Genomic DNA, 144179 nt, shown 5'->3' with positions numbered 1-144179 from the left:
TACAAAATAGTTAATCAAGGGACAAAAATAAATAAATAAACAGTGAAAGGTCAAAAACTGATTCGTCAAGAAATTAAAGCTCGACTTTGAAATGGTGATTGATTTAATGAATTTTTACTTTATCTTGACTTGGGCGTCACGTCATTAAACCCCTTATTTCGGCTTGGACTAGGACCTTGGATTTATACCATTGCCTCATTGGTTTTATTAGTAATATAGCTAAACTTCCTTCTGTTTTTTTTTTTTTTTGAAAGTGTAATATAGCTAAACTTTCCATGTTTCATTTGGATATAATATATTTCCCACCTCAAAAAGCACTGAAAAGTCACAATACTCCGAATTAAGATATGATCTTGGAGCTCAAGAAAGTTCAAAAACCCTTGCCCAATTCAATGGAAAGCCCATGATTAAATTTAATTTGGAGAATTTTAGGAGTTTGATGGAAATTATTTCAAAGAGTGGAGACATGTCATTTTTTTTTATGCAGTTTCTATAAGATCTAAGCTTTACAAAAACAAAGCAACAGCATCTCCTCGCATCTTCATTTGGAAAGCACTTGGAGCATTGGAAATTTTCGTGACCGCTTTAAAATCAATTTTGAACACTGACCATGGAATTCAGAATTAAAAAAATGGTGTAAATTTTGTGGATCATTGAACACTTATTTTGAGGGTGCAATTCACGGTCTTGATACCATGTTATAATATACACTATTTTTAGGACTTGAAATTTAAATTATATTTTGCAATATAATAGTCAAGGTCGAGATGTTTGATTTGATGGTTTTTCGATATCTTTGGTGAATTTTGAGGTGAGACTTTACTTATTTTGACAGAGCTGCAATCTTATCAAAATATTTTATTTTATTGTCTTTCACTCATCTCAAAAATGATTTTTTTTTAGGTTAAGAAACATATATTCTTGAGCAAATCACATACGCACTCTATTTGGGATGGGGGGGGGGGGGGGGCGTTACTCATTTGCTCAAAATTACGAGCACCGACCTCTTCCTCCGCAGTCTTTCTTTTCTTTTCCTAAGTTGCCCCCCGTCCAACAATACAAACACCAGGCATCATGTTTCCTTTGAAGTAATCTTTCCATTTCAATTTCAATTTCCACCCCTCGTTCAGTTTCAATTACCATGCACATTAGGTGCGGTACACCATAATATGCTGAACAGATGCACATTAAGCATACGGCAGTGATGTAAATATGTAGTTGCACCTCCGTCGCTGGTTGATCTCCACCGTTGGTCACGTGGAGAAGAAGGTGGATAATCCCTGGACCCTTTACATTGTGGTTTGTGGTATTCATGGCTATACTTTATGGAAAGTCTTTTGCATTTTGGAAAGCATTTCATTTGCTTTACTTTGCTATCCCCTATTTTGGGCACCATGAAGGAAAAAATAGATAACGGTTTTTTGAGAGTTATAATAAGCTCAGGCCATCCATTTTATGGGCAGCTAAAGCCAGCTTCTTGAGAACTCAAAAGTTATTTAGAAAGACACTTTTCCATTTGACGATGAATAATGCAAAAAATTTCAGGTTAAACAAATTCCTTTTAGAGCCTCAATTTAACAGCATTTTTTCGTTGGTAAAATGGATGAAAAGTAGACTATTTTTTCTCTCTCCTCAAAATGAATTATTTTGAGTGATTTACGTATGGGCTTAAATTTTTTTCTAAAATACAAAATGTTTCATTTATAGGTGGAAATTACAAAGAAGGTCGATCAACTCACTTCTTATTTTTATTTTTACAAAAAATGTCTCTCAGTCTGATGATAGAATCCTCAGTCTGAATTTTATTTTTTCTTTTTTTAGTTTTTTATGTTAGTGGGCAATGCCCCAAGCTTTAGGGCAGTGCCCTACAGACCAAAAAACTAAAAAAAAAATAAATCAAAATTCGGTTTAAGGTGACGGAAAATTTTGAAAACAATAAAAAAAAAGTGAATTGACTAAGCTTCTTTATAATTTTTATTTATAAATGGAGCATTTTGAATTTTAGAAAAGATTTTAAGGTTTGTACGTAATCATTCAAACTATTTTTTGGGCTTTTTGTTTTCTTTTCTTTTTTCACAATTAGCTTTACTGAGATCAAGAGGATATGTGCACCAAATTTGAGCTGAAAAACCACACTCAAAACTGGAGATGGGATTGTGTTCTGGTCCGCCCTTGACCGGATAAAATGTTTCCCTTATTCTTTTAAGTCAAAAGATTATACAATGCACACTCTTAGGTGAATCACTATTTGACTTCGTCAATCTGAGAATTAAACTAAATAAAAGATAAAAAAAATACTGAAAATAGTATCTTAATATTCATAGATATTAGAGACTATTTAATTTTGAATTTTAGGTTTTTAGCAGCTCAAAAAGTTTATTTTTCTTTACGAATAATTAGTCTTTTGATTAAAAGTATATTCTTTTGTTGGAGGAAGCAATATAAAACGCATACGCAGGATCACGATACACGCGCCATTATTTTAATATACCGCCCGTTGCCCTTATTGTAAGACCTATTCCAATGAGCGAGAAATAAAATTTATAATCAAGGTTCCACTTTCCTTTACGCTGCTTGATGGATATAACATTATTAGTATTTTATTTTGACATCATGATCGGATGCCATATGGCGTTTCCACAATTGCGAGGAAGCAAACTACTGTATATGTTATGTCATACCCTACCAGGTGGAAATACAGGAAACAAATAGATGGAGACCATTCACTTTTGGAAAAAGTTATACAGAGCCGAACCCACCTCAAAAAAAATCACTAGGAAAGGTTGTTTTGATGTTCAAATATCCTCAAATTTGATCATCTCAACATCAAGAAGCATGAACATGAGAAAAAAAAAAAAAGATTTCAAATTTTGAAAATAGTGCATCTTATAATGTATTTTTGAACTGTCAATTTTTAAAATTCTTAAGTTTTTATAGATCTACTCTACACGATCTTTGAAACTTTAAATTTTATAATTAAAGATGACAATATATTTTAAAGCTATCACAAAGACTTTCAGTATTAAAATCACATTTCTCTACACTATTTGAAGGTGTACTTTATTTTGATTGTTTAGTACCTTGGCTCGATACAAACCGCACCCTTCACTTTTGTTTTACAATAGGAAAACGTTATAGATCTCCTTGATTTGAAACTTTTGACACAAATTATATCTATGATAAAATTTGATGGTGTGCCATCTGATTGTTTAAAATTGCATTCATTATTGTTTATCAAATTTTAAATTAGGTGATTGTAAATGCGTGATTGACTAGATTTAAAGTTCAAAACAAATTTCCCTTCATAACTGTAGAATTTGCAATAAGAAAAATATGATGAGAGAGAGAAAAAATCAACAAGGCATATACGTGGTTCGGCAATGGTGCCTATGTTCATGGAGGATAAAGCGATATCTCATTAATAGGGATCACTTTGATTTACCTGAGATTTATAGAGTTACAATTTTTGTATTTTAGAAAATAAATCCCATTACAACTGTAATCCCACATAATAGGAAACTCAATATATTGTAATCCATAAGATAGAAAACTTAATATCTTGTTGTTAAAACGGTCAACACCCCCCCTTAAGTTGGTGTGTAGATATCTATGGAGCCCAACTTAGATAGTATCAGAGGTACTTTGTCTTTACAATAGCTTTGGTAAATATTTTCGCAAGTTGATCTTCACTTTGAACGTGAGGAGTACTAATAATTTTTTATTAAAATTTTCTCTCACAAGGAAAACTAATAATATGAGTGTGGCTCTTTTGTTTCATTCAAATACCTCTCCCGGTAACAACTTAAGATATTTGAGAATCATATTAATAGCTTCCATATGACATTATGTAGGAGTATGTGTAAATTGGTTCACAAGGCTAACCGTATACATTGTGTCTGGTCATGCTATAGTTAAATAAATCAATTTGCCTACAAGTCTCTTAAAGCGACCCACATCTTCAAGAGATTTACCATTTGTTGAATTAAGCTTGCAATTAATATCAACAGGGGTGTCAATAGTTGGCCTCCTATTTTTCCAATTTCTTTCGAAAGGTCTAGGACATATTTCCTTTGAGAAATGAAGAGTCCCTTATTTGAATCAGCTACTTCAATGCTGAAAAAATATTTTAGTTGACCAAGGATTTGATGTTAAATTTCTTGTGACGGTAATTGTTAAGCTTCATGATTTTTTCTTTATCAGTACTTGTAATTATAATATCATCAACATAAATGAGTACAATTGTTGTACCTAAAGTTCCCTTTATTATGAACATTGAAGAATCAGTTGAACTTCTAAGAAACCCGATACTCATAAATACTGAGGAGGGTTTGGCATACCGTGCGTGGGTTGATTGCTTAAGTCGATACAAGGCCTTCTTTCATGTGAATAAAAAACATTTTTCCTTTTCTTTGGAATGGCATGTAGGAATATTCATATAGACTTGTTCTTCAAGGTCCCATGTAAGAAGTTATTTTTAACGTACTTTGATGCAGTGATCATTCACAATTAACTGCATTAGGCAAAAGAACACGAACATAATTTATCTCGGCAACTGGTGTAAAATCCCATTTATAGTCGACTCTATAAGTTTGGGTTAATCCTTTGGCCACCAACCTAGCCTTCTATCTATCAACAAACCCATCACTATAATATTTAATTTAAAAAACCCATCTATATCCAACTACTTTTGTCCCTTTAGGTAACTTGATAATGTCCCAAATATGTTTCTTGTCAAGTGCCTAAAGTTCATCTTTTATGGCCTTCCTCCACACAGGTTGGAACTTATTATTTTGAAAACTACTTAGCTTAAAATTAATAGAAATCAAACTAACAAAAACAAAATAGCTAGGAGATATAATATCATAGGAAATATGACTTTGAATTGGATAAAAACAACTGCATGACAAGTATAAAAATCTTGAAGCCTAGAGAAAAGTTGAGGGACACGAGAAGACCTGCACTGACGGGGATTAGGTGGGACCATGGCAGAGTTTTCTTCTTCCAAACCAACGTGGTGAGTTTTAGACAAATGTTAAGCTTCGACTTGATTATCATGACCATTTTCTTCCATATGACTTCTTCTGGGTGTGTTGGAAACATTATTTCTACTAATATTAGGAAATGACTAATGATTTCTGGAACACTACCCTTGAGTCATATTTCTCAAACCACTCTCCACAGTGTCACTGAAATAAGACTAAGTTTCAACAAATTAAACATCTTTAGAAACATAAATTTTCTTACTACTAGATCATATCATTTATAACCCTTTTTAGTAGATGAGCGTCCAAAAAATATGCTTCTCTCTTGGCATACTAATCAACTTTATCCCTATTGTTGTTAGCCACATGTACATAAGACGTATACCCAAATACATGTAAATGGGACAAATCAATGTTTCTGTTTTTCAAAACTTTAAGGGGAGTATTAGTTTTATTAGGAAGTCTATTAATCAGATAGCAAGTTGTTAAGATGGCTCACACCAATAAATTTTTAGAACATGCATCTTAAATGTCAAAGGCCTTATAGCTTTCAAAAGGTATCTATTTTTCCTTTTCAGCAACTCCGTTTTGCTGAGGGTAATGGCTTATAGCTTTTGAAAAATGACTCTTCATTTCTCAAAAGAAATATATTTTAGATTCATTGAAAGAATATGGGAAACTGGAATTCAAACCCATTGATACCCCTATTGATCATAATTGCAAGGTTTGTTTAACTAATGGTAAACCTCTTGAAGATGTGGGTGCTTTCAAAAAGACTTGTGGGCATATTGATTTATTTCACTATCACACGACCGTAATATATGCAATTAGCCATATGAACCAATTTATGCGCACTCTTAGTTCATGTCATATGGAGGTATTCATAGGGTTCTCATATATCTTAAATCATCACCTGACAGAGGTCTTTGGATGAAACATAATGGTCACACTAATATTATTGGTTATTTTGATACTGACTGGCCAGGTAATCCAATTGATAGAAGGTTTACTAGGGACTATTGTACATTAGTTAGAGGGAACTTAGTTACTTGGAAAAACAAAAAACAAAATGTAGTTGTTTGATCTAGTGCAGACACCGAATATAGAGCAGCTATACATATTGCCTTTAATCCAATCTTTCATTAAAGAACCAATCATATAGAATTTAATTATCACTTTGTAAGAGAAAAGGTTCAGCCATAATTATTATTACTCTTATTTTTGAAGTGAAAACCAACTTGCATACATGTTTACTAAAACTATCTAAAAGACAAAGTTCCATAAGAAACTGTCCAAGTGGGGCTCAATAGATATCTACGCACCAACTTGGGAGTGTGTCGATGATATAACAACAAGATATTGACTTTCATATCTTGTGGAATTACAAGACATTGAGTTTCTTATCTTGTGGAATTACATTTGTAATGAGATGTGTTTCTAAAAACAAAAAATGTATCTCTATAGATCTCTGATAAACTAAAATAATCCTTATAAAGAAGAAACTGATTTACCCTCCGTGAATGTAGGCACTGTTACTAAATCATGCATATACGTTATCAATCCATTCCTTATTCTCTCTCCTCTATTCTTTATATTACAATTTTACAATCACCTTTGCCAAGATCATGAATCCAAAAATTTTGGATCAAAATGCCATATTTAAGATGGATTTTAGAGGAGGGACACATATATACATATGAGTCGGATGACTCACAGAAATCCCATTCATATTTAATAAAAAAGAAATGCCAGAGAAAACAAGATGCACGAAATAATACAAACACACTTCTTTTTTTTCCTTTTTGGCAGAGTACAATCAAACATTACACTAAGTACTAACATCAGGCATAGGTGCCCATACATCAACACATAACCAGACTGGACAACACAAACAACACGCATGCGACGTCGAACACAACAATGGTTTCATTTCATGGCACACCGAAACCACTGAGTTTGGATGCCCCCACAATCCAAAGGGTGGGAATTGTGAAGGGCACTGCACTCTTATTTACTACCACTGCTCAGAAACCCATTTTAATTTAACAATTGAAGTAGCAAAAGCAAGCAAGGCCTATTCCTTGGCGATGGCATGCTCCGAACCTGGCCCCTTCTAAGTTCTTGCATTGACGGCTGCAATTGTTAGAGTTCGCACAAATTCCAGACCATGTTATGCTTCTCTTCTGGCAAAGTTTCGCCTCACTACCTGAAAACTCTGCATCCATATCCAGAAGCAATAGCTATTAAGAGAGAGCGAGATTGTTTCATGATATAATCTTCAGAGAACTTAGTACGATGGTATTGGATCCCTTGATATTGATGTTGGTAGGAGTTAAAGGAGTGAAGTTGCTTTCTGAACGTTTTTTTAAAATGGATTTTTGAAGGGCAATACCATAAAATTGAATGCTTGTTTTCTTTGGGGGGAAATATTATGTCTATAGCACTGTAAATATGATAATTATGGACTGGTCTAAATTTATGAAAAATTTATGCGGAAGTACATTGGTGCAATATTTGCAACATTGGACCTGAGTTTTTTTTAAAACATCCCACGCCCTTTTTCCCCTCCCAAAGTCTAATGTTGAATAACTTTTTTATTCATTTTTTTTATTTTAAATTTGACATATACAAAGTCGCCCAATGTTTTAACATCTGACTACCCATCCCTCATAAAAATTTTTAGAGTACATGGTCCGATTGTGGAGACATCGGACCACATTTTTTAAAAAAGTTAACAAAATAGGCCAGACTAATGTCTATAACATCGAACCAAACCTCCCACGTCCTAGGTGGTCCGCCCACCTACAAAGACCCCGGGCAAAAACCTTTAAAATTTGGTGTTTGTGAAGTCTGAGAGCTTAGACAGAATTGCTGTCAGAGATTTTGCAAAAATAAAAGTGCTCATGAGATCAAAGAAACAGAAAATAAAAAAAAATCTTTCAAAACGTTGTGGTCCAGCGGACCATATAGAACATAAATAGGGATAAAGTTGATAGTTTCTAAGAGGAGGGGTGTGGGGGTCCGATATAAAAGATATTCGATCACCTCGCCTGGCTCTCTATTTGCAAATTTTGGTCTGATATCTTGCACATACATCAAAAAAATATATAGAGTGGTCCAAAAATCCAAACCTCGGACTAGTAAATTATATTCCAAAATAAATCTAAAAATAAAATAGAAAAAGGTGTCTATCAGATCCAGAGGTAAAATTGGGAAAAAAACAAATAGACCTCCATATAAATTTTTCATAAATTTGAATAAGTTTGTGATTACAATATTTAAAATGAGTACAAACATAATTTTTGACTTCTTCTTGCAATGAAATAATAAGGATGCGATCAAATTAGATGTCTTTCAAAAAAAAGATAATACAAGATGTAAAATCGGATGATTTTGAGTGTATTATCGATTAGACTCAAAATTCAAAAAAGGAAAAAACAAACCTTATGGACACTCCAACAATGTGATATTTAATAACCAAAAGCAATTATAATATCGTTATAAACAGTCCTACGGTCCACAATCCCATAAAATAAAAAGTCTTGACTTCCAGGAATTTGGAATTTCTTTCCTTTTCTTCCTTCGCAAGTTGAATGCAACTTACGTCGAGACTCGAGAACGACGATCTGAGCTCAGGTCAACGGTTTGTTAAATGCAACTTATTGTGGAATTCCCTCTCTCTCACATACTCTATTAAATGCAACACTTGCAACTTATCGTGGAAATCTCTCTCTCGCTTTTGCCATATGACTTATCGACAATAATCTCTCTCTCTCCCAATTTAAGTTTACACCAGTAACGAGTAAGTCTCGGTTATTACCCACTGAATTACTCAAAAATAAATAAATAATAAATAATAAAAATAAAGCACAAGCAGCTGGCTCGGTTATTACCCACTGCATTACTCAAAAATAAATAAATAAGTAATAAAAAATAAAAAAAAAGCACAAGCAGCATGCATTGCTTCAAACCGCATGCTTTTTGCATCAAACCTGTACCCACATAAAATCAAGAGACTATACGTGTGCATGGTTTGGAAAATAGAAAGATAAGGTAGGGTCTATCATTTTTTATCTTTTGTGAGGAGAAAAGTATGGGTTTATTACCGGAAGCTGAAATGAGAAGGAACCCGAAGAGGAGGACAAAGAAGGCCTTCGGGCTCACAAGCTTGGCCATGATTTCTCACAAAAAGCTTGGACAATGAATGCGAGGGTAGTGTGTATAGGAGAAGGGTGCTTAAGAACACTTGAACAAGGGTGGTACGGGTTGGGGCCATTGCATGCTACTCTATTTATAGCCTATAGAAGTCTTTTTTTTGAATTTTCTGGAAAATATTTTGATAAGTACAAACTAAGGACAAAAATAAATAAATAAATAAATAATTAATGAGGGGACAAAAACAGCTTGGTCAATAAATTAAAGCTTGACTTTGAAATGGCGATTGATTTAAATATTTAATGAGTTATAGTTTATCTTGGCTTGGGCGTCACGTCCGTGAAGAGGCATTAGAGGTTGTCTTGACACCTTTGCATTTAATTCATTTGTTTTCTTTTGAAGTCGTACTACAGTGTGAATCAATGTCGTCTTTCGTTTCGGAGCTTTCTTCGTTTTTCAATGTTGTCTTTCGTTTCGGAGCTTTTTTCGTTTTTTTTAAAAGAAATTAAATAAATAGGTGTTTCAAGTTTTACCAGTAAGGTGGCTAAACTTTCTACGTGACTTTGGGTGTGCCATTTAGATATGATATGTATTTCCCACCTAAAAAGCTACTTTTGAAAGGGGTGAAAGGCCTAAAAAAAATCCTACATCACAAAGTCACAATACTCCAAATTAAGATCTGATCTTGGAGCTCAAGAAAGCTCAAAAGCCCTTGTCCCATTCAATGGAAGGCCCATATTTGAGTTTAATTTGGAGTGTTTTAGGAGCTCCAAGGAAATTATTTCAAAAGGGCAGTCTCGCATGTCATTTTCTTTTGGATGCAATTTCTATAAGGCTTAGGATTTATGAAACAAAGTAAAACTTCGTCTCAAATACTCATCCAGAAAGCACTTTAAGCAATAGAAATTTCCATGATTGCTCTAAAATCAATTTCAAACGAAACTTTAAAACCCAAAAAAGGTATAGATCTTATAGATCCATGAACGCCTATTTTGACGGCGAAATTCACAGTCTAGATAATGTATACAATGTACTTTATTTTGAGGACTTGAAATCCTAATTTTTTGAGGGTTGAGATATTTAATTTGAAGGTTTTCCGATATTAGAACTAAAATTTTCAATGAATTTTGAGGTGTGGCTTTACTTATTTTGATAGATCTGCAGCCCTGTCAAAACATTTTCTTTTTTGACATTTCACACATTTAGACCGTTCATTTTTCCTTTAAAATAAGTGTTCATAGATCCGCAAGATCTGTACTTGAGTTTTAAATTTTATTGTTTTGTTGAAAATTGAATTTAGAGCAGTCATAGAGATTTTTGAGGTTTAAAACAGTACATCTTGTAACACGTTCTCTAGGTCATCCATTTTTCAAGATTTTAATGTATTTATAGATCTGATTGATTTGAATCATTTTTGGAGTTTAAAATTTTATAATTAGAGATGAAAATAAATTCTTGGGGCATCCTAAGAATTTTTGACATCAAAATTGCATCTTATGACAGAGTTTGGAGGTGCTTCTTCCTTTGATTGTTTAAAGATGCAATCTTACGTAAACCATACCCATTTTAAATGTTGAGTTTTAAGTTTGGGTGCCGTTTGCATTAGGTTGCAACCTTGAACACTCATAGTACGTTGCACCTTCAAATTTTATCATAAGATGTAATTTTAGTGTAAAAAGTTCTTAGGATGGTTTGAGAATCTATTTTCATCACTAATATAAAATTTTAAGCTCCAAAAGTTCAAATTAAAGTATTTTTTCCCTTTCATATCCATACATCACGATGTCAAGATGATCAATTAGATGATTTTTTAATATTAAATCAACATTTTCCAATGAATTTTTGAGGTGCACTCTTATTCTACAATTCAATGTTGCAACCTTATATAAAATTTTTCGTTTTAAATTTTTGGGAGCTCAAAAAGTTTAATTTTCTTTAGAAGCACTCGGTCTTGTGATTCTTAAATTATATTCTCGTGTGAAAAGGATTTTTCAAAGGGTGAGGTGCACTTCAATGCGCCATTATTTTAATATACTGGATGTTTCTTGTATTGTTAACCTACCATGGAGCGAAAAATAAAATTTATGATCAAGGGTCAACTTTTGTTATGTTAAATATACCATTTTGAGTATTTTATTTCGACATCAAAATCAGATGTGATCCTTCGTCCTGGTACCACGGCCCATACGGCATTTCCACGATTGCCAGAGAGCAAATTATTGTTTATTGGTTGAGGATTACATAAAGTTACAACCGTAAACAATCAAATTAAGACGCACATCTAAACTGGGTCATAAGATGTAATTTTGGTATCGAAAACTTTTTAATATGATTAAAAAATCTATTTTCAGCTCTAATTATAACATTTTAGACTTCAAAAAATGGTTTAAATCCAGCAAATCTATAAATGCGTGAAAGTCTTGAAAGTGGATGATATAGATAATTTGTTGCAAGATGTATTATTTTTTAGATTGAAATCTTTTTTTTTCTTTTTCTCCCCATATTCATATCTCCATGATGAGATGATGAAGTAGATGTTTTTCTGTTATCAATATCGTTTTTTTGATGGATTTTAGAGGTGCACCTTAATTTTATTAGGGAGGTTGTGTCCATAGGTTGTTTATGCTTGAAAGGTGCCTAATGATTAAGATTGAAGCAACCGCATCCAAGAGCCAAAATTGATTTTCATTTTTTATTTTTTATTTTTATTTAAAGATGATACATTATGAACCTTAGTTTCATTTTTATAAGTAGAATTCAATAGATATTATAAAAAATATTTTCCACAAAAATTATTGGTCACAATAAATTTAGGGGCATTTTGGTTATCGTTTGTTTAAAATTCTTTGAATCATTTTTATTTAGTTATATTTATAGAAATACACCTACACCTGAAAAGTCAGATAAATATTTTATTTTCGTAAAAAATATAAAACTATAAAATTAATTCTTGTTCATTGGATTTAGGGTGCTTGTGCACCCATCCACCCGTCCACATGATGTGGACGGAATATTTTTCCTTCTATTAATTAAGGTGTCAAACTCTATAAACTTTTTCCTTGTTTACATGATGTTATAAGGCGGCATTTGTAAAAGGTGGGAATATAACATGAAAATGTGAGTTTAACTGGAGGTCACAGTGATCCTCAACCGCTAGGCAGTTGGGTTTGTGTTCCTTTGGGCTCAAATTTTGCAACAACGAAGTTTTCAATGGGTGCCCACATTATACAATATACGTAAAGCATGCCTCCATATTTTGCCAAAAGATTTAGTTTTGTTGTCGAAAACCATGCGATAATTCGTAACTCCATGTTCAATACTAATTATAAAATATTTTTTTAAAAAAATAATGCACATCAAGCAAATCTATAAACATTAAAAATATTAAAAATAGACGGTCAACATAATTTGTTACTAAGGGCTTGGATTTTTTGTTCTCCTTCATATATATATATATATATATATATATATATATATATATATATATATATATCTCACACTCTTTTTTTCAAGGGGATGTATACTATACTTCCTTGGGGCCATAGTTCCCGTTTACTCCTTCAATCAAAAGACCAAGGATTTTTTCAATTTGAACATTTGGGAACTACCTAAGAATCATTAGATGATTATTCTCAAAAAAGAAATTGAAATTTGAGTTTTCTAACGAGATCTCACTCTCTAAAAATTAGATCGTCTCTATTCAACATGAGACATTATTTTTTTCAACTGGGTAGAAGGTGCATGTATGAATATTTATTTATTTGAGTTTAATCATGGTTAAAAAGGTTATATCCCCAAATTTTGGGGCTCTAAATTTAATCCTAAGTGAGGTTTTACCCTTGGTAGTAGATGGATAATATGCTCCTGAGTATAATATATTTTAGCCTTTTTAAATTGAATGTTAACCGAAATTCAATTGATGAAGAGAGTTGCACAATGAGGAAATGTACAAAAGAAGAAATGAGAAGATAATAGAGAGAGAAGACAACATTTATGTGGTTCAGACCAAAGCTTTACGTCCACGGATCCAAAGCCCAACTGATTATATCTTCACTATATTGGATAAATGTTTATATCAATAAGTATATATATATATATATATATATATATATATATATATATATATATATATAGGACAATCATATAATTACAGAAGATAGATATATTATGATTCTTGAAGATAGGGTAAAATATATGGCGAATTTTACATGGGAAACAAAACCGGAATTTTTGGTCAGCAAAAAATATATGCCTTTTGCCATGGATGCTTCTCTCTGATTCATCATACAAATAGGGTTTGATGGGAATGTCCTCTATGAAGAATCTCCTTGGCTTTAGTTCTTGGGAGTTTGAGACAATGAGACACCAGCCTTGAGACTCGAGCCAAAACCATTTTGTATATCACTTCTTGATTTCCCAAAACAATTATGTATCTCACTTATTGATTTCCCAAAACATTGACGTAAATTGAATATTTGATATGTAAGATAGCTGTATATAAGGATACAATGGAAAGGAATAAGAAAAAATATGGATTTTCATCATAATTAAGAAATAATATTAAAGTTTAGAATGAATGTGTGGAGTTAATTAATATAAAATTAAATGTAAGGTAATAATACAAAACTTGTAACTAGAAAGAAATAATATTGAAGTTTAAAATGAATGTATGGAGTTAATTAATATAAAATTAAATGTAGCGTAATAATACAAAAACCGTAATTGGAAAGAAATAATATTGCAGTTTAGAATGAATGCGTGGAGTTAATTAATATAAAATTAAATGTAGAGTAATAATACAAAAATGTAACTGAATTTCCATGGATTCACTTATTCCAAGCAATCGAAACAATGGACATGCATATCCACGTTTCTTATAAGGTGCTATCCAAACATCAAACAACCTTATCCCATGGACAGATCAATTCTAGGAGATGCCAATTCCAGTATAAGACTATCCTCAGGACACGCTTCTCCTGGGACCCAAACAGACCTTGAATTCCACCTGCAACATCTAGTAGTTCTCTCTTTTTATTGAAGAAGAGTACACCCCATCTCTCTCTTCTTTAAGAAATTGCCAATATGCAAAACTAGTGATGCCCACTCTCTCTAATTTTAGAGATACTTCCTTGTGACTAATGCTCGTCTCTCTCTCTCTCTCTCTATATATAGACTTCCTTTGTTCTGTTGCGACTTCCGCTCACTTCCTCTTCTTTCCATGAAACCCGCTTAACAGAGAGGGTTAGGTTCCCTTAGGCTTCTTTCTATTTGACAGAGGGGTAGCTTCCATGAGGCTTCCTTCCTTTTGAAGGAGGGTGCTTGAGAAAGAAGCTATTGACAGAGGGTTAGGGTTACTGCAAGTAAAGAACGAAAGGATTAGAGAGACAATGAGAGGGAGAGAGTATGGAGTGCCAGATAGGCGTACTTCTTTGTTGGGTGAAGGAATGGCAACCGGTTGAGAGCCGGTTAGCAAGTTTATCTCTAATTTTGTGGCGTTGGGGTAGGTGCTATCCGAGCTGTCCCTTTAGATCCGATAGTTGAGAAATACTAAGCACAAATTTTCTTCTATGTCAGTAGGGTCACAAAGAACGCCACCCCATCGATAAAACCCACATACCTTCTTTAAAAAGCTCATAAATAAGACAAAAAACGGATCTAAAGAAAGATTTATCTTTTCTAAAGAAAATGGATTCTTATTATTTTTTTAAAAAAAATGGTTTTATCAAACTAACTTCAAAATCTTATTTTTAACCATCAACCCTAATAAAAAATAAAAGGTCCACCGAAATGACTATCCAACCCGAAAAAACGGTACATGAAAAAGCATGAGGTAGAGCTCTTTTCCTGAATGTCCAACGTTTAGGGCTCCTCTGCATGTGCTACATCCGTTGTCCAAATTCTACAATTAACATATCCAAAAAGAATGTGCATACTGTATATCCAAAAATGGCGACCATGGTAGATTCCACACGGTATTTGAAGTAAAAGTTTTACGCGAGTCAAAGGCGCAAGAGCCCGCCGCCCACCGACGTCCATCTTTAAGATGAATTTTAGGGGAGGGACGTGCATATACATATGAGTCTGCTGAAACCCTATCCATATTTGAATAAAGAAGAAAAGCCAAAAAGAATTCGATGCACAAGACACACACAATTCGTTTTTTCTTTCTCCTTCTTTATTTCTTTCTTTTTTTTCCTTTTTACCATTTTAAATATGATAATTATGGACTGGTCTGAAAAATTTATGTGGAAGTACAGCGGTGAGATATTTACCACACTGAACCCGAGTGTTCTTTTAAAAACACCCCACGCCCTCTTTTCCCACAAAGGCTAATGTTGAATAACAATCCTATTATTTTATTTTTATTTTTTAAGAAAAGATTGACATATAGGGACCTGTTCGATGTTGGATACATAGACCACCCATGTCTCATAAAAAATTTTTAAAGTACATGGTACAATTATGGAGGCATAGGGCCAAATATTTTTAAAAAGATTAGAAAGTTGGCCGCTCGGATCTCTATAATATCGGATCCAACTTCCCTTAACCATCTTCAACATTTAAGTGTTTATATCCTTGGTACTCCACCCAACTACAAAGACCCCGTTTACCTAAAAAACCCTTAAAATTAGTGCTTGTGAAGTCTAAGAGCTTAGATAAAATCGCCATTTCAAAAAATAAAAAAGTAAGAGAGTGTTCATGAGATCAAGAAACACAAAATAAATTTCAAAACGTTTGTGGTCTAGTGGACCACATAGAACATAAATAGGTATACGGTTGGTAGTTTTTAAAAGGAGGGGTGTGGGGGTCCGAATATCAGAAATAGTGGACCACCCTATGTTGCTCTCTATTTACAAATTTTGGTCTGCTATCTTGGCCATCGGACCATATATGTGTCAAAACAAGCACAGGGTGGTCAGAGAATCCAAATATCGGATTGGTAACTATATTTCAAAAAAAATTAAAAATAATATAGAAAAGCGGTCTATGAGATTTAAAGGTAAATTTGGAAAAAATAAAACAAATAGACCTCCAGCATAAATATTCCATAAATTTGAATCGTCCCTAGTTACCATATTGCTATTTAATAGCAATTTTTCACTTCTGCTTTTATTTATTTATTTATGAAAAAAGGATAGGACCAAGTTACATATCTTTCAAAAAAGATAGCAGAAAATAAAGAAAAGTATACAAAAAAATTATTTATTTCTAATATAAGGAGGTGGCAATCATTATTACCTACAAGATGTAATATTGTTGGGTGGTTTTTTAAGAGACTCAATGCTAAATAAAAATTAAAAAACAAATTTAAACTTTGTGGCATTTAACGACTAAACGCGACATGCACCTACTTATAATAAAAATAAATGTTCCAATAGTACACAATCCTAGAGTGTTTGGAATTACATTCATTTTTTTTTTCCTTGGCAAGTTGAATGCAACTTCTGTGGAGACTCGGGAGAGACGACGATGTAACATGAGGTCAATTGTTTGCTACGATCAACACTTGCCAAAGGGCTTATCGTAAAACTCTCTCTCTCTCTCTCTCTCTCTCTCTCTCTAAGATCTTCTATGTAATCCTCGATCTGAGAAAAATACACTTACTCCCACAGCAATGACCTACTCACGAGGAATTTATCAGTGCTTTTAGGGGAAATAAATAAATAAATAAATTAATCCGACAGATCAAAAATACAATCGACATGAAATCCCGACTCTGTTCTCGGATGCCTATTTAAATTAACTAAGTTTCTTCTTTTGAGTTGCTCCTAGGTTCTGTAGGTCGCTCCCCAAAATTTAGGGTCCTAAAAATACTCTCATAAGAAACAGAGTGCAAATAATTGTAATCCTTTCCATTTAACTAAATAGAAAATACTTGGAGCAATAAGAAAGCACAAACAGCATGCGTTGCTTCAAACCGCATGCTGAGCATTCTTTTTACCCTTGTAATTCATGGATTAAAAAGTCATGAAATGATAATTCACGAAACCAAAAGGTGCCGACCCCAGTTAATTGGAAAAAGCTAGAATGATGATGATGATAACGGATTCAAAAGGTGTCTACGTAAATCGCCCTATAATCAAAAGACTCTAGCGGTGCGTGGTTTGGAAAATAGAAAAAGAGGGTAGGGCCTATCACTTTTTTTCTTCTGTGAGGAGAAGACGTTAGGGTACATTACCCGAAGCTGAAATGAGAAGGAACACGAAGAGGAGGGCAAAGAAGGCCTTCGGGCTCACAAACTTGGCCATGATTTATCACAAAAAGCTTAGAAAATGAATGCGAGGGTAGTGTGGATAGGAGAAGCGCGCTTAAGAACACTTGAACAAGGGTGGTGTGGCTCGAGGCAAATGCATGCTGCCCTATTTATAGCCCAGAGAAATTTTTTTTGGAAAATATTCGGATAAGTATTAAAAAAAAAATAAAGAAATGGTAAAGGGACACAAACTGCTTGGTCAAGAAATTAAGCTTGACCTTGAAATTGTGATGAATTTTCCATTATCTTGACTTGAGCGTCACGTCATGCGTAAGAAGTTGTCTGGACACATTTGCAATGTATTCATTAATTTTCTTTCGAAAGCTTGGGTGAGTGGCGAAGTAAAAAGATTTATTTTTTTTTGGAATTTTATATCTATTTAATGATATTCATACAAGAGTAACAATATTATGAGACCTTCTTACACTCATGTGAGTAGGACCCAAATGATTACCATTAAATTTTGGTACAGATCTTTAAAAAAGTTATCAATAAACTCATCCACCCAAGTCCCACACCCATATGATAACTTTTTTAAAGATTTGTGTCAAAATTTAATGATGACCTTTTGGATCCCACTTACATGGGTGTGGGAGGGTCTCATAATGTCATTACTCATATTTTTAATGATATTCTTACAATCACCCAATTTGAAATTAAAAAACAATAGTGATTATGACCTCTTGTGCAAATGATAAAAAAAAATTGTTTCATACAAGCCGGACCACATTTCTAAAATATGCTATCTCAAAGTATAAAGTATCCATCTTAAAGACGGTTGGTCCATCTAAAAACAATTGAAACTAAAGGTCCAAATATTTTGTTAATATAATTATTATTTTAAAAATTTATTTATTTGTCCATATTGATGATCTCCATGTTAGAGATTACATGCTTTTAAAAACTACGCCAAAAAATCCATCTCAAAAATATATTTTTAAGATGCGACTTATTTCTACACAGAGTCATAGACATCGTGTCCATAGATAAATGGTCTTTTTGTAAAAAGTCCCTTGAACGTACGGCAGTGATTTAAGTATCTATTTGCACCTCCATCTCTGGTTGATCTCCACCATTTGTCACGTGGAGAAGAAGGTGGCTGCTCCATAAACCATTTACATTGTGGCCTGTCGTATTCATGGCTGCACTTTATGGAATGTCTTTTGCATTTTGGGAAGTATTTCATCTGCTTTTCTCTGCCATCCCCTATTTTGGGGGTTCAACAGGTGCTTGTTTCACTTTAAATTTTCTGGCAGATACATGCTCTTGACATCCATGGAGAATCTCAGGAAAAAGAAAAAGCATAATTGTTTTTCTTAGACTTATAAGCTCTGGCCTTCCATTTTATGAGCAGCTAAAGCTAGGTTTTTGAGAACTCCAAATTATTTAATAGGACACTTATTCATGTGAAGATGATGGGATAATGTAAAAAAATTTCGGGTTAAACGGATACCTTTAGAGCCTCAATCTCACACTCCTTTTTTTTTTGTAAAATGGGTGGTAGGTGCACTATATTTACGAATTGTCTATAAAGAAATTATTTATTTTTTGTATATAGATGTTACAATCATTCCATTTCATTAGATGTCAAATGAATGGCTTGAGGTGAGTCATGAAGTCGATAATTTTGTTTTGGGAATTTTATATCTATTCAATGATACTATTACAACCACTTATTTCGAAATTTAAAAGACATAAATGATTGTGACCTCTATGTACAAAATAAACTAATTTTTGTTTTTTATTTTTTACGTAATGTTTTTTTATCAAGATCAAGAGGATATGTACCCCAATTTGAGGAGAAATAAACGTGCAAGGCTCCCAAAATGAGAGACTCGGATTGTGTTCTGGTCCAACCTTGACCAGATCAAATGTTTGCCCTTATTTTTTTAAGCCAAAAGATTATTGAGGAGCATATGCCAATGCACTCCCTTGGGTTAAGCCCTATCCAAGGATATTTTTTGGATACTAAATTCTATATAACCACGTCAAAGATTCAAATACTCTCTTTATGCGCATGAAAAAATAGCATCCTAATATTAAATAGAGACTATCTAATTTTTAAAGGAAAAAATTTATATAAGGTTAGACATTTTAAATTGTAAAATTAAGGTGTATCTCAAAAATCCATCTAAGAAGGTTGTTTTGACGTACGAAAACCATCTAATAGATCATCTTAACATCGAGACATATGAATATATATAAAAAAAGAAGTAAAATCTCAAAAATAATATATATTGCAACATGTTATCTGGACTGTCCATTTTCAAGATTTTAATATATTTATTGATCTGGTTGATTTGAACCATTTTTGGAGTTTAAAATTGTATAATTAAAGATGAAATAGATTCTTGGCCCATCCTAAGAATTTTCAACACCAAAATTGCATCTTATAATACAGTTTGGAGGTGTGTCTTCTTTTGATTATTCAAAGATGCAATCTTATGCACGCCACATCCATTTTAAATCTTGATATTAAGTTTGGGTGACATTTGCATTAGGTTGCAACATTAAACAATCAAAGTAAGGTGCACCTCCCAATGTAATTTTGGTGTAAAATTTTTTTAGAATGGTTTGATAATCTATTTTCATCTCTAATCATAAAATTTTAAACTGTAAATATATTTCAAATCAAGTAGATCTATGAACGCATGAAAATCTTGAAAATTATCGGTTTAGATAATATTTTGCAAGATGCACTTTTTTTGGAACTCAAAATCTTTTATTTCTTCTATACCTATTCATCTCGATGTCGAGATGATCAATTAGAAGGATTTCTAACGTCAAAAGAACGTTTTCCAATAAATTTTGGAAGTGAACTTTAATTCTTCAATTTAAAGTTGCAAGGGTGAGGTGCACTTCAACGTGCCATTATTTTAATATGCTGGAGGTTTCATGTATTGTTGACCTATTCCATGGAGAGAAAAATAAAATTTATATTCAAGGTATTTTATTTCGACATCGAAATCAAATGTGATCGTTACATCAAAATCAAATGTGATCCTTTGTCATGGTACCACGGCCCATACGGCATTTCCATTATTGTGAGGGAGCAAACAATTGTTTATTGAGTGAGGATTACATAAAGTTGCAACATTAAACAATCAAGCGCACCTCCAAAATGTGTCATATCTTGAGAATCTATTTTCAGCTTTAAATATAAAATTTTAAACTTCATAAAATGGTTTAAATCAAGCAAATCTATAAATGCGTGAAAGTCTTGAAAGTAGATGGTCTAGATAATTTGTTGCAAGATGTACTATTTTTTAGATGAAATCTTTTTTTTTTTTCATACCTTCATGATGAGATAATAAGTAGATGTTTTTCTATTATCAAAATAGCATTTTCTGATGGATTTTAGAGGTGCACCTTAATTTTATTAGGGTTGATATTGCGTACTCACAAGTCATGGGCGCTTAGAAGGTGCTTAATGGTTCAGATTGAACAAGCCTCATCCAAGAACCAAAATTGAATTTCATTTTTTTTTTTAAAATTTAAAGATGATACTAACATAAAACTTGGTCATTAGCTTCATTTTTATAAGTAGAATTCAATAGAGATAATAAAAATTAATTTCAATAAAAAATATTTGTCACAATAAATCTAGGGGTACTTTAGTTATTTTTTGTTTAAAATAATTTTTAATCATTTTTATTTAATTATATATATAAAAATATACCTACACCTGAAAATTCAGATAAAAATATTATTTAAATATAAAAATAAAAATAATATACATGACTAATTCTTGGCCGTTGGATTTAGCCAAGTAAAATCTCAACCACTAGAAAGGTGCTTGTGCACCCATCCACCCGTCCATATGATGTGGACGGGCTTTTAGTTCTATAAATTAAGGTGTCAAACTTTATAAACGTTTTCCTTGTTTACATGATGTTATAAAACCGAATGTGAGTTTAATAGGTGGTCATAGAGATCCACGACCGTTAGCTGGCTGGAGTTGTCCCTTCTAGGTTCAAAGTTTGAAAAGGATTTATCTGAAGGGTTAGGTGGTGTTGCTTTGGGCTCAAGGTTTGAAAATGGATTTTTTCAATGTGTGAGGTTTGTAGAGGTGCCCACACGATACAAGTAAAGCATGCCTCTAAATTTTTTTCATAAGATTTAGTTTTGATGTCGAAAATCATGCGATAGTTTGCAAATCTATGTTCAACACTAGTTACAAAATTGAAAAGTTAAAAAATGGAACAGATAGAGCAGATCTATAAACACTAAAAATCTTCAAAATAAAATATTTTGTTACAATATTTTGTTGGGTTTATATAGCCTTTAAAGGCTTTATAAGTGTGTAATGAAAAACATTTACTATAGTGGAACATAAACTCAGTGGGAGTGTGGTCTTTCGAAGACCATACTAAGCAAATGATATTTACAGATAACGGATTGTGATTGACGATCTAGGCCAGTTAGTTGGAAAACCTAAGATACTTGGGCATAAAAAATAAACCGAGAAGGGTTTTTGGGTTAACTCTTGATGAGGTTGGAGCTTATGCCTAGATGAGTGAGCCGAGGGACTGTGTGACCCTTGTGTGTGATGGTAAGCCTACAGAGACGGGGGCCAAAACCTTATCCATGTTCCATCACACGGCATGCATATAGATAAATCATTCTTTGGGTGAAGCATATGGATAGATCGTTCTTTAGGAAAGCTAGATATCCACCTTTGGGTGAAGCATATGCATGTGTGAAAGATACCTCTATGCACCATAAAGCTGTGGTCGTATCAAGTCTTGATGACCTTGACTTGTCTCTAGGGGACGACCTGTAATCCACAGACTGGGATTGCGACTCATTGGCTCATTGACCAGACTTTGATGACCCAATAATGAGCCCCTGCTTGGATTGTGGGTCATGGAAAACACTGGGTCGATTTGATAAAGCAAGTGTGGTCTGTAGTCCACAGTTGAAGGTAGAGTACCCCGTGATCATTGATTGAATTCCTGAATCATATGGATCCACTTCCTATCATATTAATTTAATTGTGTTGATTTTATTATTAAATTAATTTAGATTTATTATTTGAATTTTTGAAAGTCATTTGATATTTTATTTCTTATTTTTGGACTTATAAAAATGAAGTTATTAATTTACAAAGTTCTAACGTTTTAAAATTCATTTTATTTAAATTTTAAAATATTTATTAAAAAAATAATGACCATATTTTATCTTGATTATTGAAGGAATATCTTGACTTGATATTATTGAAATATTCTTATGGAAAATATGAGATGGAATATGCAATTTATGGTATGCACTATATCTTTAATGGATTTAATTTATTTAAGTATATTGATGGGGAAATGGTTTAAAGAAAGGAGGATAATGGTTCATGCACCTTCCATAATGTTGATGACTCATCTATGCAATGGATGGCTCAGATTTCTCACCCCACAAGTTTCCTTAATCAACGGTCCATATTCAATATCAAGAAAGAGGCAAACTATAGGAAACCCTAGACCTAAATTTCACTATAAATAGAAGTGTTCTTCCCTCATCTCTACACACCTCTTTCTCCCATAAACTCTCTCTCTCTTCCCTAGGGGCCACGCCTCTCTTACCTTACTCTCTTACTTTCCCTCTCTACTCTCTCTCTCTCTTAGAAAGGACCCTAGGGGGCATGCCCCAACATAGAGAGTCTCTCTTTCTCTCTCATGATCTAATATAAGGGTTGGAAAAATTAGGGTTTGAGCCTAATTATTTTGGAGTTAGGGTTTTATAGAGATTTAAGGGTGGTTACCTAGTTTGACCGAAATTAGCTTTCTCGGTTTGAGATTGAAACTCGACCGCTGATCCCGCGCCATTGGATGTGGTAACTCTGTGTGGGATGTAAAAAGCTCGGTTGAGGTAATCTCCGACATCTTTTCTTTTAATTGTTTGTTCTTTTATTTTATATTCTCAAATGCAGTATTAGGTTGTATGAATGGTATCAAGTAGTTGAGATTTATTTTATTTATGTGTTATTTAATTTTTGGAATTTCTATTGTTTGTAAAAAGACCATCTGTGAGTGATCTTGTTGCCAAAATTATAAGGGGTGGTTATTATTTTAAAAAAAAAATTTATATTTATCCAACAAAAGATTATATAGGTCTTTCTTTCATTGGTATCAGAGCTAGTTTTACTTGATTGCCATTAAGAGTCTTTTCTTATTTTGCTTGAGAATATAAAATAATGGCTCTCGTACATTCATCTCTGAAATCCTGAAAACCGAAAGGTTTGATGGGACCAACTTTGCTTCATGGAAAAGAAAATCAAATTTGTGCTCTATGAAAAAAACTTGCATGAGGTACTCTTTGAGGTCCGACCTCATCGTCCAACTAACGAGTCATCTCAAATAATCAAAGATGAGTACACCAACTGAAAGAGGAGGAACTTGATATGCAAACACATTCTTCTATGTGTCATGACTGACTCGTATGCTTCTGAGTACGAGTCAATCTATACTATAAGTGAAATTTTTGATAAACTTGAAAGAGAATATGTTGAACCCTCTCTCATGAAGCAAACTATGGCTATGAGAAGGTACAATGATTTAAAAATGGCAAAAGGTACCAAGTTTGCAAATCATGTGCACGTCTTTCGTGCGTTAGTCAGAGATTTGGAAGATACAGGCATGAAGCCCAATGAATCTATGCAAGTGATTCATTTAATGAATTCTCTTCCTAATTCATGGGTGACTTTCATATCTTCTATATCCGCTAGAAAAAAGGCACCAAAATTGGAGGAACTCATTACAACCATCAAATCTGAAAAAGAAAGGAGGAATTCAAGGCAAACCTCAAGGGATGCTGTGCATATGGTAAAATCTCAACCATATTTTAAATTTAAGAAAGAAAAGGGAAGAAATACTTTTGAGAAGAAAAGATATTTCAAAAAAAGAGATTTTGGAGATAAAGCAACAAAGATAGAAACTCGAACTTGTTTTATTTGTAAGAAGGTGGGCCACATAGCTAATAATTGTCGGTCCAACAAATCTGGTGGAACTAACAAGGAATTGCCATGTGTGGTTTTCGAGTCCATGCTAGCTGACCCCAAGGAAGCTTCTTGGTGTCTTGACTCGGGGGTTACGGCTTATGTCACAAATACCAAGGACGGTTACCATTCTTTCACTCCCATGGGGCCAGGACAGCAGCATATTTATATGGGATGAAATCAGAAGACTGATATACATGGAGTTAGAGATTTTAAGCTGAAACTAAAGAGTAGGAGCACCTTGATCCTAAAACAAGCACTTTATGCTCTTGATATGAGGAAGTGCTGGGTTTTGGTTCCTAAGATGTCTATGACTGGATTTGTAATCACTTTCATTGGGGAGAAAGTGGTGGTCAAGAAGGGGAACGATGTGATCATGATTGGACGACTTGTAAACGGGCTATTTACCATTGAGATAAAAGAGAACATTGCATATGTCTCATCCCTTAATGAATTAGATGTTACCCTATGGCATATGAGGTTAGGACACATTAATATCAAACGGATGGAAAGATTAAAAAAGGACGAGATTCTTCATATTTATAAGGGAGATTTATCGAAAGTGTGCCAGTCTTGTGTGCAAGGAAAACTAATAAGAAAAAATACTACTAGGGTAAAAAGAGCTACTAGCGTATTGAAAATCATTCATAGTGGCATATGTGGACCTATGAATGTGACTATCAAAAGTGGAAAAAGATATGTTATCTCTTTTATAGATGATCACTCGCGATATGACCATATGTACCTCATTTATGCAAAATCAGAAACCCTAAAAAAATGCAAAGAATATAAAGCCCATGTAGATAATCAAACCAACTTGAAAATTAAAGTCTTTAGAACCGATGAGGGGGGAAATATTCATCTGACCTTTTCAAAGAATTGTGCATTGAAAATGAGATCATCCATCAGTACACCATACATTATACTCCTGAACAAAATGATGTAGCTGAGAAAAGGAATATGACCTTAGTGAAAATGGTAAGGAGTATGATGGGGCATGCAAATCTCTCATTGGAGTTTTCGGGAGAAGTTATATTAACGACATGCTACATCCTTAACCAGACTCCCACAAAAGCTGTCCCACTTACTCCTCACGAAATTTTCACAACACGTACTCCCTCCCTTGAACATTTGAAAGTTTGGGGTTGCTCAGCCCATGTCTTTATCCCATATCAAATTAGAATCAAATTGCAACCTAAAATTGTCAAATCCATTTCATTGGTTACCCAGATCATGGTAAAGGGTATTGATTCTATAATCTTGAAACTGGTATAGTTATTGAAAGCCGTGATGCTCACTTCTTTGAGGAAGACTTCCTTGAAGCAAGGGTGAGTAGAAAACAAACCAACTTTTATGAGGAGGCTAAAAACAAGGATGTAGTTTGAGACCCTGAACCTGAAACTTCGAAACCAATCCAACCTGTTTCTGAACTCCCTAAAGAAAGTGAATCTTTATTTGAACCAAGACGAAATAACCGAGTCAGTAGACCACCTTTTACCCAAAACATTTTGTTTACCTTGGAGAACATTTTGATAAGGTTGGGGAACATTTTGATAAGGTTGGGGAAGATCCAGATTCAGAACCTAGAACTCACCGTGAAGCCTTGACCTGTCCTGAAAGGGAATACTGGGTAGAAGCCATGAAAGATGAGTATGCTTCTATCAACTAAAATCATCTATGAAAATTAGTACCCCTACCTGAAAAACGTAAGGCCATTGGTTGTAAGTAGATTTTCAAAAAAAAGTTGAACTTTGAAAGGAAAATAGAAAAATACAAAGCTAGGTTGGTTGCAAAGGGTTTCACCCAGAAAGAAGGGATATATTATAAGGAAACTTTTTCCATTGTTGCCAAATTTCTATCCATTCCAATCCTTATAGGTATAGCAGCTCATTTTGACTTTGAGGTTCATCAAATGGATGTCAAAATAGCCTTTCTAAATGGGGATTTAAAAGAAGAAATTTACATGAACCAACCTGAGGGATTTGAGGAGAAAGGGAAAGAAAACCTTATATGCAAACTTAATAAATCCCTTTATAGCCTGAAACAAGCGTCGCGATAGTGGTACATAAAATTCCAAGAGACTCTTGCTCTTGCAGGATTCTCTACTAATAATGAAGATTATTGCATATATCAAAAGGTTAGTGGGAGTGATGCGGTTTTTATATCGTTATATGTGGATGATATGCTAATTATTAGTAGCTCAATTGCCCTAATAGTAGAGACGAAATTTTTTTTTGCACAACACTTCGATATGAAGGATCTTGGAGAAGTTTCATATATGTTGGGCATCAAAATAATAAGAAACATGAAAGAGAAGACTATCCAACTTTCTCAGGCAACCTACTGTAAGAGGATACTGGAAAAGTTTGATATGAGTATGTGTAAGCCCATGTCAACCCCAATTGACAAAAAGATGAAGCTTGGTAATAAAATGTGTCCTACCGAAAATATGGATATAAGAGCTATGGAGAGAGTGCCATACAAGAGCACAGTTGGGTCCCTTATATACGCCATGATAGGAACAAGGCCTGACTTGTCCTTCGTTATGAGTCTGGCGAGCCGTTTCTAAAGCAACCCAAGAGAGGAGCATTGAAAAGCAGTAAAAATAATTCTCAGATATTTAAAGGGGATCATGAACTATGCCCTCACATATAAAGGGGGAACTGAAATAGCAATAGAGGGATATTCAAATGCAAGCTATCTCGTGGATCCAGATAATGCAAAGTCTACATCTGGGTATGTGTTTATGATTGGAGGAGGTGCGGTTTCTTGGAAGTCAAAGAAACAAGATATTGTGGCTTTATCCACCATGGAATTCTAGTATGTAGCATGTTGTCTAGCAGCTAAGGAGGCTGTGTGGATTAAGAAGTTTCTTAATAAACTTAATTTCCATCCTATACGTTGTGAGACGATGTGAATTTTCTGCGACAACACGACAACTATCTGTGTCTCTAAGGAATATCGGTTTCACAAGAATTCTAAGCATATCAAGCTATACTTCTATCACCTGAGAAATGATGTGAGATTGAAAGAGATCGATATCAGCTACATATCTACAGATTTGATGATTGCAGACCCTCTGACTAAGAGAGTTGTCCCTAATATTTTTGTAAGACATGTCAAAGAGATGGGGATGAGAGAAAGTGAGGAAGAGAGAATGTAAGGCATTCAAAGGCCAAGTGGGAGATATTAGGTTTATGTGGTATTTAAAGGCCTTATGAGTGTGTAATGAAAAATATTTACTATAGTGGAACATAAACTCAGTGGGAGTGTGGTCCCTCGAAGACCATACTAAACAAATGATATTTGTGGATAACGGACTGTGCTTGACGATCTAGGTCAGTCAGTTGGAAAACCCAATGTATCTGGGCATAAAAAATAAATCGAGAAGGGTTTTTGGGTTAACCCTTGATGAGGTCGGAGCTTATGCCTAGATGCGTGAGCCGAGGGACTGTGTGACCCTTGTGTGTGATGGTAGGCTTATAGAGATGGGAGCCAAAACCTCATCTATGTTCCATCACACGGCATGCATATAGATAAATCGTTCGAGAAAGCTAGATATCTACCTTTGGGTGAAGCATATGCATGTGCGAGAGATACCCCTATGTGCTATAGAGCTGTGGCCGCATCAGGTCGTGGTGACCTTGACTTGTCTCTAGGGGAGGATTTGTAATCCACATACTGGGATTGTGATTCCTTGGCTCATCGAACAGACTTTAGTGACCTACTAATGAGCCCCTGCTTGGACTGTGGGCCATGGGAACACTGGGGCCGTTCGATAAAGCAAGTGTGGTATGTAGTCCACAATTGAAGGTGGAGTACCTTGTGATCGTTGATTGAGTTCTGAACCATATGGATCCACTTCCTATCATATTAATTTAATTGTGTTGATTTTATTATTAAATTATTTTAGATTTATTATTTGAATTTTTATAAGTCATTTGATATTTTATTTATTATTTTTGGACTTATAAAAATGAAATTATTAATTTACAAAGTCATAATGCTTTAAAATTCATTTTATTTAAATTTTAAAATATTTATTAAAAAAAATACATAGGGGCCGTAGTGCACATGGGCCCACCATGTGGGTATTAGGTGAGGCCCCACGTACCATACACGGGTGGCACGCCCCACCCTTGGATACCTTATCTTGTTGCTTAGTCTTCAAGTTTGTTAAATATGGTAACTACATCTTGTAGCATGTGGTCCAATATTGATTAGAAAATATTGACCATATCTTATCTTGATTATTGAAGGAATATCTTGACTTGATCTTATTGAAATATTCTTATGGAAAATATGAGATGGAATATGCAATTTATGGTATGCACTATATAAAGAGAAACAAGGGAAGAGAAGAGGAAGGAGGGGAGGAGGGAGGACGAGAAATAAATAGAGAAACAGCCCTTCCAAAGTGGAGGCTTTAGGAAAAAAATCTACTTCATTAATCTTTTCTCGAAAATACATGGTGAAAAGATAGATTTTAGTTATCCATTGAGGATAAATATTTTATTTATAATTATTAAACTGAAGTTTTAGGTTTAACATGCTCTTTCTTTTACGTAAAAAGCAAACAATTAAATATAAAATGTTCGAAAAAAATGACAAATTGCTTTAAGAGCATACAGCACCGGAGAATAGAATTAATTAATGACAAAAAGAATTGAATTAAACACTTTATCAAAACAAAATTTCAAATTTTATTGTGTTTCACCTTTTGAGTGAAAATTTAATTTTCATAACTACAATAGAATAATGACCCCTTATAATTTTAATGAGCAAAATGTAATATTTTCAAGTGTTTTTTTCAAGTATTTTTATTAGTACATGCAAAAGTAAATTAATACAGTAATCCCCAATTTTGAAGCTAAAACTAAATGTGAACTTTATTATATTCAAAATTTAACTATCTTATGAATCACAAACAATTACTTAAATATAAAACTTACATTTTTACAATGTTAATTGTAAGGTGCGACTATAATTACAAATTGCTGATTATAATTCAAATTTCAATGTTTTATTTTATGAATGTTTGATCACTTACTCTTTTAGTTGTTACTTTGGCTTATGGTAGTATCACTCACTCTTTTAATTATTGCTGGATTTTACTGATGAGTTTAGTTTGAATTCATGGAAGACTGGAGTATTCATGAAATTGGGGTTTGGCTCGACCTAGACCCACCCAGTTTTGGGTAAGGACTCTTTGTTTCGGGTTGGGGTCAGCCTTGCAACCTGCTTACAACCGTACCCCAATGAGTGTTTACCTAATTTCTAACGGAGGCATGTAGTGTAGCATCATATAATGCTACAAAAATTGAATAAATAGAAAATATAATATTAATTGATAATATGTGTGTGTTTGTGTATGTTGTTACCTACGAGCTTATAAAATATTGTTTTTTATAGTGATTGAATTGTACATTTATGTTTAGGAAAAAGTTTATATAAGGTTGCAACCTTAAAATGTAGAAATAAAAATGCACATGAAAAATCCATCGGAAAAGGTTGTTTTAATATTGAAAAACCCTCTAATTGATCATCTTGACATCTTGATGTATTAATATGAAAAAAAAAAAGATTTTGAGTCCTAGAAATAGTTTATCTTACAACACATTATCTAGACTGTCCATTTTCAAAATTTTCATACAGTCTAGATAATGCATCTTGCAACACATTATCTAGACCTTCTATTTTAACCATTTTTGGACTTTAAATTGTAATAATTAGATATGAAAATAAATTTTCAGATAATCCTAAGAATTTTTGCACCACAATTACATGTTATGATAAAATTTGGAGGTGCGCCTTAATTGGATTGTTTAAGGTTGCAACCATATAGAAACCACACCCGTTTGTTTAACATGCTCTTTCTTATAAGTAAAAGGAAAAAGTTTAAATAAGGTTCCAACCTTAAAATGTAGAATTAAAGATGCACCTAAAAAATCCATCATAAAAGGTTGATTGAAAAACCCTCTAATTGACCATCTTAACATCGAGATGTATGAATATGAAAAAGCAAAAGGATTTTGAGTCCGCGAAATAGTATATCTTGCAACTCATTATATGCACTATCTATTTTCAAGATTTTCATGTGTTTATAGATCTACTTGATTTGAACCATTTTTAAAGTTAAAATTTTTATAATTAGACACAAAAATAGGTTCTCAAGCGATCCTAAGACTTTTTTATATCAAAATTACATTTATGATAGAATTTTAGAGGTGCACCGTAATTGGTGGTTGTTTATTGTTGTAACCTTATACAAACCACACCCTAAGTAAAAAGCAAGCAATTAAATAGTAAAAAACAGTTAAATAGTAAAATATTTGAAGAAAAATGACAAGTTATGAGAGTGTACATGAGAAACTAAAAATATTAATATTAACGTAATTGAATTAGAAATTTTATCGAAACAAAAGTTAAAATTTTATTGTGTCTCACCTTTCGAGTAAAATTGTAATTTTCACGATTACAATAGGATAATGACGTGCGTTAATTTTAATGAGCACAATTGATATTTGGATGCAGTTAGCATGCAGCCAGCCCGCATGTTGTAGAAATGCGAGCTTGGTAATAAATATATTTTTAAATATAACTTAATCTTAATTTGTGAGAATGTATAATCTTTAACATGGAGATCATGAATATGAAAAAAAAAGAAAAAGAAATTGAAAATTAGAAATAATAATTATATTAAGAAAACATTTGGACCATTAGTTACAATTGTTTTTAGATAGACCACCTATTTGCATCCATCTTTAAGATTGATGCTTTATACATATTGTAGAAATGCGGTTCAGCCTGCATGAAACAATTATTCTTGATATTTTCAAGTGTTTTTTTACTATTTTTATTAATACAAGAAAAATTAAAGAAAAAGTTTATATAATGTGAGGCTCTAAACAAACAAATTTGGGCACACCTCAAAACTTTCACTAGAAGAGATTGTTTTGTTGCCTAAATCTCTTAAAATTGCTCATCTCGATGCATGGACATGAGAAAAAAATGGATTTCAAGTTTTGGAGTGCTTCTTGTAATGCATTTTTGGGCCGTCAATTTTCAAGATTTTATAGATCTGCTTGATTTGTTCTATTTTTTAAACTTTAAATTTATAATTAGAGATGAAAATATCTTTTAAGGCTATCGCCAAGAATTCCAGTATTGAAACTACGTTTTACTTTGATTGTTTAGAGATAAGGGGTAGACACATGTCGCGAAAATAAGAATGACCCTAATTCTAGAGAAGAAATTGTGAGAGAAAGATAGAAAGAAACTAAGGCGAAAAAATAGGTTTCCATATTTAGTGGAGATAGAGATGAGTACGTGAGAGAATGAGAAGGAGAGAAAATCAAGCGGGAAATTAAATAAGTGTTTTAAAAATGAGATTGTATACAATGAGATCAGTTACCTTTTGTACATAAAGGTCATAATTACTTACAACCTTCCAATGTGAAATCTGATAGCTTAGGTGTGTCACAAAGTGCGAGAAAATTTCTTTTGAACTTTAAGCTTGATCAATGAAATAAATGTAGCCACTCAATTTTACATCCAATGGTCAAGATTAATTGTGACCACCTTGTACAAAAAGTAAATGGTCACATTATATACTTTCCCTTTAAAAATAAATTAGGTTTGGGCTCCTAAACATTTACACAAGATTACTTCGTCCCCCATTTTGAAATTTAAGCGAGAAAAATGATATTGACCTCCACGTACGGAGTGAAATGGTCTCTGTTGACGATTGATGTCTTGTATTTTGAGGAAATAGATCTGCCAAGGTGAAGTCAAATGGGCAACTCCGGAGGGCCGTTAAAAGCACGAAGGCCCGTATATGGGATTCAATATATTTGAGATTCAATATATATCTGTACATGGGGTATTTCGATAATTTGTACCATTTATACTCGATATATTGTTTTTTTAGGGTTAAGAGAAAAACACAGATCTATTTGTAATCAGAGAAAGCGAGAACATAGATATTATATTGTTTTTTTAGGGTTAGGGGAAAAACATAAATCTATTTGTAATCAAAGAAAGAGAGAACATAGATGCTATATTGTATTTTTACGGTTAAGAGAAAAATGTAGATCTCTTTGTAATCAGAGAAAGAGAGAACAGAGAGGCGTGAGAAAGAGAGCTATTGCCGAACCACGTATATCTTTGTGTTGTGGTTGGTTGTTTCTTTCTTTTGTGTTTGTTTCTTCTTTCTTGTTTTTGTGGATTTGTTTGTTCTTTCTTGTTTTTGTGGATTTGTTTGTTCTTTCTTGTTTTTATAGATTTGTTTATTCTTTCTTGTTTTTATGGATTGTTTTTTGTTTTTATGGATTGTTTTTCGTTTCCACAGTCTTTTTGTAACAAGCCCTTCCCAAAATTTATGATCATTAAAATACTCATAGATAAGGCCGTACCCCAAAGTGTGAATATCGCATGCAACTCTTTGACATGATTCATACCCCAATTTAGAAAGAACCATATCACGAGGAACCACCAAACACTGTCTCTAAACACTTGAAATCCTTGGAGAGCATCAAATCATTAGAATTGGGGGGATTTTTATACAAGAACTTTTCTTTTTTGGTCCAAAGTAAAGTTGAAACTTAGGGAGTAGGAGTGGCAACAGGCTTGGCCCTTGCCCGCTACAATCAATAAAGTTGTCTTGAATCCGGCCCAACTTGGACTAGGCTAACCTTGTCATGGCCCTGGCCAAGCCCAGTCAGCCCTATTTTCGAGCTGTGGTGGCTTAGCCCTAGCTCTAGCCTCAAGTCACATTTGTGGCCTAGACCCTAGTTATATTCAAAATTTAATTAGATGAGAAGTTGTAATTTTTAATTATTAAAAGGAGATATGTTTTCACGTTGTTGTGCAATGTTATACATTTTTACGTGGTAGTATCGTAATATGTATTTTCACGTGGTAGCACAGTAATATGCGTTTTCACGTGGTAGCATAGTAATACCACATGTAACTACTATACATAACTTTATATTAGTTTTTATCTATTATTCATTATTTTAATTATTGAAGTAACACATGTTATTCATTGCACATTTATTTTTGGAAAATTGTTTCGTGCAGGTCGGACTACATTTTTACATATACGGTCCAGAAAGTGTAAAGCATCCATCTTAAAGATTGATGCATAGGTGATCCATCCAAAAACAATGGAAACTAACGATCCAAATGTTTTCTTAGTATAATTATTATTTCTAGCCTTTAAAATTTATTTATTTATTTATATTCACGATCTCCATGTTATAGATTATATGTCCTTAAAAATTAAATATTAAAATCCATCTCTAAAACAAATTTATTAAGAGGCCCGCATTTCTACCTATGCGGGCTTGGCCGCATAGAAACGGGGTCCTTATAAGGAACACAATTAATGCGTTGCAAAGGTTGAAGGTTGAGAATAGTAGAGTGTGGTCCTTCCAACCTTATTATGCACTGTGGTCTTGCATGTACTATTCATATGGTCTTACATATTATTATTCATTCATACAACACTATTCATTTGCACAATACTATTCATTTGTACAGTATTATTCACAATACTATTTATGTATACAGTATTATTTACAATTTTAATCCTCATGACCACAAACTTATTCAGTCCAAACACTATTATTTTGAAAAATAACAAGCCAAAAAGCTCACATAATGAAACAAAACTAATATCAAAATCCACACAGCGAATCAAAATAAGCATGCTTATTTTAATTACATTTATTCATTCGTAGAACAAGAAAAATACAAATTACAAAACCATACAAATTTCCGAGCTATAAGAGCCTCATTTTTATGAAGAAAAATACACAGAAAACAAAAAAAAATAAAAAAAAAAGGAGAGAAATATGGATAGATGAGAGAGAAAGGTGGAAGCCTGAACACTATTTCACCCCACCTTCAGGTTGCTCTAAACAAAATTCACCATATCCAGAGTCCCGTAATATTTTTTTTGAGAGAGAAATCTAACTCCCCTAGAGAAAAAACAGACAGCTTGATCTAATTCACAACAATGGACAAACTATACTTAAATCTTCGTTCTTCTAAGGCTCAGTCATCTTCTGCTTCTTCACAATAAAAGAATGGCCTTCATCGCCTCTAGACAATCAAACATCACCAGAAAACCTTGCCGGAAAAAAATGAATTCAGCTAATAAACTAACGAAAAAAACGAGAAATTCAGTAACAAGAATTGCCATCAAAGCCGTTGAAACCGGACAACAAGAATCAAGAAAAAAAGAACCGGCAACTGAGAAAGTTGCATCATTTCTCAAGCTCAACTACTCAATCAAGATCAGACGCTTCTCTTAACTATGGAGTTGTGTTTTGAAGGTTTAGCTAACAACTTAGCTGATGCAAATCAAATTAAGGTTTTATTTTACATTTATTTTAATTTTATTTCTTTTAATTTTAGGAATAGGAAATGCGTTGGGATAAGTTAGATGGAGCGTGAGTTTTAAGGCGTAAGCTTAGTAGAGGCGTGAGTTTTGGTTTAAGAAATAGCTTATTTTTTAAGATAAGTAAAAATTATCTTTTAGAAAGAGAAGAAAACATAAGATTTAGAGAGATAGATGGTGATATAGATAACATGTGAGAGAGATAAATATGAGATTTACGTGGAAATAGAAAAATATAGAATTTATATTTTGTGGGTTTTATTTATTTATTTATCTTCTAATATATTTAAGGGGAAAAATCACTCATTGTAAAGGGTAGAGATTGGAATTGAGTAAAATTGATATTGTGAAAAGATGTTTTTGGGATAGATTCCTTGTGGACCGTGAGAGATGGTAAGATTAAGCAAAACACTTCAAATGGTATTAAAAAGTAGCATGAAAATATATTTTAAAAAATCAACTTGTGATTGAGAGTATTTTTTAAAATAATATAAAAAGATAGAAAAATGTAAAATAAGTATTTATGGCCAAAACACTTCCTAATTTTGCCAAAATAATAGAAAACATAAAAAAAAAATCCTAAATAAAAGTCTTTTTTTTAGAAAGTTTTATTATTTTATTATTATTTTTAAATCCGTAAGTTAGACACCCAACTCGGGCTCGGCCCGAGCTCGAGTAACTCTGCTGAGTAGAAACTCTTGGGCAAAACACTTCAAATGATATTAAAAAAGTAGCACGAAAAATAGATTTTAAAAAATCAACTTGTGACTTGGAGTATTTTCGAAATAATCTAAAAATATGGGAAAACATGAAATAAGTATTTATGACCAAAACACTTCCTAATCTTATAATAGAAAATATACAAAAAAAAAATGATCCCAAATAAATTTCTTGTTTTTTAGAAATGTTTATTATTATTTATTTATTTTCATATCCCTAAGTTAGACACTCAACTCGGGCTCGGCCCGAGCTTGAGTAACTCGGCTAAGTAGAAACCCCTAGGCCCTTCAAGTTTATAGAACTCCATACCCAAATCACTGTAGTGGGTCCCAAGTTCGAGCTCGTCTGCCTTATTTGACCTTTTGTGTTTCAATGTTTTCCTCGTTTTTTTGTAGAGGAAGACCATTTTTTTTTTATCTTGTTTTCTTTGAATTATGTAGAAGGGCAGTTTTTGGTCCTAAATGGCATTCTAATATTTAGATGGGAGGTTAGATGAAGAAAGAAATAGTGCCAAAAGATATTCTACTCCTTAGGGACATGTGTGAGAATTGACCCGATCCAAATATGAAACTCGGATTTTAGATCTTTGTCGGATGAAGATATGGACAAAATTTGGATATGAAATCTAGGTTTGGACCCAAAGGAAGGTCCGAGTTGAAATTTGGATGAACAGGTGGATCCGATCTAGATCCGACTTGGATTCAACCTGATTTTTTTAATAGTACATATATATAGTAATCCGGATCCGATGATACTATTCGGATCCAGATCCGAATAGAACCCTGGTCCAACTCGAATATGATGCACTATTCGGATCTAGATCCGTATTTGGAAGGATCCGACCCGTTCTCGCCGTGACCTAGGGAGTACAACTCAGTATTTACTAAAACCCCACTTAAAATTAATTTTAAGATTTCAAATTTTTAGGTATTTACATCTTCACATTAATCTCTATAAAAAAAATTCTCCAATTGCAGTGGGTAACTTGCGTTAGAAAACTCTTTTTTTTTTTTTTTAGAATAATAATCTAGTGATGCTAAGCCGGTTACCAAAATTTCAAATTGAAAAACCTCCAAAGTCATGTAATCGAGGGAGTATAAATAAACTTTGATCTCGAGGGAGCACGGTATACATGCTCAAAAATAGTTCCTAAGGGTGTATGTGGAAAACCATTTAGTCGGTTGGGACTAAGTAACCTGTCTTTATATTTATTTGCGTTGGTTTGTACGAAGTGTCAACTTTAGACAATCCAACTAAAGCGCACTTTTAAATTATGTCAAAAGATGTCGCTTTGGTCCGGAATTATTGTGCTGGGCAAAATTTTTTCTCGCCCTTAATTATGAAATTTAAATTTTTAACTAGTGCATATACAATATATTTATAAACATTTGAAAATCTTAAAAATATACTGTCCAATATGACGTATAATATATACTATTACAACGACTTAAAATAAATTTGTTTCCGTATCCATGTGCCTGAGACTCTGAGCTGATGAATTGGAGGTTTTTGTCTAGTCGCAGTGGTCTTTATGGCGTGCCTTTGACAACTTATATAAACTGTTTCCTGTTTATGAACCCATTATGATTAGAATAAGAGTGCTGTTTATGTAAGCCGCCAAGCAATCAATGCGAGGCATGCATCTAAATTTTGTTGAAAGAAGCGGTCTCTATATTAAAAATCTTTCCAACGGCCTAAAAATCCATTTTTCATCCTTAATTATAAAAATTTTAAGCTGAAAAAATAGTACAGATCAAACAAATCTTTAAAGTTTAAAAAATAGATAGCCAAGTAATATGTTATAAGTTGCATCATGTTTAGTACTTGAATCATTTTTTTATTTTCATGCAACTCGAGGTCGAGATCATCAATTCAAGGGTTTTTAACATTGAAACAACCTTTTTAAGTAGAAATTTTAGATGCACCTTACTTCTATAATATAATTCGCAATTACTTGCAACCATTCGATGAGAAATCCAATAGCTTGGGTAGGTCACAAAGTTCGAGAAAAGTTCTTTTAAACTTTGAGCTTGGTCAATGAATTAAATGCAGCCACCCAAATTCACATCCAATGGTCCAGATTAATTGTTACCACCTTGTACCAAAGATAAATAATGCATTGCAACTCAAGTTACAACCGATGTGCATGAGTCTCCTAGAGATATAGGTAGGTTGCCAGTGAGAGGTCAACTATCTCGTAAAGGGAGTAATATGTTCATCGGCGCAAATACAATGGCAAAATTTTGTACCATTCATTTTATTTAGGTAAGTATGCTATTTTTTTTGGATGTGGTTTGTATAGAGCCGAGGCTTTAAACAATCAAAATAAAGCACACATTCAAATTGTGTTGAGAAATGTGGTTTCAATATTGAAAATATTTGTGATAGCTTTAAAATATATTTCTATCTTTAATTATAAAAATTAAAGGTTCAAAAATAGTGTAGATCAAGCAGATCTATGAAAACTTGAAAATCTTGAAAATTGACGGTCAAAAAATGTGTTACAAGATGCACTATTTCCAAAACTTGAAATCCATTTTTTTTTCCTCATGTTGATGCGCTTGTTATCAAGATGATCAATTTGAGGATATTTAGGCATCAAAACAAGCTCTTGTAGTGAAATTTTTGAGGTGGGCTCTAATTTGATTGTTTAGAGCCTCGGCTGTATATAAACTTTTTCCCTTTGTTTTTGTTTTTTTTAAGATAATATTGAATCAACACTAAAAAGTTTATATAAGGTTACAACTTTAAAATGTAGGACTATGGATGTACCTCGAAAATCCATAGGAAAAAGTTGTTTTAATGTTAGAAAACCCTTTAACTGATCATCTCGACATTGACATACATGACTATGAAAAAAAAAGGATTTTGAGTCCCACAAATAGTACATCTTGAGTCCCACAAATAGAACACATTATCTAGACCGTCCATTTTCAAGATTTTCATATACTTATAGATCTACTTGATTTTAACTATTTTTGAAGTTTAAAATTTTATAATTAGATATGAAAATAGATTTTAAAATAATCTTAAAATATTTTACTTCAAAATTATATATTATGATCAAATTTGAAGGTGCGCCTTAATTGGATTGTTTAAGGTTGCAACCTTATAAAACCACAACCCCCCAAATGAACTAAAAAATTAAATGGACCGCGTGGATCACCACAACTTTTTCCCTCTCTCGGGAGAAAACTTTTATCTTCAATATATTACTGGCAACCGCGAAAAGATAATTACTCGTGCCAATCGCGAAAAGATAATTACTAGTGCCAATCGCGAAAAGACGAGCGAGGAGGAGAGAGAGAATTTTTGAAATGTTATAAGCCCCATTTTCCTGAAGCAGAGGACACAGCCCAAGTCTCTTTGAAGATCAAAACCCCTAATTATACTGAGTATCCCGGAATCCAATACGAAAACCTTCGTCGACGTTCAAATTAGGGTTTCAATTCCAGGTTTTAGTTCCGCAGCTACCGAAGATCCGAAATAAGCACTTGTTTGATTCCCTTCTAAACCTAAGGTGGATCTTCCAAACTCTAGAATATCTTCCCTTTTCCTGTGACATCAATCACTGCCAATTTAATCATTGGTCTCTCTCTATTTTTGTTGATAACTGATTCTTTGATTGTTTGTTTGTTTTGCTGTTTTGTGAATTTTTCTTTTCTGGTCTTCTTATTCTTTTCATTAATTCTTTTTGGGGGTTTATTATAGAGGCCATGGATGATTATTGTGCTGTGTGCGCTGAGCCATTGGAGTGGGTGGCCTATGGGATGTGTGGCCACAAAGAGGTTTGTTCAAAGTGTGTTGTACGGCTCAGATTCATCCTTAGCGATCCTCGATGTTGTATTTGCAAGAGCGAATGCCCCACCGTCTTCATCACAAAGGTATTTTTGTTAATTTATTTGTTTGATTAGGAGAGGGTTTTCATGGATTTGACCGATTTGACCTCCTCTTTTAGTATTGTAATCGTTGTAATTGTCCTCTATTTATTTCTGATCATGATTGGTGTCATGTCTCACGTTTGCGTATTAATATTGATTGTGAACATTGGGTTGTTTTGATGAAATTTTAGGGCTTTTATTTGGCATAGATTTTAATCAACGGTTGGATCTTTGATGGATTGGTGTTCAAATAGTTTGAGGTTATGTTATTGTGTCGCGCTCCCTGCTTTAAGAGATTAATAAAATTTATGACACGCCTAATATTTGGCTAAAAGAACCTATGCATGTTCATTGATTTATGGTGAGTTAGCTGCTTTGAGGGAAAATTGAAGTGTGTCATGATGTTTACACATAACAAGCAGGTTGATTTTAATCATTGTGGTAATGGATTTTGTCATTGTGGTAATGAGAAGCAGTTGAAACACTTTATTATTCCTTGGTTTGTTTGAGATGGAGAGCCTGGATGTTATTATACTTTTGAATTTTGCAATGTGAAAAATGGAATAGATGCCTTAACTTGTCTATTACTTTGTCAATTAGAATCACTAATCATTAAAAATGTTGTAGACTAGGCTGCTACTTTATTTCATGTCTGGTTGTATTGTACATAACTGAATCATTCCCACCTGTAATAGCAGTCTATGTTGTAGACTAGGCTGCTACTTTATTTCATGGCAGGTTGTATTGTAAATAACTGAATCATTCCCACGGCTAATAGCAGTCTTTCTTTATAAATGGCGGCTTTTAAGATCTCTCCTCTTATCTCTTGTAGTTGTTAAAGGTGTCTAACTGAATCATTCCCACGGGTAATAGCAGTCTTTCTTTATAAATGGTGGGTTTTAAGATCTCTCCTCTTATCTCTTGTAGTTGTTAAAGGTGTCTTTATCAAAAATCCATTAGTTGTTTACTTGTCCTTTGAGGCAAGCTTTCTGTGGTGCCTGAACAAGTAGTTGTCTACTTGTACTATTCTTCAACGAGAACTTTCAAACTACCCCCAAAAATATTCAGTAGTTAGCATTGGCCATAACAAAATGCTAAAATATTTAATTAGTCGGCATCTCACCTCCAATCAGTTGGCTTTGATGTCTTTTCTCCTTTCAATGTGAACTCCTTAAATGACATAGTGCAACCAGCTTAAAATATTCATTGAGGATCTTCCCCTCCCATGTATCCATCTTTGTGCATAAAAATTGTCTGCTCTGCATTGGCTTGTGAAAGAGGCTAAATTCACAAAGTGATGTGACCGTCAGCCTAACCTTGGGCCTATTTCTTGTTAACCTATTGCGTCCATTGTAGTTTGGAATCTGAAAAGTTTTCAACGACCATTACTGAACGCCATGGATACTATGTAAAGAATTCTTTTGCATCCTTTTTTTTATGCTAATTCAATGTAACAGCTGTGCGGCATGGACTAGGGTAAATATGTCAATGTTAGACATGTATGCGGCATCATATTCCTCATGCCGTAAGAAAGAGGATTTGTCGACACAGCTGTATTACGAAGAGACAACCAAATCCAACAATGTTTCACTAATGTCCTATTTAATGATCAATAGCAAGAAAAAATGAGTTCCAGCTTAGTTGGCTGAATCCATAGATACTTTTAAAGTTCCATGGTTATTTTCATATTTCATATGTTCCACTCAAAAAAGAAAAAAGATCAAGCCTCTAAAATTATGTAACCAAGGGTTAGTAAACAAGGAAAAGAACCCAGAAGATTCTGTGTCGATATGTGTTTCAATATTTGCCTTTCTCTGTGGATCATTTATTCCATGAATTCGGTGACATAAGGCAAAATAAATCTATAGGAGTTCTATATTATTTCTACCCTTTATTTCTATATTATTTCTACCATTTATTCCATGAATTCGGTGTCATAAGGCAAAATAAATCTATAGGAGTTCTATGATATTTCTACCCTTTATTTGCTTTACCTTTTGATTCCTCCCTATATGCTCCTTAAGTTGCATGTATGCTTTATTGACAGCTTCTTATTAAGGGCTGCATTTCTGTTATTTCGACAAGATTCTTCTTATATTGATAATACTGCGATAACATTTTTTTTCCCACTAAATTTTAATCGTTCACCATTGTTACTTTGGGTGCTTTGGTTAAATCCATACCAGATCAATGACACCATTACTAGTTTTTTCACAAAATTTTATATCCCACTCTGTTGCCTAGGCCTTCAAAGAAATCATATTATTGACCTAGATTAGGTGCTTAAAAAGGGAATAGGCATGTAACATAAGAAATATATGTTACATAAGAAAACATATTTTCAATTTTTCGTTTTTTACAAATCCATTCATTGCAGGGTCAAAATGAGTTGTCGAAAACCACAAACATGGTGTTGGGCTTGAGATGTTTTTGGCAATAATGCAAAACATTTATTAAATGTTTTAATATAAAATATTTATCCATAAATATTATGTTCAAATATAAAGTATTTATTTACAGATAATAAGTTCTATTGATTGAAATAAAGGTTTTGTCTGTCGTCACGCGACCCAAAAAAAGACAAGGCACGAGACCAATGTCTTTGGGACCTCCATCCGGTGCCTGTGGTCTATTCATTTCCATAGGCACTAGGTTCTTGCGTAGGAACCTAAGTGGTTGTTGGACTCTATTCTATTATTGGGCAAGAAAGCATGAGGCACCTGCCCATCCTGCTTTTTGTAACTCATTTTCCAATTTTATTCATGCAGTTTTTTTGTTTACGGTTGTCTTGCATGGGTGGCCTGAGCCATATATTTTTTACCGCTGTTTGATACTGGGGGGTACCTATGGCTCAGTGATGCTCCTCTTGGATGAAGGAGCTTTGTTATTATTATTCCAAGCAATTAGATAATTAAATGCACATTCAATTATGATAAGGATGAATTCTGATCTTTGCATATCAGATGATGTCATGTGTATAACTTTTCTACGATCATCTTCAAGAGGGTTAAGTGAAGTTGGATGAGATAATAAGGAAATGCAAGTTATCATTAGCAATCAATGCAGTATTGAGCATGCATTTTAACTTTTCAAGAATTTGATTTTTCTTATTGATTGGATATAAGCTTGCATGCTTTACATGCATGCATTATTAAGTTCTCCTTATGATTTATCTTCTGATTTAAAGACGTAAACTGTTACCCATTTTGCATTACATGTAGCAAAAGTATCCTATAATCAAAGTTGACTGTTGAAAAACGATAGACCAAATGAGCTATCAAATGAAATAGTGGATAGTGATGGAGAGAGCGGGACTCACCATTGGGGTCATTTCATATTTTGGACTGTTACAACTTGATGGATTAAGAATTGTATGGTGTCAACTAGATTCTACAATATTTTCCCTTATATGTGACACATGGATGTTTTAGAGGTCAGCAATGTTCCTCTATGTGGATTTCTTGCAAAATAGCTACGTACTTACATTTTTTGTGGTTTTGACAGGCAATGGGGGATTACACCAGGACAATGAGTGACTTCAGTGTATTTCCTCCTGGTGCAGTGGAAGGTCAAGTAGGACCGTACTGGTACCATGAGGATACACAAGCTTACTTTGATGATCTAGATCACTACAAGATGATTAAAGCTATGTGTAGGCTCTCTTGTAACATTTGTGATACCCAAACGGCAGATATACAAGGGAATGATGCCCTAAAAAGAAGGGAAAGATTTAAAAATGTTGAGCAGTTGAAAAAACACTTGTTCTTCAGACATAGGAGCCATATGTGTGATCTATGCTTGGAAGGAAGGAAGGTGAGACCATCAGTTGTTGCATATTCTTAGTTGGATATTCTGGTATTTTAACGTGTCCTAGTTTCGCACGTCCCTTGTGCTTTTGAGTTTTATTCTTTAAGCATTGATGAAAATTCTTTTTACTGATAGTTCAGTTAAATTTCATGTACAAATTATAATCAGCGTTATGTATTAGGACCTTTTTCTAGTCTTAATAATAAATGTTTCATTGAAGAGCATGAATTCATGGGTTCTATGCCGTTATAATAACGAGCCTTTTATGAAGCTAGGTGGTTTAAGAGGAACCAAAAAGTTTCTACTGAGTTTGCTCAGACCATCATCCTTGTTTGCGTCGTGAAGTTTAAAACCTTTACTGATCATTTCCTTGTCTGACATGATAAAAAGAAAGATGGAAACTGATAAAGTGATATGTTTGTGCAGTAATTAATGAAGAAAATCAAGTAGGTAGATCATTGTTATATAGCAATTCAAGAAGTAAATATTATGTTGCAGTGTGCTGTTAGATATTGCATTATTTTTGTTAAGTTATTTCTAAGCCCCTCTAATTTGTTTAATATATGTGGAGAATGTTCAGTATACACTATCCAATATCCAGACTGGACAATCTCCCTGTCCTTTCTACACCATTGAACGAGTATTGAGTGGTGCTCTCCCTATGGAGTGTGGCCAGTATCCTCCCTTGAAGCATATATGCGATGCCTAGTTATACAATGAATGGTGGGGAAGGTCAAACTCATATCTCATTCAGTCACATGTGTTGGACCCACGCCTTTGCAAAAAAGGAAATATGATTTGTTATAGTTTTAGAATTTTATTGTCAAACAAGTGTTGCATTCATCTGGTCACTCCATTTTATATGGCCATTGCTGTCCCTTTTAAAAGGTTGTCTGGATTCATCTTTAACCTGACAATGTTAATGGTAATCCTGAACTCTCCTCTTAATCATATGGGCATACTCATATACAATTATATTCCATGATTTGGTCAAATTTGTCAGAAACCTGAATGACTTGGCCTGATATTCCTGACAGTTTGTGCATCTAATATTTGTAGTTTTCCATTTGTGAAATAAATAAAGGGTGTGGTTTGCATAAGGTTGCAACCTTAAACAATCAATTTAAGGCGCACTTCCAAATTTTATGATAACATGTAAATTTGGTGTAAAAAATTCTTAGGATGTCCTGAAAAACTATTTTCATCTCTAATTATAAAATTTTAAACTCCAAAAATGGTTCAAATCAAGTAGATCTATAAACATATGAGAATCTTGAAAATGAATGGTCTAGATAATATATTGCAAGATGCACTATTTTTGGGACTCAAATTTTTTTTTTTTTTTTTTCATATTTCTACATCTCTATGTCAGATGATCAATGAAATTTCAACATTAAAACAGCCTTTTCCGATGGATTTTTGAAGTGCACCTTAATTTTACATTTTAAGCTTGCAACCTTATATAGATGTTTGCCATAAGGGTGTGGTTTGCAAAAGGTTGCAACCTTAAACAATCAATTTTAGGCGCACCTCCAAATTTTATCATAACTTGACAGTAAATCAAACCCAGTGCTTTATCACATTTAGCTGTGATTCTGTCTCACATCGGACAAAGTTCAGTCAACTTTTTTTAATTTCGTTAGTAAATGGTTCCGAGTCAGAAAGAGGCTTATCTTTTATTTCATAACCTTAAGCTAACCATGCTACTTTATTTTCTATTGATTATGCGAAGTAACACAGTAGAGGTCCCATTTGGATGTCCTTTCTCCAGTTTGCATGAATCTGCCCTGGGGTTGCATCAGAATGAGTGGCATGCCAATTTGATGCTCTGTTACTTGTGGGTGCAACTCCAGGAATGGAACCCTGCTTGAAGGAAAAACTGCCTGTGGGGTTCTAACATTAGCAGTTAAAATAAAGGAAAAAATAATAATAATTTACTGCTAACTGCAAAAAAGGAATGGTAGAACTGGTTAATGTCATTCTCAGATGCCTATTTCATGCTTTTGCCCCTAAAGGCAGGTGAAAATAAGGCTGGGTATCGCTACCAGGGCATCCAAATGGGGCCATAATCTTTACAGATATGTATGCACATGTTATTACAATGCACATGATCTTATTTCTGATTCATTATGCTGTTGCTTTGCAGATATTTATTTGTGAACAAAAGCTTTATACAAGGGGACAGTTGAATCAACATATGAGCACAGGCAATTCAGAGGTGGATGGAGACGAGAGTGAGAGGGGTGGCTTTATGGGACATCCTATTTGTGATTTCTGCAAAAAACGATTCTATGGGGACAATGAATTGTATACGCATATGTCAACTGAACATTTTACCTGCCACATATGTCAAAGGTATGTGGTGAATGTTTCCTCTTTCTCTTTCTTAGGATTGTTTTTGTCTTTAGATTATGCTACAATTGCTTTCTGAATGTGCAGGATGCACCCCGGACAATATGATTATTTCAAAAATTATGACGATTTAGAGGTAAGTTTAGTGTAGGTATTTGTGTTCCTGATTTAGCCTTGCTTTGGATTCTTATGGTAATGTTGTATTTATGGTTGTTAATATCTTGGCCACAGACGCATTTTCGACAAGAGCACTTCCTCTGCGAAAGTGAAGCTTGCCTTGAAAAGAAGTTTGTAGTCTTCACATCTGAATCTGAAATGAAGGTGAATCAGCCATGACGTTTTACTGACTGGAGTTTGTGGATTGCTTCACTAATTTTTCTTTTTTTTGGGGTATATTGTATCCTCTGACTGTATTATAACTAAACTTTTCTGATGTTTGTATTCCTTTATATTGGTTTCAGAGGCATAATGCCTTAGAGCATGGGGGCCATATGTCTCGTTCTCAACGTAACGCTGCTCTTCAGGTGTGTGGCTACTTTTCTCGACTATTGTCCTCGCAAGCAGCTTAATAAAACTAAACTATATACTCTTCCTGGATACTTTGCTTTCCTTTGCATATGCTCCTCTCTCTCTCTCTCTCTCTCTCTCTCTCTCTCTACATGCACACACTCTGCATGACTTTGCATCATGTTCTATACATCGTGCTTCTGATTGACTTTGAATCATGTTCTATACATCCTGCTTGACGATGCATGATTTTCAGATACCAACTAGCTTCCGATATCGGCGCAGTAATGAACAAGATCAACGGAGAGGGAGAGGGAGAGGGAGAGGGAGAGGGAGAGGGCGGGATTCAGGCTCTTCTTTGCATCATCTCTCCATGGCTATCCAAGCTAGTATCGACTCTGCTCTTACGGAGAATGCAACCCATGAGTCTTCTTCCTCAAGTGCTCAATCAGCTTCCAACAATCATGGGAATAGAGTAGAAATCAGCCCCCTTGAGTTTGAACCATTAATGCCCTCTGATCAATTGGCCAACGCAGAACAACCCGAAAATGTTCCATCAAGGTACCTTGAGGCCCTTAGCCAGACTTCAAGGAACACCCCTCTAGAACAATCTTCCTTCCCTCCACTTCCCTCTAGCAACCAGAAGGACCTAAGTGATACCAGAACTGGCTCAACAATGGCTGCGCGTCTTCGTGGTATTAATAAGGGAACAGTTAATGTGCTCCACTCTGCCAGTCAACCAGTTTCAAAAAAAAAAAAAAAAGTGCTCCACTCTGCTCATTTTAGTCCTGGTAGAAACAAGGTGTATATCTCAAATGCATGGAATTTGAGTAATGGTGGTATGGGGGAAGCATCACAGGGTTTGAGCCAGCAAAACAGTGGATATATGCCATCTGGTAGCTCTGCAACTCCATGGAATTTAAGCAACGGCCTTAAGGGGGAAGCATCTAGTAGTTCGAGACAGCAAAAAAACCAAGGAGGAAATATGTCATCTGGGTCTGCAACCTCATGGAATCTAAATAATGGCATTAAGGGGGAAGCTGCAGGTTCTAGTGGTGGGATACCACTGGCTTCTAATCTTACGACTGACAAGGGATATGAGGATTCCTCCATTATTAGTCTGAAGAGCTCAGCCCCTGCAAATGCAGCTGAGAATGGAAAGTTACCCATTAGCACATCTTTGGCAAAAGTGCAAGATGTCCACACTGCAAATAAGACTTTGGTGGAAAGGATGCGTGCTAGTTTAGGCCCAGATGAGAGCAAATTCACTGCTTTCAAAGACATCTCGGCTAAATATCGTCAAGGCCTCATTGATTCTCCAACCTACCTCACCCATGTTCAAAACTTTGGCCTTTCTCACCTCCTTGTTGAGCTTGCTGGGCTCTTACCTGATTCTCAAAAGCAAAGGGAGCTTCTTGAGGTTTATAGTGCCAGTCAACAATTGGCTAATGAAAACCGGGAAAGTGGGGCCTCCCAAAAACTTGGACGTGGATACTTCAAGGTGAAAGGGAAATTGGTCATTAATAATTTGGAAACGAGTAGTGCCAATGATAAATTGGCTGATAGTATAATAGACACAGTGAGGAACCTGCAGCTTAAGAACAAGGTTTGGGAGCAAGAAGAGGACGTTGAGGTCCTTTCAAAAGATGGTTATCGATCAGCTGCTAAGGGAGAAACAAAGGAAGTGGAGGCGAAGGACCGTTTGGCTGACAGGTATCGATCATCTGCGAAAGGAAAGGCACCATTGGCAGATAGTGTCGTCTCAAGCTCCAATGGTGGCTCACAGGATCCCACCAACTGGTCTTGTAGGGTTTGCACCTTGGTCAATGAGAGAGGCTCAGATGCTTGTGCAGCTTGTGGGGTACCTAACCCTAACTCCAATTCTAAACCGAACCCTAACACTACGCAGAGTGTGGGTTTAAGTGGGAATAATAGTAAACAAACGCGAAAGACTTCCAAGTTTCACAGGGTGAGGTTAGGTGATCTGTCTGTTACTGCCCTTGATCTTAGAGGAGGGTCACAATCCGAGCATGAGAATTCAGCAGAAGAATCGAGCAAGGGCCCTATAGGTGAAGAGGTGCCCCTGGTTAAAGGGGTGTGGCGAAATGGTGGTGGTCAGAAGCTCGTGGCACGTTCTCAATGGGGCTGAGATGTTTCGCCTATTTTCGCTTAGCTCAGATTGAGGTGATTGTTATGTGAAGATCTGAGGGCTTGTCCGATAAAAATGAACTGGGGACAAAGGACTTATTGGTTTGCTTTTGCAGATGGAGTGAGCAATTGGGATTTTTTTGGTTTGCGGGTTAAATTTTGGAGGAACTTTTAATGATGTTGGCTTGAGGCCCAGGGTCTGGTTCTGGTTTTGTGTTTCAGTGGTCATTGTTCCATATTAAGAGTGTTTTTGTTGAAGATGTAGATATATATATTTCATGGCGTTGGCTCGTTGTGAATGAACAACGACATCGAGCCATTAATATGAATGGTGGATGTAACAAAACCCGTAAGGGCTACCAGCAAGTTTTAGGTGCCCGAATTGGTTAATGTATGGTAGCAATCGGTGTATAGGGTTCTTTTTGGGATGCATCTCTCTTTAAAGATATCAGTTGGGTCTATTTAGTGTTCTGTCTCTCCTCGATCATCATATCAGTTGGTTAGTCTATTGCTGGAGATCTTATAAGGCAACGGGCTTATAGCCAAGAGTTAAAAATCAAGCTCCAAAATATACGGCCAAAGGGAAATTTTTGGGCTGATCCTTTTGCAAACTATTTCTTATTAAAAGATGAGCAATTAAAAAAGGAAAAATTAATTTGCTTAAGGGAGTACAAATAATGAGATCATTTATTTTTGATACAAGGAAGTTATAATTACTTACAATTATCTGATGTGAAATTTGATAGATTGATGTGTCACACAGTTTGAGAAAATTTATTTTGAAGTTTGAATTTGGTCAATGGAATGAATGAAACTATCTAATTTTAAGTCAAGATTTTTGTATTAAAGATAAATGGTTTCATTGTATACTTTTATTTTATATTCATGGTCTTGGTAGATCGGAATGCTTTCATTTTATTTTAGCCAGTGAATTCAATTCTCTCAATTTTAAAACAGTGTATTCAATTCTCTCAAAATTTATTTTGTGAATATATATGGGAGGCGGTTTGTATAGAGCCTAAGCTCTAAACAATCAAATTAGATCATACCTTGAAATAGTGACGAGAAATGTGGTTTTAATACTGAAAATATTTGCGATGGCCTTAAAATATATTTTTATTTTTATTTATAAAATTTAAAGCTTAAAATATAGTATAGATCAACAGATCTATAAACTTGAAAATCTTGAAAATTGATGGTCCAAAAATGCGTTACAAAATATACTATTTTCAAAACTTGAAATCCATTTATTTTTTTCATCTTGATGCATCTTGATGTCAAGATGATCAATTTGGGGATATTTGGACATCAAAACAATCTTATCTAGTGAAATTTTGGCTCAAATTTTATTGTTTAGAGCCTCGACGTTATATAAACTTTTCTCATATATATTTGCCTTACACGGGTGATAAATTTGGTGTCCTATAGTCCCTTATTTTCTAAGAGCGCTCTAGCTATTGGTTAATAACTTCATATAATAGCTTTTGTTTTATATTTGGGTTCACTTTCTATAAAGTGACAAATTCCATATTGTCTATTTTAGTTTTAGTTGGACGTAGTAGATTTGACACATCTTTTAAGACTGTAAAAAAATGTTATATATATTTTTTTAAGATAGTATTAAATCTATACCGTTCAAATAAAATAGCTAGCATAGATTATTACAACTTCAACCAATAAGATTCCCAATTTCTCGATAGATTTGGTTGTCTTGTGAAGTGTGTTGAAATCAGAGCTCAATAGAACTTTATGCTATTTTTCAGTTTATTGAAATGCTAGAGTACAATTATCAAGTGTATTGCGATTTATTTAGAGGGAAAGCTTTCTATGTTCCCCCTACAACATAGATATTCTATCCTTCCCTTACCATCCAGCCATTCCTTCTTTATGAAGAGAGCCACTCACCGTTTGATCTTAGATCCAACGTCTCAAAGTATTTGATTTTTAATTTTTTTAATACAATTTTTATGAATATGAAATTTGGTACGTCCCATTTTCTCATTGGGGCACACCTATAAAAAATATTAACCATAATTTTTCGATAAAAAATAATGACCAAAATACCCCTTGAAACTTTCAGGGGTATTTTTATCGTTTTATTTTATTGAAATTTTTTTATATATATATTTTTCGTTAGTGCGAGTTTAATAGAGGAATGGACTTCCAAAATTTGGTGTCAAGACAGTTTATAGAAAAAAAATAAAAAATAAAACAATGTAGAGACGTGACATTCTGATTGGGACAATCTTAGCCCTCCATTCAAAATGGACGGTTGGATAAACGGGAAGATAGAACTTCTATATTGCAGGGGACCATAAAAATTTGTCCCTTATTTAGATGCCTTTTTGTTGACTTAAGCTGCAATAGAGTTACTCGAGTCACTTTCCATGGTTACGACGGATGGTAAACATTATATCATTATGTAAAATATCAGTGTTGGATGTGTTTGTGGTGTATTTTTTTTCTTAAGGTGGGGTTTGGGGAGATTGCCTAAATGCCGCTTTTTCAGCGGCTTTGTACATTTTTACGAAACTCCGCCCTTTCCGGATACAATATCACTGCAATGCTACTTGGCCTCCCTCTATGGAGGAGACGAGTTTTTTTTTAACCGAGCTAAATGTCATAGTACAACAGAATTTGTGACAACCATTGGGATGGCTGTCACTGTGTCATTGATTAGGTTAAATTTTTTTTTCTAGAATATCATGACATATCCCATACCATCCAATTTTACATCTAATAGTTAGTAGCAATTGTTACCTAAGTTAGTAGCAATTGTTACTTATTTGTGAAAACTATAAATGGTTTCATAGTGCATATAATCCCTAGACACACAAACGCATGCACATACACACCCCTTCTAATCTTGCATTTGTATAGGGTCTCGCCCAGTCTTAGGCCAAAATGTTAGATTCGGGCTAGGCCCAAGCCTTTTCAAATCTCTTTTAGGTGGGGGCTCGACTAGGGAGCCTGAAGCATTCGCAGCCCTAATGGTAAGGAATCAAAATAATTTTGGACCCATTCTGATTCATTACAAAAAAAAAAAAGAAAAGAAAAAAAAGAAAAAAAAGGATCAAAATGGTCTGTAGCTATATTTCTTGGCCTGACTCCTTATAAAAAAAAGTATAGATCAAAGTAGTCCAACCAATGGTCACGAATTGGAGGTATTTTAAAAATAAACACAATAAAGATATAAGGGTGTAATTTGAGAATGATCTGGGCCTTTGGCAGTAGTATTGCCGAGTCCCATGGGGTCTTTGATTCATTCTCATCAAAGGGTAGCTGCCGCCCCATGGGATCTTTGACTCATTCTCACCAAAGGGTTGCTGCCCAAATTCCCATTGACATACCACTTTTCGAGAGTGGCATGAGACCAAAGGGTAGCTGCCCAAATCCCCATTGACATCGCTTTTCGAGAATAGCATGAGACCTTGATGGTAGTATTGCCGAACCCCATGATGAGATCTCTGACTCTATTCACATCAAAAAATAGAGCCCAAATCCCTACTGACTTACTACTTTTACTTACCAAAAAGAAAAAAACCCTAGACAATCAAAGGCGTACCTTTAAATAGTATCGAAAGATGCTTCGATACTAAATTTTATTGTAATTGCCTGAAATTTGTTTTGATATCTAATTATAAAATTTAAAGCTTCAAAAATAATATAAATCAAACACATCAATGAACACTTAAAATCTGACAATCCAGAAATTACATTACAAAATGCACTATTTTTTAAACTTGAAATCTATTTTTTCTCATGTCCATACATCTTAAGACTGAAATGATCTATTGGGATTTTTGGGCAACATTATAACTTCTAGTGAATTTTTAAGGTGCAGCTTAATTTGATTGTCTAGGGCCTCACCCTTATATAAACTTTTTCCAAGATATAAACTGTGAAATACTTTTTAAATACCATTAATACTGATTATGAGGAACATTGGTGAGGGATATTAGCGCATAGTTCAGCTATTACGTTCCTTTCCAACTAATGTATTCCCTGCCAGCTATAGAAGTTTCCCGCTACGCTCGCTTCCAGCTATCGAGTTGTCTTTTCTTTCCAAGTTCCAACCGATCTTTCTTTTACTTACAAGCCCCTAAATGCATTTCAAGCCCACTCTCTCTACACATTTAATAACTATGAAGTGCTCATTTCGAAGGAAAAGGGAAAGAACTATGACATTGAATCAATAAAATGTCACTTCTTTAGGGAAAAAAAAAACACCGAACGTGGCACGAGAATCTACATATGCATACCTTTTAGACGAATCAGAACAGCATGCCTAATTTGAAAATTCGAACTAAGGTTGTGCTAAGCAGATCCCCCATACCAGCAATAACATTATTTTTCATGCCCCTAGAAAAGCCAGCAGTTATCTTTATATTCACCAACAGCAATCTCCTTATTTACATGTGCTTCAAATCCAACGTCAACAACGAATACAACTTTACAAAATAAGAACCAAATCAGCTCTTCTTCTCTCTTTTTGTTCCAAGAGTGGAAGAAGCTTCGATTGTTCAGGAATGCTCGTATACACAGTTAATGAGGAAACCAAGCCTTATCCAAAAGTTTTCTCGCTACTGTAACACATGTATAGAAACCCATCTTCATCCTTGGATGAGCTATAAATTGAACCCGTAAGTGAGGCTGCAAAGTCGTGTTACATTAGAAGACAGGTTTAGTTCTAAGAGCAGTTAAATCTTGGAAGATGTCATGAAGCTATGAGTTCAACCGTTCAACAGTGGGTAAGAACGTACCAGTTGGAGGAAGGGTATTTTTCACAAAAACAAAGAGTGCCTTCCCAGAGGGAAGATGAAGGCGGCAGCTCAAAATGTGCATAAACTGCCCAACAGACATATCACGCGGGACCAAGTATCTAGAATTCCAAAGAACACAAGATGAGGAAAAGAAATTGTGAGTATAAAGCTTCTCCTGCATGGAAATATAGATATTTATCTCTTCCATGAGTAATAATTGGTTAACGAATAGAGGGATCCCCAAAAAGAGGCTGTAGAGTAGGAAGAAATCCCAGAAACTGAAATACCCAAGGTTGACAGGGGGCGTGTATTGATTGGTTAGGGTATGAGTTTAGATAAGGACACGGTTTCTATGCGGCCAGCCAGCACAATGTAGAAATGCTGGCTTGGCAATAAACATATATTTTAAATATAATTTGATCCTAATTTTTAGAGAATATATAATCTTTAATATGGAGATCATGGATATGGAAGAATTTTTTTTTTTGAAAACTCGAAATAATAATTACATTATGAAAACATTTGGACCATTAGTTACACTTGTTTTAGATGGACCACCTATTTGCATACATCTTTAAGACGGATGCTTTATACCTCTGGACCGCGTATTTGTAGAAATGCGGTCCAGCCCACATGAAACAATTTTCCTTTTGATAAAGAAGTAGATTTAGAATGGAAGAAGCATCTCCAATTTTCTATTTTTTTGGTAAAAGGAAAAGGATAGGTCAGCTTGGTATGTTTTCGGAGGCAAACTAGGAGTCAAATCCTTGGCCACCCACTCATACATGGGGTTTTCTACAACAAGGCCAAAGCCTAGGGAACGAGTAGAGGAGTGTTTTATCTGGGAAATGACTCTGGCGCATACCTGACAGTTGTTGTACCATAATTATTTCTAGAAAATACAGCAGAAGCTATATCAAAGATTTTGTGCATAAAAGTTAATGACCATAAAAATACTGCTTGTGGGGGAGAAGGGGGGCTTGTGGGGCGGGGGGCCATGGAAGGTTGGGGGGCGGTTGGGTCAACACTGGCATATTCATATCATAAAATGATTTGGAAAAATTACATAAAAGGAAGTTAAAAAAATCACATAAAAGGATGAAAAGTTTGCAACTCAAGAAAACAAAGATAACACTGGCATATTAATGAATCTATACCGATCGCATAGTATTTAAACCAGATTCTATCTTAAAAGTGAAAAAGATGGAACCTCTCCCACAACTAATGAGAAGACCACTAATAGTATCTTGAAAACCTGAATCAATATTCGACACTTACTTTTTCTTGTCCATCTCAGGCAGATCAGTTCCAGAAAATTTTTCAACGATCACCTGCATTAGACTGAGAGAAATTACAACATATAGACGACCATTGGCTTCCAGGTCATATTGATAAAGAGCTTCAACTTTTCTACCAAATACTAAATTAATAAATCCCAACACTCTATAAAGAAGAGAAGCAAGAACAAATTCAGAGTTTTTTTTTTTTGAGTGAAACACAGCTTACAGAGAATTCATACAGCAACTTGCTATACTTTTATTCGAATATGCTAGCAAGTTAATGCGAATATGACAATATGTGAAGCTGTAAGAAAAAAACAATCTGGCCATTTCCAAGATTCATAAAAAGATGATACAGTATAATCTAATTGAATAATTTATTTCCCTGTGCATAGCCAAGATACACCATGAATAACAATAAGAATGGAGCATACATTATCAAAGCATTATATCGTTTTATATATTGAATATCAACATCATATTAATCAAATATTGGAAATGGAAATCCAAATGAACTGCACTCATAGTTCAAAAATTCAGCTGCCCAGCCGTCTGGATGGGCTGCCAATGTGGCTGGGAGGCTTTGCCACCTCGCACTGGAGCACCCAATGCGGGGCGGTGAACCAGGGTGGATGGCTAGTCGCCTAGGGATCGTAGCACCTGGACCTTTTTGCAAGGGCGGAAATCCCACTCACCAAAAAGACAAAAAAATGTTATTTGCAATATGGAAAGAACATCATAGAGATTCAAACTTCAGCCATGAAGCAAATGGCAAGACAAATTTCAAATTCAAATATTTGCCTATTGTTCTATAAATTACGTAATCAAAATGCAAAATTCAACTTACTAAGTAGAGGGAAATCTAAAAGGAGAAAATGGAGGACTAAATTATGACATGAGAAAAATGGAATTTCATCTTTTCGTTTGAACTAGGTTGGACCAATTGTCCCAATGAATAGGTATAGTGATAGACTCATACCCCTGCTAACCAACCAAAAGAAAAATGGAAAAAGAAAAAGAAACTTCATATCATGGTTTTAAAAATCAGCCAACTCAACTCCGACTCGCCACCTTGGAGCTGAGTTTCTAGGTACAAACTCAGGTTATATAAAGAAACTCATAAAAATATTTTTTTTTGCAAAATCAATGTATAAATATATTATGTATATATTTTTACATTTTAGACGATGGTTTGTCTATTTCTCCTATCATATGCTATATTTTTCTATTTTCCCATTTTTTTCGGCTTTTCTGAATCATTTCCAGCTATGAATCAATTTGTTTTCCAAATTCTATCTTTCATATATTTTCCCCATTTTTTGGGGCTTTTAATGTCATTTATAGTTAGTTTACTTTTTACTCTTTTTTTTTTTTTTTTTAACAACCTGATTTTTTTGTTTTTTAGCCCTTTTCCTGGCTGGTACACTACTCTTGCCCAAGTCTTGCCCAAGTTACTCGGCTTGGACCCTGTAATTGAAGGTCTGGACCTTGATTCATATTCAAGTAGACAAAACCTTGACTCATATTGAAGTAGACACTATTCCTTGAATTTCTAAAGCAGTAATTTTTCAATAATCAACTTGTTCTACTCATGATTAAAGCTATGACAACTTATGATACCATATCAAACAAAGGATATAGTGGGATACTACAGGAAGATATAACTGGATAAAGAAAAGTTCCTTAAATTACAGAAACATTTTAGCAAAAATGAAATATTCACGCAGAAGAAACCTCAAATGTTGGACAATCATATAAAAAGTATACAGGAACTGAACTATATAAATCAAAAGAAACAAATAATTCAGGGAACTAAACAACATAAAAACCTATATCAAGTTGAATTTAAAAGGAAAATGACTAAAATTCCAGTAACAATTGCAAGAAAACCCTAAAAGGCGACAATGTATTATAAAAAAAATGAACACGCCAAAATCAGCATAAAAATGAAAATCAAATGACCAGACCAACTCGGACACCGACAAATAATAACCCACATGATCGCCAGGGACAATGAAGTCATCTACTTAAATTTAAAGGAAATTTCTTCCATTGGTGACTATGCTCAAACCCTATTCCAATGATATCAAAATTTGAGGCAGCATAAATGGAGTGTAACAGAGTACACATAGGAGTTTTTCAAGTTGCCCATGAGACCTGATTTGATGGAGACTGAGCAGCAGTTCGTGGCTTGTTATATTAATGGGTTACACATACAGAATGATTATTCAAAGGGTGTGGCGCGTGGATGAGGCCTACCGATTGGCATTAAATGTGGAAGAAAAGTTGAAGAGAGAAATACCAAGGAGAGGATTTGGAGATGGGAGTACAACTACAGGTAGTGGGAAAGGGACATGCGGTCCCCAATCAAGCACATGGTGTGAGTCAACCAAGCCCTAATCAAGGGGGTAGCAGTCACACTTGGACTAAAGAGGAATCATCTTCGTGTGGTCTTTGAGATGATAACAGTGCCCAAGTCACTCGTTTCAAGTGTGGGGAGAATGCGCATCGTTCTTTTAGCACCCAAAGAGGAAACGGGATGCCCAAGTCCATTTCATCCTGCAAGGGGATAAGAAGCATGATGTGGCAGTTGATATTGAAGGAGATCCAATACATGAAGAAGAAGAATTTCAGCAATAGCATGTCGTTCCTGATGATGCTCAATCTCTTATCATTAGGTGTGTTATGGTGACCCCCCAATGTAAGGAGAGAGGATATCTTTCACACCAAGTGTACGTCAGTGATCATAGACTTCGGCAGTTGTGAGGATATTGTTTCTAAGGAGATGGTTGACAGGTTGAGTATCAAGAGAAGCAAGCATGCTATTTAAGCAGAGACTAAAATTCCAATTGATTCTCATTGCTTACTTAACTTTTTTTTTAAACTGATTGCTTAGTTAAATTTTAAATAGGTAAAACCCGTAAGGATGCAGTGTGATGTGACATTGTCACTTGTTGCTTGGTTGCCCTCGGTTATATGACAATGATGTGATGCATACTGCTAGAAAGAATACCTAAATTTTAAACCATAATGAGGTTAAAATCACTTTGTTGCCAATGACGAAAGGACTGCAGTCTAAGAAGGGGGTTGAGAAACCATCTAACCTATTGACTACTTGTGAATGCATATAAGAGAGTCAAGAGACTGTATTCGTTTTTGCACTTGAGACTAAAGAGGTTGAAGGTCCTGAAGAATTGCCTAAGGAGATGAAATCCTTGATGAATGAGTTTAAAGATATCAAGCCAAAGAGTTGCTAGGAGGGTTTGCCACCACTATGAGACATAAGACATCCAACATTGCATCGATTTGATACCCAGTGCTAGTCTTCCAAACCAACCTGCATATCAAATAAGTCCATCCAAGCATGAAGAGCTGATAAGGCAGATCTGTGAGAGTTTGAGGCCATGTGCTGTGCCAGCTCTTCTAAGAAGGATGTCTTGTGGAGGATGTGTGGGACAGCCGCGCTCTCAATAAAATGACCGTCAAGTATAGGTTTCCTATACCTAGACTCGACGATATGTCAGATATGCTGTTTGGTTCCTGAGTCTTTTCCAAGATCGATTGCAAAGTAGATACCACCAAATCAGGATAAGGTAAGACGGAGAGTGGAAGCCTGCTTTCAAGACATGTGATGGACTTCATGAGTGGCTTGTTATGCCCTTTGGGTTATCGAATGCACCACGTACATTTATGTGGGTCATGACTCAAGTACTTCATTCTTTTATTGGCAAATTTATGGTTCTTTACTTTGCTGATATTCACATTTATAATACTAATCTAAAGGAAAATAAAGAGCATTTGTGCCAAGTCCTTGAGCTTCTTCGTGAAGAGAGTTTATATGTGAACCTAAAGAAGTGAGTTTTCCTGAAAGACAGTCTTGCTTTTGTTGGGCTTGTGGCATCCGCTGAAGGGGTCAAAGCAGCCAAGAAGAAGGTTAAGGCCCTTGTTGAGTGGCTTGCACCACAGTCGGTTGGAGAGTGCAGAGCTTCCACGGTCTTGCTATACTTTATCAATGTTTTATTCGTAATTTTAGCACCATTATTGCTCCTATAACTGATTTTATGAAACAAGGAAAGTTTGTGTGGACTAGGACTGCAAAGAAGAGTTTCAATCTAGTAAAGTAAAAGATGATTGAAGTGCCAGTGCTGTCTTTGCCTGATTTTGATAAAGTTTTCGAAGTTGAATGCAATGCTTCACATGTGGGTATAGGTGCTGTCCATAGACAGAGGGGAAGCCAATTGCATAACTTAGATGAGAAGTTGAATGAAGCCAAGAAGCGCTATTACATTTAAATTTTCAAATTCTATGCCATTGTCCAAGCTTCGTGTCATTGGCGTAATTACTTGATTCAGAAAGAATTCGTCCTTTGTTCAGACCATGAAGCCTTGAGGTACATAAGTTCTCAAAAGAAATTGAACCACATAGGTGCAAAATGGGTATCTTATCTTTAAGAAGATACTTTTGTAATCAAACACAAGTCCAGCGCTCAAAATTGTGTGGCAGATGCTCTTATCCGGACGACTGCTATTCTAAATACTGTCAGTAGGAGTTTTAGGCTTCGAGCAAGTGAGGGAGCAGTACAAGAACAATCCTTGTTTTGGGGTTATTTATGAGCAGTGCACAAAGGCAATGGGCAATCATCATGGGAGGTTTTATCACATGATGGTTAGCTCTTCTTTGGGTCGTGTTTGTGCATTCCTGAAGGCTGTTTGCATGAGAAGGTGATGCAAGATCTTCCTCTGGGAGGCCTAGGATGATACTTTGAGGAAGATAAGATGGTTGCTTTTGTACAAAACAAGTATATTTGGCCTGGACTTCACCAAGATGTTGGCTCAAAACACAGGGTTTTATACGCCATTACCTGTGCCTACAGCGTTTTGGGAACAGCTTAGCATGTACTTTGTTTTGAGGTTGCATAAGACTCAGCGAGCTAATGATTTTACCCTTGTTGTAGTTGATTGGTTTTCAAAAAGGGCTCATTTTATGCCTTGTAGAAAGACCACAGATGCCACCCATGTTGCACATTTATTTTTCAAGGAAATGGTATGTCTCCAGGACGTACCAAAATCAGCTACTTCAGACTGTGATGTGCAGTTTGTGAGCCAATTTTGGAGGTCTTGAACAGGCTATGTACTAAGCTTTAATTAAACAATGCATATCACCCACAGACTGATGCGCACACATAGGTGGTAAATAGAAGCTTGGTAAACTTACTAAGGACGCTGGTAGGGCAGTAATCCAGCCATGGGATTCCATGGTAGTCCAGGCAGAGTTTGCTTATAATAATTCTCAAAATCAAACTACTGGCAGCACTCCTTTTAAGGTAGTTACCAATTGAAGCCCAGGTTACTGATGATGGTAAGAGCTATGCTGAGCAAGTACATGTCGAGCCACACTGCAGAAGAATTCCGGTGCACAAGGAAAATAAAAACAACTGCCAACTATCTCTTGTTGGATGCACTTGTTAACCCTAGTGCCTCAATCAAAACCTACATGTCAAACAAACACACAAACAACTTGAAAATAACAAAAGCATGCATACCATGAAGCAATGGAATGAGGATCACCAAAGTCTCCAAAGAGAGAAAGCTCTCATGTTATGCACAAGATGTTCTTCACTTTATTGCTCTCTCATACATGACATGTGTGTGTGTGTGTGTATGTGCATACTATAGGATAAGTCCCTACCTAATAGATGAATCCTCCCTAATTCAACCACATGTAGTCATTATCTTCTTTAAGGAAGCAATACAATAAAGACATGCGATAACTTCATCTTTATCCATGCTCATCCAAATATTGACTCCACATTTATAGGAAATGTAGCAGTCAATATTTATCTCACCAAATTTCAAAACAAGACAAACTAATTATGTACCAATTAGTCCGTGTAACCACAAGGTTCAACATCATGCAGCTTTCCTTGCACCCACCAGCCTAGCCCCTTAGAAGAATGTGAGAGTCAGCAATGTTTCAACACTTACCCTTAATGTTGACCCTCTACTCATGATGTCGAGTTACCCACTGAACTCCACAAACTCAGAAAAAAGCAAAGCCCTTTGTGAATATATCCGTACTTTGCTCCTCTGTGGCCGTAGGTAAAAAGTTTATGTATCCAATCAACTTGAAGTCATGTTATACTTCAACATGTTTCATCGTCATATGAAACACCAGATTCTCCACAATTCATATGGTGCCTTCACTATCACAGTATAGTCCGACTACCTGATCAATATCTTGCTTCAAATCGTGCATAAGCTACATTGGCCACATGCACCCTTCAGCTACCATGCATGTCGCTCAATACTCAGCATCATAGACAAGGATTTTGTCGGTCGCCTATTGTGGCAGCAAGAAATTGCTCCCGGCCCCAAGCTGATCACATACCCTATAGTCAATCTGCAAGTCATCAAGTCGCATGTAGAATCCGTATCACAAAGCATGACTACTTCACACGAGGAACCCAGCTCATAGAGAATCCTATAGTCTTCTAAATGAGGCTTTCATGGTCTACTCATAACTCCCACTACATGAGCATTATCTTGTCGCGAAAGAGTCAAACCCAACCAGCTGCTTGTACAACCCATTGCTTCAAAAAAACAGTAGACCAGCGCCTAGGGTGTACGCCCAAGCGACCTAGGCAGGGGTCTAGGCGGTTGCCCATGGCCTGCACCCTTTTTTTTGTGAGTAAAGTGCCCTAGGGAACACATTCGGTCATTTTTACCCAAGTTTTTTCCTTTAAAGAGGGGTTTGGGGGTATCCTAAAACCCCAACATTACAAAAATATTGGAATCAAAGCCATAAATCTATGGATTTTGAGATCTCTATGAATCGAAAAAAAGAAAAAGAAAAAAACGAAAAAAAAGGAGCTTGCAAGAAACATCCATAAGCTTACTTCTCATTGCTGATTTTTTTTTTAGGGTGCTAGAGTATTGTGGTACTTTCTAGCTTGAAAGATACCAAAAACATCGAAGAACAAATATCAAGCAAAAAGGTTAGCTTACTTTCGATATTTGAGATTTCTTTTTTGGATTTGAGATCTCTTCATCAGGGGTCTAATAGGAGCAGGGATCCAGGATGGAAGTATTGTAAAAACCCGGATAAAAATGACAAAAATAAAATAATGTTCAATTTTTGTCAACATGTTTTGAATGCTAGAATAAATAGATTTAAGAAACATCTTAGTTACATTATAGGGGATGTTGCCCCATGTAAGAAAGTTCCTAATCTTATAAAGAATGAGATTAATGACTACATAGAACCTTTCAAAAAATAAAAGATCTGCAAAGGAGAAGGACATAACAGAATTGAGGGAAGGGGTTAGTGTTTGTTTATGATAGAAAATAATGATGAGGATGATGAAGGGGAAGTGGAGGTGCGCTAGGAGGCAATATCTCAGAGTTCCAAGAGGGCGCATGCAAGGGCCAATTGATTTTTTTTTTTTCACCTAACCCAGGGACAAGGGGAAGAAGCAAGTGATGCTAGAAAATCGCATAAGAAGGAAGATCAAGAAGGTAATTCAGTATATCGCTAGGTGGTTTTATGATGCCAACATTTCTTATAATAATGCTCACTTAAACAACTTCCATATAATGTTCAAAGCAATTGGCCAATTTGGGCCAAGGTTGAAAGGCCCAACCCCTTATGAGCTTTCAGAACCATTATTGAACAAGGTGGTAGAGCACACTAAGGGGCGCCTCGAGACCCATAAGGATGGGTGGGCTCAATTCGGGATTTTCATAATGACTAATACATGGAGTGATAGGAGGAGAAGGGACATCATGCACCTATTGGTGAATTGTCCCTTGGGTACAGTCATTGTTCAAAAAAGCGTACCACCCAGCGCCTAGGCGATCCAGAAGGCCTAGGCCCATCGCCCAGGCCTGGGCGACCAAACTGGGCGGTGGTCCCTAGGCAGCCACCTAGGTGGTACGGAACCCGCCTAGGCGGCCGCCTTAGAAAGATGGGTTTTAGGTTCATTTGAAACCTAAACCCCCAAGAAACCCTTGTAGAGAGAAAGAAACCTCCAAAAAACTACATTTCATTGGATCGAATCATCGAAGTGTTTCTCAAAGTTTGGAGTTCGAGCAACCAAAGTAAGTGCAACTTTTAGATTGATTGTTTTATTTTGATATGTCTTCTTCAAGAGTTAGTTAGAGTGGAGATCCGGGTTGGAAATATGGATACAACCCGAATCCAAATGACAAAAATTGTGTTAGATGCAATTTTTGTGAAAAATAGACAAAAGGAGGCATAAACCGATTTAAGAAACATCTTGCCGGTATTAAGGGGGATGTTTCCCCTTGTAAAAATGTTCCTAAAGCTATCAGAGAGGAGATTAAACAATTTATAAGTTATGTAAAACAAAAACAAGAACAAAATCCTTGTCATAGATCTATTTATGCTACTCTTAGAAAAAGTGATCCAGGTTCGAAGTATGGGTACAACCCAAAACCAAATGATACCAATGGGGGTATTAGCCGATTCAAAAAATACCTTGCTGGTGTTAGAAGTAATGTTTCTTCTTGTACAAAGGTTCCTCAAGCAGTTCGGGATGAGATTAAACATCTTCTGAATTTTGAAGAACTAGAAAAAGATGAAAATAAGCCTTGTTCTATGGAAGTATCTTCTCCAGGTTCTAGACGGAGTTGTGATTCGGGTTGGAAGTATGGTTATAACCCGAATCCAAGTGATAAAAATCGTATTAAATGTAATTATTGTGGAAAGGATACTAATGGGGGCATTTACCGATTTAAAAAACACCTTGCCGGTATTAAGGGGGATCTTACCCCTTGTAAAAATGTTCCTGAGGCTACCAAGGAGGAAATTATACAATATTTGAGTTCAGAGAAGCACAAAGAAAAGGGTAGAGCAACCAAGACTCTTAGGGCCTCATCTGCACAGACTAGTATGAGGAAGGTAGAAGAAAGGAGGAAGAGGCAGATTCAGAAGAAACAGAGGAGAACGAACGTTATTGAAGAGGGAGATGACTTTGATGATGATGGCCTCGACTCTGATGCATATGATGAGGCTTGACCTATTGATATTCCTTCTAATAATGATGATGAAGACGATTGAAGACTCTTGCCTCTTGGTGCTGAGTGTTGAGTGTTGAGTCTGTTGACTGTTGTGTTGAGTCATGAGAGTTAACTTTTGTTATACTGTATATTTTCTAAATTTCTGTTGTGTTGAGTGTTGACTTTTATATCTTTCGTTATACTGTATATTTTCTAAATTTTTGTTCTATTGAGTGTTGACTTTTATATCCTACCTACACTTGTATGGTTTTACAATTTACTATTTTAACAATATGGATTATCAAAATTCTCTTCTCAACCTCTATCTTTTTTTTTTTTTTCAACTTGGAATATGGTATCATATTGGTAATAATTTAGTATGGTTTTTGCTTTTTTTCAACTTTCAACTGGCAGCCGTCCAGGTTTTGGGCGCCCGCCTAGGCACTGGGCGGCCTGGACCCCCCAGGCTGCCTAGGACCCGCCTAGCGCTTTTTGATACACTGGGTACAATATTTTTGAGATCCATTGATGCTTGTGTATTAGACAAAGGATCAAAACAGATCCAGGTAATATATTTCATTTGAAAATTTTCTATCAAGTTCCTTCATTTATGTTGTATTTAAATTCATCAAAATTCTTTATGAATGATAATGTTAAATTAATTATAGACATCGCACCCAAATTGCAGCTCAAGGGTGAAGCATACATGGAAGGCTCAGAACTTTGCAGAAAATTGCTATTCGGACTTTCTTGGTTGTGAGCAAAATTGGAGTTCGTTTAAAATAGTATTTTTAGCTTTTCAAGTTTAGTTGTTTACAACTTCGTTTTTTATGGACAGAGTATATTAATACTAATTTAAATGGCCCAAATAGACATAGTAGTAGACTGTACTCAAGCATTATTTTTCATAGGTGCATACAAAGATAAGAAATAGGCTTGAGCAGAGGAAGCTCGATGATTTGGTATTTGTCAGAGATAATCAAAGGCTTAATGCTAAATTCAACCATCAGAAGAGGGATCACATCGCTTCAAAGGATAAGGAGAACGTAGTTGAGTGCATGGACAAAGACCTAGGTACTGAAGAGGTCCTCCCTGGGGAAGAGTTTGACCTAGGATGTGGTCGAGGAGGCTTCAGATCCACCTTCTGATCCTAGGAGGGGCACTCGAACAACAACTGCTACTAGTACTTCACAAAAGGCAAGGGAAATAGAAGAGGAGGAGGCGGATTCAGAGAAAACTGAGGAAGATGAGCAATATGTTGAAGAAGATTATGATTTTGATGATGACAGCCTTGATTCAAATGGAGATGTAAGTGATGATGTTGATTTTAATTCTGACTGACGACGATTGCAGGATAAATGAAGATGTCCTCTCTTTATTTTTGTATTTAATCTTTAATGCACCATCTTGGTTTGGATATTTGAATTTAGCAGATTTTACCTTTTTTGACTATTCGTTTGTACTTTTGTAAGTTTGTTGAAGACTTGGAGTCCATGTGATTATGGAATATGGAGAGTTGGCGACTAATACTGTAATACACTTTAGATTTTTTTAACTTTTTTCATTAAAATTTCTATAATTTGAAGTTTTGAACATGTTTATTCTTAACATGCGATATGTTTGTATGAGAAAGGTTAGTTACAGTACGTAAAAATGCAAAAAATTACAAAATCAAGATAAATATATGCATATATGTGCATTTGGAAAACACACATATGCTTATATTTGCAGAATTTTCACTACAAGGTGCCCAAGGTTCTAAGGGCCCGCCTAGGTATTGGGCCTTGGGCGCCAGGCTGGCCGCCTAGGGGCGGCCTAGCATCTTTTGAAGCCTTGGTACATCCGTAAACTCAAGAGTTCCTCCCTCACATCACTTCTCAACTTCCCCTAAACTTCAATAGGTGTTAAGATAGCTTTACAGTTCTCCATTCTGAACTTGTGTAACAAGTCCCTAGCATACTTCTTTTGGCACAAAAGTAGACCCTTTTTGCACCGGTCTACTTCCAACCCCGGGAAAGTGGTTAAGCTCCCCCAACTCCTCCATCTCAAACCTCAAGGAAGGATTCTCACAAATAGGCTGAATTTCATATACATCATCACTGGTGACAATCAAGTCATCCACACAAATTCGCATAACTGCTAACTTTCCAGCTTGTTCCTTCACAAACAAACTCAAATCTGCGGGTGCCAAATATACTCGCTGAATGCCAAGAATTTCGCGATCTTCCCATGCCATGTTCGTGGAGTCGAAAGCTTTTCATAGCTTGCACACATTCTGCAGTCTTTCTCCACACTCAAATCCATGCGGCAGCTCCTTGAAAATTTCACAATCTAGCTCGTTGTGTGGACTTCAATTCCATCTGCCAGAGAGCTTCCATGCTTTGCTCGCTACTAGTGCTATCAACACTCGCACTATTGATATCTTCTCAACTACATTGAAGGTCTCATCAAAATCCACACCCTGCTGCTATGAAAATTCCTATGCAACAAGTTGTGCCATAAAGCAATCAACAGTTCCATTCGACCATCGCTGGACCTTGTGCACCCCTTTACATGCAACAAGCTTCACATTTTCTGGTAGCGGCACTAGATCCCATGTCTCGTTCTTCTTGAGAGCATTAATCTCCTCTCGTATCACAGCATGCTATTCAGCACCATCCATTGCTTAATCAAAGGATGACAGCGCTGTAATTTCAGGATCACCAGATACGCCACATTGTACAAATGACACCTCCTGTGCCTATGCTGCTTCTAAGCACTATGATACCGATTGTTGATTGTCTGTAGTATCATTCATGATCCTGTTGCCTTTGACATCAATGGCAACATCACCCGCGACATACGCAGTCCCTAGAGACAAAAGATAAATCTCCTCCTTTCGACGTCGTGCATGATCGGATCTCCCTCATCTTCACCTTCTCGAACACTTTCACATCATATGGTTCAAACAACACAATGTCCTGCAGCAGTGATCTGCAGAAAGGACACCAAATTCTTTGTTATGCCAGGAACAGGATAAACATCCTCTACGATAGTCTCTCCACCATTGCTCCATCAAGTAATACATATGTTACCCACATTCATAACTAGATGTACTGAATTATCCACTGTCACTATAGTACGATTGCCCTTGAACTTTCGTAGCCACACAAACTTCTTGTCGTCGCTTACCATGTGATGTGAACAGCCACAATCATCATCCAATCAGACACGTAATCCAAGACCTCTTTTGCACAAGTATTGGCTGCATCCATCTCCAATGCAATAAAAAAGGGAATTATGCCCCTCAAAGTGAACTATGGTCGAAGGTATGTCTACAACCTGTGCAAACCCCACTTGCGCATCCCTGTCACCACCATCATCTTGCAACTCAAATGTTGTCTATCATTGCGTTCCCTTTCTCGGCATTTGGCATTGCTTCATGAAATGGCTTGGCTTATCCTGCGATTTGCTGCTATTGTCTTCCTTCTTGCAAAGGTCCAACTCAGGTGCTGACTTTTATTTTTCCTACCTCGTCACCCTTGGGTTGCTCCGAATACCTCTTCATGCTCTTTTACAGAGAGGCCTATCATCTGTCATGCTAGAGGCTCCCGATTAACTAGTTGATTCTCCAACTCAGTCAGTGTGGGTTGTGTGGGCCATCCTTGTACCATAGTCAAGAACCCATGAATCTCCGATCTAAACCGACAGATGATCAATCTTCGAATATGCTTCTCACCAATCTAGCAATAAATGAATGTGACATGGGGTTGAATCTCATGGATCGTGGCAATCAGGCCACTCTGCCACTTACACTACCCCGAATCGTGACTCCTCATCAACCTATGCATGGCAGCTAAAGAGTGCACGTGGCTAATCCAACTCATATTTGCCATGATCTCCCAACATATGCAGCGATTCCGCCCCGGAATCTCGCTCCAGCACTCGGAAAAAAGAATCTCGATTTTTAAATTTTAGGATCTCAATCCCCACTGTCAAGGATCCCGATTCCTAATGTAAGGAATCTTGATCCCAACTTTAAAGACCAAGATAACAACCAAACTCATGATTTTATTAATTTACAGCCAGTTAGCAACACAACTATATTAAAATCAATATAAATGAATTGTTTGCTTATTATAAAAAAAGAGATCCCTACCTCAAAGAGTATATATAATCCTATGTACTCTTTAAGAATATGTGCAATAAACCCAAAAGGTTGTGATCTTAATCCCTAACATTTGGGGATCGAGATCCCTAACATATGCATTGAACGGATTGTGATCTTAATCCCTAACATTTGGGGATCTAGATCCCTGCCTTAATCCCCATTCCAGCTACCCGTCCCATTCTTGATCCCAACAACTACGATGCAACTTATGAGCAATTTGAAGCAAAATACAAATTATGCACTCAAACTATAATATGACAGCTAAAGTGCCATACACCTTGCAAAGAATCCAATTGCTTCAAGCAAGGATAAAACGTATTTAAAAATACACCACTACTTCATTCGGGAGAAAGTGTTGAGTGGATACATCAACCTTTTAGCCGTAACTATAGACGAGCAAATTGCAGACATATTCACAAAGGGTTTGCATTTTTCCAATTTTGCGAAGTTCAGAGAACAACCTGATGTCATGACTAAAGAGTCAATGCTAAGGGGAGTATTAAGAGTTGAATAAAAATTAATATTATCATTTTTTTTTTCTTAGGGATAGGAAGAGATAAGTTAGAAGGGCCCAAGTTTCGTGTGTGATTTGTTTTGGGAAGGTCAATCTTTTTAGTTTAGGGAATAACATATAGATAAGGTAAAGATCTTTTGGTTTAGAAAATAATAAGTGGTAGTTATATTTTACTCTTAGAAAGGCTAATGTGGCAATTAGAATAAGAGAAAATAGGGATGGTACGTGAGAGAGAGACAAGGTGAGAGACAGAAATGGCTTCTTCTGAGATAGAAGCAGCTCTCGCTGCAACTCCCAATGATGCTCCTACTATGCCGATGTTCAGGGGAGCTTTCACACTCGAGAAAGGTATAGGAGCAATGAAGGGTAAGCGTCGGCATTACTACCCTTCGTCCCAGAGGAGCTGCCTTATTACACCAGTTGCATATCTGGCTTGCTGATCACCCTCCACCTGAAGATCCTCCTGATAGCTCCAGTGATGATCTTATATCGGGCCATCCTATAGCCCGTCTCCTACACCTCCACCTTGTCCTGACTCAGAAGGATACCCAGACACAGACTAATGATGTCGCCGCATAAGAATTACAGCTGCAGCCGCAGGAATCCAGGCTGGTTGGTAATGATTAATACAACACATAATTTGCTTTAAGTTGGAATACACCCTGATGATAGACCAAAAACAGCCTTTTGCCTTCCTAATTACCATTTTCAATGGACAGTTATGCCTTTTGGTTTAAAAAATGCCTCTACTTACTTTCAAAAGGTTTTAAATACCATATTTTAACCAATCTCAACACAAGCTTTGATATACATAGATGACATCCTTTTGTTCTCTCCTGATATAGAAAGTCATGTCCTCCTCTTGGATAAGTTTCATTCTCTTTGCTATAAATATGGTATTATGCTCTCTAAAAAAAAATGTGTCTTTGCTACTTCTGAGATAGATTTTCTTGGAATGCATTTTCATAATGGAATGTACAGATTGCAGCCCCATGTAGCTAAGCATCTGCTTGAATTTCCTGATACTTTGACTTCTGTAAAACAGATACAGCAGTTCCTTGGTACTGTAAATTATATGTCACCCTTTATACCTAAACTTTCTTTATTTGCCAGTCCTCTTTACCTTCTGTTGAAAAAGAAAGCACCACCCTGGACTAAGGTACAGATCGATTGTGTTTTAGAGCTCAAAAGATTATCTCAAAATTTGCCTTCTTTGAAAATACCTTCCACTGGAAACGTATTTTGCAAACTGATGCTTCTGATGAATATTGGGCTTGTATCCTACTTGAAGAAATAAACAATGAACGCATGATTTGTGGTTACAAGAGTGGAAAATTTAAGGATTCTGAGCTCCATTACCATTCTACTTTTAAAGAAATCCTAGCTGTGAAAAGAGGAATTGAAAAAGTCCAATTTCACTTGATAGGACACAAATTTCTAGTAGAAATGGATTTGTCAGCTTTTCCAAACATGTTGAAGTTCAAGAACAAAATACTTCCAAACCCTCAACTTCTCATATGGTCAAACTAGTTTTCCCAATGGAATTTTGAATACAAACACATTGCGGGGAAAAATAATGTTTTAGCAGACATGTTTTCTAGAAAGAACTTTACAGATGACCAACTTTTCCCAATAATTCCATTTTTGGGGGCAATTATCACCAACAATGACAATGAACATGAACTACCTGATGAGATGTATGAAGATATTCTCAAAAGAACAATGGACTCCAGAAATGATATGATGCAACAAAAGATGCATGAAATTGTAGTCAGAAATCATGGAGAATGCATACAAGGAATTAGATGCCATCCAAACTACCCCTTTTTATCCCTATTCCAAACCCGTCATTACTATGACATGCCAAAAGAAGTCCTTCGCTTCCTTTGGTATCTTACCCAAAATCACCATATTTGTTTCAACTTCCATGTTAGAAAACTCATCTCTTATCTTAGACACTATCATTTCCTCCAATGAAACAACTACCGACACCTATATCCTAGAGCTTTAAATTTTTACAAATTTCTTATCAAGCATTTCCATTATTCCCAATGGATTGAAACTTTTGAATATCCCCAAAAACCATACATAATCATAAGTTTTCATCAAGACCTCAACCCTCAAATCTATCCAGACTCCACATATATTACCCAACACCCTTTCATTGAAACTATTGGATGGTATGGTTCCACTATCTTATATTTCTGGCCATTTCATGTACCTTTCTGAACATATTTAAAGCAAATTATGTGTTGTATTAATCATTACTGGCCAGCCTGGAGTCCTGTTGAAGTATATAGAGGTCATACAGTATGGAATGATGAGAGCCCCAGAGGAGCTGCCTTATTACACCAGTTGCATATCTGGCTTGCTGATCACCCTCCACCCAAAGATCCTCCTGATAGCTCCATTGATGACTCTTATATCGGGTCATCCTATAGCCCATCTCCAACACCTCCACCTAGTCTTGACTCAAAAGGATACCCAGACACAAACTAATGATGTCGCCGCATAAGAATTACAGCCGCAGCCGCATGAAATAGAAGTAACACAACACTGTTCAAAGCGTGCTAAGCCACTATTCAAGCATATAAACACTATTATGTCGGCAAACACTGTAGCAGCTGTACAGACACTATTTTGTCGGCAACGCTGTAGCACCGACATTGTGAAAGATACCTTTTACTGTACATGTCGGCCACCTGTCCCGACACCTGTCACTATAGCATAGCTTTTTACTGTACATGTCGGCCACCTGTCCTGGCCACCTGTCTCTGTTCACTATAGCTAGGCCACCTGTCCTTTTTTATGTTCTGTTTAAAGTTCGGATTTGAAATCTGACCTCTATAAATAGCCTTGCGTGGCATATGTCAAGGCAGAGCGCTACTAGAGCCTCTCAGCCTGCTTAGTCTGGTGTGCTTTCTTATGCCTCTTACATTTCTACTTCTGTGTTTTATGTCTGGAAGATCTTTGTGATCTTTCTGTATCCTTTGTTCATCTCTTAGTCTGTATCTTTGACTCTATCTTTAATATGGATTTTGGTGTGCTGTTCTTATGTTCTATAGTTCTTACTCTATCCTTTTAATCTTGTTCTTTTTGATGATGCACATCTAGTATTGGTATCAGAGCCAAGTTGTTGCTTTGATTTGAACATTTATTTACACTGTTGATTGGGTTGATCTATAAAATGTACTGGATTAGTATGCTCTACGACTGCGTAGCTGGACTACGATCTCTCGCATCAGAAAACAACGTCCAGATTATAGGTTGATTTCAGTGATGATATCATTTCGCTGTTAATACTTTATAGTCTGAAGTTTCATAACAGGAACTCTAGAGTGGCTATGAGGGCCTTGAAGGGAGTTCATACATTGAACTTCAGAAGTAGAAAGTTGGCCTTAATCTACCTTCTTTACAAAATACAATCAACTTTGTAAAATCTTTAGAATGGCTGATCAAAATGTCTCAGATACTTCTATAGATGTTGTTTCAACTTCTAGCCCAGAATTAGGACCCATGTTTTCAAAACACACCTTTTTGAAATAACTTATACTCCTGAAAATTTTTCAGAAACTAGGTCTCAATTGATTAATCCTTATCATGTTTATGACAAATCAAGCTTAAACTGGACTAAGCGGATTAAAAAACTTTGTGGGAAAACAAATCCTGAAGCTATAAAAGAATATGTGCAGGCTTCTTCTTTGACCAACATCATATCCCAGCAACCCAAGCCGAACAATGTGACTATCAACCTTCCTAGACACCTTTTCCCTCAATGGCTAAAAGAAGGATATAGTCATATCCATTTTGGAGCCATTAAACTAGCCCTAACCTTCCATGGTAGGAAGGGAATGGAAGCAGTCACTAGAATTGCATTGCTATACTAGATTTCTAGAATACCAGCATGCTTGCATCGGTACAGTCCAAACCATTGATGCGAGAGATCGTAGTCCAGCTACGCAGTCGCAGAGCATACTAATCCAATACATTTTATAGATCAACCCAATCAACAGCGTAAATAAATGTTCAAACCAAAGCAACAACTTGGCTCTGATACCAATACTAGATGTGCATCAATAACAAGATTAAAAGGATAGAGTAAAGAACAAGATTAAAAGGATAGAGTAAGAACTATAGAACATAAGAACAACACACCAAAATCCATATAAAAGATAGAGTCAAAGATACAGACTAAGAGATGAACAAAGGATACAGAAAGATCACAAAGATCTTCCAGACATAAAACACAGAAGTAGAAATGTAAGAGGCATAAGAAAGCACACCAGACTAAGCAGGCTGAGAGGCTCTAGTAGCGCTCTGCCTTGACATATGCCACGCAAGGCTATTTATAGAGGTCGGATTTCAAATCCGGACTTTAAACAGAACATAAAAAAGGACAGGTGGCTTAGCTACAGTGAACAGGGACAACTGGCCAGGACAAGTGGCCGACATGTACAGTAAAAAGCTATGCTACAGTGACAGGTGTCGGGACAGGTGGCCGACATGTACAGTAAAAGGTATCTTTCACAGTGTCGGTGCTACAGTGTTGCCGACAAAATAGTGTCTATACGGCTGCTACAGTGTCGGCAGACATAATAGTGCTTATATGCTTGAACAGTGGCTAGCACGCTTTGAACAATGTTGTGTTACTTCTATTTCATGTGGCTGCGGCTATAATTCTTATGCGACGACATCATTAGTCTGTGTCTGGGTATCCTTCTGAGTCAGAACTAGGTGGTGTAGGAGACGGGCTATAGGATGACCCGATATAAGAGTCATCACTGGAGCTATCACAAGGATCTTCAGGTGGAGGGTGATCAGCAAGCCAAATATGCAACTGGTGTAATAAGGCAGCTCCTCTGGGGTCTTGGGCTTGTATCTATGATTTGTACCCTAAGACTCATCTTCTCCAACCTTCTTCTAGCAATCTCTCTTCTGGCCTTCACCCTAAGCTTCCTTTGCCGCAAGCCAGTAATCGTCTCGCTTCCTTTGCCCAAGTAGTAGCCGCCTCCAATTTTGCCGACCATAACCCTCCTCACCTTTCTGCTCCTTCCTCGGCCCCTTCGCCTGCTCTCCGTTTCCCGGACACTCTTGACACATCTCCTTACCTCCCGTTCTGTGTTCCTGCCTCCCCAGTGGAGTCAGAGGCTTACAAATCCAGACTTAACGCCTTCCTGATTGGTGGTTTCGAACCTAGACGGGATGACATTAGAGGGATTGAGAAATGGGTAAGGGGATGCTGGAAGGAGCCAAACCTCTGTTGCAGTCACCTTTCGAGTGAGAAGTCTTGTTCTCTTTCCCAACTTCAACAAGAGCTAAGCTGGCCTTACAGGAAGTAGCTGGCCTGTCTTTTAAAGGAGCATCATGCTCTATTCATGCCTGGTCTCCGGTCGAAGGAGCCTTCAAGAAACAACGGATCTGGCTGACCTTAACTCACATCCCCCTTCGTGTGTGGTCACCAGAAACTTTTCGTAGAATAGCTGCTGCTTGTGGCTCTCTCATTTCCATCCACTGGATTTCCATGGAATCCCTTCCTCTGGAAGCCATTCGTCTTCTTTTAGAGGTCCTTGATCCCCGTCGGATCCCTCGAACTGTCTAGCTTGAAGCCGAAAGCCACTTTTACCCCATCTCTACTTCCTGGGCTCGTGCCTCCCCCCCTCCTCCATATTTGTAAGACAGAAGCATCCTTTTCCGGTGCCAGAAAACCCAGCTTCCTGAACATTGGTGGAAAGGAAAAGGAGATCACGCCGTAGTCCTCCAAGACGCTCCCTTGACCCGGGCCCGATTAAGTCGGGCTGCCTGAGTCATACTCTGGCCACCTGGAGTAAGCCCCTGAAAGCTGCCTCTTGGGCCCCTGTTCCAGGCCCTGACCCGTCTGACCAGAGCAAGGGAACCCTAGCTTTGCCCTTCCCTCAAGTGAGGCCCACTTCCTCAAACCGACCCGAGAAAGAAGTTTTAGAGGACTCCTCCCCCCCTCCTATTTCTCCCCGACCTAAGGACCGACCCGACCCGTCAGGCTCTAAGAATCCTCAAGAACCTAACCTCCCTTAAGTGGTTTCTCACGTACCCGACCCACGAGACGAGGACAATCTTCACCCTCAGCCCGACTCTCTCTCCTCTGTCTCTCGGTCTTCTCACCCATATGTCACCTTCCAAGTGTCCTCCCCTCTCACCTACCCCTGACCACATGTCAATCGATAAGACTGCCCCCCCTTTCCTCCTACCACAACAGCCTCAAGTTGTACTGCCGTCCCCATCCGCGTACAGCAAGCAGCCCCCACCGACGATCCCCCTACCGCCGTCGTGGCACGAGGCAATGCCCCCTCCTCCTTCTAGCCACACGCCCACGTTTCTATTGGGAAGCACATACCCTCCACAGCCCATCCCTGCAGCTTCATCCCCCGCTTTCCCTCCTCCTTTCTATCCTCCTGCACCTTCAGTCGCCAACTCCAACGAATCGTGCTCATCCCCCCCCCCCTTGCCTAAGGTAAGGCCAACTGGACCTCTACCCACCTCCATAGCACATCCCTCCCTACGCCCCTTCTCCCTCTCCTTTAGCCCCTTTTCGTTTGATGACCTTCTGTTCCTCGGCCACAAGCTTTCGGACTCCCTATCATCCAGAGGTTTGGTGCCTTTTGGCATTGTTACAGCCCTTTTGATGGACCCGTCCTCTCCTCCTGACCCGGTGTTCCTCTCCACCATGTTGTCTCCCCACATCACCTTTGTCCCTCACCTGGTTCACATTCGACGCGTTCAAACCATCCAAGTAGTCTGGCCCCCATCCTTTCCCTACGCCGTCTCCACCTATTCCTCCTACCAGTCCCACCTCTTCCTGGCCTACATCCCTTATGGCCAGTTCCCTTTCTCAGGGACCCTTAGCCCCCTCTGCTTTCCCGCCTTCTCCCTCTCTTAGTCCGTCATCGGTTGTTATCCCTCATGCTCCCCCTGGCTCTCTACCTTATTCTCCTCCTAGTTCTCTTTCTACCTCTCGTCACCCCCTCACTTCGGCTTTGCTTGAGCCTGTTACTCCGCCTCTCCCTTCTCTTCCCTCTGACCTGTACCCTTCGAACCCTTCCTCTCCTTCTCCTGACCTAGCTATCTTGGATCTCGCTAACCTCCTCGAGCTTTCGGATATACAAGACCTAGCTCTGGACTCCTTGGTATCGGAGGACATAGCTCAGGAGACCAGCACTTTTTCCTCTCAAGCTTTGCCAAGTGAAGTGACTATGGAGGACGACAGAGATGAGCACCAAAGGGAAGCAAACAGGGAGGGGTCGAACATGGTCGATGAAAGGATGCTTTCGATGTACAGACTCATGGGATTCGAATATGATGGCCCTGAAGGACCTGCCCATAGGTTTATGACAGCCGACGCTCAAAGTAGGTTGCAGGTGAGACTCAAAGGACAAAGGGAACTCTGCAATCTTTTATCTTCCTTACCTTTCACCAGACAGCCCTTAGACCTTTCTTCGCCCTCAGCATCAGAGGACCGCCCGAGGAGGTCTCTTAGATTAGCCTCCTCCCACCTCCATTCTCCCAAAAAATGAAGGTTCTTATCTGAAACGTGAGAGGCTTAGAACAAGCCTCTAGGAAGTCCGTGGTCAGAGCTTTCACTTCCAAACCGTCCTTCATTATCCTAGCCCTATTAGAAACAAAACTACCTGCCCCTAACCTCCAGCTCATTCATCGAGTGTGGGGCAGAAGGCCATGCCATTGGATTTCGTTGCTGGCCGATAGGCTTCAAGTGGGATTTGGGTGGTTTGGGACCCCTCCGACCTGTCTCTAGTCAACCACTTCATCGGACTTCTCAGTTACCCTCCCACTCTCCTACATCTCTAATGGTGTCCAATGAAAATTTTCGACGGTTTACAGGCCAAACTCCTGCTCTCTCAAGCAAAGGTTTTGATCAGAATTGGACCACATTTCCTCCCTACCACATCCCATTTGGTGTGTACGAGGAGACTTCAATGTCACTTGTTGGTCCTATGAGAGAAATACTTCAGCCTCGATCTCTCCGGAGATGAGGGATTTCTCAGACTTTATGAGCCGCAATGATCTGTTAGACATCCCTCTTCAGGGCTGCCAATACACGTGGTCCAGTCATTCTACCAACCCTACCCTCTCCAAGTTAGACAGATTCTCATCTCTGTTGAGTGGGAGGAGAATTTCTCAAGAACTCTTTCTCAAGCATTCCCCAAACCAGCGTCAATCAATAGGGGCCCCAAACCCTTCCGTTTTGAACTTCACTAGCCGTAAGAGCCTAATATCCACTCTCTTGTCCTAACCTGGAGGAACTCCTTCGCATCTCAGGTATCAGGTAGAGCAGGGTACATACTTCAGACCAAGCTCCAACTTTTAAAGTCTGCCCTGAAAACTTGGAGCAAATCCTCCCATGTCAACTTCTCTCTTATCAAAACAAACCTTTTAGAAACCATCAAAAACTTGGATGTCCTAGAGGAAACCCGACATATAGAAACTTCAGAGCTGGAACTTAGAACCAAACCAAACTTGACTAACCCTCAAAAAAGAAGAGACCCACTGATACCAGAGATCTCGTGTCTCCTGGTTGAAAGAGGGGGACCACAATACAGCCTATTTCCATCGCATAGCCAACTGTCGTAGGAGAGACAACATAATATCGATGATTAAATCCAACAATAATTACCTTACCCAACTGGGAGAAATTGAGCAGGAAATTATATCGTTTTTCCAATCCCTTTACTCTGCCCCCCTAGGGCCGAGACCTAGGATGACCTCCCTTGACTTCTTAACTCTCTCTGAAGACCAAGCCTTGTGGTTAAAGAGACCCTTTACCAAAGAAGAAATCATTCAAGCTCTCAATGATTTACCCAAAGACAAGGCACCAGGTCCAGACGGATTCCAGATAGCCCCTCTAAAGGCTTTCTATGAGATCCTCCGTCCGGACTTCCTTCTCTTCTTCGAAGAATTCTTCAACAGATGCACCCTCCATAAAGCCTTGAACACCACCTTCTTGGCATTGGTCCCTAAGGTAGACGGAGCCGAGGAAATTAAAGACTATCGGCCAATTAGTCTCCTCAACTCTTCATACAAGCTCCTAGCTTAGCTACAAGGCTACAACATGTTTTGCCAACTGTTTTCTCCTCCTCTCAATCTGCTTTCCTCAGGGGGCAGACAAATTCCGGATGGGGCATTGGTGGCCCATGAATGCATCCATTCCAGACACCTTTCCAAGCAACCAGGTCTCATTTTCAAAATCGACTGGGAGAAGGCCTATGACCATGTGGACTGGTTGATTTTGGATATGGGTTTCGGGGAGAAATGGAGAAAGTGGCTGAGAGGCTGCTACTCCCATCCACATTTCTCAATCCTTATTAACGGGTCACCTAAAGGCGTCTTTCCGTCTTCGAGGGGACTCTGCCAAGGCAATCCCCTCTCTCCTTTCCTCTTTACAATAGCGGCTGAAGTTTTTAGTCGCTCTATTTCTAGACTCTTCCAGGCAGGTTTGCTCACAGGCTTCAAGTTCAACAGACTAGGCCCCTTGGTGTCGCATCTTCAGTATGCGGATGACACCCTTGTGTTCTTGGAGGCCTCATCCAGAGAAATGAACAACCTTAAATTGTTCCTACATTGCTTCCAAAAGGCAACAGGATTCAAAGTGAATATGCTCAAGTCCAGAATGGTGGGTGTTGGTTTGACCACAGCACAAGTTCGTGACCTTGTGGCAGGTTGGGATTGCCAGGTGGAGGACCTCCCTACCACCAACCTTGGCTTACCTCTGGGGCTCGGTAAACTTAAGAAAAGACATTGGTCGATAGTTATAGACAAGGTAGATAGGCGCTGGCAAGGTGGCAGGGCAGATTCCTTTCAATGGCAGGGAGAGCGACTTTGATCAAAGCCACTCTCGCGAACTCGCCAATCTACCTCATGACAAATGTCAATCTTCCACATGCCTACTCTTGTGGCCAATCGACTCAACCAGCTCAGGAGGAACTTCTTGTAGTCGGGGCAGGCAGAAAGGAAGAAATACAACCTTGTGTCCTGTGTGTGACGTCCTAAAACCCAGGGTGGCCTAGGCATAACAAACCTCCGAATGCACAATTTGGCCCTTCTCGGAAAATGGTGGTAGCGTCATGCCAACCAGCCGAGTGCTCTGTGGGCCCTGGTCCTCAAGCACAAATACCACATCTCTGAGGATGCCTGGCTGCCTGATAGAATCCAGAAACACAAAGTTTCAGGTGCTTGAAAATCTCTCTCCATGCTTTTACTCTTTTCAAAAGGTCTATCAGATTCCTCCCAAGAGACAAAACAAGAGTCAATTTTTTGACAGATTTGTGGCTAGGATCCTCTCCCCTAAGGGAGGCCTTCCCCTCACTCTTCTCTCTAACTCGCAATGCCTTTGCTACTGTTGCAGAGGAAGTGGTTCCCTCCGGATATCGAAAAGTCTGGAGCCCTTCTTTCCGAAGGAGCCTAACAGAAGATGAATCCAATCAGTTTCAGGTGCTCTCATCAATCTTACACTCTGTTTTTCCAGTCTCAAGGCAGTGACGCTCACACCTTCCGAAATTTTTTCGGTCGCCTCTTTCTATAAAAGCTTGACTCTACCTTCTTTGCACTTGGGTCTTTTGAGCTCGGTGCATAATAGAGTCTGGGCAACCATAGCCCCACCTAAAGTAAAAACTTTCAATTGGCTTGCCTCGTCTCACAAAGCTCTAACGGTGGACAAACTCCAGAAAAGAGGGGTCCAGCTACCTAACAGGGGCGCTCTGTGTGAAAGTGAAGAGGAGACCACCCCCACCTCTTCATCCTATGTGATTTCTCTTTCGAACTATAGGGCACAGTTCTGCAACTATTTCGTATCAGTTGGGTTACTCCCCTATCGGTCAAGGACCTAATCTCTTTTGAACCACATTCTTGCTGGGCCAAAGCAGGGAGAATCCTTTGGAGGGCTATGGTAGCAGCTATCATCTGGTCCATGTGGCTTGAAAGAAACTCTGGAATCTTTCGTGGAAGCAAACTCCAACCTTCAGCTATATATCACAGAGTTGTTTCTTTGGTTACATTTTGGGCCTCAAACCAAAAGAGACCTTTAAAGGCATACCAGGGAGTTTCTTCTTCCTCCATTGGGCCAACCTCCTTCATCTTCGACCTCAGTCTGTTACAAGGCCAAATAACTGGCAGCCCCCCCCCCCCTCAAGGAATGATCAAACTAAATTTTGATGGGTTCGCCTTAGGCAACCCAGGCCCAACAGGGGTTGGAGGAGTTTATAGAGACCACGAAGGCACCGTCCGCCTAACTCTTTCAGAGTACATAGGCCTCAAGGACTGCACCCATGCCGAAAGTTTGGGCCTTTTGCACGCTCTCAAAAACTACAATCCGGAGTGGGGCCCACACCTCATTGTGGAAGGGGACTTTAAGAATGTCCTCTTCTGGGCTAGTTCTTCAAACCCTCCACAGTGGTACCTTATTCCTATTTTTGATGAGATACGTCACATGTGCATGGCTATGGACGTCTCCTGGAGGCATACTTGAAGGACATCCAACAACATCGCATATCGGCTGGCAAAAGAGGGAGCTAGAAGACAAGGGCAAGAAGTGCAACCCGGTTCGAATTTTTTTGACGCAGGACTAGGGGCACACAACTTCTACGTCGCAGCTTGAGTTTTTGCACAGTAGTCCATTTTTGCACAGGTGTTTTTTGAAAGCTTTTTGTAAATCCTTGTACAAGGGCGACTCTATAAGCCCTCTTTCCTGTTTCTTTACTCTATGTTGTAAAACCAATAACTGGGCAATGTAATTAGCCACTGTACAAATCTGTTCTTGCGATTTTTTACCGAGTCCCCTGTTGTGGGTGACTTCGGAACTCTAATTTTGTAATCTCTTACAATATTTATACAAGTTAACCTTTCCTCAAAAAAAAAAAGGTGAGAGAGAAAATAGGGAGGAGAGATATAATAGGGGAAAGTATGTAGAAGAGAGAGAATTATCTTTGAGGGCTTTTTTTTCTAAAGTTTATTTAAAGGGAGATATCCCTTCACTGTAAAGGATCAAAGAATTAGAACTGAGAAAAGTTGATCTCGTGACAAGATCTCTTAATTGAGAAAAATTGATCTTGTGAAAAGATCTAAATTGAATAAAGTTGATCTTGCGAAAAGATCGTTTTTGGGGTGGACTCCCTTGCAGAACTTGAGAGACTGTATAGTCTCTTAAATTTTTATTTTATTTTTATTTTTTGGTTGCTTATTATTTTCTCTCTACATTTGTTGGTATCAAAGCAAGTAAGATCCAGAGATCCAACAGTTACAATGTCATCGAAACCTGCTCTTACATTAGAGGATATATTGTCGCAACTCATAGATTATATGGGTCGACAAATTCATGAGACCTTGAATATAGCGTTGGAGGGTATCCGACGAGAAATAAGTGAAATTAATCCGGGGATGCAACGGTTGGATCTGAGGTTGCAACGATTGGAGGACATCACTCATCAAAAAGATGGCACTCGTAACCTCAACTTGATGCCAAATCTCACCGTAGAGACAAATCAAGCTTCCCGACCGACCTGGGCTGCTGATCCAAAACATCAAGAAGAAATTTGCAGACGAGGTCCGCATCCTATAGAGCAACCATGAGATTTCAGTATTAAAATCAATCTCCTATAATTTCATGATAAGCTCCACATTGAAGCTTTTATTGATTGGTTAAGTGCAGTTGAGAATTATTTTGAAGGGAGTGAATTGCCAGTGGAACATAACGTTAAAGTTGTTGCTACAAGCTCCACGGGTATGCTGCAGCCTGGTGGGAGCAAGTTCAACAATCCTGACTTCGTAGCAGAAAAGGAAAAATTACCGACTGACAAAAGGTGAAAAAGAAATTGAAATAAAATTTTCTTCTTGTGGATCATGAGCAAATTTTCTTTCAAGAACTTCAAAATCTTAGACAGAATGAGAAAAAAATTAAAAAATTATACTGGGGAGTTTTATCGATTAGTTGTTAAAAACAACCTCCAAGAGCGGAAGGACAAAAGGTTGCTTGATATCTAAATGGCCTTCAACCAACCATTAGGAATAACGTTTTTTTACATCGGCCATGGACTTTAAGTGAAGCATTTCAAGTTGTTTTACAAGTACAAACTAAAAATTAAGGGAGTTGCGATAAACAATATTACACAAAAAAAGAGGTTTCGCGCCAACCAAAATTTAATGAAGAGAAAAAGGATACTGCAAAGTTCATGCGTTATCGATGCAACGAGGCACCGTGCATATGAATGCCCAAAAAAGATGATGGTGGTACAGTTCGCTAAGGAAGTGGATAAAGTTTCAAAAGAAGATAAAAATTAGGAAAAACTCACAATTGAAATTTTCTTATTTTTTGAATTTATCGTTTTAGGAATGGGTAGCGTGAGTTTAAGGATAGATAAATCTTGGTGTGAGTTAGTTTTTTTAAGCTTAGCTTAGATTTAGTGAGAGATTTAATTATGAGAAAGATATGGGAAGGATAAGGGGACTACGTGAAGATACTGTCTTAAAAAAAAAGGGGAGTACGTGAAGATGGGGGGAGTTTCATTGACGCAAAGGACTCCACGTGATGAATAGAGAGTTTAAATGAACTAAAAAAAAGGACGAAGGAAGAGAGAAAATAGGGAGATGAAGAGAGAGAAAGGGAGCTTGGGCAAAAACGTGCAAGTGAGAGAGGTCTTTTTTTTAGTTATTGTTTATCTTTTTTTAGTCTATTTAAAGGAGATATCCCTTCATTGTAAAGGATCAGAGAATGATTAAAGAATGAGAACTGAGAAAAGTTGATCTTGTGAAAAGATCTGAAATGAGAAACATTGATCTTGTGAAAAGACCTGAATTGAGTAAAGTTAATCTTGTAAAAAGATCATTTTTGGGGTGGATTTCCTTGCAGACCTTAAGAGATTCTCTCAACCATTTTTTTTTTATTGTTCCAGTTTTATTTTCTCCCTACATCAGTTGGTATCAGAGCCCTAAGATTCGTGCTGATATGAGCCTTGAGATCCGTGATCTAATTATGGAAGATGTTCGAAGAGAAGTTCGTGACATGAATCAGTGGTTGCAGCGATTGGATCAAAGATATGAGAGACTCAAAGAAGATCTAGTAGAATGCACTAGCAAAGTAATAGAACAAGGTCTACGCGATATATTTCATAGATTGCAATCGGAACAAGAGCAAGAAGAATATGAAGAGGTAAATCTTGATACAAAAGACGACGCCAATAACCCCAATGTGCAAGAAATTTTGAACATCAATTATGAACAAGAAGATGTGTGATGCAGTATTAGAAATCCAACCTTGTGTCTGAAGGTGAAATCAAGATTAAGCCCAAGATCCCAGTGATCTACTTCGAGATAAGCACAAAGCCTCTGATGAACCAGTTTAATGAAGAAATTGAAGAAAAAGTGTCGAGGCACATGATAGGATCGCAGCACCCAATTAGTAGAGGGTGACTGGCTTCAAGCTCAAGGTCGAGCTTCTCCCAACCCGGGGAGAATGATACATATAAAAATTAGGAAAATTCAGAATTATAATTTTATTATTTTTTGAATTTATCATTTTAGGAATGGGTAGCATGAGTTTTTAGGAAAGGTAAATCTTGGTGTGAGTTAGTTTTTTTTAACCTTATCTTAGATTTAGTGAGAGATTTAAAGGGGATTTAAATATGATAAAAATATGAGATTTAGATATAGGAAGGATAAAGGAAGTACGTGAAGATGCGGGGAGTTTCTTTGATTCAAGAGACTCCACGTGATGGGTAGAGAGAGTTTAAACGAACTAAAAACAGGAAGGAGGAAGAGAGAAATAGGGAGATGATGAGAGAAACTAGGGAGCTTGGAAAAAAAACATGCAAGTTAGTGAGAGAAAGGTACTTTTTTTAGTTATTGTTTATCTTTTTTTTAAGTCATTTTAAAATGAGATATTCCTTCATTGTAAAGGATCAAATAATGATCAAAGAATGAGAACTGAGAAAAGTTGATCTTGTGAAAAGATCTGAATTAAGAAAAGTTGATCTTGTGAAAAGATCTAAATTGAGTAAAGTTGATCTTGTGAAAAGATCATTTTTGGGGTGGACTCCCTTGCAGACATTGAAAGAGGGTATATTCTCTCAACTTTTTTATTTTTATTTTTATTGTTCCAGTTTTATTTCCTAATACTCCCTAATCCAACTGAAGCACGGAGAAAATAAAACTAGAACAATAAAAATAAAAAAAATACAAGAGTTGAGAGAATATGCCCTCTCACAAGGTCTGCAAGGGAGTCTATCCTAAAAACGATCTTTTCACAAGATCAACTTTACTCAATTTAGATCCTTTCACAAGATCAATTTTTCTCAATTCAGATCTTCTAACAATATCAACTTTTCTCAGTTCTCGTTCTTGGATCATTCTCTGATCCTTTATAATGAAGGGACATCTCTATTTAAATAGATTAAAAATAAATAAATAAATAAAAGGCACCTCTCTAGCTTACACGTTTTTTTCCCAAGTTCCCCATTTTCTCTCTCTTCATCCCCCTATTTTCTCTCTTCCTCCTTCCTTTTTTTTAGTTCATTTAAACTCTCTCTCCCCAACACGTGGAGTCCCTTGAATCAAGGAAACTCCCCCCATCTTCATTTACTCCCCTTATCCTTCTCATATCTTTCTCATATTTAAATCCCTCTTAAATCTCTAATTAAATCCAAGATAAGCTTAAAAAAGCCGAACTCACACCAAGATTTACCTTTCCTTAAAACTCACGATACCCATTTCTAAAATGATACATTCAAAAAATAACAAAATTACAATTCCTAAATTTTTCCTAATGTTTATCTGCATCATTCTCCCCGGGTTGGGAGAAGCTCGACCTCGAGCTTAAAGCCAATCACTCTCTACTAATTGGTGATGTAATCCCACCATGCGCATCGACGCTTTTTCTTCAATTTCTTCATTAAACTGATTCATCAAAGGCTTTGTGCTTATCTCGAAGTAGAACACTAGGATCATGGGCTAATTCTTGAATTCTCCTTTAGACTCACAAGGTTGGATTTCTAATACTGCATCACACATATCGTCTTCATAATTGATTTTCAAAATTTCTTTCACATTGGGGTTATCAGCTTCGTCTTTTGTATCGAGATCTACCTCTTCATACTCTTCTTGCTCTTGTTCCGATTGCAATCTATGAAATATATCTCGTAGACCTTGTTCTACTACTTTTTTAATGCGCCCTACTAGGTCTTCTTTGAGTCTGTCAAATTTTTGATCCAATCGCTGCAACCGCTGATTCATGTCACGAACTTCTCTTCGAACATCTTCTATAATTAGATCACGGATCTCAAGGCTCCCCATATCAGCACGGATCTTAGGGCTCTAATACCAACTGATGCTCGGAGAAAATAAAACTAGAACAATAAAAATAAAAAAATAAAATGGTTGAAAGAATATAACCCTCTCTCAAGGTCTGCAAGGGAGTCCACCCCAAAAACGATCATTTCACAATATCAATTTTTCTTAGTTCTCATTCTTTGATCATTCTCTTATCCTTTACAATGAACGGATATCTCCCTTTAAATAAACTAAAAAACATAAACAATAACTTAAAAAAATACCTCTCTCTCTCTCTAACTTGCATGTTTTTTCCAAGCTCCCTATTTTCTCTCTCTTATTCTTCCTATTTTCTCTCTTCCTCCTTCCTTTTTTTTAGTTAATTTAAACTCTTTCCACCCATCTGGAGTCCCTTGAATGAAGGAAATTTCCCACATCTTCACGTACTCCCCTTATCCTTCTCATACCTAAATCACATATCTTTCTCATATTTAAATCCCCTTTTAATCTCTCACTAAATCTAAGATAAGCTTAAAAAAAATAGCTCACACCAAAATTTACCTTTCCTAAAAACTCACGCTACTCATTCCTAAAATGATAAATTCAGAAAATAACAAAATTGCAATTCTGAATTTTTCCTAATTTTTATCTGCATCAATTGCTCACTCTCACACAAGCTGGTGGGGTCAAACCGGCAGAACAACCAAAAGTGATACAAGATTGAACATTTGATCACAAAGGCCAAATCAATACATAGTCAATTTATATTTTTATTTTTTCATTTTTTAAATTTGGTAAGATAAATATTAATTGCTTTTCCTACAAATGTGGAGTCAATATTTGGACAAGCATGATAAGGATGAAGTTATCCCATGTTTTTATTGAGTTTTTGTATCTCTTTCTAAAAGAAGATAATGACTACGTATGGTTGAATTCACTAGGAATCATTTATTAGGTAGGACTTATCTTATAATATATATATATATATATATATATATATAGGGAAAAGATGGGATTAGCCCACTAGCTCATATGAACATATGAGCCCAACGGTCCAGATTGAATCTGGGCCGATCTGATGATCACGGATGTTCGGTAGTGCTTGAAATTTTTTTTTTTTTTACATATCCAAATCACTTGAAATTTTAGGTGCGAGTTCTTCTCATCAAGGCGCACCTAATAAAAATATATAAAAAAGTATCTGTCAAAAAACAAAATGACCAAAATACCCCCCTAAACATTTCGGGAGTATTTTGGTCAATTTTTTTCATGTAAAATATTTTTTTGATATTTTTTAAAGATTCACCTATTTTTTATCCACACACGTCTAAAATTTCAAGTGATTTGAATTTGTAGAAAAAAAACTAAAATTCAAACACTACCGGACATCCGTGATTGTCAAATCGGCCCAGATTCAATTTGGGACGTTGGGCTCATATGTTCATATGACCTAGTGGGCTAATCCCATCTTTTTCCATATATATATATGTATATATATATACATGATTATTGATACTACGTTACAAAGCAATAAAGTGAAGATCCTTGTGCATAATGTGAGAGCTTCTCTCTCTAGAGACTTTGGTGATATTTGCTCCATTGCTTCGTGGTGTGCATGCTTTTGTTATTTACAAGTTGTTCGTGCTCACGTTTGACATGTAGATTTTGAATGTGGCGCTCGGATTAATAAGAGAGTCCAACACAAGATAGTCTGCCTTTGTTTGCGTTTTCCATGTATGCGCGATTCTTCTAGGACACAACTCAACAAGAATGATGCATTAACGAGAGAGTAATTACCCAAAAAAAAACAAGAGAGAGAGAGAAGTTATAGAGAGACATGAGGTCAAAAGGGAGAGCCGAGAGGAGTCATGTGTTTTATACACTATTTTTCATGTTAATGAATCGAGCAAATCGTTTTCTCTCAAAATTTTTGGAGTGGTTTGGTTCTGCTATGCGCATGGATTAGTTTGTGCGTTTCAGTTTGTGCAAAGGTGCTCATTGCGCGTGTGATTTCTCATCGTGTGTATGTGTGTGACTCAGCAGTACACGAATTACACATGCAGGTGCATGAGAAAGTAGAAGAAAAAACTGCCAAATACAAGAAAGAAGTTGATTCCCAATGTAGAATCAAGGAATTTCAGGTTGATGGTCATGTGATGGTCTACTTGAGAAAGGAAAGATTTCTAATTGGTACTCATCATAAGTTGAGGTTTAAGGTCAGACCATGTAAAGCACTCAAGAAGATGGGAACCAATGCTCATACGGATGAGCTCTCAAGAGACCTCAATAAATCTCCATTTTTAATGTGGCAGATCTTTATGAGTACCACACTGGGAAAGTTAATCAAGTAGTGATAGATGATTGACAGCAACAAATTCCACAAGCGCCTAAAGACCGAGTGCAGCAAGTCCTTGACGTTGATGTCATAAAGACTCGTGGAGATGAATATCAAAAGTTTCATGTCCAAATGGTTCGGAAAAACTCGGTCAGAGAGCACATGAATTTTAGAAGTCCTGATAGGAAGATCCTTGAAGACTATGATGTTGCAAACTCACCAGAGTCAAATTCTTTTTGGCAAGGAATGACACAGCTAAGGCATGATTATTTTGTGCTTGATAGCTGATAGTCATTATTTGTTTCTAAAGGGTAAATGGGAAGGGGTAAAGATATATTTGATTTCAGTAGTGTGTGGGGTTCCTATTTTATGGGGATTTTGGTTAGAGGTGCGTGAATAGAAGGATAGAAAGATGGGATAACTTGCAAATCAAGGAAAGATGAGGAATTTGGTTAGGAGTCCTTTAGTTTGAGAAGTCTAATTTTTTTTCTTTATTTTTCTATATATATAAAAAGGAAAAGTGTGTGGCCTTACAGGGGAACGTGGAATTTTTTCACACTCCAACTGATAGTAAAAAAATGGTGTACATCCTTGGAGAAAGCTTGCATAGCTGATTGGTTCTCACTCTTGTTTCGTACTTGTGGTGTATTTGATTGGGGATTTTCGTGTGGCATTGGAATCTCTTTCCTCTCTTTGTTTTCGTTGCATCAGATAGGCTCGTACCCCAGCTAACCAACCAAAAGAAAAATGGAAGAGTGAAAAAAAACAGAAAATTCCTATCATGGTTTTAAAACTTGGCCAAGTTGACTTGGACTTGGCAGCTTGGAGCTGAGTTCCTAGGTGCGAACTTGGGTTGTATAAAAAATCATAAACAAAATATTTATTAGCTCTTTTATGGGCTGATACACTATTAGCTGAGTCCACTCGGACTCACTTGAGTAACTTGGCAGGGCCTGAGCCAAGTGATTGAACCTTGATTCATATTGATGTAGACCCTATTTAGCGAAGTTCTAGAACAACCATTTGTCAATAACCAACATGTTCATAAAAGCTATTACACATTGTGATACCACATGAAATAAATGATATAAAGGGATACAACAGGAAGATAGAACAGATAAAAGAAAAAGTTACTTTAAATAACAAAAACATTTTAACAAAAAATGAAATATCCACACCAGTTGAGACCTCAATGTTGGGCAATAACCTTAAAAGTATACTAGGAATCGAATTACTAAAATAAGAATAAATGAAAAACTCAAGGAACTAAACATAAAAACCTATATGAAGTCCAATATTAAAGAAAAATTATCAAAATCATTGTTACGAGATTCATCCACTCGGACTCAGGTGGCGAGGCCGAGTTACCCCGAGTTGTATGAGCAAATCCAAAAAGGGAATATTGTTTAAAAAAGTTTTTATATAATTTGAATGTTTTGGCAAACGATTGGTGAGTATTTTTTGCCATAATCCCTATTTATACATTGGGTGAGGTTGGTATAAGGTGCCCACCTTATATTGTTCAAGTAACGCGCACCTCCAAAATTTTTTAGAAGATGTAGTTCCACCGTCGGAAACCTTACGACAGTTTAAAAATCTGTGTTGAATTTTTCAAGTTCTAAAAATGGTGCAGATCGAGCAGATCTATAAACACTAGAAAATCTTGAAAATAGACAGTCCAGATAACTTGTTACAATATGCAGTACTTTGGAGCTTGAAATTCTTTTTCCCTTTATATCTATAAATCTCAAGGTCGATGATTAATTGGAAGATTTTACAACTTCGAAACGCTCTTTTCTACTGATTTTTTAGGTGGCACTTACTTCAATAGTAAAAGGTTACAACATTATATAAACTTTTTTCCTTTTATATTTACCTTTTTTTAGATTGTTTAAATGTCCCAATTATAAATATTTTTTTCTAAATCCATTTATTATATATTTTTGAGATTATTTGGACTTTTAAGTTGCTTTTGGTCTTATTGTACTTTTATTACCTTTATTTTATTTTTCCATATTTTTTTTCAAGGGCTTTTGGCCCTGCACTGCAGCCGAGTACCATGGCGAGGCGAGTCCCATAACACTAACTAAATTCCACTAACAATTGAGAATTATAAACAATTCAGACCCCAATTGCAGGAAAACCCTAAAAGACGAGTACTTATCAGCAAAAACATGAAAATACACTAAATTGCCGTAAAAATGAAAATCAAATAGTTAGACTAACTCAGAAAAAAACAGATAATAAACTACAAGAGAAGATGTGCAATCAGAAGAGCGAAAAATTCGCAAGAAGCATAAAGAAATTTATCCAGGAAACCAAACTGAAATGCCTACCCAGCTTCCTAGTAATAACACATTGACAAAAAATAATATTAGAGACCGATTGCCATTAAATTACCATGAAAATTATAGGGAAAACCAAACACAGCAATTTCAGACCTAAATCCAAGAAATAATCGAAAAACAGCAAATAAAATCGATTAAAAAATACTAAACAATACTCACAGGAATTCTATCCGGATACTTGGAGATGATACTTCTGGACTCTGCTTCTCTCTCCTCTGCAAAAAAACAAAAAACATGTTTTAAAAATTTAGACACAGAAATTCAGAGAGTACAAGAGAGATAGAAAGAGATGATTAGTTGAACAAACCTAAGCTGTACTCCTCCTTGAATGATCGCGTCTTTCCCATTGCGAAAAAATGAAAAAGATAAGGGGAGAGAAGGAGAGCAGAGAGAAAGCCTAAACCAGTTTATTCTCTCCTGCAACTCTTTCTCTAATCCAACGGAGGCAGGAAGGGAACGGAAATGGAAGGCCAAGCTTGAGAAAATACCCGGTTCGGCCTTGTCTCTTGCTTGAAGATCTAAATTCCCTCACGGCACGTTGAGAAAATTAACGGAATCAGGTAGGAGGAAAAATGACTAAAGGTACCCTTAAAATTGACAAAAATATTAAAAAAGTACAATTATTGTGACCTGGCTCCGATGTGCGGTTTAGATTTTGTTGGAGCAGACTTCCTTACAATGGGGCCGTCCGTTCTTCACCCGTGCAAGCAAATGGACTTAAAGGAAAAGAAAAATGACTGATCTGTTTTTGGAAAAGATTTATATAGAGCCAAGGCTCTAAACAATTGTTTTGCAAGGCTCTAAACAATCGAATTGGAGCCCAACTCAAAAATTTTACTAGAAGAAGTTGTTTTGATGCTCAAATATCCTCAAATTAATCATCTTGACATCAAGACATATGGTCTTGAGAAAAAACTGGATTTCAAGTTTTAGAAATAGTGCATCTTGTAACGCATTTTTTTACCATCAATTTTCAAGATTTTTAAGTTTTCATATATCTGTTCGATCTACATTATTTTTGAAACTTTAAATTTTATAATTACATATGAAAATATATTTTAAGGCTATCTCAAAATTTTCCGTATTGAAACCACATTTCTCGACACTATTTGAAGGGCATTTTAGTTTGATTGTTTAGAGCCTCGGCTCTATACAAGCTGCACCCATCTTCTTCTTTTTTTGACAATATTACATATAGAAATTAGTCTCTCTTAAAAGTCTTTTTTTTTTTTATCGATATTTGGACCTATTTTTTAAGGACATATAATCTTTAAATGGAGATCACGAATATAAATAAATAAAAAAATTAAAAAATAATTTTATAAATAAAACATTTGGGCCGTTGGTTTCAACTATTATTAGATAGACCACCCATTTACATCTATCTTTAAGATGGATGCTTTATATCTTGAGGGTCGCGCATGTAGAAATGCGTCCCCCGACTCATGGAGCAATTTTCTATTTCTTAGTATTAAACTTAAAGGATGATTACAAAAATAACAAGATAATGAAGTATCTGACACTTCTAAATTATGTTAAGAAACCCTTCATTTGGCTATACCATCAACCACATCATTAGCTTCTCTGTACAGTCTAAAATGAGACCTTTATATTGCTACGAATGTCTATGATTTTCATCCAAATCAATTTGAGTCTCGAAGGTGGTATGGACTCCTTATTACACCCATTAATTGCATTAAGAAAGCCCCTCTTAACCAAATTCTCCAATTTCTCTATCTAATAAAAGCTTAAGTCCATGTAGTAGAGCATTAAGCTCTGTTTAGTTTATTGTAGCGCAACCACACAGGCCAGCAAAACAAAATATCATAGGACCATCATAATTTCTAACAATTTCACTAATGCCTGCCGGCCCCGAGTTCCCAAAAGAGGTTATATTTTCACCTCCTATCATGGGTTCCTTTTGATTGATCAACTCAACCAAATTTAGAGCTATATCTGCCATAGAAACCCCATTCCTTCTATTATAATAATTGAATACCAACTCCACAAAGTATGCACTCCCATTCCTCTCCAACCAAATTTCCCATGAGATCGTTGCCCCAATATATTTCTCAAACCATCTTCCCAATCTTAGGTGGGACATCTAGACTCTACTGCTCCCAAATCTCTTTATGACTCCTTAGAAGTAACATCGGGATTTCCATCTTTGTAAAAATATGAAATGTAAATGAGCAATATAGAAACAAACGATCTTCACTTTCTTCATTTTCCTTACACAATAAACAAATGGTGCAGTTTGCATACGGATGTATCTATGGTGTAGAGGTAACGTGCCCTTCAAATTTTATCATGGTATATAATTTTGATGTAAAATGTTCTTAAGATTATCTCAAAATCTATTTTTATATCTAATTATAAATTTTAAATTTAAAAAATGGTTAAAATCAAGTAGATCAATAAACATATGAAAATCTAAAAAATGGACGGTGTAGATAATATGTTGTAAAATGCACTATTTTTGATACTTAAAATCTTTGTATTTTTCATAGTCATACATCTTGACGTCGAGATAATCAATCAAAAGGTTTTTCAACATTAAAACTACCTTTTCTGATGGATTTTTGAGGGCCATCTGTAGTTCTATATTATAAGGTAGCATCCTTATATACAATTTTTTCATAAACAAATATTGACCATAATTCTATCCTTCCTTAAGATCATCCACTGTTATAATCCTACCTTGCATAAGAATCCACATGAAAGCTACACCTTAACATGATGTTTCCAAATTTTATTCAACATATGTTGCACCCACATTAATCGATCGTGAAATAGTATATGATAAGTTGACTTAACCAAGAATATGCCATCATTTTCATCTTTCGTGAAGGAGGAACACTTTCCAAATCCTTTAATAAACCAGAAAGCTGCAAAACAAAATCACATCTGACACCCTAGTATAAGAACAAATAATTATCCAAAAAGGTCTCAAACGACAAGTGCAACTGATGAGAAGGCTCTCTGCCTAAGCAATTATATCAAGATAATGGTCTATGCCATACTTTTCCACAAATACCTACCCCTATAACTGTTCATCATTCTACATTGATCTCCACCACCATTTGGCTAGCAAAGCTTGATTCACAATCTTTAGCTTTGTTACTCCCAGCTCACCTTTCTTTTTAGTATTACAAACTCTATCTCAACTAATCAAATAATACCTATTTCCATTAACATATGATCCCCAAAAAAATTATTCATTTGTTTTATATTTCTAGTGATTGCTCTAAGAATGATTAGAAGAGACATTTGGTACATTGGAAGATTTGTAAAAGAAAGACTTGATTAAAGTTATACGCCGCCCTAAAGATGAGAATTTCACCTTCCATAAATCTAGTTTCACTTGGAACCCTTTCAAACTGGGTCCCAAGCTGCCCTAGATGGTCTCGAATATGAGATTGGCAATCCCAAATGCTTAATAGGAAATTGCTCCACACGATAATCCGTATGGAATGCCAAAAGATTTACTAACTCACCACAACAACCCAATTATCGATGTTTCTCAAAATTAACTTTTTGTCCCAAAGTCATCTCACGGCATCACAAAAACCATCAAATGTTTAGAATATGATTAACATTACAAAAATTAAAATAGCATCAACATATTACAAGTGAAAAATACATGGCCAGTTGAAGATACCTTAAAACCCTTAAAACAATGTCTTCTTTCTACATTTTGTAACGACACTCTGAAACCTTTTGCCGCTAAAGTGAACTAAAACGTGACAGGGGATCGCCTTGTCTTAACTCCTTTGATGCTTTAAAAAACCTTTTCGGGCTCCTATTAATAAGCAAATAAAAATCCATATTGTTGTACATGGTTTTATATAAGTGATTGCTTAAGCTTTTTCCATCATAAATGATTAGAGATTAATTAATATTGTATCAAGTTCATGGCTACGTCATAAAGCCTGCTATTATTACTAAGGAAATGATTGTATGTGACCCTGCCACGCCGATAGGCTTGTGCGACCCAACAAATTTTCCATTGGATCAGGGCCGTCCGTGAGATATGGAGTGACCTGATAAACAAGTCACCTAAAATGAACCCACTCGAACAAGAGAGAGAAAATGACGCTCACCCACCTGACTAAGAGAGAGAGAGAAAGGCCTGGACCTCTCAAATAAAGGACCAACCCATAAAAGAGTGAAAAAAATTAGAGCAAACCCATGAGAAGTGAAAAAGGATGAGAGAAAAGAAACATGTCCCGGTGGGTTTGGGAGTAGAGGTTTGAAATGCTCTTTCACCTATAAATCTCCCCAATGAGCTCGTCATGCCCTTCCATCTTGTGCCCTGTTGCCAACTAGATCAGTGTTCAAAAGAGCGATCAATTTTTTAAAAATCAGCCCACTTAATCGGGATTAGTCACTAGCCAATCTCGAGTTGTCTTGATTTCAAGAGTCATGTATTTTGAAAAAAAAATTCAGTACACTGATCAGACGATTTATAGTCGACCCAATTTGTGCACTGTTACAAGCTCTCTCTCAGTTGGGTTCTCCTTTGCTCTCTCACACTCTCTCTAACTTTGGGGCTACATCTCTCTCTCTCTCTTTCTCTAATTCTCTCTCTAGAACTGTTGGGGCAGGGGATTGCCCCAACCTCCGTCACCTCTCTCTCTCTCTCTCTCTCTCTCCCCTGCCCCAACCTCCGTCACCTCTCTCTCCCTCTCTCTCTCTCTCTCTAACAGTTGGGGTAAGCCTGCCCCAACATCTCTCACTCTCGTTCTCTCCCTCTGGAATGTTGGAACAGGGAACTGCCCCAACCTCTCTCTCACCTCTCTATCTCCCTATCCATCTCACTCTTAACTGTTGGGTTCACTTTTTTCTCTCACTCCATCTCTAACTGTTGGCACAGGCATGCCCCAATGTCTATCTCACTCTCTCTCTCTAGAACTATTGGGGCAGAGGACTGCCCCAACCTCTCTCACGTCTCTTTCTCCCTCTCTCACATCACTCATTATTGGGGCGCGAGCCTACCCCAACCTCACTCTCTGTTGAGTTATTTTTATCTCACTCTCTGTTGGGTTCTATTTATGTCACTCTCTGTTGGGTTCTCTCTCGCCAACTGTTGGCGCAGTGTCTCTCTCACTCTCTCTGATAGTGGGTTCTCAGGCCAGCCTGCCCCAACGTCTATCTCACTCACTACTGCTGGCAGGGTAATGCCCCACCCTCTCTCTCTCTCTCTCTCTCTCTCTCTCTGCTGGGTTCTTTCTCACACTCTAATTTCCTTCAATTACTAGATCACTAATATTTCTTTAGGTACCTAAAATTTTTCCACAAAATCCAATTATACCTATAGTATTTATTTTTTCTGTTTTTTATATGATAATATATAAAAAAAAATACAAGTAAATCTTTTTAAAAAAATACAATTTTTTTGGGATTTTTTTTACTGAAATTACAGTTTTAAAGGAAAAATCAAAACACTAATTGGTCAATTTAGTCGGAAGCGGTCCGACTAATCGAATCAAGCTAGGACCGACTAGTCGGCCCAGCCTGATTCCTTTTGAACACTGAACTAGCCCACCCATGCCTCTCTCTAACAATCAGATGCGATGAAATTGACGCTGGTGGTTTTAACACTCAACGTTGGATCATTCTCTTTTTATCTCACAGGGTAACTTAGGTTGAAACTTGTGTTTTTCTTAGTTTTTGTATTACTCGTAGATTTTGTACATTACTCTTTCTCTCTTCTTCTTCTAGGTCGGCATCAAGATTGGAATTATTTTAAGCTTTTTTACTACATTGTTACACAAAATTATAGGGCCTGCCTTTCTCTCCTAGATCGCTATCTCCAAAATTGGATCTTTTCTGTTATTACAGTATATTCCTCTCTCCCTCTCTTCTTGGTGGGCACTTAAAAAACAAATGAATCTTTTGGCCTTTGTCATATTTTCAAGCTAAATCAGAGTCTTTTAAACTTTCTTGATGAGAACTGAAAACTTTACTGGGTTACTCTTGAACCTTTTTTTGGCTTCTTTCATTTTTCTATTTAAATTGAAAGTTGATAAAAACATAAGTTCCATCATCATCATCTTTTTTTCAATTATCTGAAGTTAACCACACAAATCTTGATTTGTCATTCTACTCTATCAAGGGCCACACTTTCAATGAGTCCAAAAAAGACAAATTTCATCTCTTGTATTTTTGTGAAAGGCAGATATAAGCAAAAGGTTTCCCGGTTAGCTGAGTTAAAGTGGCTAATTCATTGAAAATGGTGCTCTCAAATGACATTGGCTTGCTCCACCCTTGGTAGGTAGTTTACTCTATCGTATCTATTGTAATTCCGGATTGTTCATCTCTTTTTCATGTAGATGTAAGCTGAAAATGTGATCCATGTAAGTCTTAGATCCAGCACTTTTATTTGTTTATTGCATACTTGCATGTTTTTCAGACACTTATACACATACACAGACTGTATAGTATTTTGTCACATTAAGAGTACACTTACATTGCGCACACCCATAACATTTGGGGTCCATTTGTCAACACCAGTGTACAAAGCCACAACTCGGGGACGGGACTTGGCCCCAACCGGAGGCGAGTAAACTCGAGCTAGGTCTGGCCAAACCTAAAAGTATTAAAAACTTTCAAAAAATCCAAAAAAATAAGAAATATATGTCTAAAGTACAATTAAAGAAAACATTTCTAAATGAGATAAAAAAAAATAATAAAAACATGAATTTTGAAAAAATCAATTTATGACAAGGTCCTTTTAGAAATAATATAAAAAGAAGAAAGAATATAAAAATAAGTACTCATGGTGACTCCTTATAGAAAAAATATAAAAAGAAGAAAAAATACAAAAATAAGTACTCATGGCGAGCCTGAATTGGCTCGCCCAAGTTTTTTTCCACACTTGTCAACATACAAAACAACAAAAAAAATTGAAGAATGATATGACCTCAGAGTAAAGCTATAAGAATGATTGAAATAAGCTTCATTGAAAGTAGAAACCTAGACAGAGATAACAACTAACAAAGCCAAGAAACATCAAAGAAAGCAAGGAGGTGAAGCAACGTAAGAGAAGGGAAGGCAGCTCCTTGAAATTAATTGAAAGACGATTGCTTGAAAATATGAAAGTTGAAGCTTCAAAGTAAAAAACTTTTGCAATACAAAGCAAACGCCAAGTGAGATAAAACAGGAGAAGACGAGCGGGCAACCAGGTCTATAGTTCAAAGTTCCAGGTCTCTCTCTTTTTTTTTCTTTTTTTTTATGACAATGTTCCTTACTTTTATTAATTATGAACTATCCGATATAATCAAAGACTGAAAATAAACATCTCTGGTAGCTAAAGAATCTGACACACCTCTCTCTCTCTCTCACTCTCAAATCATAGGCCCTCAATCTATTTTTTTTTTTGTAGTTTCTCCCCAGCTACAAAAATGCAATTAATCAAGGGACTAGCATAGTTGTTTCCCATTTGGGTTTTGTTCAAGTGTCTTTGAACCTCCAAACTCTACTCTTACCCAAATGATACGCATCTCTCCCCCTCAAGACACGGTTAATTGACAAAAAAAACGAAATATAAACTCAATTGGCCTGGGAAGAAGTTTTACCCATTTAAAGTGGGAAAAAGTTTATATACTGTCTAAACCTTACACCGTAGGGGTAAGGTACACCTAAAAAACCTAATAGTAAAGGTTGTTGTGGAAAATGCTCATATCCATCATCTCGACCTCGAAATTACATAAAAAAGAAAGGGCATTTCTAATCCTAAAAATAGTTTATCTTTTAATACATTATCTAGACCGTCCATTTTCAAGACTTTCAAGTTCTTATAAATCTGCTTAGAACTTTAAACTTTAAATTTCATTATTGGGGCAATAATGGATTTTCACATCATTACAAAGCTTTGTGTCACCGAGACAGTATTTTCGACATAGTTTTGAGGCGCACCTTACTTCAATAGTATAAGGTTGACACCTTATACAAACCTTACCCTAAAGTATTCCGCCACCCCCTCTCGTTCTGTATCACGCGTATCTCTAATTTCTGCACAAGAATCGTATGCATAACTGAACTCATCCACTGGGCCGAACATTGCTCATCTAAAAAGACCATCATATGATCTCTCGCTCATCTAAAAAGACCACCATCTAATCTCTCTTTTTCACACACATACATATAATTCATCAACTTTCTCTCGCTCATCTAAAAAGACCACCATCTAATCTCTCTTTTTCACACACATACATATAATTCAACTTAACTAGAGAGAGAGAGTGTGACGTTAAAACTCCAGATAGAGAGATAGACTTTGAAACTCTCTCATATTTTGAGATGAGAGGAGTGACATCTATTGATATATTTATATACATTTACCAGATAAGTGCAAAACCATATACACTCAACAAATTGATATGATCAACCTTAAATATCTCATTTATGATAAGAATTAGATGATTTGTTTGTTGTTGATGAGGTGGTGATAGATTTGATGAAATGAAGTTTTACAAGTTCATTAATACACGCCCTCAAGCAGAACGTCCGAGCAAATAGAGGGACAGACGATCAACTTGTCACGAAGCATGTGAAACTTAACAAAGTGCAGTACTTTAACGAATAAGTCTGCCACTTGGTCATCGGTAGAGATAGAGAACATCAAGACCTTTACGAAGCACATTTTTGCGAACAAAGTGAAAGTCAACCTCCATGTGTTTAATATGTGCATGAAATACTGGATTAGATAAGGTAAAAAATTGTGCAAGTCCTTGAGAAAAATGTGAATCCAATATAACTCGACAGCAGTACAAGCCAAAGATATATATTCAGATTTTGTACTTGACCTAACAACAACGAGTTGTTTCTTAGCACTCTATGAGATGAAGTTGCTACCAAAGTAAACGCAATAACCACTTGTCAACAGGAGATCATCTGAACTGCCAGCGCAATCCGCAACAAAATAAGCAACCAGATTTAGTTGTCCGGCTAAAAGTGAAGACCATAATCAATCATGCCTTTAAGATACTGTAGAATGTGTTTGATAACAACCCAGTGTATCACAGTGGAGCTGTTCATAAATTGACACACTTGATTAACGGGAAAAGCAATGTTGGGCCATGTTATTATTAAATATTGGAGAGCACCAGCGATACTCCGATACTCAATACCATCAGGAATGGATCGCCTGTATCCTAAGATAATTTGCTACCAATGACAGCAGGAGTTGTGTAAGGTTTGACCCCAATCATTTTAGATCGTACAAATACGTCCGCAATATATTTAAATTGACATAAAGAGATTCCCTTAAGTGAGCAATGTACCTCGATGCCCAAAAAATAATGTAAGGGCCCAAGGTCCTTCATGGTGAAGAGAAGCTCAAGATCATGGATCAATATATTTAACTGGATGCCACTATTGCCAAGGATAAGAATATCGTCGTCATAGATTAGAACAATGGTGTTAGTGCCATCGTCATGGAGAAGAGTTGGCATTGGATTCACATGCTTTTCAAGGACTTGTACATTTTTTTTACCTTCTCCATTAATCATTTGGTACAACAACAGTTGTGCACTATTTTTAGCTACTAATCCAGTATTTCATGCACGTACTAAGCACATAGAGGTTGACCATCACTTTGTTTGTGAAACTGTGCTTCGTAAAAATCTTAATGTTCACTATCTCTAATCATGACCAATTGGCAAACTTATTCAATGCTTCAAGACAAGCTGACTGTCCAGTCTGCTTGACATTCAACGAGTGTTAAGCATAAATTAAACATAACATCCCTCTCAGAGATACCTCAGCCCTACTTTGTAACTGAATCAGCTTTATGTTATTGGAAATTGTCAAAAAGTAAATTCTCCCCGTTAAAACTTCTATTACGTTCCTTCGAAACTTCCCACAAAATCACTATTTTCCACACCACACTGCCAACCTTAGGTACAAAAAAAAAAGCGCAAATTGAGATACCACTCTGAAAATATCTTTTAGCTCATGGTTTTGTAGACTATTTAAGGAATGTACAAGTGGCATTAAGCACTTTTTGACATATATAAATATTTAACATCTCATTAGGAAATGCAAGAGTTGAACATTGTGTTTACCTCGATTAAATGGGTAGTCTATACTCAAAGCTTTTTAAGTAAAATCGCATAACCTCAACCCAATGCATTACTTTGAGTACCAATTAAAGAACACAAAAATGTTTTTGAAAGCTGATCTATAATCAAGAGGCTGAATAAACCTTAAAAGACTCTCCTGACATATATGAACAATTTCTCAAAATCCCCACCTACTTCATCGTAGAGAAGCTAATTGAGGTGCTAGTCCCCTGACTTAACTCTTTTCCTAGTGATTCTACATCCTCCTATCCATTATTATCCTATCAGCCCATGTTGTTCTATCACTCGAGAATACTGCAAAACTAGTTATTAAAGTAATCACGGTAAAATATGAGTATCAGACTCCTTGGTTTTACCAAATGCGGTAGTATACACAAGCAGAAATTAAAAGACTCTCTATAAAGCAAACATTGAAAAAATTTGTTTAAAACGTTGGGTTGAAACTCTATGCCATCATAGAAGGCGCATTCACTGGAGCGAGATATTCAAGCCCTACAAATTTATTCCAAAAACAAAGGCATAAAAAATAAAGAATCAAAGTCTGTTTTGCCAAAGAAGGCAATTTAGCTACTTAGTGATAAAATAGTAGGAGGTCAGAGACTGCATAATCACCTGGAAAGGAGTTAGGTTAGGGGTTCAAGCACCCTAACTGAATTCTCTATGATGCAATAGATGAAGGCTTTCGGAAACTATTTGTGTCCATTAGGAGAGACTTTTAAGGCTTATTCAACTTACTGATGCAGCTCATCTTTTGAAAACACTTAATCAGTTATTAAACCCAAAATAAAAAAAGATAATTATTATCTGAATTAATGTACTGAGATGGGATTAAACGACTTCATTTAAGAAGCTTTGGATACAAAACACTCACTTTGATTGAAGAAGCAAACTCAAATGTTATTAATTGAAAGATTACATGGTTATAGACTAAAGAAGTATCAAATACCACTAGTACAATTTTTAAGTAGTTTAGAAAACCATGGGCTAAAAACCATAAGCTAAAAGTAAAACTATTACAAAATCGTGCATTGGACTATTTCAAAACCATGGGTTAAAAAGAGACAAAAGACAAGACAAAGATGCTTTCTTACCTGAAGTTAAAAAAAAAATAAAAAAAAAATATCCAATGATAAAAGACATTTTCTTTGTCAAAGGCCTTTTCTAGCTAAAAGATATTATTTTTTACATCTTGGGTCAATAATCTATGAGAGATGAGAGATTGAGGAAAATGTCGCTTTTATGATTAGATCTGAGTAGATGAAGTGAAAATGTGTTTCTAAACTCTTATGTGATTACCGCATACTATTGAAATTGAAAGAGAAGTTCTATAGGCCAGCTTTATGGAATGGAATGCTGGATAGTCAAGAAATAACAAATCCACATAATGAGTATAACTGAAATGAAAATATTGAAATAGATGAATAGTAAAACAAGGAATGATATAATTCAAAATGAATACATTCGATGAAATTTAGGATAGCTCCAATATGCGATAGAATGATGGAAAGTAGATGTAAGTGGTCTGATCATATGCAATAGCGACCTAGAACAATATTGGTTAGGAAAAATAATTTAATTCAGTAGAAAGCTCTAAATGACCAAAAATAACGTCACAAAAGACATAAGTGGAAGTAGTGAGAAAAGATATGGTGACTAATGGTATGACCATTGATTAAAAAGAATCATAGAGTATGATTGGTATAGCTCGATTTCAAATAGTTGGGATGAGTCTTAAATGCTGATGATGATGATAAGCATTTGTCAAGTCTTCAAGAGTCTTTATCATGAACCAATCTAACCAAAATTCTGGCTGCATAAATAGGCTCTTGTTTTTTTTATCAGATCTTTATGGGAAACATTGGGCAGCAAGGTGTGTGCAAAATATGGTCCTTGATTCTTCTTTATTTCTAAAATTAAATATGCAAGGCTTGAATGACCTCCTTCTTTGAACTTTTCAAAATTTTGGACTATAATAGAGTTATGCTCCTTCTGTCGTGTACAGAGCTTCGGCCCAATCTTTAACCAAGACTTTCAGAATTTGCTTTATAACAATTTTTAAAATGCCCACCCTTGTGTACCCAACTATATCAGATAGAACCAGAGATTCTAGCAGCGCATTTTTTGCAGTGATTTGTCTTAATAATCAGATTTGTGATATTATCGTGCATTACTGCACCCCCATCTGGCTTTTCCTTGCAGTTATCCTAATGTTTGATTGACCTTATCATTATTTGCCCATCTTTTAGCTACTACTATAAGGCTTTTAAAAAACCAATAAATGATTTCTTGCCTCAGTTTGCCTGGAGGTAAATCACCAAAACTCAAACTAGATATATCCACACCAATATCATGTCCTATGTTTTCTAAGATAGCTATTCTCATCATTTTTATTTGCCTCATTTTTATTTGCCTTATTTCTATTTGAGGAATTTGGATTATTTGCAAAAGTTTCTGAGATGTCTGACGATGAAACAGAACAATGTCTGGTTCTCACTATTCTCATTTGAGGAGCATCCTCATCTTTCTTCTTCAAAATAAGAGTAAAACTCATTGAGGACTTTTTCTTTTATTGGAGCTTCAAGCTTAACATGTTCCCAATCTTCCTTTTCTTTTTCATTGTCTTTTTCTTCATTTGATACCATAGTTGCCCAATAAGCCATTTTTATTTGCCAAACTCCTTCCTCTTCAGAATTCCATGTACATGTGTCAAACTATGAGGAAAAATGTACTCCTTTTTTTACTCTCTTCTTGGCTTCCAATTTATAGGGTCTAACGTATCCAAGAGCTTCACTTCCCAATAGTTCAATAAAATATTGAACAAGTACAACCATATTTTGGGGCAGATAAAGCATATAAATTTCAACCAGTAAACACTTGCCTGTGATTCTATTAAAAAAAATAGAGTGGGCATCAATAGATACCCATTTTTCTCTTTTTGGAGGAATTACTGGGGGGCCTTCAATATTCCAAGGATTTATTAAATTTTTATAAGTGGGGAGTGAACCCTATCAGAATGTGGTTTTCGCAGGTTGCTCTAAATGTCTGTAAATATATATTCACAAGCCATCACCAAATCCCACCACGCTTTGCTGCGAAAGTCTATGAGTATGGAGTTAAGACTAAAGGCATGTTTGATAACTGGAAGGTATATGTCCCTTGGAAATTGGAAGTTCTCCTTTGTTGGGAAGTAAGAAGTTCTCGTCTTCTGTGTTTTACAACCTACTGGAATGTTAAAAAAATTCTAAGTACCTGTGTTTGATAACATGCTGAAAGATTATATCAGTGTTTGATTAGTTGTAGAAGTTATAGGCAAGATGTAAAATCTTAAAGTTGAGACCTTGAAATTATTACTTTTTTTATTAATTTTTTGATGGAATTTGATAGTGAAAACACCGGTAGGAAGTAACTGAATTTACTTAAAAAGACATTACAAACACTGGAACAATAATATAAGATATTCAGAGCACCAGATAGAAAAGTACTATGACCTAGCAGTATGCATACAATCTACATACAGAACAGTTATCACCATCAAAACTCCAAATCTATACTGCTAATAGCAAACATAATCAAGTAAATTTCGGTGAAATTCATACTGTAGAAGCAAACCAGTTAATCAAAATCGAAAGAAAAAAGATCCAGCAAATTCATCAATCAGAGAACTAGAGTATACCAAATAGACGAAGAAAATAAGTTCAAAGGTGAAACACACGGGCAAGCTTTTTATGCTTCCCCTACAGCATAAAACTTATATACTACCCCTTATCGTCCATTCTGAATGGAGGGCTAAGACTGCCCCAATCACAATGTAACGTCTCTACACTATTTTATTTTTAATTTTTTTTCTATTAACTATTTTGACACCAAATTTTGGACGTCCAGCCCTCTATTAAACTTGCACTAGCGAAAAATATATAAAAAAAACTCAATAAAATAAAATGACCAAAATACCCCTCAAAGTTTCAAGGGGCATTTCGGTCATTATATTTTATCGAAAAATTATTTTTAATCTTTTTTATAGGTGCGCCCCAATGATAACATGGCACATACCAAATTTTATATCCGTACAATTTTTATTAAAAAAAAATAAAAATAGAATACTTTGAGACGTCGGATCTAAGATTAAACGATGAGTGGCTCTCTTGATCAAAATTAGATGGCTGGATGGTAAGGGAAGCATAGATCTTCTATGCTGTAGGGGAAATATAGAAACCTTTCATGAAGAACAATACCCCATCTTATAAAACCCCAAATCAACATGGTAATTCCAGAAAATACATCGAAAATTCTAAATCATCAAAGCATTGCATGAAAAGACCTAAATTTGGTCCAATATATGTGGTAGAAAAGCATCACGAATAACAATTAATCGAAACTGAGATACATAGACACCATACTTGATAAACAGAATCCATTATGGACAAGGCCTAAATTTGCAGAGGAAGGGTTTAGCCATGAAAATCTGCATCATCTCGTAAATTTTCTATCATGCCAAGGAACATATTCCCAACTAGCTGAATTTTCTCTTAGAGAAAAAAAAAATTGCACAAACTTTTTTCTTGCAATAGATATATTATAGGCAGGTGATAAATGAGGCAGAGTAAGCAAAGTATAGTTTCTTACCTTTTTCCAACAACTAGTAGTTGTATCAAACATATAAGAGGAGATGTCGAAGTTCAAGTATATGGTGGTTCCTGTGAACTGCCATTTTGCAATACCATACGTAGACAAGAATGATGCCCCTTAAGAATTGAACACAAGATACTATCCCTTGCACCTATCAATGGGTGAAAAAGAAGTCATACTGGAAGAAACTACTCACTGCATAACAAAACTGAGTAGAATGATTTGGGCTAGGGTAACAAGACTCGTAAAAAAAAAAAATCCTTAGGTGCAGATAAACCCGAAATGCAAAAGCATGTCCAGTGAGATAAACCATTTTCTACAAATGGTCTAAAGAGATAAATCTGAGTGCATGTCCCTTTAAACCAGTGAGATAAACCATTTTCTAAAAATGGCCTAGAGAGAGAAATCCGAATGCTCGTCCCTTTAAACAACTAGTTAGCAGTTGGTGAAACCCTAGGGAGAGACACTGCACGATCTTTCTTCTCAATACAGTGAGAGAGAAGAATACCATTTTCTAGAAATGGAGAAAGATATACAGATAAAGAGAGGAGAGAGGTACCTAGTGAGAGTGGTAAGGAAGGAAGAAGAGAAACTGGCTGCGTTGAAGGCGAGAGGCTCTGGCGCGGCTGAGGCGCGAAGAGAGGGGTGAAGAAATTTTTTTAGGGCGACAGTTTTATCGGGCGAGCTTCAACTACGAAGTTCCTTTTTTAAGTTCCGTGGTTTTCCACGGAACTTTTTTTGTGTGTAAAGATGGGAAGAGCTACAATAAAATGAAGTTCTTTATATATCTTACTTTTTTTTATCAAACACAAAACATAAACGGTAACAGGTCAGTTCCATCTTCTTCTCCCTAACTTCATGTTATCACACGTGCACTAAGAATACTTAAAGCTAGGAAAATAGGAACTCAAACTTGGGGGAAGGAGGACCCAAACCTAGGGCTCTGATTACAGAGGGAGAGGAGAGGAGAGGAGAGGGAGGAGAAGAGAAGGGCTTCAGCTTCTTTTATAGTTTCTATATCCTTCTCTTCAACTCTAGTTGTGTTCCTCTCTTCACGACTAGTTCACTCTCTCTCTTCTTTAAGACAGTATCTCCTCCCTTTCTCTCTCCCCCTCTTATGGGAATAGACTTTAGGCTATTGTCCTTGTCCCCCCATATTTGAGTTCATATTTTTCTAGCTCCTAGTTTCTCAATCTGAGCCAACACACACAGACCTTCTCAACAAAGCGTGGTGGGATTTGGAGCGATTGATTTAGTTACGGTGTATTCCAGGTTCACAAAAAGTAAAAAATGGCTCACTATTTTAACTATTAAATTCCTTTTCTACTCCAAAAAGCTTATATGAGCAGAAAGTTGGTGATATCATCTCGATTAAGTATGAACCTCCACAATTTCAAAAATTAGTTTAAAAATTGTGTCTATTCTTCCCTAAGACGGTGAGAGAGTATTCTATAATCCAAATGACACCACCATCACTCATAAGCCCTCTGGAGTGGAAAAGTTTGTGATGTGAGTATCATCTTCAACTTGATGATAACCAGATTTCTAATCAAACTAGGAAAAAATCATTTTCTCTACCACCCTTTAGATTAATTCTTCTTTATTTGGCAGGAGTCATTTTATGTCAACAGTCACTTGGTTTAGATAAATAAAATTCACGACTAGATGGACTTTTCCTCTTTCTTCTTCATAATGATTCCTAACAATGAAAGTTGCAAAAGAATAGTATTCTTTAACTTGAGATTTCAGTACTTCCTCCTCTTTATCACATCGAATTACTTACGAACTAGAATTTCATGGAGAGTGGGTATATGAACAGTGAGTCAATCTTTATCTCAATTTTCTAAAGAATGTTCAACACCACACTTTTTCAAAGCTTCTATAAATTCTTTTATATCCAACAATTGCTTCTAAATCTATGCCCTTGATCTGCTTTATAATTTCATATTTTCCATGGTCCCATTTAATGTTTAGCATTTTTCATGATTTTATAATTAAACACGATTTCCTGATAAGCAATGCATCCTCATTTTTAAAAAAGGGAGAATTCTGAGTACAATCTCTTCATTCCCTTCTGTTACAAAGATAAGAAAATCTTTTAAACTGGCATAAGGGTTGGTCTCATCAAGAGTTACAAAACCAATTCCAGCTTGATAACTTCCATCATCAATATCAACAAAATTTGCCAATAATTACCAAGAATTGCTTATTTACATAGAGACATTTATAGCAAATTCATTTATGTTTATCGTTCTATCCATTGTTTCTATTCCTTCTATATAAGATGATTTTATCCAATCTTTCCAATATTCTTTGATACAAAATTAATTTTAGCACTAAGATTAAGAAATAGATCTATTTTCTTCCAATTTTCTCCACTGTCAATAGCTGTTTTGACTGGTACTAATAGAGCATGGAGCATTTTTTCAATTTGGTAAACATGTTATTTTCGCAACTCTATTTCTACTGATTAACTAAATAGATATCGAAATTCAACTTTATGGCCATTTTTAAAACTAATTTATTTTACTAAGTTTTGGCTAGACAGCAGAGAAAACAAGTGGCTCATTTTCATCATCAAAGGCGGACACATAAATTACAAAATTATTGTCATTAATTATCTAATAGGGACAAGATGTTCGACAAATCTCAACCTCTTTTCCTTTTCTTTTCCATTCTTCTTTTTTTTTCTCTGATACTTGATCTGTCCAAGACGCCATTTTGCTTGGCCAAACAACTTCTTCTTTGGATATTCATGTATCTACATCAAACTTGAGAAGAGAAGAAGAAGATTCTTCAATTCTAGGATTCCATTTTACATATCTTTGTATCCAAGGGCTTCTTCTTCTGATAGCTCTATGAATATTAGATAGCGATAATCATATTTTGGGGCTAAATACATCTTAGATAAAGCACAAAAGTTCAGGCGGATATAACTATAAAAACGCCACCCCATGATTCAATCAAAAGATTAAGGTAAGCATTAGTAGAACCCCATTCTTTTCTCAATGCCTTCTTCTTTTGATGAAAAATTGGGAGATCATGAATACCTAAGGTCCTATTAGATCTATATCAATCACTAATATAACTAAGATATTCTTCAAACTTAATTCTCCAAAGTCAATTAGAGCAAATTTAATTCAACAAAGAAAACTGGAGCTTAATTGGTCCTCAGCAGAGATGCTTGTAGTTATCATCATCAGACAATCAGGTCTCAAAGATTACATGCCATCATGGGACCAACCCCAAAAAGCATTCTTCTTAAGAATTTGGTTTTAATTAGAGATAATCAATCTCTTTTTTCATCTTTTGGCTTTTGATACAGAGAATCAATTAGTATGAAAAAACAAAGACATCATAAATCAAACAATAAAACACAGCAGAAGTACTCAATAAAAGTAAAGATAAGCAGAACAATAACCAACACCACTTTCACCCTGAAGCATAAAAGAAAAAATAAGTATACAGTTATAATTCATAACATAGATAAGAATTAACATGAAAAGCAGAAAGATCGACTGAATTCACATAAAAAAAATTACCGGTCGTATACCTGACTTTCAATATATGGAGTTAATCCAGCAATCCTTGGTAACAGATTTTAACCATCTCATAAAAGTTGAAGAGGATACCCCCAGTTCACAACACCCTTCATGGATTTGTATCACTTTGGCATGTGAGATTATGAACCTACTCCCAGTTCAGTAATATTCAGCACCAAATACCGAAAATAGTGAGAATCTCAAGTCGCTTAAAATTAATCCTTAATCAATCCCGGTTCAGTTATTCTGAGTAGCCAGTATAGAGGGAAAAATAATCATTAATAGTTTCCAAAAATCAATGAAATCGGTTTGAAATCCCTTATCACACCATTTCCAAAACCCTGCAACAAAGATGTAATATCCTCAAATTTTCAATAAGAAGACAGAGAGATTATATTATGAACATGGAAGTAGGATCATAATCGCTACACGCAAAAATAATGCAGAACTCATTTTCGGCATTGTTAAGCTGCGAGACTCTTCTTCAACTTTTACAGAGATGTTATTGAGCAGCATCCACCTCTGCAATTGATGATACGATCGATGAATCTATGACAAATTACCCTGACTGAGTAAACCCTAATCAGTCTATATATTAACAACGATTTAGTTATAACAATGTGAAACCACAAAGAAATTTCAGGCGGGACGACCTAAACCATAAAGCCGCTAAAATGGAGAGATAGGAAAGGCCAGAGATTGGAACTAGAACCTTAAAATGGAGAGATAGGAAAGGCCAGAGATTGGAACTAGAACCTTAAAATGGAGAGATAGGAAGGTCGAAACCCTAATCACAAAATTCTGAAACCCTAACCCTACAAAGCCTGAATTTTGCAGCCTGCATAAGTCCTGATTTGAAGAAGCCAGGACATTTCAGACGGTAAGAACGCTAATTTTGCTACTTAGCCAGTCACCCCCGAAAACCTAACCCTAACTAGAAAACAAGAACTGTCCGAATATATCGGTCTCGAGACCCCTTAATAAGATGAACATGGCAATCAACGGACCAGATTTTAGAGAAGCACATTGTTAATGGTGATCCTTTGGGTCCTGCTAGGGGAGGTGGATCATTTCTCCTGATCATTTCTCGTAAGAAAAGGCCACTCGATCAATTGGTTGAAAGATTTAATGACAATAATGCCCTTGTTAATTTTGGTGGAAGCAGGTTAGAAGACGCCTCTTTATTTTCTTTGATTAGCTAGTTGATTCCTCTTAACTTTCTCCATGGCAATGGGCGTAGAGAATTATAAAGTTGTGTTTTTTAACCCATGCCCATGATATGAGTTAGTCATCTAACACTACTCGGCCCGAGTACTCAGCCCATGTCCAATCCGAAGTACTCGTCGACCCGAGTACTCAACCCATGTCCAATCCAAAGTACTCGGCTTGGGTCTGAGTAACTTGGCTCAAGTAGTGTCGAGTACATTATTGTATCTATAGTAAAAAAAAAATTATAAAAAAGTAAAAAATAGAAAATATATATTTAAAATAAAATTAAACAAAATATATCATTTATTATAAAAAATAAAAAATAGAAAAGATATATTTAAAATAAAATTAAGCAAAACATATCTAAATGAAATTAAAAAATAGTAAAAAAATAGATTTTAAAAAATCAATTTGTATTAGGGGGTGTTATCAAAATAATCTAAAAAAAAATAGAAAAATATAAAAATGACTATCCAATCATTTTCAAAAGGAAAAAGTTCATATAGAGTCAAGGCTCTAAACAATCAAATTAGAGCCCACCTCAAAAATTTCACTACAAGTGGTTGTTTTGATACTCAAATAACTTTAAATTGATCATCTTGACATCAAGATGCATGGACATGAGAAAAAAATGGATTTCAAGTTTTGGAAATATTGCATCTTTCAAGATTTTCAAGTTTTTATAGATATGCTCGATTTACACTATTTTAAAAATTTAAAAATTTATAATTAAAGATGAAAAATATATTTTAAGGCTATCACAAAGATTTTCAGTATTGAAACCACATTTCTCGATACTATTTGAATGTGTAAGCTTTACTTTCAATATTTAGAGCGTCAGCTCTATACAAACCACACCTTTTTCAAAATGATAGAGAACATAAAAAAGAAAACATGCCACTAATAAAATTTTTATTTTTTAGAATTTTTATGATTTTTAAAATTTTGTTTGATATCCCCGAGTGGGACACCCAACTGATGGAACTTGGGCTCGCCGCTCAAGTACTCGGAACTCGGACCTAGTTGTCAAACACTGATTGACGAAAACGAATTATACCGTTGGAAGATTGTTCTTTTCCTCCCAAACATTCCAGACTACTGCCGCTAACAAGATCCTCCATAAAGGTCAAACCCATGGATTGTGAAGTTTGGGGACCAACCATGCTCTAGCAATTGGGCCGGGTTGAACCGACAAACCACACACCCAGCCCCACAAGACACTAACAAAGGGGCAATGAATGGAAATATGATATTTTCCGTTTTTGCATAACAAGTAAATATTTGTGATGATCATCCCTCTCTTCCATAATTGGTCAATAGTAAGGGTGAACTTACCATATGAAAGCTCTCACCCTCTGCAGGACTTTACAGTTCCAGAACTTATAAATTGTTTTGTTTTCTTCAATAAACCAGTCCCATTAGATATGTTCATATAGGGACTTTACTGAGAAATTACCACTACTTCCAGAGTGAGGTGATTACGGATACAAATACATGGTTCTAAGGGAACAGTCCCTAAGCTATTTGCTATAACAAAACCTTGTCTTTTCCCATCACCAAATACCATAGGCAAAAAATAGAAATATGATCGACAAGATTCCTTTCTGGACCATGGGAATAGAGGCATTCTTTGGGCTTTTGTTTAGCTATGAAACCATCAAGATCACGACCATATTTCCCAAAGGATCACTATCTCCCAAACTCATCCAATTTGTTGTGATACTCCACCACCGATTTGTCAGAAGGGCTTCATTTTCTATTTGGCCTCTAGTTTTGGTATACTATATAAGTAAGTCATACCTCTATGTTTTGCCAAAAGATGCAGTTTTTAGTGTCACAAACCTCACCATTGCATTAAAATCCATATGTAACCTTAATTATGAAATTTAAAAATTTAAAAATATTGTAGATCAAACATATCTATAAATACGATCAATTAAAAGATTTCTAATTTCGGATTATTTTTTTCTACTGGATTTTTAAAGTGCTCCTTATAGTGTAAGGTTGCTACCTTATATAAATTTTTTCTATATCTTTATCTGCCATGAGAAGAGCAAAAACACATTTTTTTCTTTTTGTGTTTGCGAACCATCATGCAATATCATCATCTTAAAAATTAAAGAAAGAGTAAAGCACATTAAAGAAAAGCACATTAAAGTCACACAAAGCAATCGTGAGGAGGAGTCACCTTTAAAATGTAAATAATTAAAAAATAAATACATGATGAAATATCATTTTGAGGTTTCCCCATTAGATGAGATGGTCACAACGGCGGGTGACTCATAAGCCGTTTTTGTCACGCAACCACTAAATAAAGATACTCCAATATGGAGTGTTCCCATTTGCTTGACATGTAAGCTCTCAAAGTAAACCCACCTTCAAATAGTGTCAACAAATACGGTTTCGATACTGAAAATTTATGTGGTAACTTTAAAATATATTTTTAATTATAAAATTTAAAGCTTTTAAAATAGTGTATATCGAGTAGATTTATAAAAATCTTAAAAATTGACAGTCCAAAAATACGTTATAAGATGCACTATTCCAAAACTTGAAATCTATTTTTTTTTATGTCCATGCATCTTGATGTCAAGATGATCAATTTGAGGATATTTGAGCTTCAAAACAACCTCCTCTAGTGAAATTTTTGAGGCGGGCTCTAATTTGATTGTTTGGAGTCTCGACTCTATATAAACTTTTTCTTTTACTATTTTATCTATATTTTGTGCTTTAATTTGAAAATAGTCATCAAAATCCACCTGGTCATGAGGTAAACAGCCACAAATAGGTAAAATATTAAATAATGGAAATTTTTAATATACAGGTTGCAACCTTGTAGAATTAAGGTGCACCTAAGAAATTTATCATAAAAGTTTGTTTTGAAGTTGGAAAACCATCTAATTGATTATCTTGACATTGAGATGTATAAATATTAAAAATAAAAATATTACGAATCCCAAACATAGTGCATCTTACAACGCATTATCTACTCCATCCATTTCAAGATATTCATGTTTTTATAGATCTACTTGATTTGAACCATTTTTGGGGTCTAAAATTTTATAATTGGGGATGAAAATGGATTCTCAAACTATCTTTAGAACTTTTGAAGCCAAAATTTTATCTTATAATAATATTTGATGGTGCGCCTAGCGTCGATTGTTTAAGGTTGCAACCTTGTACAAACCACACCCTTAAATAATTCATCCCTTACAAGTTTATCTTGCTCTGCTACACATCTGTTAAAAAATAAACGATAATTCTAACCAATTGACTAACTCATCGCCCGTACAAGGGAGGCCGCATTTCTCTTGATTTGTTTTGCATGAATATTTGCATTTAATTCACACCAAGGGTTTGGATAATCTTCCATCAATATCAGATTTAGAGGTTTGCATGGCTAATTCCCTCCTGAAAATTGCGAATTGTCTCTCTAATTTAGCATAATCCCCTTTTCTAATGTTTGTTTCATGATTTAAGATATAAATTCTCAAATAAATATTGAAAAAGTGACTCTATGTAACTTTTTTTCCCTCTCTGCTTTTTATTCTACTTTTTCTATTATTATTTTTGATAGATCGCCAATTTGGCCGACCTAGATCACCTCATTTGACCAATCGGATAGGTCCAAGGGACGGTTGATCACCCAGAAGATTCGTTTTTCAAAACCCGGTTTTTACAACTTGTTTTCTTACATTTCTAAGCCATTTTTGTGTTTGTTTTGGTTTCATAATGCCAAAGAATCAAGCTCAAAACCTGGTTTTTACTGAACTTTTTTTTTCGTACATTTCTAGGCCATATTTGTCTTTGTTTTGGTTTTCATAACGCCAAAGGATTCTAAGCTTATGTTCGGCACTGTTAGTATATATATATATATATATATATATATATATATATATATATATATATATATATATATATGTTTGAGGGGGTGTGTCCATTATGTGCTCCCACGAATCTTTAGGCCACAAAACTTTGGAGATGTAATCTCTTTAGCTTAGTGACCAACTTCAAAAAAGAATAAAAGAAAAGAAGATCAAACACACTCTATATGTGCCTTAAAAAGTTGGAAAACCTTATTATACATCCCCTCCCTTATATACGCAACTCTCCCCCCTCTTTTGTCTCGGTTGTTTGATCTAAGTGATCAATTGGGATAGCTTTAGTGCTAATGTCATAAGTTAGCCTATGACTGTCTAACCTTCATGGAATGGATCATATAGTACTTTGCTTTCTATTTTTATGTTTTATTTTTTATAAATCATCTCTTGTTAAATTTGGAGCATGCCATATTCGCATAGGTGAACACCTAAAAAATCTAAAAAACTAATTTTCGTAAAACAAAATGACCAAAAATAACCCTATAGGTCATAAGGGTATTCGGGTTATTTAATTTTATTGGAAATATACTTTTATAGCCCTATAAGCTTTGCCCCAAATTTAATGTCAAGATTAACTATAAATAGCACACTATTAAGCATAACAAGCTGCGTCTATTCGGATCAGATGGTTGAGACAGAGGAAGCAGAGACATAGCACTCAAAAAATGGCGTCCTAAGATTGAAAACTGACGGTCCAATTTGGATGGCCAAATCTTCGCTTTTAAGAACTCAAAATCAAATTATTATTTTTAAGTACTCATCAGGTTAGTTTTAAGTGGATCCCAAATATTTTATATTGTAAAAATCCTCATAAGTTCCTCTTTCACCAGCGGTAAGTATATACAATGAGCGTTAGTACGCAATGTTCTCCTATGGGAACATAGTCAACTCATTGAGGAAAGAAGTGATGGTGAGATCAGTGTTCGTAAAATCGAGCCGAAACGGCTAACTGGACATGGGCCAGAAGCAGTTTCCTAATCGATAAATCGGTTGATTCAACCGTTCTAATCGGACAAGTTCTGGGTGGCCAAAAAATTGTTGAAAAAATAAAAAAGATGCAAAAAAAAATCTACTAAAATATAACAAAATTTATAAAAAATGATTCAAACAAAACACATTCAAATGAAGTTGAAAATTAATGAAAAAATAGATTTTAAAGTGAGTATTAATGACCAAAACAATTTTTAATATGTATCATAATGTAAAAAATATTTTAAAAAATGTATTACAAATCAAATTCTTTATTTTTGGGATTTTATAGATATTTTTTTTTTTTTTTTTCCTGCCGATCACCAAAACCCCCAAAATCGGAACCAGCAAAGGGCCGGTTCTGATCTAACCAAGCAATTACCAGTTAGATCATGCAATTTTTCAAACAATGGGTGAGATATTATATTTTCCATGTATTTTTCTACCTTTAGGGCTCGTTGAGATGTACTTGTTGCCACTAATAATTCACTATTTCAATAAAGCTTTAATCCCAATAAGCAGTGATTTAAAAAGTAGACCGGTGACCCGAATTAGACTCCCCAAAAATCATTCCGGGTTGTTCAATCGGCGGTTTGGATCACTATTCTAGTATGTGGAAAATAGTAAACCGACGAAAAAATACGAGAAAAACTAATAAACCGGCCAAAAACCAATCCGGATCAATGAATCGACAATCCAGATCACCATTTTACCCTAGAGAGTAGTCGTTTTACCTTAGAGAATAGCCATTTTACTTCGTACAACTGCCGATTTTTAGACTGAGCCGTTTTCCAATGTATATGTAGAATTGGAATAGGGTGATCGATTCTCATGTTGGACCGAGCAATTCCATGCCGACTCGGCATTTTTTAATCATCGCTAATAAGTAATAACTAACTATTCTGTCGTTTAGCATTGTCCAATATAAAGTTACGTGAGGAAAACTTCTAGGTAATATTGCTAAAAAAACACATTTTTTGGTTAGAAATAGCTAAAAATAGTTGAAAATTGTTTAATAAAGTTAAATATTATTTAAATAACGATATGCATAATACAAGATAAGTACTAAACAACTGCAAAAAATATTATATAAAGTAAATTAATTTCCGATAAGACTCTCTATTCCAAATAAAATTAATTGGCATCATTGTCCAAACGTAGCAAAATGTAGCATTATTCATGAAAAAACCCTTGCTTTATAGAAACTGTCGTTTACTTCGGAAATTAATCAAATAGAAAAAGTTGGACAACAAGCTGTTTTTCCGTGGGGGAGTTTTATTTCGGAAATTAATCAAATAGAAAAGTTGGACACCGAGCCATTTCCATTGAAACCAAGGACGTCTCGGCTAGGTCAGGCCAGGTTCGGGTCCAACCCGGACCCGGTCCCGACCAAACCCAAAGTCAATAGATCCAGACCCAAAAATATAATGTGGGAACTGAATCCAACTGAACCCAAACTGTGACCCAAATGGTATTCGGGTCTAGGATTTAGACTCAAACCTCAGTCAAGACCCTAAGTCAACTGTTAACTACTTAAGACAGCCTGATTCCTACTAATTATTTGCAACAAAGAAATAACAGGCAACAATGAGAGAATACTTATGGCATATTTCCATCATTACGAATAGGGTGCGATTTGTATAGAGCCGGGGCTCCAAACAACTAAAAAAAAAAAAACACACCTTCAAATAGTGTTGAGAAATATGGTTTCTATACCGAAAATCTTTCTTATAACCATAAAATATATTTTCATATCTAATTATGAAATTTAAAACTTAAAAAATAATGTGGATTGAACAGATCTACAAAAACTTAAAAATCTTGATAATTGATAGTCATCGACATTTTCAAAACTTGAAATCCATTTTTTTCTCATGTCCATATATCTTGAAGTCGAGATGATCAATTCGAATATATTTGAGCATCAAAACAACCTCTTTTGGTGAAACTTCTACCTATTTCGATTGTTTTGCCCTTATATAACTTCTTCCTTACAAATATAATGAGTGCAATTTTTGAAATTTTTTTAAATGCTTCAAAGTACGACATATTTAAGAGGATATATCTGGTGAAGTTCAGTAAATATCGGATGTAATGGGATTTATCTTTTGTTCTTTTTCTTTTTCTTTTTTTGGGATGGTATACCATGAGACCATTTAGCATTGGTACGTCTTGTAAATATCGGATGTAATGGGATTTATCTCTCTTGTTTTTCTATTTATTGGGATTGTATACCACGAGACTATTTTTGTCTTGTAAATATCGGATGTAATGGGATTTATCTCTCTTGTTTTTCTATTTATTGGTATTGTATACCACGAGACTATTTAGCACTTGGGGTAACAATTACCTATATGCATCCAATGTGAAATTTGCCAACTTTTTGTATCATAGTTCAAGAAGATTTCTTTTGAACTTTGAGCATGGCCAACAAAATAAATGTAGCCACTCAATTTCACATCCGATGATTAAGATTAATTGCAAACTCCATATGCCAAAGATAAATGGTATTATTATATATTGTTTTATTATATATTACCATTTTTTTCAATTATTAATGGCTGTCATGCCTATATATAACAGCTGCGATTTTCCTAAAAAGAATCACCTATATTTGAACAAAACAGAATTTTGACTTTACAACTGAAACGATATATCAAAAATTCCAATGCTTCTCATGAAAAGAAAAGAAAATAAGGTTTTTCGATCTTCACAAAATACGGCGAAGGTAACTGAAATGAGAATGATGGCTACGGAGCGCGAACAATTACACCATTTGAATAAGTTTCTCAATAAAAGAACAAGAATAATTGACCTTTCCAAGAAACTAAAAGAGAGTGGCAAAACAAGCCTTATAGTTAACAGTAAATATAACCTAATAAATCATTACCATACACATACCTTTCACAAGCTGGACTCAGTACATTTTTAGTCTCTTTACTGTCACAGAAATATAGACACTCTTTTCTCTGTATTTGATGCTATTGAAAATCATAGCATAAAGTGGAAGAAATTGAGAAAAAGACAAACCTGAAATTCTAACCACATGTAGAAGTTTTTTCTTATATTGAAGCATTCCCCAATTTCTCAAGAGAATAATCAAAGCAATATTCTAATTTGAACTTACACCAGCATGCAAAAAATAATATTTCAATTTTACAATCAAGGCATATATACCATAGCATGGGATGTGAACAAGAGCCAAACAGAAGTACCTGCAAGATAGATAGCGCTTATATTCATCAAATTTCAGTAATTATTTCAGTAATTTGCACAAATTATGACCAAATTTTTACCTGGTTTGGCACAATCCAACCAAAACCCACCAGATGTCAGGTTACTTTTTGTGAAAGAAAAGGTAAAAAATAAGCTAAATATTAAATTCAAATACTCAAAATCCAAAAAAAAAAATGATGAAATTTCAGAAAGATCTACCACTTCTTTCATTGAGAAACCAAGAACAAGAAGGAATTGCAACTTTGAACGTTGAATCGTATGGATATAGGGATAGATGGTAACACAGTTATCCCAAAATACTACAAATCTTGCTGTTACAAAGTTCAGAAAGAGCTACTGCTTTCAAAACATCTAAAAACTTTGTATATCAATGGGAACTTCGGGTAAATCATGGGGGAAATTGAAACTAAAAGTTAAAAATAATAAGAATAGCACATAAGTTAATGAAAATTTTAAAAGAGAAAGAAAATAAAAAAGAAATAGTTGCCTAAATTTTTATTTCTATTTTGCATAAATAGATTGTCGTTGTAGCTACATTGCTTTTATTTGAACAAGATCTTGCTCTAAACCACATGTCCACATCCATTCCGATTGAAATTTAGTGAAATTTACATAAATATCCACGTATATTTTTGGAATTTAAAAAGTATCCCCAGTATTTTATCTTTTACATTCATTTTCCACTTTATAAGACACATTGAATATTTTAATTTTCTCCTTTTTTTCTATACATCTGCTTGAGCTCAAATTTCGTGAGTCCATACTTCTCACTATCACACATTTCATAAAAAAATATAAAAATAATTAAGTAAAAATAAAATAAAACATTCGTAATAATTTTAGGGTATTTTGATCATTTTATGCATTTAAAATTATTGTCGTTACATTTTTTTTCAGGTGCATAATAGTGAGAAATATGGATACTCAAAATTCTATTGTATGGAAAAAACCCTAAATGTAAAATATGATACATGCTCTTAAAAAGTGAAAACATAAAATATGAAATATTGAGGACAAGTTTTGAACCCCACAAAATAAGGGATATTTACTTAAATTTCCCTAAAATTTATTTTGCAATAACTTACTGTTGCTTGCAATGTTTTCTAGATTTGTGCTTCACATATTTCTTAGAAGCCTATTATTTTACACTCAAGTATAATTTTCTTATTTTCAAAATAAATAACAGGAAAAGAATGCCGTAGACCACTGGCATGATGCTAAGAAAAATGTTTTACTAAGAAAATCTCACTATTTTTCATAAAATTATACGTAAAAGAGATGTTTGTCACTATAACATCACATAATTATCCTTACTGTTGAATTATCAGAGCAACCGACTGCCCACATAAACAAACAGTAGTCCAACAGTGCCCCAAACTAACCTTGATTTCCCCCTCCCCACAAAGCATAGAAACCATTACAAATATTAAGAATAAAATAGAAAAGGTCGTCTCTTACCACAAAGGTGCCCAAGGAGTGGAGAGCTCCAGAAATGGGTAAGGCCACCTTCCAAAAACAGTGACACGAAATAATTCAGTGAGATATCAAAGAGAATCAAATTGAAAATTAATCACAATAGCCACCATCTAGAGCGTTAGTTTCAGATTTTGTAAGCAATAGTATAGATTAGTTCATCAGCCAAGGAAATCAACTTAAAAATACTTCAGATCCAATAATTTAGTATATAGAAAGAAAAAAAAAAGAATGATTCTAATTCATGGATTTAGACCATGATAAAAAGAAGATGATAGCATACCAGGAAACGCCACACGCATGAATAACCCACTGGAAAATGACATAGATACAACTCCAAAGCACAAAGTACGCCATGCGAAAGAAAGGGAATCGCTGGAAACAGTATGTGATCATTAAGTGTTGCATCCTTCATAGAGTAATCTTGTACTAAAAAGAAGGGAAGATATCATTAAAGGGCTCAAATTATCTTACAAATCAATTAAGGACTCCAAAGATCCCATTTACCACAGCAGGGTTTACTTTCTAAGATTCATTTCATAAAGGTGCCTCCTCTAAAAATTTATTAAGAATTCCCCAATTGCCCTTATTGAGGGTTGAGAACTTTGAGCAATTAGGGGTATTTTGATAGAGCCAAATTAGAAATATATTGATAGTTGTTCAGGTTTGCGAATGCTGAACTATTAAACGATAAAAAATTTTTGTATTACTAATCTTGAACAATTGGGGTATTCTGGTCATTTGGGAGTTCCATTTTCTCAACCCTGAAAGACTAGGGGTACTTTGTAATTTAGATCGAGCCACTTAAACGAGCCAAATCCCTAATCATGAACAACTAGAGTATTTTGGTCAGTTCCATTTTCTCAACCTTGAACAACTAGGGGTATTTATATAATTTAGATGAGCTACTTTAAGTGAGCCAAATTATCAAAATGCCCCTGATTGTGCAGGATTCACAACCCTAAACAGGAATATTTTGGAATTTTTTAACAAATTTTTCAGGAGGTACTTACAGGAAATGAAACTTAAATAGCAATCTAAGTAGTCGTAAATGGGATCTATCGACCCTTTAGTGATTTTGTAAGATACCCTTCAATAATTTTTTCCTAAAGAAGAAAAAAATACAATAGAGCAATTGATCTATGAGATATAGGACTTCAAGTTATATCCACCATCCATTCTCCCTTACAGATGATAATGGAATAATGGATTAATTGTACACAAGGAATGACCATGTAGGCTTCACTCAATTTAATCTCCAACCATCCATCCACAAATGGGAAAAAACGGTTGATGCAAATGGGGGACCATGGAGCAATGGATCTATGACATATGATGCTATACGTACATCCAACATCCACTTTCTCTTAAGGATGGTAGCAGATTCATTATAGAGAAGTGAATGCCCATGTAGTACCTCTCGATGTAATCACCAACCATCGAATCATGGGAACAAATGGCCAAAGTAGATGGAGGTCCGTCTAACATAGTACATTGAAGTATAGTTTTTTTTTCTCAAAAATATGACGCTATAAATGTTGCACATACTCACCATATTGTTGAGAGCAGTATCTAGAAGGAGAAATACAGCATTGAGGCTATGCATACTCCCCATTAACTGTCAACAATCACCACATAAAGTCACCATCATCATGTATGCATCCAGTTGTGTTTGTTTTAGCAATTTCTCCTTAATTTTGAAAGTGAAATTGAGAAGCAGGCTGTAAACATCTCTAACAGGTATATATAAGACAAGTAATACAGAGTAGAGAAATGCAAATTCCAGATAAACTGCCTCAGGTAATTGAGGACAGGACCAAATTTGCAAGAACTTCACACTTGTGATGGCATTTTTGCCTCCAAAATTAATGCTCTCAAGAAATTTTCTCATAATAAATAATCCATCCAGTTGCCTGTTCCACAAGATAAGTCGCATAGGGCTCTTTGGGAGAGAAAAAATCAGGCACTAGTCAAAGTGTGAGATATAATGCCTAGGCAAGTGCTTGTCAACTAAGACATGCAGAGAGCTCGGGGTTTGCCTGTAACAGAAAAGAAAGTTTTTGCAAATGAAGCCCTTGAAAGAAATTTGCATCTGCTTTTCTTCTTCATCTCTTTTGTGAGGACCCCTCAGTTTAATAAAACCCCATCTTAAACCTCCTAGATATTATTTTCACAGCCCTCAGAGGACTGCAATCTATTCTTTGAAATCAAACATATTTGTGGAATCAAAGAAAAAAATAAAACAAAAAGAACCCCAGTTATTGAAATCGGCACTGACATCTTGATATGTTATTGAAGCATTGAATCAATCAAAGCTATAATGCAAAACGCAAAGCACTACATAACAATATTTAAAGTTTTGAACATCACAACAAAGAAAACATGGGGAAAATTGAGGTTCCTAACTTCCTGGCATTTTATCCCATGGCCAATGTAAAAATTATCAAGAGTTCCAAGAAGCCAAAGGGGGTACCCGTTAACAGAGAGAATGATTAAACAAAGTCATACTCTGATTGTTAAAAAAGGGTCTTTGAGAAAACATTCGCTATATACTGGTACTTCTCCCACTGAAAAATGGGTCAACATTTACGTGCTTTGGAATTGAGCATTTAAGAAAAGGCAAGTGTATTAGAAATCTCACCAGATTCAGACTAAATCTGTCATCGTTGAGAAAAGGAACTATGACAAGCCAGAATACAACATCAGTCAGAACCACAGCACCTGCACAAGTCTGCACCAAAAAGGAAAGCACAGACAGAAGATTATCGACAATGAGTAGGTTCTTAACGCTGAAACTCAGCCTAGAATAGCAACTCAATTGTACTGATTACTTTTTGCATGGAAATTAAATCTTCTTTTGGATGACCATTTCTTTACTATCTTGTTTGGGTCCAAAATGCAATACAACTCATGGTTCTGCTCTTTGATAAATTATAGAGCACCGATAATTATGTTTGATGAAACTATAGATGTCAAATCATTTAATAAGACTTTCAAAGTTTTCCAAATGGCTCTAATATCGTTAATTTTCCAGAAATGATCCAAACAATGAATATTCACATCATTCCTTCCTGTGTTTTCTTTCTTTTAACTTTTTATTATTTTGATTTTTTCCCCCCACATTGTCTTGTGAAGTACATGCCGTTCCAATTTCGAATAATGAGAAAACAATTAAAGAAAGCACCTATTTGTAAAATGACAAAACAGACCATTAGCATAACAGCCATGAATATCATGTCATAATTTGCTCACCTTTCTGAAACTTGGTGGTGGACTGATGAGGTCCAGAAGGCCATTAGCGAAAAACGATAATGTTATAAAACTTGGTAGTGTAATAGAAGGATATAAAATTGCTAAGAAAAATGCTAAACAAATAGCAAGTAAAGCGAAACTTAAGGCATATGATGATCTATACAATAAACTGGGAAAAAAAGAAGGTAAAAAAGATGTCTTCAAATTAGCAAAAATAAGAGAGAAAAAGCATAGGGATCTATACAATAAACTAGGAACAAGAGAAGGTAAAAATGATGTCTTCAAATTAGCAAAAATAAGAGAGAAAAAGTGTAAGGATCTAAACCATATTAAATGCATTAAGAATGAAGTCAAGGGGTCTTGGTGAAGGATGACGAGGTCAACGAAATGTGGAGAGTCTATTTTAAAAAATTATTAAATGATGAACACAATGGGAACATAGAGATAGAAGGAACTATTAGTATAAATGAGGGCGAAGGTCATAAATACATTTATAGGATGACGATGTCAGAAGTGAAAAAAGCTTTAAAAAGGATGAAGATAGGAAAGGCTTTACAACCAGATATCCCGATAGAGGTTTGAAAGTGCATGGGGGAGATTGGCATTGACTGGCTGAAGAAGCTATTCAACAAGGTGTTGAGAACAAATAAAATTCTAAACGAATGGAGGAAAAATATTGTGGTACCTATTTACAAGAACAAGGGAGACATATGGAATTGTAGGAACTATCGAGGGATCAAGCTAATGAGCCATACTATGAAGCTCTGGGAGAGAATGATTGAGCAACGACTAAGGTATAAAATGAGTGTATCTGAAAACCAATTCGGTTTTATGTCAGGAAGCTCAACAATCGAGACTATTTTCCTACTTAGGAAACTAATTGAGCAGTTTAAAATTTGAGAGCATGACCCACAGGTCACTAAGGGAAAGAGTGGGTGCAAGGAGTATAATAGGGACGGGTAAGTACTTGCCATGCGCTTGTTGGCAACACTTGACAAGTAAGTTGTTGTGAACAGGATAATCTTTTCTGTGGGTGGGATAATTGTTTTTGCTTTTTCTTCAAGCATTTTCCCAATCGTTTGTTAATGTAAGGGCATTGGAGGACTGCAATCACTGCATGATGTATGTTAGATGTACTTGATGCATTTGTTTGGGTGATGCCTGCAATTGAGACAATTCTCATAGATAATTGTTCATTACTTCATCTAGTCTAGTCCATTTCTTGTGAGGAGTTGCATCTTCATGAAGATGTGCCTGCTAGCAACTACATGTGGGAGAAGAAAAATACAATATTCAGAGTTGCATATACCACTAGTGAGGTCTTCCAGGGACAGATCAGGGGCTTCCATTAGTTCTTCGACTCCAGTCAAGAAAGACTTACATGGAGTTAGGGTGAAAGATATAGTTCGACAGCGGAGGGATCTGTTGTTTAGTAATCATTGGACTGAAGCCTGAGATACAGCAAAGAAAGCCACCAAAGAGAGTTTTGAAACTAAACTTGAACGGGAACTTCCTTCAAAATCTTGGCTCCTCCTATATTTCAGGTCTTCATTAATGTCCGATATCTTTTAAAAATAAAATTTAAAAATTAAACCACAGGTACATGTATCTTTATTCCTAAATATTTAACATTCTCATGTGATGCATATTTCAAAAATACATTTAAGAGAACTGATCTACGTTCAGTAGCTATATAACATCTTCTGATTTCCCTTGACAACTAAAACATATTACTCATCAATAATGTATCCCTATCGTATTAATTAATTGCTATATTAGTAACAGGAGAACCAAATTGGAGGAGCAAACCTGATAAACAGATATATCTATTAATTGCTAGAGTAAGAGGAGCACCGATTTGAAGGAGCAAACCTGATAAACAATTTGCATGGTGTATCCCAAAAATCTAGCTCTCTGCTTAGTCTCCTTCTGCTCATGGTTGCCTTGCAATTTGATATTACCTTCCATTCCATTTGATCCATGACCCATATTCTCTTCTATATCCCTTCTCAAAAATGTAGTCCTTTCATCATTACTAACAGATCCCTTTTTGAAATACTCCCAGCATGCATGTGCTGAAACAATCGTACCAAGCTACAAGTAGAAATGGTAGAATAGCAAGATATATAAGGTTACAAAGCAATCATGGTATTTGAAAACACTACATTTTATTTCATATGCTGGAAAATGTATTTTTTAAATGAATGCCTCATGATAACTGTGGCTATCGCAGATCAAAATCAGGAATTGCAAAAAGAATTCAAGAAATTGTGTTAATAAACTTTCATATACAAATAGAAATAACAAATGAATGAATAATGCTAATGAGATGGAAAGATGTAGAAGAGAGACATACCACAAAGTAGAAAATGACTAGCGTAAAGGTCCATCTGCGCATATTGGTCAGAAGAACAGACACTTAGAAACATTACAGAATTCAAAGAACTCCTGTCTTAAAGTACATATTTCTAGATCCAAGCTCAAGAAATCAAAACATCCGACTCACTTGAACTACTACAAAAAATTGATCAGTTTGTCAAGATGCTCAACAATAATGAAAAACAGAAAAGGTTTTCTGAGAAGGAACAAGCAAACATTATTACACTCTTGACAAGGTGCACGACGGGGAAGATGAAGTAACGCCACCAAATACAATGGGGAAATAGGAGCCATTCAATTAACATATGTTACATAAAAAAAGGCAGATATTTTCTAAATACACTAAAAAATTTAGATAAATTCAAAACCGCAAACTAATGAGTAACAACATAGATGTTAGACAAACAAAATAAATAAATAAACAAACAGATTTCAAGTTTCAGGTTTCAACTGTTGCAAGTTAATACATTCTAGCATGCCAAGTGCAACATGGAGGACGTTTCAGGTTTCAATTGTTGCAAGTTAATACATTCTAGCATACCAAGTGCAACATGGAGGACACATAAAAGCACAAGACCTGGGTTCAATGCAGCATTTGTTCACATTACATGAATGGAAAGATTTTATCCTAGTAAAACATATGGAGGCTGTGATCATAAACTGATGTGCAAAGTCTAAGCACAAGTAAGACATCACAGGACACATATAACACGATGACAAGGAAGAACTATTCGAAATTATAAAAATGCAAAGGACCAAAATAAATCCTCCTTCCATCTATAGTTTCCCTAAAAGCCACTTACCAATGATAGACAGAAGCCCATAGAATTAAGCTATATGAAAATTTTCATTAGTCCCTAAAGGGGGTAGCAGTTAAGAATTCGGCAGTCGCCTCAAACCAAAAACCTAGGGTTTGAAATGAAGAGTGCCATTGTCATTGGATATGGCTCTCTCTAAGTGACAAATGGGCCACAACAAAAAGTAGAATCCACGCATTAACTCAAATAATAAACAATGAGTTCCTCATTGACGACCAAATATTTGCTCAATAAGCCCTCCCATAATTTAGTTACTGGCTCACTAAACTAAAATAAAAAATCATCCCATGATGAACTATTGAATCATCTACTTAAATGATCAGATAAGAAAAAATAGAGCATCTATTAATGGATGCTGGAATGAAAGACTTCAAAAGATTCAGATGAGTGCATCAGCCAAAATTTGTTTTCAATTGAAAGGATGGGGATTCCTCTGTAAATAACCAGCTAGTTAAGTACTAAAAAAAGAAGGGTTCTGTCCACACTTAGAAATTCTTTATTTGGGATGGTCCTTAACATATTTGTTTTTAACATTTAACTGCAAAATGTAAAATTAATATTTGTATAGTAAGTCTTGTTGTCGACTGGGCATTGTGACTTTGTGTCATACAGAGCCTAACTGTTGACATTTTTTGTTTCTTTCTATCATCAAATTAAAAAAACTAGTTCAGTAGACCCTCTTATCATCAAATCAAAAGATTAGTTTCACGGACCAATACCAAACAATAATATTTGCAGAGTCAATACAACTTACTGTGTGCTGAATTCTACAGAAAATAGATATAATGCACATTCAAGATATGTTGGGGACAAAATTTAAGACTACATGGTTCAAATTCAAAAAAAAAAAAAAGAAGGAAAACTTTCCAGTGAATTCAACTTCCTTGAAATTTTTCAAGAAACCCCCCAACTTCAGTTCAATTGTGCCATTTTTTTTTACAATTCTCTCAGAAAACTTATCTCTGGGCAATATTCTGGATTCTAAAAAGTCGAGACAGAGAAGAAAACTATGAATTGGGCCTTACTGTGTATAAAAGTAGAACGCATAGAACTTGTCTACAACTATCATCTTGGATAGTATCCCAGTCAGGGCACACAGAGCAAAAACCCTAAAACCAAGAAGCCAACCAGGATGAAGGCCTCTCCAACATGGCATCCAAAGATCCGTAGCCATTAAAGGAGCATCCCTCTTCTTGAATAAAACCACCAAGGCTCCAATAATCGGTATAATAAAAGAAAGGGAACACACAAAGACTTGCCATTGCAACCAGTAACCAGGCTCCACCATTTTCCAAGGTTTCCAGGACTTGGTGGATTCGTGGTGTGAAAATTTGGATCTAAAGCGTTTTAAGGTTTCAGGACATGAAGAACAGAAACTCGATACCAAAATCAGAAGCCATGGCAATCAAAGGAAGACAGATATCCTCTATCCTCTTTTAGGGTTTTCAGGAAAGGAAGACATATATCCTCTATCCTCTTTTAGGGTTTTCAGGAAATTGATGGGCTCTTGCAGAAAGCCTAGAGAAATCGTTATGGAGAATGGTTGGTTGGACCACTGGCGAAGTGAACGCATGCTGAAGGAGAAAATGGAGGGAGAGAGCCCACTGAAGGGGAATAGGAAGAGTCAAAGGGGTAAGATAGTAATTTCGATTTGGGAAATTGTTGCGAACTGAAGGCTTGTATAGAGCCGGGGGTCTAAACAATCAAAGTACACACTTTCGAATAGCGTTGAGAAATGTGATTTCAATACCCACAATTTTTGTGATAGTTTTAAAATATATTTTTATCTTTAATTATAAAATTTAAAATTTTTAAAATAGTGTAAATCCAACATATCTATGAAAATTTAAAAATCTTGAAAATTGATTATTCAAAAATGCATTATAGGATGCACTATTTCTAAAACTTGAAATCCATTTTTTTTTCATGTCCATGCATCTTGAGGTCAAGATGATCAATTTGAAGATATTTGGGCATCAAAACAGCTTCTTCTAATAAAATTTTTTAGGTACGCCTTAATTTGATTATTTAGAGCATCTCATTTGTATTATTTCTTTTATCTTTTGTACATAGAAGTCACAATGATGATCTAGAAAAAGTACTATTTAATTTTTATATATGGAGGTCACAGTTATTCTCACTCATTAGATGTCAAATTGGATGGTTGGGGTGAATAACATAGTCCAATTTAATAACACTCTTACAACTATCCATTTTGAAGAGGGTTTATCATCCCCCTACCATCTAACTGTCTATTTTTTTATCAAGATAGTCACTCACCGTATGATTTTAGATTCAACGTTTCAAAGCATTTTATTTTTAGTTTTTTTAATAATTTTTTTTCTGAATATAAATTTGGTACGTGTCATCTTCTCATTGGGCGCACCTATAAAAAATACTAACAATAATTTTTTGATAAAAAATAATGACCAAAATACCCTATGAAACTTTGGGGTGTTTTGGTTTTTTTTTTTTATTGATAATATTTTTATATTTTTAGTTAGTACGAGTTTAATAGAAGAATAGACGTACAAAATTTGATATCAAAATAGTTTATAGAAAAAAATTAAAAATAAAATAGTGTAGAGACGTGACATTGTGATTGGGGCAATCTTAGCCCTCCATTAAAAAATGGACAGTAGGATAAAAGGAAAAATAGAACTTCTATGTTGTAAGGGAACATAGAAAGCTTTCCCAGTAGAAAAATCTGAAGGAAAATAATAAAGAAGAGTGTGAGTAAAATAGTAATGGTAGATAGTTTACTATTATATTTACTTAAAGTGTGGTTTGTATAACCCTGAGGCCCTAAATAATCAAAGTGAGGTGTAGCTTAATATAGTTTCAAAACATGTTGTTTTAGTAGAACAAATCTTTGTGATACCTTGAAAATTTATTTTCATCTCAAATTATAAAATTTTAAATATTAAAAAATAGTGTAAATTGAGCAGATCTATGAACATTTGAAAATCTTAAAAATTTACCATCCAGAAAATGCATTACAACAGACACTATTTCTAATACTTTTAATATATTTTTTCTGATGGTCATATATTTTGAGGTCGAGATGATCGAATTGAGGGTTTTTTAGCATCGAAAAAACCTTCTCTAGAGTATTTTTTGAGGTATGTCGTAATTTGATTGTTTAGGGCCTCACCCTTATATAAACTTTCTCAATTTACTTTTAACAAGTAAATAGAATATCTACTGTTTCTGTATGTTGCTAGTGGGGGTCCATATCAGCCTGGCTCATCTAAATCCCAATAAACCAAGCTCATTTCATCATTTCTTTCTTAGATTTACCACACTACCCTCTTCCATTTCTTACATTTACCACACTACCCTCTTCCACCCTTCCAGTGAAATGAAACTATCTACCAAATAAACAGTCACTTATTTGACATTGATCTACAATGCCATAAAAACAGGAAGACACTTCATATAATTAAAGAAAAAGCTCACAAATTCATCCAAAAAGAAAATTAAAGTTTAGACCTTGCAAGTATTGTACTAAGCAGAATGCTCGACACTGGGAAGAATCTGACTTACTCGGTGTAGTAGACGAAGATGGTAAGGCTCCAATCTTCGATATCCCAAACCAAGAAAAAGACCATGACCACAGCCGAAACTGCTCGGGTTGCCAAGAGCCACAGCGGGTGAACGCCCCTCCAACAACTCTCCCATACCTCATGCGTGCCTATGTACCCGACAGGCGTGACACCCGTATGACTGCCATGAGTCTCTGGTGTGAGGATAGTCTCAAGCAGAGTCTCATCAGGGGACTTATCAGGGGCCTCCTTAGATCGAATGATCCATGTTGCCCCTACAAGGGCCGCAGCCACGATCGCAAAACATACAATGTCATAAGCATGGACCTCTAGAGCCATCTCTCTCCCTCTCTCTCTCTAGAAATACACACTCTCTCTCTTTCAGTCTCTTGCTAGCAAAAGGAGTGAGGGGCTAGAGCCTTCCAAGCCCTGACTAAGAAGTTGAATTCTGTCAATTCTCCCTTCGCATGAAGGAAGAGAGGAAGAGAGATTAGTGGAAGACATGGGCTGGTAGAGGTGACTGTTAGGTGATTATCACGTTGGGTATAATATGGTAGTTAACATTTTATCAAACAAATATAAGGAACAGTATGGTAGTTACCAACTCAAGGGTATTTTAGTCTAGAGGCTTAGACTGCCAATCCAAATTAGGTGCTGTTCAAGCTTGGTTGTACCACTCGTTCGACAAATAGATTTAATTTTCGAAAAAGATACAACAAGACCGTTTACCTTTGGTATAAGGTGGTCACATTAATCTTAACTAATTGATGTAAAATTGGGTGACTGCATTTATTTCATTGGTCAAGCTGAAAGATCTTTTTCTAATTTTGTGGGACACCCAAGCCATCAGATTTCACATTAGATGGATATAAGTAAGGACGCAGATAATATTGGGTTTATGTGGTCTTTAAAGGCATTATGAGAGCTTGTACGAGCATTGTGTATAGTGAAACATAAACTCAATGAGAGTGTGATCTTCTTATGGACCATACTAGACAAATGCAATTTGTCGATAGTCGGACTAGGCTCAATGTGCTAGGCCAGCCGAGTTAGAAAAACTTAAGGAACCTCGGCATAAAGATGAAACCGATGAAAGTTTAGTAGGTTAGCACTTGATGAAGTCAGAGTATACCCGGATGAGAGTCGAGGGACTATGTGACCCTTATGTTTGATGAATAGTATATAGAAACAAGGCTAAAACATCATCATTGTATCATCACACAACATGTGCATAGATAGTCGCACTGAGATAGTAATCTACCATTGAGGGTGAAACGTGTACATGTGGGAGAGGTTACCTCTATGCACCATAGAGTCATGATTGCATCATAGTCGGGTAGATCATGGTTTGTCTCTAGGGGAAAACCTAAAATCCACATACTGAGATTACGTCCCCTAGCCTATTGATTGACTTTAGCGGTCCAATAATGAGCTCCTGCAGTGAATTGTGGGTCATGGGAACAACTGTGTCACACCCAAGCTAGGCTAGGTTAAAAGGGGCACACCCAAGCTAGGCTAGGTTAAAAGGGGCACGCCCCACATAGGTTACTCGGGCTCGAGCAGTGGCCAAGCTCAAGTTGTCCCGAGTTTGGCGTCCAACTTGGGCATAAGAAAAAAATAAAAAATAACAAAAAAAAATAAAAAAATATACATATATATAATTTTTTAAATAATAAATTTATTTATAATATATATTTTTTATGTTTTATATTACTTTGGCAAACATTAAAAAGTATTTTGGCCATAAATACTTATTTTTATATTTTCCATCATTTTAGAAAATTACAAAAATACCTCACCACAAACTGGTTTTTTTTTTTTTAAATCTATCTTTTTAGTTTTTTAATCACGTTTAGATATGTTTTGTTTAATTTTACTTTAAATAATTTTTTTAACTATTTTATTTTGTTGCGTCGTACTCGGCCCTAGTCTAGCCAACTTACTCGGACAAGTTTTTTATTTCGATCCACTTTGACGTTTGCTCCCATTAAAAATAGTTAGGGTCTCAACCGATATCTGTTTGTGTTTACGCGGAAAACGTGGAATATTTTGTGCCTTTAAAATAGCGTGTCCAATATGGATGTAGGCTCCACATCCAAAGCTAGAGATGTGAACTTCCGAAGAGCTCATTTAAGCCGAGGCTCTAAACAATCAAAGTAAGACACACTTTCAAATAGTATTAAAATATATCGTTTTAGTATAAAAAATCTTTATACTGACTTGAAAATTTATTTGCATCTCTAATAATAAAACTAAAGATTAAAAAATAGTGTAGATCTAACAAATTTATAAACACTTAAAAATCTTGAAAATTAACAGTCTAGATAATACATTACAAGATGCATTGTTTTCAAGACTTAAGATCTATTTTCTCTCGATTCCATGCATCTGGAGGTTGAGATGATCGAATTGAGGGTGTTTCAACATTGAAACAACCCCTTCTAGTGAATTTTTGAAGTGTGCTTTCATTTGATTGTTTAGAGCCTCACCCTTATATAAACTTTTTCCTTAATTTTTTTAAAGGGTGCAGCCGTAGTGTAATATGTAAGGCTGCAAGGTCAGTTTGATCTTTTAATATCACTTCATGAGTAAAAGGAAAATGATTTGACTCTATCAAAATATCTAAATTCTCACCTCATCACTCATCGAAAATTGTAATTCTAAGGTGTTGGAAAACCTTTAAATTGATCAACTTGGCTTGAATATTATTGTTGTTAAAAAAAATTAAGATTTCGAGTTCTAAAAATAGTGTAACAAATTATCTTGACCATCTATTTCGCCCTAAAAATAGGTGTTCAAATATCCACAAGATGTGTAATTTTTTGGGTTTCAAATTTATTGTCCGTATTGAAAATTGATTTTAAAGCCATTACAAAGATTTATGTTGCCAATGTGCTTTCCCCACAAGGATTTGAAGTGATGCTTTATTTTGTTTTCATAAAATGAAAAGTTTATATAGAGCTTAGGCTCTAAACAATCAAATTAGAACATATCTCAAAACTTTCATTAGAAGAGATTGTTTTGATGCCCAAATATCATCAAATTGATCATCTCAACATCAACTTGCATGGACATGAGAAAAAAATGGATTTCAAGTTTGTGAAATAGTGCATTTTACAAGGTATTTTTGAACCATCAATTTTTAAGTTATTCAAGTTTTCATAGATCTGCTTGATCTACACTACTATTGAAGCTTTAAATTTTATAATTCAAGATGAAAATATATTTTAAGGCTAATCAAAGATTTCCAGTATTGAAGCCACATTTCTCGATACTATTTGAAGGTAGGCTCTAATTTGATTCTTTAGAGCCTCGGTTCTATACAAACCATACCCTTTCATAAAGCCTAAGCCCTATAGAGGTGCTTATCAATTTATTATTTTTTCTTTCTCTCTAACATTTTCCTATGGCCAGCCTTTCCTCTCTCTTCTCCAGAAAATTTGTCCTTCCATTTCTACTGCTCTTTCTCTTATCTCTATGTGTTGGGAATTAACCTCATGAGCCTTGCCTTACTCCTGGTTCTCTAAACCCGTTTTTCTCTCTTCCCCTAATTAAATACGCAAAGACCCATCTTCTCCAAACCTGCTTTCTCTCTCTACCCACCTCAAAACACCACCTTCAAGAAAAGTACATAAAAGAATGTATTTTTCGAGTACAAGAAAATCACAAATATTTTTGTTTGTCAAAATTTAAATTGGGTGATTATGAATTGTTATTGATTAGACACAAGATCCAAAACAAAAAAAAACTTAAACTTGGTAACGCACCAAAATTTTCCAATTTGACATCTAATGGCTAGTAGTAATTTTAATCCTCCTTGTGTCAAAGATAAATAGTTTCATAGTGTACAATCCCGGATCAATAATAACTTGGTTTGTACAAGAGGATTATATTTTATGGTCTTTAAAGGAGGTTATGCAAGAGAGAATGATCGAGTAAATTGAATTTGGGGTAAAGAAAGAGAGAAAGTTGTTGAGATTTGGGATTGGATGTGGGATTAGACTAATGGGTTGAGACAGAGAGAGAATTGGCGGTTTCAAATGGGGGTGGTCATGCTCTATGCATGATTCTAATAAGTGAGAAAGGAGTAAGAAGGCGGAGAGGGGGATTAGAGAGAATTTTTTCATGTAAAAGTATTGTTGAGTGAATGTGACCATTAAAGGCATTATGAGCATTTGTAATAAAAAAGTTTGATATCATGGAACATGAATTTAGTGGGAGTGTGGTCTCTCATGGACTATGCTAAACAAATAACATTTGTTGATACCGTGAGGTTTACGAACTAGGCCAGGCGGTTGGAAAAAACCTATGTTACCTGGGCATATAAAACTATTTGATAAGGGTTTTAATAGGTCATCCCTTGATGAGGTCGGAGTATACCTAGAGGAGTGAGCCGACGAACTGTGTGACCCTTGTGTGTGATGGCGGCCTTCAGAGAAGGGGGCCAAAGCCTCATCTAAGTACCATCACACAACATGCATATATGATAGTCGTTTTGGGAAAGTGAACCACCTTTCAGGGTGAAGCTTATGCATGTGCGAAAAATACCTCTATATGTCATAGGAGCTGTTTGGAAAGTGAACCACCTTTCAGGGTAAAACTTATATATGTGCGAGAAATACTTTTATATGTCATAGGAGCTGTGGTCGCATCAGGTTTAGGTGACCTTGGTACATCTCTAGGGGAGAACTTGAAATCCACAAACTGACATTACAATCCCTTGGCTCATTGGCCAGACTTTGGTGACCCACTAATGAGCCCCTGCATGGACTGTGGGTTGGAAAACACTGGGTCAATTTGATAAAGCATGTGTGGTCCGGAGTCCACAGTTGAAGGTGGAGTACCCCAGTGTTTTATTGATTTAATTTCTAGACCATATAGATCATTTTTCCATCTAATGAATTTTATTATATTTGTTTTATGATATATATTATTCTAGAATTATTATTTAAATTTTTTTAGATCTCTAGATATTTTATTTATCAAATTTGGGTTTATAAAAACAGAAATATTGATTTTACATTAATTTAAATATCCAAATAAATTCTAAAAATCTTTTTACTGAGTTTTAAAAATATTTAAAATTGCACGGGGGCCCATTGTGTACATGGGCCATGGCCTAGATGGTGGGTCCATGAGATCTTCTTATGGGTGACACACCCCGCCCATTTAAGAGCTTTCTATTTTTTTATGATAAGTGACTTTGGCTCGAAGGTCAAGTTTGTATGTGTTTTGGAAATGTATTGGCTTGAGGAAGCTTTGAATGGAATTTTGGAAACCGTGAGAAGACTTGTGCATTATTTTGGTGTGTATATTAGTATATTTGAAATTATTTTATTTAATTTTTATTGATATAAAAATGGTTTAGGAAATGAGATAGAGGTTCTAGCACATTTCATGATGTTGATGACCCATCTATAGAATTGAGGGCTCAAATCTTTCACCTCGCAAATTACCTAATATCAATGATTGATGTTCAATCTCATAAGAAGAGGCAAGCCATAAAAAACCCTAAAAAACCCTAATACTATTTTTGCACTATAAATAGAGGACCTCTTGTCCATAAATCTCTACATTAAAATCTCTCTTCTCTCTCTATATATATATATATATATATCTCTATCTCTATCTCTTTGGTAAATTTAGGGGGTACCCCCCAACCTTAGAAGCTCTCTCTCTCTAGCCTATAGTAAGGGGCACGCCCCATCTCTTGGACTATCTCTCTCTAGGTTGACCTAAGGGGCACGCCCCACCTAGATAGTATTATCTCTCTCATTTTGCTTAGAAGAACCTAAGGGTTAGGCAGTCTTGTACCTAAGTTTTGCTTTCTTGGTTGAGATTGAAGGTTATTCGTTAATCTCACGCTATCGGATGATGATGACTTGGTGTGGAGTTAATCTTCGACATTCATTTTTTGTTTCTTGCATATTTAATTTTATTGTCTTTCCATTCCCAACAGTGTTCGCAAAATCGAAGCGGAACGGTTAACCGGACATAGGGTCGGAAGCGATTTAACTGGCCTAACTGGTAAACCGACCGATTCAACCATTCTAATCGGGCAAGTACCAAGCGGCCAAAAAATTGTTAAGAAAAATAAAAAGATGAAAAAAAATCTACTAAAATATGAAAAGCATATAATAATGATTAAAACAAAACACATTCAAATGAAGTCGAAAATTAATGAAAAATGGATTTTAAAAGTGAGTATTAATGATCAAAACAATTTTGAATATTTACCATAATGTAAAACATATTAAAAAATGTATTACGAATCAAATTCCTTATTTTTGAGATTTTATATACATTTTTTTTGAATTTTTATTTTTAAAATATCGTCAGATCACCAAAACCACCAGAAACCGGAACTGGCAAGGTCCGATCTAACGGGGGGTTGGATTGCCCGGTTTTTCTAACAATGATTCCCAAGAATAAGAAGTAGTGGTTATTTTCTTTGTTTAAAAGAACATTGGTTTAATGATATCAATGTTTTAAGATCTTGGATTTATTGGTTTTATTTTCTTTGAAGCAGAGTTATTATAATAAGACTATTTATAAGTGATCTTTGTCAAAAGAAAAGGGGTAATAAAAAATAAAATAAAATAATATATATATATATATATATATATATATATATATATATATATATATATATATATATATATATATATATATATATATATATATATATATATATATATATTCCCCGACAAAATTACATTGGTCTTTCTTTCAAATATTTCTACACTTGACTGCATGAGAGAATTTTTTTATGTGCTAGAAAATATTTTTACGCGAACCAAACATGCCTGACAGTCTTACCCTTTGGGAATTGGCTGTCAAAATATAGAAACAACTGAAATCTAGCAATCCAAAATTTGGATGGTCTTAATTCAATATTTTAGTCATAGGATGCTATATTTTTAAGCACACATGAAGTATGAAATTCTTTTTGGTTTTATGGTTTGAGCAATGATCCAAGGCAACGGTTGTATCATTGTATAATGCAACGACACTTATAGAAAACTCTGTTTGTGGTATTTGTATGACCCCAAATTTTGCACATACACTCTTTTCATCTCAATAATCAATCCACAAAAAAAACAAGGTTTAATTTGAACCTTAGATATTGTCAAAATGAATCCCTTCTAAAAACAAATCTAGACCATTCATTTTGTGAATTTCAAGATCATAGCCTTTATAAACTAAAAAACAATTTTTTATTTTTAAACATTGTTCATCTAATGATAATAAAACTATCCAAAAAATTTGGAAATGAAAAAATCTTTTCTAAGGCCTAGATCTAAGCATCTCACTAAAATGAACGGCCTATGTTAATTGGGCTAAAAAAATATTTTCTAGGTATTGTTTTCAACTTTTTATTTTTTTGTGATTGTTCATTAGAATGAAAAGATTGTATATTTCAAAATTTGGAGCAAACAAATGGCTATAAGATGGTTTTTTAATGTTGTTGCATCATATTACTATACAACGGTTGCATGAAATCATTGCTCTTACGGTTTTACTCGAAGGAGGATATGAATCCAACTGCTTCCACAAAGACAATAAATTTTTTTGGCTAAAAACATAAGGGTACGGTTGAGATAAAGTGCCCACCATAAACAATTAATGAAGGAAAAAGTTTATATGAGGTTGTAACCTTAAAATGTGGAATTAAAAATGCACTTCAAAAATCCATAAGAAGAAGTTGTTTTAAGCTTAAAAACCCTCTAATTGATGCATCAAAATGAAAAAAAAAAAAATTTGAGTTCCAAAAATAGTACAACTCGTAACACATTATCAACGCTGTCCATTTTCAAGATTTTCATATGTTTATAAATCGACTTGATTTTAACTATTTTTGGAGTTTAAAATTTTATAATTAGATACCAAAATAGATTTTTAGATAATCCTAAGAATTTTTTACACCAAAATTACATGTTATGATACAATTTGGATGTGCACCTTAATTGGATTGTTTAACGTTGCAACTTTATAGGAACCACACCCATTAATGAAAGGCGCATCCCCAAACCCTTCATGTAAATACGATGCTAGGAAGTCCTATGATAATTTGAAAATCTTTTTTTTCCCTAATAATGAAATTTAAAACTCCAAAAATGGCGTAAATTAGAAAGATCTATAAATATCTAGAAATCTCGAAAATGGGCAGCCTGAATAATATGTTTCAAGATGCTCCATTTTTAAGATGTGAAATCTTTTTCTTCTTCTTTTTTTTTTTTTCCCCATATCTTTACATTTTGAGATCAAGATAATCAATTGAAGAGTTTTTTAATATCAAAATGACCTTCTCCAATCTGTTTTTGAGATATGCATCACTTCTACAATATATAAAGTTGATATCTTATATAAAATAAATACTACAAATAACATTGGTGGGTAAAATGGGTCCATTCATCCTCACCAAACTACGAAGAAGATTCCTTTCCCAGACCCCCTCTTAACATCACAAACAAAGAAGAAGGGAGGAGAAAAAAGAAAAGAAAAAAGAGGCCAAACAATAACGAGTTAATTTACCTATATATAAGGAAAAGAGCTCGGGTTTAATTGGTTAGTATTTGACGATTTGAAACGCTACGTCCTAGGCTCAATTCTTACCAAGGGTCAAAGCCCTCTCCCCGTTGATTTGCCAAAAAAAAAATCACCTAAATAGAGGAAAACTATGATTTACAACAGAAAATCCCCCATCAACAACCAAATTATGCCCACTGACAAGAGCTGACTCATCCGATGCAAGGAAAATAGCCGCTTCAGCAATGTGCCTAGGCTTAAGGATGATCCCCTTCAGGTTGGATACAGCACTAGTCATTGCTTCCATCTCATCAGAACTCACACCAGTAAGGCCACAAGCCAAGGAAGTGGCCACCCCATAAGGGGAAACACAATTTACCCTAATACCATGTTTTCCGAGCTCACTCGAGGCTGAGCGCACGAGCCCCAACAATGCATGCTTCGATGCTGTGTATGAGTGAGGAGCAAGGCCTCCTAAAGAATCCGACACACTAGTGGTGCATATAATCGAGCCACGAACACCCCTCTCAACCATTGCTCGAGATGCATGCTTCATCGTGGAGGCTGCCCCCCTTAGATTGATGGCCATTATTGTATCTAGCTCACCCATGTCCATGTCCATGATGCTCATGATCTGGCCGAGGAACCCGGCATTACTAAACATTATGTCCAGGCCACCATATTTAGACAAAGTGAAATCTATAGTTTCTTTCACTTGGTTCTCATCTGTCACATCACAATGTCTGTAACTAGAGTGGTTTTCACCTATGGAGGATACTACATCGTGACCGAGCTTGTCTTGGACGTCGGCAATTACAACACTTACAACACGGGCTCCGTTTTTTACAAATAGCCTTGCAGCAGCCTCACTGATGCCGCTGGCAGCACCTGTGATTATGGTTACCTTGGCACCCAGCCTGATGAGAAACAAGTGAAGGAAATGTTTAGTATATGGTATGTAAGATCTAAAGCATGAACTCTAGGCCATGGCACTATTTGGAAGATGGTGCTTCTTGTTGCAAGTTGCAACCTTGAGCATGTGGGTTCGACCCTAGTTTATTTTTAAGAAAAAGGATTGTATACAATGAAACCATTTATCTTTGATACAAGGTGATTACAATTCCTTACAACCATTTGATATAAAATTTGATATCTTGGATGTGTAACAGAGTTTGAAAAAATTTCTTTTGAAGTTTGAGCTTGATCAATGGAATAATTGCAGCCAACCAATTTCACATCCAAGGGTCAAGATTAATGTGACCATCTTGTATCAAAGGTAAATAGTATCATTCTATACTTTCCTTTAAAAAATTAATGTAAGCAAGATGCAGGTTTGAGATGCAGCTCCAAAATGAAGAAGCAATAAATCTGAAATATTCGAAGAGATCACAATCACGTATCTCTAGACTAATGGGGTGGGAGGTCCGTCCTTAGGGCTTGGGCCAGGACCACAAAATATGGCCCGAGGGCTAGGCTAGGGCCACCTTCAACCCAGTTTGGCCCAACTTGGTCTTTTATTTATTTTATTCTTTTTTTTTTTTTGACAAGAGTACAATAACTTCATTAATCACTAAAAGATGTTATAGACTTACATAAAAAAGAAAAGTAAAAAAAATAAATTCTTCAACAACTACCAATTTCAACAAATTGAGCCTCTTTTTTAGCCAAATCATCTACTACCGTTCTCTATACACATGCTGAAATGAGACTATCTTACCAATTTTTCTTTTATTATTTTTTCATTTGTTTTTGGCTTTGTTCGGACTAGCCCTAATAAGCCCAAGCTAGCCCTGGCCCAGCCCATTGGGACCCTTACCCCCAATATATCATGAGAGGAATATCACAAGACAAAGACCTAAACAAAAAAAAAAGAAACTGATTGGATGAGGATCTACCTCCACCGTCCACAAAACAATCTCAAGAAAGAAGGAAAGAAAACCAAATATTACCTCAGCGTAGACATTTAATCGTTGGAGATGACCACCTCTCACCCCTAAAATGAGCAATTTGAGACAGCCTAGGTTTGATCTCCTCCTTCAAAGGGGGCTTCTTAATGAAACTTATAAAAGAAATGTATGCTTTGTCCTTTCTCATTGGCCTTTAACAAATTTAATCTTCGCTTGTGCCTTGTAATGTCCTTATAAAATACTAGCGCTGCCGTCTCAATAACTTAGGCTCCTTGTCTCACTCGTTCGGTTTAGAGGAGAAAGCATATTCCTTACTGACTACTTGGTCACAGGATCATGAATAAGGCGCTCTCTATGTTAGAGGAAGCCTTGTTGTGGAATAAAATGGGCAAAATATTAACAGCTAATTCATATCTCAAGAGTCAAGACAAATTTTTTGAGAAATACACAACAAACTAGGATAAAATCTGCTTTTTGGTTCGTGTGTAAACGTTTTTCGAAAAATATTTTCACATGAAAATTGCCTTCATACGTTTGTTTGGTGTATAATGCAAATACAAATTAAATCCATGGTAAAAACATTTATCTATGAAATGGTCTAATTCATGATAAAACAAAACATCACCTCTTGAAGTTGCGAAACATTCCCCGTGTTTTTATTTTCACATGCGGACCCACTGTTCACTATTTATAATATAATATATTTTATTTATTTATTAAATACTATATATATATAAATATAAATATAAATATATATATATAATACGGATATATATTAACAAAATAAATATAAAATATATTATATCATATTGTTATATTATTATTAAATATAATATATATTTATTATAGGGTGTGGTTTGTATAGAGCCGGGGCTCTAAACAATCAAAGTAAAGTGCACCTTCAAATAGTGTCGAGAAATATAGTTTCAATACTAGAAATCTTTGTGATACTTGTAAAATATATTTTCATTTCTAATTGTAAACTTTAAAGCTTAGAAAACAGTGTGGATAGAGCATTTCCATAAAAATTTGAAAATTGATGGTCCAAAAATGTATTACAATATGCGCATTTCCAAAACTTGAAATCTATTTTTTCTCATGTCTGTGCATCTTGAGGTTGAGATGATCAATTTGAGGATATTTGAGCAACTAAACAACCTCTTCTAGTGAAATTTTTAAGGTGCGCTCTAATTTGATTGTTAAAAGCCTCTTACTTGTATAAGTTTTTTTTTTTATAATATATATATAACATATAATATTTACATTAAATTATAATATAATGTATATTTACGTAATATAATATATATTTTTATTTATTTATATAATAGATATTTATAATAGAATTTTATATAATATTCTGCATTTACTACAAAAATAATATTTAATATATAATAATTTAATAATATTTAAATAAATATAACTATATTCTTAATTATAATATTTAAATATTTTTTAGATTTAATACATTTACAAAATATATTTAAATAACAAACAAGTAAGTTAAACCAAAGATATGTAACTCATTCCACAATGCCTTTTCAAACAAAGTTTGCAAAAGTTTTTCCTCCTAGGTGTTTACATGTATAAATATCCAACCAACGAAACGTGCCCTGTAAAATTTTGAAAAGAATCGTATAAAAAAAAATAAAAATAATAATAATAGTGTCGGAACCCATTGGTTCCTAAAAATAGTAAATGCCTAGGAGCACATTGTACACTTACTCCTTCGAATAAAGGACCTGTTTAGAGGTACTAAAAGTGCAATGTGCTCCCACAACCTTTAAATGTTGTTAATTTGTAGTTTAAATAGTAAATGTTGATGTATTTTTTTTAAAAAAAATTATTGTAAAATTATAAAGTATTTTAAAAATTAGATTGAGATACTAGATAGGGCCAATGTGAAAAAAAAAAATACACTTAATATATTCTAAGTAATTTATCATGTTTGTATCTAAATCCTAATCTCAAAAAAATTTTGTTTTTTTTTCAAAAGGGTAATCATTATAATTTAAATAAAATATAATTTATCAAGTTTTTTGTCTTGATCTAAAACCTAATCTCAAAAAAAATCCTTCTTTTTTTTTTTTTTTCAAAAGACTTATCAATCACTATAATTTATCAAAAACCATCTTCGATATCTTACCGCTAGTACCGCAAACAGCACACTCACACCTCTCTATCAAAGCAGCCATAATTCCAAGTTACATTCTCTCTCCCCAAATCACAGTCTCTTAATTCTACTTTATTTCTCTACGTTTCACATTAGAAAATCATAACCAACACCAAAATCCACCAAACACCAACAATAATCACCAATAATTGTAGAAAAAAGAAAGATAAATAAACAACCCCAATCAAGAAAACGAACACCAACAAAATCTACCGAAACAGATCATCGCACTGATAAATCAGAGATATATCATCAGGGAAACTAACAGAAACAGGAATAGATGAGAGAAGAATAAGATTTTTTACCAGGAAGTTGGAGCCCTAATGCTGCAAAACACCCCTTATGCCTGGCATTCTGAATTTGCAACGTGTGGGAGAGACAGGGCAGCATGCTAGAGTCACTAACAACAATCTTTTCTGTTTACACATCTCGAAATCTAATATTGATGGTTTGTTTGCTTTTGTATTGAATTTAATATGTGATTTACTCAAAAGTATGTGATATTCTCTTTGTGAATGTCATTTATTGTTCAGGTCAAAGAAATGGTACTGGCTCTTCTTAATGAATCAGACATGAGTCTATCAGATGACATTATTGAAGCCATCGTTGATAAGGTGCAAATCTTTGGCCAATGACCAGATATTGTTATGTGATACTACTTTGTATTGTTGTAGTCTTAGCCATGGTTTTCTGAACATTTACTCAGAAAAAGGATCTATCAGCATGTAGTTTGATGCCTATCCCAATACATCTTCAATAGTTTGTTGTCTATTTTGTCACTTGCTTGGTGCTTTCTTTGTTAACTCTTCACAGACGTTCATCGACGCGGATTCAAATGGTGATGGTAAGATTGATAGAGAAGAATGGAAGGCATTTGTCGCACGAAATCCGTCCTCGATGAAGATCATGACTGTACCATATTTTGACTGTAAGCAACTTCCTCTTGAAGTAACAAATGATTATTTTGACTACGTAAATTAATATTAACAGTGTATCCTTGTTATCTCTTTTCTCCGAGATTGTTATTTTGTTTGATGATCTCAAAGTTGCACTACAATTAGGATCAAATTTCCAATAATCATGTGGTACAGCCTTATTTTATTGGCCTGCCACCCAACCCCCCTCCGCCCCCCCCAACAGAAAACAGAAAAAACCAAACCCTAAAAAACAAAAACAAAAAACAGTCATTTCTCTTGAAGAGAGAGGAACAAAATTCCAGAGAAATTCGATTACCCATAGTTGCTGAGATCTCCCAACAAACATGGTGATTTCACTCTACAATATCGCTTCAGCGCTCCGGCAAAGGAATCTCTATTTCTAAATTTTGAGATCTCGATCCCCTCTGTTTGGGATCCCGATTCCTATTGTTAGGGATCTCAATCCCAACTTTAAAGTCGAAAAGAACAACCAAACTAATGATTTTCTTAGTTTTGAGCCAGCTAGCAATACAACTATACTTTTAATATAGTTGTATTATTTGATTATAAATAAAAGGATCCCTACTTTAAAAAACGTATATAGTCTTAAACTATACATGCACTTTAAGGTTGAGGGCAAGATCCCTAAATTGGGATACCCTAGCATTTGGGGATCTAGATCCCCAACAAATGCACTGTATGGATGGCTCTTCCAACCATAGGGATCTTCCGCATTTCACAATCCTCTACTCCTAATCTGGATTCCTCTCCCAATCCCGCTCCTAATCCCAACAACCATGGGATTGCAATTCCTGTCCCCTAATTGAACTAAGTTTCCTTTCATGACAATGCCAATTGATGGCCAGAAAGCAAGTACAATAGACATGTTAGGTGGAGCTTAATTTTGAGCTTTTTAGACATAACCTGTATACCGCAGAAATGAACTGTTCATTCACCCAAATATATAATTAGGCCTCAAGTTCTATGTCTTCTAGATTGCATAATATCTCCTGCACCTACTTTCTTTCCTACCACTCCAGTACCTAGGTTTAAGAGGTCTCAACCATGTTTCATGGGTGGTTACCCATAAGCCCCACAAAATGGAGGCGTAAATTGCAAATTTTGAATCTTACTTCTTTGTTCCTGTTTCCTTTTCCCTTATGCCCTGCTTCTTGTGAGACTCCAACTTGTCTTTGTCTCAGATTTAATAAAATTTATAAACATACCAGAAAAGTCTCTTATCTTCCCACAAAATATGACAAATTGGTTTGAACATTGCAAGCCTTAGTAATTACAAAATGTACCACATATAAAGCCTAAGAAAGTGAATTCAAATAATAGGAAGCTGAAAACTTTGTGGGTTGAGCTAATTGGATTACTCTACTAGGGCTTACTTGAATGTGAACGCCAAACTTTAAGCCACTGTTGTTATAGCAACCATTATCAGGTTTCATCTTGCTGAAAAAGCATATGCACTTAGCCCATTCGAAGAATTGCTGCAAATGTTAGAAAAAATATGTTCAGTCAAATTTTTGAAACCTTTTGATAATACGATAGCTTTAAGGAAAAATTATCTGGACATGTTTTAAAAGTACTAACACCGATTGCATTCATTTTATCATCAAGCTCAAGTCATTCAAGATAAAATACTATATTATGCAAACATGTTAGCTTTACCAACGTTACTGGTTCATCATGATTTATTTGAGACCCTTTAAATTTTCTCAGTGCTTTAGTTTCCCTGCATAAAAGAAAAGAAGTTTCATGAGTCAGTAAAATCAAGAAAACAACATGTGTCATCAGATGAAAAGGGGAAAAGGAGTGTTTTTTTTACAGACAATAGGTTCAGGATAACTTTAATATCTTTTAGAAAGGAAAGAAAACAATTCAATGCAATTACAAAATAGGTTGAGTTTTTAACCTAGGAAATAAACTGAAACTCCAATGTGAGCACCCTTCACCAAAGATTTTGAATGGCACATTGCTCATACTCACAGCAGGTACTTCCAGAAATTCACATTATCAAATCTTAAGTAATCATGAAGTAAAATATGGAGCAGTATCAGCATTGAGATGTTCTATCTTGTTGGGACTTCATTAATTCTAGAACCTACAAAGTTATGCTCACCAATCATTTAGATGAAGTAATGCCTTACCACCACCACCACCACCCCAATCCTAATACTTTCGTCTCCCCTTTCCCATTCCCATCCTGTCCATATTATTGGTTGTTCAAGATTCCTAACTTCTTCCTAGAAACCAGTCTCATTGGTGCATTGTTCATCAGAGTACATCACACAACTGGTGTTCATCCATGGTTGTCAATGATCATTAATGCATTTTCACATCCCATGATTCCATCCTTGAGAATTTTTCTTTATTTATTCTTGGGCTGCTATTTCACTATCATATCACACAACTTTCATTGACCCAAACCCTCTTAATGTTGTTATGAATGCATGTCTTAAGATTAGTCATCATCATCATCATCATCAGAGCCTTTTCCCAACTATTTGGGGTTGGCTTGTCTTAAGATTTAGTAACATATGAAAGTTAATATATATATATATATATATATATATAAAGGTAAAATTTAGGCTAAAGCAGTTCCTTCCCGACTTCTTCATCCTTGGGGAAATAATAGAGTTTCTAAAAGAATAGTTCAAACCAGTCCCTCCATAACCAGTTCTCAACAACTTGTTGAATAAACCTAGCTGCCCAGTTCAACCAAA

The 144179-nt window shown here is 35.6% G+C and overlaps 5 protein-coding genes, 1 long non-coding RNA gene, 1 other non-coding gene and 1 pseudogene across 11 annotated transcripts in view; 1 reads left to right on the top strand and 7 right to left on the bottom strand.

Annotated features, from left to right (window-relative positions):
- The window catches only part of LOC105420424 (uncharacterized), an 11907-nt gene extending 2666 nt beyond the window's left edge, over positions 1-9241 (bottom strand). The window contains exons 1-3 of the mRNA XM_088859868.1: positions 9089-9241; positions 7028-7197; positions 5170-5197 (exon numbers count right to left, since the gene is read on the bottom strand). Coding sequence (XP_088715994.1) covers positions 5170-5197; positions 7028-7197; positions 9089-9158 — 268 coding nt within the window. The 5' untranslated portion in view covers positions 9159-9241. The remainder of the gene's footprint in view (positions 1-5169; positions 5198-7027; positions 7198-9088) is intronic.
- Positions 9242-38803: 29562 nt separating this feature from the next.
- On the top strand, positions 38804-48655 carry LOC18431376 (uncharacterized). Its single transcript, XM_020665543.2, has 8 exons — positions 38804-39021; positions 39213-39385; positions 42887-43195; positions 45336-45544; positions 45629-45677; positions 45773-45862; positions 46003-46065; positions 46305-48655. Exons 2-8 carry the CDS (start codon positions 39218-39220, stop codon positions 48195-48197), a joined length of 2781 nt encoding a protein of 926 aa, XP_020521202.2. The 5' UTR covers positions 38804-39021; positions 39213-39217; the 3' UTR covers positions 48198-48655.
- A 3698-nt stretch (positions 48656-52353) lies between these two features.
- LOC18431377 (autophagy-related protein 8i) lies at positions 52354-89337 on the bottom strand. 3 transcript variants are annotated; one of them, XM_006841502.4, is made up of 5 exons: positions 89213-89337; positions 89065-89120; positions 54238-54290; positions 52960-53078; positions 52547-52849 (listed from the first exon to the last, which is right to left on the bottom strand). In XM_006841502.4, exons 1-5 carry the CDS (start codon positions 89250-89252, stop codon positions 52761-52763), a joined length of 357 nt encoding a protein of 118 aa, XP_006841565.2. In that variant the 5' UTR covers positions 89253-89337; the 3' UTR covers positions 52547-52760. The 3 variants fall into 3 exon arrangements, with proteins under 3 accessions (XP_088714857.1, XP_006841565.2, XP_088714856.1); XM_088858731.1 differs by lacking the exon at positions 52960-53078 and having other exon boundaries at positions 52354-52558; XM_088858730.1 differs by lacking the exons at positions 89065-89120; positions 89213-89337 and adding an exon at positions 59454-59869.
- A 7544-nt stretch (positions 89338-96881) lies between these two features.
- LOC148783370 (uncharacterized) lies at positions 96882-103754 on the bottom strand. Its single transcript, XR_016049709.1, has 2 exons — positions 103617-103754; positions 96882-96921 (listed from the first exon to the last, which is right to left on the bottom strand). It is a non-coding gene; the product is annotated as an uncharacterized LOC148783370 (long non-coding RNA).
- A 3032-nt stretch (positions 103755-106786) lies between these two features.
- On the bottom strand, positions 106787-106858 carry LOC148783369 (small nucleolar RNA R66). Its single transcript, XR_016050731.1, has one exon. It is a non-coding gene; the product is annotated as a small nucleolar RNA R66 (small nucleolar RNA).
- Positions 106859-116075: 9217 nt separating this feature from the next.
- LOC18431379 (protein rolling protein) lies at positions 116076-128377 on the bottom strand. 2 transcript variants are annotated; one of them, XM_011623959.3, is made up of 8 exons: positions 127926-128377; positions 123539-123572; positions 123055-123276; positions 120572-120661; positions 119483-119548; positions 118214-118305; positions 117916-117963; positions 116076-116435 (listed from the first exon to the last, which is right to left on the bottom strand). In XM_011623959.3, the coding sequence occupies exons 1-8, from the start codon at positions 128261-128263 to the stop codon at positions 116333-116335; spliced, it is 993 nt and encodes a 330-aa protein (XP_011622261.1). In that variant the 5' UTR covers positions 128264-128377; the 3' UTR covers positions 116076-116332. The 2 variants fall into 2 exon arrangements, with proteins under 2 accessions (XP_011622261.1, XP_011622262.2); XM_011623960.3 differs by lacking the exon at positions 127926-128377 and adding an exon at positions 125405-125943.
- Positions 128378-136464: 8087 nt separating this feature from the next.
- LOC18431380 (short-chain dehydrogenase reductase 3b) lies at positions 136465-138728 on the bottom strand. Its single transcript, XM_011624069.3, has 2 exons — positions 138403-138728; positions 136465-137370 (listed from the first exon to the last, which is right to left on the bottom strand). The coding sequence occupies exons 1-2, from the start codon at positions 138414-138416 to the stop codon at positions 136584-136586; spliced, it is 801 nt and encodes a 266-aa protein (XP_011622371.1). The 5' UTR covers positions 138417-138728; the 3' UTR covers positions 136465-136583.
- Positions 138729-142803: 4075 nt separating this feature from the next.
- The window catches only part of LOC105420439 (GDSL esterase/lipase 7-like), an 8666-nt pseudogene continuing 7290 nt past the window's right edge, over positions 142804-144179 (bottom strand). The window contains exons 7-8 of the transcript XR_016050426.1: positions 143125-143188; positions 142804-142943 (exon numbers count right to left, since the gene is read on the bottom strand). The product of XR_016050426.1 is annotated as a GDSL esterase/lipase 7-like (transcript). The remainder of the gene's footprint in view (positions 142944-143124; positions 143189-144179) is intronic.

The sequence above is a fragment of the Amborella trichopoda genome, chromosome 2 (assembly GCF_054954075.1).
Source record: "Amborella trichopoda isolate Santa Cruz 75 chromosome 2, AtrichopodaSantaCruz75HAP2 v2.0, whole genome shotgun sequence".
Lineage (NCBI taxonomy): Eukaryota > Viridiplantae > Streptophyta > Magnoliopsida > Amborellales > Amborellaceae > Amborella > Amborella trichopoda.
The sequence above is the reverse complement of the archived record's forward strand: the minus strand, read 5'-3'. Positions and strand labels throughout refer to the sequence as shown.

Bases quoted from the DNA above. Each gene is read 5' to 3' on its own strand.
- LOC18431379 (XM_011623959.3), bottom strand. From the start codon at position 128,263: ATGGCTCTAGAGGTCCATGCTTATGACATTGTATGTTTTGCGATCGTG. The intron at 119,549-120,571 runs GTGAGATTTCTA...GATTGTTGACAG, and splicing joins ACAGATTTAGTCTGAATCTG to TTAATGGGGAGTATGCATAG. The intron at 118,306-119,482 runs GTGAGTATGTGC...TACTGTTTCCAG, and splicing joins ATACTGCTCTCAACAATATG to CGATTCCCTTTCTTTCGCAT.
- LOC18431377 (XM_006841502.4), bottom strand. From the start codon at position 89,252: ATGGGAAAGACGCGATCATTCAAGGAGGAGTACAGCTTAG. The intron at 89,121-89,212 runs GTTTGTTCAACT...GTTTTTTTGCAG, and splicing joins CAAGGAGGAGTACAGCTTAG to AGGAGAGAGAAGCAGAGTCC. The intron at 52,850-52,959 runs GTACGTTCTTAC...ACGACTTTGCAG, and splicing joins AAATACCCTTCCTCCAACTG to CCTCACTTACGGGTTCAATT.
- LOC18431376 (XM_020665543.2), top strand. From the start codon at position 39,218: ATGGATGATTATTGTGCTGTGTGCGCTGAGCCATTGGAGTGGGTGGCC. The intron at 43,196-45,335 runs GTGAGACCATCA...GTTGCTTTGCAG, and splicing joins TATGCTTGGAAGGAAGGAAG to ATATTTATTTGTGAACAAAA. The intron at 46,066-46,304 runs GTGTGTGGCTAC...CATGATTTTCAG, and splicing joins AACGTAACGCTGCTCTTCAG to ATACCAACTAGCTTCCGATA.